The sequence below is a fragment of the Symphalangus syndactylus genome, chromosome 13, assembly GCF_028878055.3.
Source record: "Symphalangus syndactylus isolate Jambi chromosome 13, NHGRI_mSymSyn1-v2.1_pri, whole genome shotgun sequence".
Taxonomy (NCBI): domain Eukaryota; kingdom Metazoa; phylum Chordata; class Mammalia; order Primates; family Hylobatidae; genus Symphalangus; species Symphalangus syndactylus.
This window is the reverse complement of record NC_072435.2, coordinates 36,701,591-36,830,440: the sequence shown is the minus strand read 5'-3', so window position 1 is coordinate 36,830,440 and position 128,850 is coordinate 36,701,591. Positions and strand designations below refer to the sequence as shown.

Here is a 128,850-nt window from a genome sequence, read left to right as displayed (position 1 = left end):
GGCGGTATCTCGGCCGGGGACTTTCGGGCTCCAGTGGAGGTGGCTGTGCTCCTCCCATCTCCCTTGAGAGGCACAGAAGGTTAGAGATGTATACGAGGAACGGCCGGGTCCAGCGTCTCCTCCTTGCTGCCCCTTGAGCCCGGGACCGACGCCAATGAGCGCCCGGGTTCTTGTTTTCTTTCGTCCCGCAGACCTGCCTTGATTAGCCTCCGCGGGCCATAGCTTCCGAAGGCTACAGCCGACTTCGTCGGGGTCCTCTAGCCCGCTTTCCCCTTCTCCCATTGACAGATGGAGAAACTGAGGCCCAGGCCAAAAAATATCTCACTAGGGGGCTCACGGCCAGTTCCTGGAAAAGTTGGGGCTGGGACTCAACGGACGCTCGTCCAGCAACAGCGTCGAGCTCCGAAGTAAAGGCGCCCGTGACCGAGTGCCTTGTCCTTACAAGCGTGGTGTTCTTGAATGCTCCCAGGCGCCTTATGAGGCCCCTGATGTACAATCTGTGCTTAAACTAAACCCCACTCTCTGCCAGGGTCAGGTTGGTGGCAGGCGTAGTTGCTAAGAAGGTTTGACAGATGCCCACCTGTTGATTTAGACGTTCCCAGGATTTGGAGCAAGAAGAGCAAGGAAGGCCAGGCGCGGTGGCTCACACCTGTAATCCCAGCACTTTGGGAGGCCGAGGCGGGCGGATCACGAGGTCAGGAGTTCGAGACCAGCCTTGGCCAGCATGGTGAAACTCCGTCTCTACTAAAAATACAAAAGAAAATTAGCCAGGCGTGGTGGCACATGCCTGTAGTCCCAGCTACTTGGGAGGCTGAGGCAGGAGAATTGTTTGACCTGGCGGGCGGAGGTTGCAGTGAGCCGAGATTGCGCCACTGCACTCCAGCCTGGGCGACAGAGCGAGTCTCCGTCTCAAAAAAAAAAAAAAAGAGTAAGGAGGTGTTCAAAATGGTTTCATGCCTGGGCGCGGTGGCTCACGCTTGTAATCCCAGCACTTTGAGAGTGGGGATCCGAGGTGGGCGGATCACTTGAGGTCAAGTTTGAGACCAGCCTGGCCAACATGGTGAAACACCGTCTCCACTAAAAATACAAAAATTAACTGGGTGTGGTGGCGGGCGCCAGTAATCCCAGCTAATCGGGAGGCTGAGACAGGAGAATCGCTTGAACCCAGGAGGCAGAGGTTGCAGTGAGCCGAGATTGCGCCGTTGCACGCCAGCCTGGGCGATAGAGTGAGACTCAGCCTAAAAAAAAAAAAAAAAAAAAAAAAAAAATTCGCCGGGTGTGATGGTGTGCGTCTATAATCCCAGCTACTCAGGAGGCAGAGGCACAAGAATGGCTTGAATCACTTGAACCTGGGAGGCAGAGGTTACAGTGAGCCGAGATGGCACCACTGCACTCCAGCCTGGGCGATAGAGTGAGACTCCGACTCCCCGTCTCAAAAAAAAAAAAAAAAAAAAAAGTTGAAGTGTGAACATGTGATTATGTGGCAAGGTAAGGGTTAAAAAGAAAACAAGAACAAGTTGTCCTCTGCTTAGCCAGCTCACTTCAAGGACAGTTATAAGATAACACTGTCTGAAAAGTCGAGGCCAAACGAATGGGCTCCAGACACCCTCCTCCGGAGCAAAGTTGAAAAAAACAAATTCCTTTGCTGTCTCTCCTTTTCTGAACCATTAATTATGACTATGTTTGCCAGTGGTTGTATTTAGTAAGATTTGTAGACTCTGTTTTTCTTTTGATACAGCTGCAAGGCCAACAGCTGTGCAAAGCCACAAGTTATGCTGAGTCAGCAGTTATGTTATAGATTACATGACCTGTCACTGTGTCATTAACTGCTTTTGTTTTGCTTCTGTAAGTTTGCCTATAAAAACCACACTCAGTCTTTATTGAATGCTCAGCTTTTCAGATACAAATCCACTGAGCCGGTGTACATCTAAATAAATCCTCCTTTCCCGTGTCGGTCTCTCTGGTCCTCTGTTTCCTGCAACAATTAGAGAAATGAGTGCCTGATCGGGCATGGTGGCTCACGCCTGTAATCCGCACACTTTGGGAGGCTGAGGCTGGAGGATCCCTTAAGCCCAGGAGTTTGAGGCCAGCTTGAGCAACATGGCAAAACCCAGTCTCTACAAAAATTAGCTGAACGTGATGGCCTGTGTCCATAGTCCCATCTACTTGGGAGGAGTAGGTGGGAGGATCACTTGAGCTGTGGAGGTCCAGGCTGCAGTGAGCCATGATGGAGTCACTGCACTTTTCAGCCTGGGTGGCACAGCTAGACCCTGTCTCAAAAAATAAATGAGTGCATGCCGTACCCTCTGCTTTTCTATTTTATTTACATTTTACTGTGGATTTTTAATAGGTAGCATAGTCACATGGTACATCAAATATGCCAAAGACGCCGGGCGCGGTAGCTCACGCCTGTAATTCCAGCACTTTGGGAGGCTGAGGTGGGCGGATCATGAGGTCAGGAGATCAAGACCATCCTGGCTAATACAGTGAAACCCCGTCTCTACTAAAAATACAAAAAAAAAAAAAAATTAGCCGGACGTGGTGGTGGGCGCCTGTAGTCTCAGCTACTCGGGAGGCTGAGGCAGGAGAATGGCATGAACTCGGAGGTGGAGGTGGCAGTGAGCCGAGATCCTGCCATTGCACTCCAGTCTGGGTGACAGAGTGAGACTCCATCTCAAAAAGAAAAAAAAAGTGCCAAAGACATGAGAGCACAAAGTCTTCCTCAGATATCCAGTTCCCTCCCTCTTAGCAGCCATTGTACAGTTTGTTTTTTTTTTGAAACGGAGTCTTGCTCTGTCACCCAGGCTGGAGTGCAGTGGCACAATCTTGGCTCACTGCAAGCTCCGCCTGCTGGGTTCATGCCATTCTCCTGCCTCAGCCTCCCGAGTAGCTGGGACTACAGATGCCCGCCACCACGCCCGGCTAATTTTTTGTATTTTTAGTAGGGACAGGGTTTCACCGGGTTAGCCAGGATGGTCTCGATCTCCTGACCTCGTGATCCGCCCGCCTCAGCCTCCCAAAGTGCTAGGATTATAGGCGTGAGCCACCGTGTCCGGCCATTGTACAGTTTTTTGTGTAACTACAGTAGAGTTTTATTTTCAGAGATGCATAATCGTATTCTTGTTTTTCACGTAAATTGATGTTATTCTGCACCAGGCTTTTTAATTTCATTTCCTATGCCTCAGATCTGTCTCACAAATAGAGCTGGAAATTGAAGAAAGGTGTGGTAAGATGATTGGGGCATGCATTAAGATAAAATTGGTTAAAATGCCCGGGCATGGTGGTACACACCTGTAGTCCCAGCTACTCAGGAGGCTGAAGTGGGAGGATCATTTGAGCCCAGGAGGTTGAGGCTGCAGTGAACTGAGATTGGGCCACTGCTCTCTAGCCTAGGCAACAGAAGCCCTGTCTCAAAAAAAACAAAAACAAAAACAAACCAAAAAAGTGGTTAAAGCTTTAAATTGTTGAAGGTCACTGTGATAATAACAAATGTTAATAACAAAGCCTAGACTGGCTTTTTTCGGAACAGGTCAGTTGTAGTGACTTGCTTGAGCTAACAGCGCTGCCAAGTGGCAGAACGAGGATGGTTACTAGTTTTCTGACTCCCAATTCCAGAGAGCCCAAGGTTACTTAAAATGCTTTTGAAGATCTCATTCCGCTAAGGCGTTTCTTGCCCCAGGGACCCCAAACACTGTAAAGGGCGGATAGGGTCATGATGACAAGCACAGTCTTTGGATCAAACCCAAACCTCCTAGAGTTTGATTTGGAGGAGGACTGATTCGGAGTTACTTCAACATCAAGGGGTTGCTTCAGTACCTGGCATGGAGTTAAACTTCAAAAACAGTAATGGTTATGATTGTTACCTCTTGAACGGGTGCCCCATCCAACCAGAACTTCCTGAAAAGTGTTGCTTGGCCAGGCATGGTGGCTTACGCCTGTAATCCTACACTTTGGGAGGCTGAGGCAGGGGGATTGCTTGAGCCCGGGAGTTCAAGACCAGTCTGGGCAACATAGTGAGACCCCATCTCTATATTTTTTATCTATCTATTTATTTTTGAGATGGAGTCTCATTCTGTTGTCCCAGCTGGGGTGCAGTGATACGATCTCAGCTGACTGCAACCTCCACTTCCCATGTTTAAGCAATTCTGCCTCAGCCTCCCAAGTCACTGGGATTGCAGGCATACACCACCACGTTCAGCTAATTGTTGTATTTTTAGTAGAGACTGGGTTTTGCCATGTTGGCCAGGCTGGTCTCAAACTCCTGACCTCAAGTTATCCACCCGCCTCGGCCTCCCAAAGTGCTGGGATTACAGGCATGAGCTACCGAACCCAGCTCCATCTCTACATTAAAAAAAAAAAAAAAAAAAGGTTTCAAGAATAAAAACAAAGGCCGGGCGCGGTGGCTCAAGCCTGTAATCCCAGCACTTTGGGAGGCCGAGGCGGGCGGATCACGAGGTCAGGAGATCGAGACCATCCTGGCTAACACGGTGAAACCCTGTCTCTACTAAAAATACAAAAAATTAGCCGGGCGTGTTGGCGGGCGCCTGTAGTCCCAGCTCCTCGGGAGGCTGAGGCAGGAGAATGGCCTGAACCCGGGAGGCGGAGCTTGCAGTGAGCCGAGATCGCGCCACTGCACTCCAGCCTGGGTGACACAGCAAGACTCCGTCTCAAAAAAAAAAAAAAAAAAGAATAAAAACAAAAAGAAGGCCGGGGGCAGTGGCTCATACTTGTAATCCCAGCACTTTGGGAGGCCCAGATTGGTGGATCACTTGAGGTCAGGAGTTCAAGACCACCCTGGCCAACATGGTGAAACTCTGTCTCTACTTGGCCGGGCGCAGTGGCTCACGCCTGTAATCCCAGCACTATGAGAGGCCGAAGTGGGCGGATCACGAGGTCAGGAGATCGAGACCATCCTGGCTAACACGGTGAAACCCCATCGCTACCAAAAATGCAAAACAAATTAGCCGGGCGTGGTGGTGGGCGCCTGTAGTCCCAGCTACTCGGGAGGCTGAGGCAGGAGAATGGTGTGAACCTGAGAGGCGGAGCTTGCAGTGAGCTGAGATCGCGCCACTGTACTTCAGCCTGAGCGACAGAGCAAGACTCTGTCTCAAAAAAAAAAAAAAAAAGAAAAGAAACTCTGTCTCTACTAAAAGCACAAAAATTAGCTGGGCATGATGGCTGGGGTCTGTAATTCCAGCTACTTGGGAGGCTGAGGCACAAGAATCGCTTGAACCTGGGAGGTGGAGGTTGCAGTGAGCCGAGATCAAGCCACTACGCTCCAGCCTGGGTGACAGCGAGACTGTGTCTAAAAAAAAAGGGCCGGGCGCGGTGGTTCACCCCTGTAATCCCAGCACTTGGGGAGGCCGAGGCGGGCGGATCACCTGAGGTCAGGAATTCGAAACCAGCCTGGCCAACATGGTGAAACCCCATCTCTACTTAAAATACAAAAAATTAGGTGGGCGTGGTGGTACGAACCTGTAATCCCAGCTACTTGGGAGGCTGAGGCAGGAGAATTGCTTGAACCCAGGAGGCAGAGGTTGCAGTGAGTTGAGATTGCACCATTGCACTCCAGACTGGGGGACAAGAATGAGACTTCGTCTCAAAAAAAGAGAAAAAAATTTTTTAAAGTAAAAAGTTTTCAGCCCAACTTTCCAATAAATCCCATCCATCAGGCTCCTAGTCCCTGGTCACCATAAAGGATGGAAGACGCAAGATGCCGTCTGCCCTGTCTTGCAGAACTGCTACCCTGACCCAACCTCACACCTCTGCCCTTGCCCTTCCACCACTCAGTGGTCACAAACCCTGTATACAACACCATTGTCTCCTCCTTGCCTTAGTGACATCATCTGTCATCTGGCTATTCCTTCTCTCTTCCCTGCCTGGCGCTCATTGGTTGAAGATTGAGGTCATCCCCCTCTTGCAATCCCTCAGTCTAGACAGGTCCTGTCACTCTCAGTGACTCTGCTGTCCTTACAGCCTCTCTATTCATTGTCTTCCTCATCTTGAAAGATTCCACCCGCCGGGCGCGGTGGCTCACGCTTGTAATCCCAGCACTTTGGGAGGCCGAGGCGGGCGGATCACGAGGTCAGGAGATCGAGACCACGGTGAAACCCCGTCTCTACTAAAAATACAAAAAATTAGCCGGGCGTGGTGGCGGGCGCCTGTAGTCCCAGCTACTCGGAGAGGCTGAGGCAGGAGAATGGCATGAACCCGGGAGGTGGAGTTTGCAGTGAGCCGAGATTGTGCCACTGCACTCCAGCCTGGGCGACAGAGCAAGACTCCGTCTCAAAAAAAAAAAAAAAAAAAAAAAAAAAGATTCCACCCACTCTCCCAATCACACCCAGTTAACTTCCCTCTTGAAAGCTTTTTGTCCTATGCCTGTTCCCTTCTTGCCCCCCCAGGGTGGACATGGGTGACCACTCTGGGATGGACACTGTGGGATGACCACAGTCGTTGGGGAACCATTCCTCTCCCTTGATCAAACTGTAGTCTAGATGGCAGGTCCCTGCTGCCTGACTCCCAAACTAAACCGACACCTTGACCACAATGATTGACTCAGTGATTTACAATGAGTAAATGATCGTAATCAGGCTGGTCAGAGTCAGTGAGCTCCAGGCCTGAGACTTAGGCGCAAGAAAAGACTTTTCTGGCCCTCTAATCCCAGCACTTTGGGAGGCCGAGGTGGGTGGATCAAGAGTTCAAGAGTTCAAGACCAGCCTGGCCAAGATGGTGAAACTCCATCTCTACTAAAAATACAAAAATTAGCCGGGCATGGTGGCGGGCACCTATAATCCCAGCTACTCGGGAGGCTGAGGCAGAGAATTGCTTGAACCCAGGAGGCGGAGGTTGCAGTCAGCCGAGATTGTGCCATTGCACTCCAGGCTGGGCAACAGAGCGAGACTCCGTCTCAGAAAAAGAGAAGACTTCTCATCTTAAAGCCAGGAAAATGTGGCTGCGTGTGGTGGCTCACGCCTGTAATCCCAGCACTTTGGGAGGCCAAGGCAGGCCGATCACGAGGTCAGGAGATTGAGACCATCCTGGCTAACATGGTGAAACCCTGTCTCTACTAAAAATACAAAAAAAATTAGCCGGGGGTAGTGGGTAGTGGCAGGCACCTGTAGTCCCAGCTACTCAGGAGCTGAGGCAGGAGAATGGTGTGAACCTGGGAGGCTTACAGTGAGCTGAGATCGCGCCACTGCACTTCAGCCTGGGCGATAGAGCGAGACTCCATCTCAAAAAAAAAAAAAAAAAAAAAAATCCAGGAAAATATATGAGTATATGATGTGTGTATTATTAGGTTTCTCCCGAGAAAGCTAATAGGAGGTAGGTAGATGAGAGGGGATTTATCAGGCTAACTGGCTCGTGATCATGGAGGCTGAGATGTCCTACCACACACACTGACTGCAGACCCTGAAAAGCCATTAGCTCCAGTAGCTGGAGACCCTGAAAAGCCAGTAGTGAGGCTCAGTCTGAATCCTAAAGCTTCAGAGCCAGGGACACCAATGGTGTAATTCCCAGTCCAAGGCCGAAGGCCTGCGAACCAGGGATCACTGGTATAAGTCTTGGAGTGTCAACACAGGAGAGTGTCCCAGTTCTGAGGAGGAAAATCCTTTCTCTCCTTTTTCTGTTCTATGGGAGCCCCAGCAGATTGGATGGCGCTCACCCAGAAGTAATGCTTTATCAGACGTGTTGCTCTGTCGCTCAGGCTGGAGCACAGTAGTGTGATCTCAGCTCACTGCACCCGCCGCCCCCTGGGCTAAAGTGACCCTCTCACTTCATCCTCCTGAGTGGCTGGGACAACATGCGTGTGACCACCACACCCGGCTAATTTTCATATTTTTTGTTGAGACAAGCTTTCCACATGTTGCCCAGGCTGGTCTCAAATTCAAGCTCAAGCAATCTGCCCACCTCAGCCTCCCAAAGTGCTGATTGCAGGCACGAGCCATGGAGCCCAGCCACTGTTGTTTTTTGTTCTTTGTCTTATTTTTACCACATCACAGCTCACATCTGAGTATTTTCTAATCCAGCCAAGTTCACACCTAAAATTAACTATCACAGCACAGTGTGGTTGGGGGCAGGGAATATACCCAGATAAAGGAACTTGGCAGAGAGTGAAGCCAACCCAGAAGAAAGTGGAGCCAAAGAATGAAGCCAGAAAACACTATGGTGGTTCCTCAAAAAATTAAACATAAACCAGGCACAGTGGCGAGTGCCTGTCATCCCAGCTACTCGGGAGGCTGAGGCGGGATCATCCCTTCAGTCCAGGAGTTCAAGGCCAGCCTAGGTAACGTAGTGAGACCCAGTCGCTTAAGAAATAAGAAAGAGATGGAGATGGCAAATTTTATGCTGTATGTATTGTACCACAATTCTTTTTCTTTTTTTTTTTTTCTTTTTTTTTTTTTTTTTTTTTTGAGACGGAGTCTTGCTCTGTCTCCCAGGCGGGAGTGCAATGGCGCGATCTCGGCTCACTGCAAGCTCCGCCTCCCGGGTTCATGCCATTCTCCTGCCTCAGCCTCCCGAGTAGCTGGGACTACAGGCGCCTGCCAACACGTCCGGCTAATTTTTTGTATTTTTAGTAGAGATGGGGTTTCACTGTGTTAGCCAGGATGGTCTCGATCTCCTGACCTCGTGATCCGCCCACCTCGGCCTCCCAAAGTGCTGGGATTACAGGCTTGAGCCACCGCGCCCGGCCTTCTTTTTTTTTTTTTTCTGAGACAGAGTTTTGCTCTGTTGGCCAGGCTGGAGTGCAATGGTGTCATCTCGGTTCACCACAACCTCTGCCTCCTGGGTTCAAGCGATTTTCCTGCCTCAGCCTCCCAAGTAGCTGGGATTACAGGCATGTGCCACCATGCCTGGCTAATTTTTGTATTTTTAGTAGCAGCAGGTTTTCACCATGTTGGCCAGGCTGGTCTTGAACTCCTGACCTCGTGATTCACCCACCTCAGCCTCCCAAAGTGCTGGGATTACAGACGTGAGCCACTGCACCCGGCCGCCAGGAGCTATTTTTTAGGTGGGCATGGTAACAGGAGCTGGGGCTGAATAAAATGCCAGATTCAAAGGATCCAGGGGAACAAAGGCATTGAGGAAGGGGTTAGTGCCAGCATAGGGTAGAACTTGAGGGCTCTGGAGCCAAGACCTGGGTTCAAATGCCTTCTTGGAAACAAACAAACAAAAATGCTGGCCGGGCTTGGTGGCTCATGCCTGTAATCCCAGCACTTTGGGAGGCCGAGACAGGTGGATCACATGAGGTCAGGAGTTTGAGACCAGGCTAGCCAACATGGTGAAACCCCGTGTCTACTAAAACTACAAAAATTAGCTGGATGTGGTGGTGCGCGCCTGTAATCCCAGCTACTCGGGAGGCTGAGGCACGAGAATCACTTGAATCCGGGAGGTTTAGTGAGCTGAGACTGTGCCACTGCATTCCAGCCTGGGCCACAAAGGGAGACTCTGTCTCAAAAACAAACAAACAAACAAACAGGCAAACAAAAAAACCAGCATGGGCAATATGGTAAAACTCAATCTCTACAAAAAATACAAAAATTAGTCAGGTGTGGTGGTGTATACCTGTAGTCCCAGCTACTCAGGAGGCTAAGGTGGGAGGATCACCTGAGGCTGTGGTGAGCCATGATTGCACCACTGCACTTCAGCTTCGGACACAGAGTGAGACCCTGTCTCAAAAAAAAAAAAAAAAAAAGGCTGGGCGAGGTGGCTCACGCCTGTAATCCCAGCACTTTGGGAGACCGAGGCGAGTGGATCACCTGAAGCGAGGAATTCGAGACCAGCCTGCCCAACACGGCGAAACCCGGGAAGAATCGCTGGAACCCGGGAGGCGGAGGTTGCAGTGAGCCAAGATTGCACCACTGCACTCCACCCTGGGTGACAGGGCCAGACTGTCTGAAAAAAAAAAAAAAAAATAGTGGATATTGAAGAAAAATTCCCTGAGAGGGGAAGGTGGAAAGACAGTTGAAATCTTGGGGCGGATTGCCTGGAGGTGACTGACAGTGGCAGCTGGCACGAGGGGGCAGCAGTGAGCTTCCAGGCAGCAGGGCCCACCCCAAGGGCAGCCAGTCCCTTCGTAGATCCAAAGTAGCTGGGGAGCATAGTGACTGCAGGACCTCAGGTGCCTGGGCCCTGAGAGAGGGGAGGCCTGGGGGCATGTGTCCAGGATGGGTGATGGGGGCGGGTAGACAGGCTGCCTCTGCCTTCTGGAGTCCAGGGATTAGAGCCTAATCAGGGGAAATCTGAGCTGCCTGAAGGCTGGAATTCAGGCAGAGCCAGCGCCAGTGGGTTTCCTGCCCACCTCCCCTCCTTCCCTTTGAGAGAATCGCCCTAGTTCAGAGACTCCTAGGGCCTTGGAAGCTGGGGTTCCCCCTACCAGCCGCCACTGGCTCACTGCCCCCCACAAACACACCAGGCCTGGACCTGTACAATAGGCACTTTATTAGTGGTTGGAATGCAGTTACACGCAGGGGTGTGCAGACGCAATGGGGGCAGGGCTGGCGCAGGCACAGGAAATGGGAGACGCCCCCCTTTCCCCTGGGGCCGGGGGTTCTCCCTCTCCAGGATCCTGGGACAGTGCTGATGAGCAGAGACGTGAAGTCTGAGGGGGCCTTGGAATATGGCAAAGGGGCAACTGGGAAGCCAGGTCCCCTGAGTTTGACAAGTTTGGCAAAAGGATCAAGTAAGGTGTGTGGGCAGAGGGGCCCGGTTTGCCCAGGGCATCTGCCCTCCACCTCTCCCCCTGAAATCATCCCTTGGGTGGGTTTAGTCTCTTTCCTCTCTTACAAAGAGAGCTGTGTCAATAACTGGCAGAGGAAGTCGGGAAATTCAGCCTAACTCCCTCCAGCCCAGCAGGTTTCCATTAAACAGCTATTAGCGATCTCCTCTCCAGCCCGCTCTCCACTGCTAACCCCCGCAAAACTCTCCCTCCCTCTCCCTCCTTCCCAGCCAGGAGACACCCCAACCTGGGCACACACACTCCCACCCCAGTCACTCCCAGCTAGGAGGGAGCAAAAGGAAGGCACTCCTTGGCGGCCCCATCTCAGCTGTTGAGACAGATGGAAAAAAAGCTAATAGACCCTTTAATGCATGTCCAGGTTAAAAAATAATAATAATAAAGAAATGCTTCTGGTGGCCCTTGAGCCAACTGTTCAGGTGTGGAGAAGGGGTTCAGTCCTGGCCGGAGCAGGCAGGAATAAACGTGGGTGTTCACTGCGGCCAGCAGCTCCCTCAGACACAAACACCGTCTTTCCTGTGGTCTGGCCTGTTGTCGTGTAAGCAGGGGACAGGAAGCATGAGGGAGCTTGCGGAGGTCAGGCCACGTGCCATCCCAGACATCAAGAGGCCCCAATGGGTTTTTACTTGTTTTTCGCAGTCTTGAGAGGCAGCCATGAAAACTCCAAGCGCCCCTTGGCATAAGAAGGAGATGCCCCAGACTCTCCACGTCCAGAAACTGGTGGGATCTGGCTCATGGGGAGGGGCAGAGCGGCAGTGATAGGACTTCAGGTGAGCCCAAGGGGCTGGGGGTACAGACCCAGCTACTGAGCACCCTGCAGCGTGAGGCTCCTTGAGAGGTGGGGAGCGCGGGGCCTTCAGGACTCCGCTGCCTTCTTGTTGGTCTTGTTCAAGAGTTTCTTGAGGGTGGAAGACATGAAGTAAGGCCTCTCGGCCGAGCCGTCATTCCTCTCCAGGTCCTCCACTGTGGAGAGAGGTCCCAGAGCAGGAGGCATGAGGGGAGCCCACGGGCAGGGGCCTCAAGGACAGGGTGGGTGGACGAGGGTCACAGAGAAGCCTCAGAGGGTTAGAAAGCAGACACACTGGGACCAGAGAGGGGCAGACTGTAGTGGGCTCCGAGCGACACACAGGATCCCCACACTCCCAGGCCAGGAAGCCCCCCCGCTTCATGCACCCCCAATCTACATGGAGGAAACCTGGCCCCCACGCCAGCCTCCCTCACTCTCTACTCCTCGGCTTCCGCCCGCTTCCCCTCCTCCGCACTCCCCTTCAACAGGATGTCTCTCAGCTCGGGCGACATGAAGTAGGGTCGCTCCTGAGAGCCGTCATTCCTTTCCAGGTCCTCACCTGGGCTCCCCCCGGGAACCGGCAGGGGGAAATGGGGTGGTCGGGAAGGGAGGGAAAGAGGGAGGCAGGGAAGAACAGGGAAGCCAGCAGGCATGGAGGAGAGGAAGAGAGAAGAAAAAAAAACAAAAAAAAAACAGATGGAGAGACCAGAGTTAGTGGCAGCCACAGATCCCCCCCCAATCAAAGCCAGAAACTGCGAAGCGCGGGCGGGCTCCAGGGCAGCGTCCAGGCTGCAGCCTGGGCCAGTGGACAGGAGGTCGGAGCTGCTTCTAAGCGCAAAAGGAAACCAGGAAGACAGGCTGGGGACCCAGGACGAGGGACAGCCAAGCCCTGGGGAAGCTGGGGGCAGGGGAGCGTGTTGCCCCATTGGAGGGTGAGGTGATGCCCAGTGAGAAGAAGGGATTCGGGGCCCAGCAAGGTTTGGGGTGAGGGGTCACTCACAGAAGCAGAGGAACAGCGTGTCCACACACATGCCATAGACGCTGAAGAAACCATGTGCAATCAAGTAGGAGCCAACGATCACCGTCTGGGCAAGGAGGAACAAGCTGTCCCTGCTCTGCGTCCTTCCCAGAGCAGCCCCCACCCACTGAGTCCATCCTATGCTGGGACCACGTCCTTCCCCTGCTGAGAAACCCTCTTTGGATTAGTGACATCCCAACCCCTCTCCCCCGCTGGCAGGGCCCCACCATCCACACAAAGCTCTCTTTCTCTCTCCCTCATTTTTTTTTTTTTTTGAGATGGAATCTCACTGTCGCCCAGACTGGAGTGCCATGGCGCGATCTCGGCTCACTACAACCTCTGCCTCCTGGGTTCAAGAAATTCTGCCTCAGCCTCCGGAGGAGCTGGGACTACAGGCAAGCGCCACCACGCCTAGCTCATTTTTGTATTTTTAGTAGAGATGGGGTTTCACCATGTTGGCCAGGCTGGTCTTGAACTCCTGACTTCAGATGATCCACCTGCCTCGCGGCCTCCCAAAGTGCTGGGATTACAGGCGTGAGCCACTACACACCTGGCCCTTTTTTTTTTTTTTTTTTTTGAGACAGGGTCTCACGGTCTCACTCTGTAGCCCAGGCTGGATTGTAGTGGTGCAACCTCGGCTCACTGCAACCTCTGCCTCCTGGGCTCAAGTGATCCTCCTGCCTCAGCCTCCGGAGTAGCTGGGATGACAGATGTGCACCACCGTGCCTGGCTAACCGTTGTATTTTTTGTAGAGATGGGTTTTTGCCATGTTACCCATTATCCATCCTGGGCTTCAGAGATTCGCCCACCTTGGCCTCCTAAAGTGCTGGGACTACAGGTATGAGCCACTGCACCCAGCCTCACCCTTGCTTTCTTTAACCCCTGGGCCTCTGCATGTGCTATTGTCCTGATTTAAATCTAATTTATGCCCCATCAACCTTCTGCTTTTAGCTCAAAGAGCAAGTCCTCAAGTCCCACCTCCTCCAGGAAACCACCTATGAACACCCAGAGTAGGCCTTTTTTTTTTTTTTTTTTTTTTTTTTTTTGAGACAGGGTTTCACTGTGTTGCTCAGGCTGGAGTGCAGCGGCCCCATCTCAGCTCACTGCAGCCTTGACCTCCCAGGCTCAAGTGATCCTTCCACCTCAGGCTTACAAGGAGCTGGGACTACAGGCATGTGCCACCATACTCAGCTAATTTTTGTATTTTTTTGTGGAGATGGGGTTTTGCCATGTTGCCCAGGCTGGTTTCGAACTCCTGAGCTCAAGCAATCTGCCTGCCTCGCCCTCCCAAAGTGCTGGGATTATACATGTGTGCCCCTGCGTCTGGCTGAGAGCCTTTTTTTTTTTTCCCTCCTGAGATGGAATCTTGCTCTGTCACCCAGGCTGGAGTGCAGTGGTGGGGTATTGGCTCAGTGCAACCTCCACCTCCCGGGTTCAAGCGATTCTCTTGCCTCAGCCTCCTGAGTAGCTGGGACTACAGGTGCGTACCAGCACACCTGACTAATTTTTTTGTATTTTTAGTAGAGATGGGGTTTCACCATGTTAGCCAGGATGGTCTCGATCTCCTGACGTTCATGATCTGCCCGCCTTGGCTTCCCAAAGTGCTGGGATTACAGATGTGGGCCACCACGCCCGGCCTCTGGAGCCTATTTTATGTCCTCCTAGCACTGGGCACCCCTCCTGAGCTCTTGGTGCAGCTGCAATTTTATGCATGTTTAGGGCTTTCAGGTTTAATGCTCACATCCTCGCTAGACCCAGTCCCATTTACTGCTATATCCCCAGCAATCTGGAGACTCACACAGCCTTGGTAGCTGCTAGGTAAACATTTGTTGACTGAAGTCAGTGGACCTAGTGGCTCATGCCTGTAGTCCTTGCACTTTGGCAGGCTGAGGCCTGAGGATCCCTTGAGTCCAGAGTTCAAGACCAGCCTGGGCAATATAGGGAGAGACCCTGCCTCTATTATTATCGTTATTATAGTAGAGCGTGAGCCACCACACCTGGCCTATCTCTATTATATTAAATTAAAAATTTAAAACAATGAAATGGCCAGGCACAGGGGGTCATGCCTGTAATCGCAGCACTTTGGAAGGCCGAGGTGGGTGGATCACCTGAGGTCAGGAGTTCGAGAACAGCCTGACCAACAGGGTGAAACCCCATCTCTACTAAAAATACAAAAATTAGCCAGGCACAGTGGCATGTGCCTGTAATCCCAGCTACTCGGGGAGCTGAGGCAGGAGAATCGCTTGAACTCGGGAGGTGGAGGTTGTGGTGAGCAGAGATCACTCCATCACACTCCAGCGTGGGCAACAGAGCAAAGCTCCATCTCAAAAAAAAAAAAAAAAAAAGTGGACCTTAGAGGATTAAACAACTTGTCCAAGATTACTCTTACTCATCTTAGAACTACTAAATAGAGGAACTAAGATAAGAAACTAGGTCACTGGGCTTCAAGACCTACACTGAGATACAATATTGCCCTTGCAATGAAGGCTCAATCCCTCCACAGCCTTGTTACCTCCTTGGCCGTATCTCCACTTTTTTTTGACAGAGAGAGTCTCATTCTGTCACCCAGGCTGGAGTGCAGTGGCGCGATCTCGGCTCACTGCAACCTCTGCCTCCCAGATTCAAGCAGTTCTCCTGCCTCAGCCTCCCGAGTAGCTGGGATTACAGGCGCCTGCAACCATGCCCAGCTAATTTTTGTATTTTTTTGTAGAGATTGGGTTTCGCCATGCTGGCAAGGCTAGTCTCAAACTCTTGACCTCAAGTGATCCACCTGCCCCAGCCTCCCAAAGTGCTGGGATTACAGGTGTGAGCCACGGTGCCTGGCCCTTATCTACACTTCTTTACTCCTTCCATGTCAGCCCCACTGCTTCCTGGCACACTCCCACCTCAGGGCCACTGTACTTGCTGTTCCCTCTGCCTGGATATTGCCTGCAGCTTCAGATCTCAGATCCAACATCACCTGCATGGCACCACCTGGACCCCCACCACAGGTTCAAACAGTTCCCTGGGCTATACAGACATACTAGTGGCATGTCCCAGTTTGCAATCATACATTCACCAATATCATTATGAAGGAATATCTGTTTATCCCCAAACTCTAAGGCCTTTACAGGGAAGCCCTCCATCTCGATGCCTGATACACAGTAGGTGCTCGATAATGTTTGTGGTCTGAGGTCGGGCGTGGTCGGTCACATCTGCAATCCCAGTACTCTGCGAGCCCGAGGCAGGCAGATCACTTGAGGTCAGGAGTTTGAGACCAGCCCAGCCAACACGGTGAAACACCGTCTCTATTAAATATACAAAAATTAGCCGGGTGTGGTGGTTCACGCCTGTAATCCCAGCACTGTGGGAAGCTGAGGCGGGTGGATTACCTGAGGTCGGGAGTTCGAGACCAGCCTGACCAACATGGAGAAACTCCGTCTCTACTAAAAAATATAAAATTAGCCACACGTGGTGGCGCATGCCTGTAATCTCAGCTACTCGGGAGGCTGAGGCAGGAGAATTGCTTGAACCTGGGAGGCGGAGGTTGCAGTGAGCTGAGATCACCCTATTGCACTTCAGCCTGGGCAACAAGAGTGAAACTCCATCTCAAAAAAAAAAAAAAAAAAAAGTTAGCCAGGTGTGGTGGCAGGTGCCTGTAATCCCAGCTACTCAGGAGGCTGAGGCATGAGAATCGCTTGAACTAGGGAGGTGAAGGTTTCAGTGAGCCAAGATCGTTTCACTGCACTCCAACCTGGGTAACAGAGTGAGTCTGTCTCAAAAAAAAAAAAAATTTAAATTTAAATTTAAAAATATACAAAAATTAGCCAGGTGTGGGGGCAGGCGCCTGTAATCCCAACTACTCGGGAGGCAAAAGCTCGACGATTCGCTTGAACCCGGAAGGCAGAGGTTGCAGTGAGCCAAGATTGCACCACTGCACTCCAGTCAGGGCGACAGGGCAAGACTCTGATTCAAAAACAAACAAAAAGTTTGTGGTCTGAATAAATAATCAATTCCCTGCCTCTGACCTCTATCCACATTTATCTAGTCAAAGAAGACCAAGCAAATCCTAGGGCCGGGCGCGGTGGCTCACGCCTGTAATCCCAGCACTTTGGGAGGCCGAGGCGGGCGGATCACGAGGTCAGGAGATCGAGACCATCCTGGCTAACACGGTGAAACCCCGTCTCTACTAAAAATACAAAAAATTGGCCGGGTGAGGTGGCAGGCGCCTGTAGTCCCAGCTACAAGGGAGGCTGAGGCAGGAGAATGGCATGAACCCCGGGGGGCGGAGCCTGCAGTGAGCCGAGATCGCGCCACTGCACTCCAGCCTGGGTGAAAGAGCGAGACTCCGTCTCAAAAAAAAAAAAAAAAAAAAAAAAAGAAGACCAAGCAAATCCCAACACCTCTTTCTTCCGAAACCCCCATCTCTCCCCAGAGGTCCATACCAGTATAGGAACCCAGTAATAATTGAGGGGTGGTGCTGTATCCTGCACGATCCTGATACGGTGGGTGAAGAAGAAGAAAGCCAGGATCCCTGGAGAAGGAGAAGAAAGCAAGATGGTGAAGGGTTCTGGATATAGGAAACAGACTCCTAAGAAGATGACACCCATCACAAAAGTCAGAAATCAGGCTCCCACACCCTGAGAGGCGAGGTGGGCGGCACTCACCCACACTACCAACGATCAGAAGTTTGCCCAACAGGAAGAGGAAGTCAGTAACTTTATCCAGGACAGCCACTCTGCAGGGGACAGTGAGGGGCAGGTGTGAATGCTGGCTTCAGGAACCAGAGGAAGAGGGGGGTGGCAGGAGGAAGATGATAATGATTCCTGACCTGATGATGTTTCTCATGAGCAGGAAGAAGGCATTCCTGGCCGAGGTGCAGAAATTGGTGCCGTAGATGGCAATCTGGAGGAGAGTGGGAGGGAGAGATCAGACCCACTAGGTGGGCATGGGAGGTGGTCCTCTCACCCAGCAGGAGCTGGCGGGTTGGTTGGGGGTCCCAGGCCCACTCACCATGATGTAGGCATTCCTATTGAGGAATTTGATGAACTTCTCCAGGCACCAGAAGCAGCATTTGAGACAGGTCATGAGGCACTTGGCAAACTTGTTCTCTGCAGCTGGGAAGAGAAGGGAAGGGATGTGGAAGTGAGGGGACACCAGCCTGACTTGGAAGGGATCCCATCTTCCCTATCATACACACTTGCCAATGTCCAGGTCTCCTGAGTCCATGCTGTCAAAGAGACAGGGACTTAAGCCCAGGAGTTTGAGGCCGCAGTGAGCTATGATGGTGCCACTGCACTCCAGCCTGGGTGACAGAGTGAGAGATCCTGTCTCTAAAACAAAGTACCATCAATCCCAGCCCCACAGCCCTTCCTCTAAGAAAAATAAACAAGTTTTTTTTTCTTTTTCTTTTTTTTTTTTTTTGAGACGGAGTCTTTCTCTGTCCCCCAGGCTGGAGTGCGGGCGCGATCTCGGCTCACCGCAACCTCCACCTCCTGGATTCACGCCATTCTCCTGCCTCAGCCTCCCGAGTAGCTGGGACCACAGGCGCCCACCAACACGCCCGGCTAATTTTTTTGTATTTTTTAGTACAGACGGGGTTTCACCGTGTTAGCCAGGATGGTCTCGATCTCCTGACCTCGTGATCCACCAGCCTCGGCCTCCCAAAGTGCTGGGATTACAGGCTTGAGCCACCGCGCCCGGCCTTTTTTTCTTTTTTTTGTTTTTGTTTTTTTTTTTTTTTTTGGGACGGAGTCTCGCTGTCGCCCAGGCTGGAGTGCAGTGGCGCGATCTCGGCTCACTGCAGGCTCCGCCCCCTGGGGTTCACGCCATTCTCCTGCCTCAGCCTCCCGAGTAGCTGGAACTACAGGCGCCCGCCACCTCGCCCGGCTAATTTTTTGTATTTTTAGTAGAGATGGGGTTTCACCGGGTTAGCCAAGATGGTCTCGATCTCCTGACCTCGTGATCCGCCCGCCTCGGCCTCCCAAAGTGCTGGGATTACAGGCCTGAGCCACCGCGCCCGGCCTTTTCTTTTTTTTTTTTTTTGAAATGGAGTCTCGTTCTGTTGCCCAGGCTGGAGTGCAGTCGCTCGATCTCGGCCCACTGAAACCTCCACCTCTGGAGTTCAAGTGATTCTCCTGTCTCAGCCTCCCGAGTAGCTGGGACTGCAGATGCACACACCACCATGCCTGGCTAATTTTTGTATTTGTAGTAGAGACGGGGTTTCACCATGTTGGCCAGGCTGGTCTCCTGACCTCAGGTGATCCGCTCGCCTCAGCCTCCCAAAGTGCTGGGATTACGGGCGTGAGTCACGGCGCCCGGCTAATAAACCAGTTTTATTCCTGCTCTCTTCAGCGCAAATATATCCCACTCCAATTCGCTCTGGTAATAACCAATGGTGGGCCAGGCCTCTTGGGCCTGTCCCCTCAACAGCAAGAATTCCACTCAGTAGGTTCTCTGGTTTGCTCCTCCATCGCAGGACTCAATCACGCAACTCCTGAACTCTACCCCGTCATAGACAGAAACCCATCACTGCTCTATTATCTTGGCCCCGCCCACCTCCAAGCAAGAACCAATCCTGGTTTGCTATTCAGCCTCGCCCCCCAACAGGAGCTAATGTGAACCGTGGGTGGGCTGTACCTTTCAGCCGCTGATCCAGATACTCCAGTATCACACGGATGATCTGCACAATGGCCAGGATGAGCGCGCCAAAGGCCAGGGAGCCTGTGTGGTACCTGCGGGCCAAGGGGGTGGTCGGTGGCTGGGCCAGGCCTCGTCCTCCACCCCATCCTGCCCGCAACGCCAGCCCACCTGAGCGCCCGGCCAAAGGCAGAGAAGAGCGGGAAGGCCGGCAGGTCGTCCGGCTTGCGCAGGGCCCAGTAGTAGGAGGCAAAGGCCCCGGCCAGCGTGACCTGGCCCAGCGCCAGCACGAAGTTGGCCAACCAGAAGAACATGAAGGCATTGAAGATCTGCAGGCCCAGCAGGGCCCGGTGGTAGCCCGACTCACCACCGTAGAAGGCGAACTGGCAACGGGCATTGGGGCATTGGCGGGACTCATTGGAGGAGGGGAAGGTCTGTGGGAGAGAAGGGAGAACCGAGTCCAAAAAGAGGCACCAGGGGTTCACAGTGGGCTCTGAGCATCAGGTGTGGGGCCAGGAAAACCATGAGGTAGGACAGGAGACATAGGGATTGGAGTTAAGGGAAGGAATTAAGGGTTCAGAATATGGCTTGTGCAAAGGAAGGGATTCTAGAAACAAGACGTGGCCATCACTGGGGTCAAGAAGAGGGCATGGTGACAGGAAATGAAATGGGGGAAAAACGGGCCGGGTGAGGTGGCTCACGCCTGTAATCCCAGCACTTTGGGAGGCAGAGGCAGGTGGATCATGAGGTCAGGAGATCGAGACCATCCTGGCCAACATGGTGAAACCCTGTCTTTACTAAAAATACAAAAATTAGCCTGGTGTGCTGGTGTGTGCCTGTAATCCCAGCTACTCGGGAGGCTGAGGCAGGAGAATCGCTTGAACCAGGGAGTTGGAAGTTGCAGTGGGCTGAGATCATGCCACGGCACTCCAGCCTGGCGGCAGAGCGAGACTCTGTCCCATTTAAAAAAAAAAGGAAGTAGGGAAAAATGGGTGATTTAGCACCCAGGGTGAAGGCCAGGTCAAGTTGAAGAGAGGAAGCCAGCTTGCCCTGGGAAGTTGTTTGATCCAGTTAGAGAGTCTCTTCCCCACCGTGCGTCCTCCCCCACACCCAGCACAGGACATGCAACAGGGGCCAATTGTTTGCTGAACCTCCAAGTGGACATGAGAGGTTTCAAGTCGTCTGGGGCCTGCTGGGGCAATATCTGCCCTCCCCACCCCGGGGACGCCCACCTCTGGGTTGCAGGTTTTCGCAGTAAATAGGCAGGGGCCGTCATCAAAGATCTTATAGACCGCTTCGTTGGAAGTGGACAGGAAGCTGGAGGTTCGTTAAGGAAGCAGAGGTCTAGGACTGAGGACCCCAGGGACTTTTGTGGGAAAGAATCCATTCTCCCACCAGTTTCCAGCCCTGTCCCTAAGCTGCAGGTCACTTGTAGGCAAAGTTGGTCTTTAGCCATCCCTGGGGTCAGAGATCAGTGCCTGGGGGCAGATACACAGCAGTGCTGGCCCAGTAGGCGATGCAGAGGCACAGCAAGAAGAAGGTGACCAGTGGGTAGAGCATGGAGCACATGACGTATCCCACAGCCCTAGGGAGGAGCAGAGACACAGGCATCAGGGCAAAAGACACAACTCTAGGGACAGCTCCACCCTGGCCCCTGGCGCCCTGGCCCCCACCTGCTGGCTTCTTTGATGAGTGCAATCGCGATGAGAATTCTCTTCCGGAGAAAGATGAGCAGCAAGATGATTATGACTTCAAGGATACTCAGAATGATCACTGCAAAGGGCAAAGGCTGAGCCGCCTGGGCTCCCCACTCCCTCCAAGGCCTCATGTGGGGGCAGGATTGGGAGACTGTGACTCACTAAAGGCCAACCAGGTCTGCCGTAAGTGCAGGTACACCCGGAAATCCGTCTGAAAGCCGAGGTCCACCAAAGAGACATCAGAGCCGGCCTCACCACGCAGTCGGGAGTACTCCATGTAGCAGTGAAATATTCCTGCATGGGGGAACCACAAGCTCAGTCCAGCAGTGCCTCCTGCAACTTTGCAAAGCAGCTACAACTGCCCCCATTTAACAGAAGCAAACGTTGAGGCTTCTGCCTCAGGGACTTTACACTTCCAGTTCCCACCGCCTGGTGCATTCTCTTCCCATGGCTGGATCCCACACATCCTTAAGTCTCTGCCCACCTTCAGAGGAGACCTTCACCTTCTGAAGTGTCACCTTCAGAGGAGACCTTCCAGAACCCTTTTCCCCTACTTGGAATCATAGTCATATGCTGCCATGGTCTAAGTTCTCTCTCTCTCTCTTTTTTTTTGAGACGGAGTTTCACTCTTGTTGCCCAGGCTGGGGTTCAATGGCACAATCTCGGCTCACCGCAACCTCCACCTCACCGGTTCAAGCGATTCTCCTGCCTCAGCTTCCCGAGTAGCTGGGATTACAGGCATGCGCCACCATGCCCGGCTAATTTTGTATTTTTAATAGAGATGGGGTTGGCCAGGCGCAGTGGCTCACGCCCGTAATCCCAGCACTTTGGGAGGCCAAGACAGGTGGATCACGAGGTCAGGAGTTCGAGACCAGCCTGACCAACATGGTGAAACCCCATCTCTACTAAAAATACAAAAAAAAAAAAAAATTAGCAGGGCGTGGTGGTGGGCACCAGTAATCTCAGCTACTCAGGAGACTGAGGCAGGAGAATTGCTTGAATCCAGGAGGCGGAGGCGGAGGTTGCAGTGAGCTGAGATCGCGCCACTGCACTCCAGCATGGGTGACAGTGCGAGACTCTGTCTCAAAAAAAAAAAAAAAAAAAAAAGATGGGGTTTCTACATGTTGGTTAGGCTGGTCTCAAACTCCCGACCTCAGGTGATCCACCCGCCTCGGCCTCCCAAATTGCTGGGATTACAGGCGTGCACCACTGCACCCAGCTAGAAACCACTATTAATATGAATATTTTACTATGAGTGTCCCCAAATTGGATTGCCAAGCATTTTTCTTCCAGGAAAGTTCAAGGAATAATCAAAATATGGGCTGGGCACAGTAGCTCGCGCCTGTAATCCCAACACTTAGGGAGGCCAAGGCAGGAGGACTGCTCAAGCTCAGGAGTTCAAGACTAGCCTGGGCCACATAGGGAGAGCCTGTCTCTACAAAAATATTTAAAATTTAGCCAAGCATGATGGTGCATGCCTGTGGTTTCAGCTACTTGGGAGGCCAAGATGGAAGGATCACTTAAGCCCAGGAGTTCAAGGCTGCAGTGAGCTGTGATTGTACCACTGAGCTCCAGCCTGGGTGACAGAGTGAGACTCTGTCTCAAAAAACAAATCAAGGCTGGGCGCGGTGGCTCACGTCTGTAATCCCAGCACTTTGGGAGGTCGAGGCAGGCAGATCACGAGGAGGTCGAGACCAGCATGGCCAACATGGTAAAACCCCGTCTCTACTAAAAATACAAAAAAAATTAGCCAGGCATGGTGGTGGGTGCCTGTAATCCCAGATACTCGGGAGGCTGAGGCAGGAAAATTGCTTGAACCCGGGAGGCAGAGGTTGCAGTGAGCCGAGACTGCACCACTGCACTCCAGCCTGGGCAACAAAGCAAGACTCCATCTCAACAACAACAATAACAACAACAAAAAAACAACAACTCAAAAACAACAAAAATCCAAAGTATGAAGCATTGTTTTCTTGAGTACAATATTGTGTCTCTGGATTCCATAGGCCTGAACTAAACAGGCCCCTACCCATATTTTATCTGCACATTGCCTCTTTGTCATTTAGTTTGCCAAATAGAAATATGAATTACCCTCATTTTACAGAGAAATAAATTGAAGCAGTCCGGGCGCAGTGGCTCATGCCTGTAATCCTAGCACTTTGGGAAGCTGAAGTGGGCAGATCTCATGAGGTCAGGAGGTCGAGACCAGCCTGACCAACATGGAGAAACCCTGCCTCTAATGAAAATACAAAATTAGCCGGGCGTAGAGGTGCATGCCTATAATCCCAGCTACTTGGGAGGCTGAGGCAGGAGAATAACTTGGACCCAGGAGGCGAAGGTTGCAGTGAGCCAAGATCGCGCCATTGCACTCCAGCCTGGGCGACAAGAACAAAACTCCACCTCAAAAAAAAAAGAGAGAAATTGAAGCACAGTTAGGTTGAGGCACTTGCCCAAAGAATTGGCAAAGGCTATTCTAGTACCAGAGTATGCATCCTTAACTACTGTGCTGAGACATTTTTTCTTTTTTTTTTTTTGAGATGGAGTTTTGCTCTTGTTGCCCAGGCTGGAGTGCAATGGCGTGATCTCGGCTCACCACAACCTCCGCCTCCCAGGTTCAAGCGATTCTCCTGCCTCAGCCTCTCTAGTAGCTGGGATTACAGGCATATGCCACCACCCCTGGCAATTTTGTATTTTTAGTAGAGACGGGGTTTCTCCATGTTGGTCAGGCTGGTCTGGAACTCCTGACCTCAGGTGATCTGCCTGCCTCGGCCTCCCAAAGTGCTGGGATTATAGGCATGAGCCACTGCACCCGGCCTGACATTTTTTTCTCCTAATGGGCCATTTCCACGGGAAAGGGCAGGGTGGTGTGCAGATTCAGGAAAGAGGAGTCACAGGGAGGGGGTAACGCACCGTAGCCCAGCACCAGAATCACCATGATGATCATCACCCAGACCATAATACCAGCCAGGAAGCGGAGCAGGATGATGAAGAGGAGGCTCATCGCCATGGCAATGACCAGGCCTCTGGGGAAAAGAAAACGATCATGAACAGACTCCACCCTCGGCCACGCTTAGAGGGGGCAGCCAGGGGAGAGGACCCTTCCCTCCTGACTTACATGATAATCCAGTACCAAGAGACGGTATAATCTTCAAATATGCGCATGGCGAGTTGCCGCGCCTCTAGGACTCCATTGGCTTTCCTGGGGGAAGGAGAACAAGGCTCGGGTCAGACCCTCTTCCGTGATCAGGCCAACCCCAGGGGATGCCTGTCCCACCCAGAAAAGTGCGACCCTGGCATGGTGTGCCAATATCCTCACTTAGCGCCCTCCACCAGGTCTGTGATGTTTTTCCGGGAGCCATGCCCATCCTCATAGGTCGTCTCATTGCCCACCATCAGGACACCCTTGTAGGCGTGGATGGCGGGGAAGCATCTCCGGGCCACTGCATGGAGCAGAGGACGGGACCAGTCAGGCTGAGCCTCTGCACAGCCTCCCCATCCCCACCTGAGCCTCCTGGGGTCCCCTGACTCACAGGGTTTGCTGGGGATGAGGACAGCAGGGCAGTCACCATCTCGAAGCACCTCAGCCACTCCCTGCCAAGAGAGATGGAGGGAGGTGAGTCCCCCAGGCTAGTACACTGCCACTGCCCCTATCTGGGCTCTCAGGACAGTCTACAACTCACTTTATTGTTCTTGAAGCCAGGAACACAGAACTGCTTATAGTACTCAAAGTCCCGGGAGCTGCGAGCATTCAGGTACGTGAGGTAGCGGTCGGGGCATTTTTCCACGCAGATCTGGGAGGGGAGAAGGAAGGGATTGGGTGGAGTTGGGACAGACCGCTCAGGACAGAGGTCCCAGCCCACATTCACAGGGGGAAAAGGATGGGAAGTGGGGAGAGGAAAAAGGGAACGGTGGGGACAGGTTACCTGGGGAGTGGGACATTGGAATTCCAGCAGAACCAGGGGGCTGGCACATTTCACAATGTTGAAATAAAACAGATAGGGTTTGTTCCTGGAGTTAGAGAAGGGAGAATGGAAACTGTTAAGATTTCTTTCTTTTTTTTTTTTTTTTTTTTTTGAGACAGAGTCTCTTGCTCTTGTTGTCCAGGCTGGAGTGCAATGGTGCGATCTCGGCTCATCGCAACCTCCGCCTCCCAGGTTCAAGCAATTCTCCTGCCTCAGCCTCCCGAGTAGCTGGGATTACAGGTGCCTGCCACCAAGCCCGGATAATTTTTGTATTTTTAGTAAAGATGGGGTTTCAACCATGTTGGCCAGGCTGGTCTCAAACTCCTGACCTCAGGTGATCCGCCTGCCTTGGCCTCCCAAAGTGTTGGTATTACAGGTGTAAGCCACCACACCCGACCTGTTAAGACTTCCTAACCACCCTATAGAAAACTTTTTATTTTTCTCTCTCTTTTTTTTTTTTTTTTTAGATGGAGTCTTGCTCTGTTGCCCGGGCTGGAGTGCAATGGTGTGATGTGGGCTCACTACAACCTCCACCTCCTGGGTTCAAGCAATTCTCCTGCCTCAGCCTCCTGAGTAGCTGGGACTACAGGTGCCTGCCATGATGCCAGGCTAATTTTTGTATTTTTAGTAGAGACGGGGTTTTGCCATGTTGGCCACACTGGTCTCGAACTCCTGACCTCAGGTGACCCACCCGCCTCGGCCTCCCAAAGTGTTGGGATTATATGTGTGAGCCACTGTGCCCGGCCTCTTGTTTTTTTTTTTTGAGACAAGAGTCTTTCTCTGTTGCCCAGACAGAGTGAGCAGTGGTGCAATCTTGGCTCACTGTAGCCTCTACCTCCTGGGCTCAAGTGAACCTCCACCTCATCCTCCCGAGTAGCTGGGACTACAGGCGCACACAACCACACTTGGCTAATTTTTTGTATTACTGGTAGCGACAGAATTTCACCATGTTGCCCAGGCTGGCGTCAAGCGATCCTCCAGTCTGGGCCTCCCTAAGTACTGGGATTACGGGTGTGAGCCACCGTGCCCAGCCTATTGTTTCCTTTAAGATATTTTACATGGCCGGGTGCGGTAGCTCACACCTGTAATCCCAGCACTTTGGGAGGCCAAGGCAGGCGGATCACCTGAGGTCAGGAGTTTGAGACCAGCCTGGCCAACATGGAGAAACCCTGTCTCTACTAAAAATACAAAAAATTAGCCGGGTGTGGTGGCGGGTACCTGTAATCCCAGCTACTTAGGAGGCTGAGGCAGGAGAGTTGCTTGAACCTGGGTGGCGGGGGTTGCAGTGAGCCAAGATCGCACCATTGCACTCCAGCCTGAGCAACAGAGCGAGACTCTATCTCAAAAAAAAAAAAAAAAAAAAAGATATTTTATATAGGGCCAGGCGGGGTGGCTCAGGCCTGTCTTGTGCCAGTATTTTGGAAGGCCCAGGTGGGAAGATCGCTTGAGCCCAGGAGTTCCAGGCCGTAGCAAGCTATGATCCTGCCACTGGCTGACAGAGTGAGACACTGTGTCAAAATAATAATAATAGTAATAATAATAATAGGCTGGGTGTGGTGGCTGACACCTGTAATACCAGTAGTTTGGGAAGCCAAGACAGGCAGATAACCTGAGGTCAGGAGTTCGAGACCAGCCTGACCAATATGATGAAACCCTGTCTCTACTAAAAATACAAAAATTAGCCAGGCATGGTGGCATGTGCCTATAATCCCAGCAACTCGGGGAGGCTGAGGCAGGAGAACCACTTCAACCTGGGAGATGGAGGTTGCAATTAGCCGAGATTGTGCCATTGCACTCCAGCCTGGGTAACAAGAGCGAAGTTCCGTTTCAAAATATTAATAGTAAGAATAATAATTTAAAAACTGCAGCATCAGCAACTCTATGCCAGGTGCCATTGTTTTTTTGTTGTTTTTGTTTTTGTTTTTTTGAGATGGAGTCTTGCTCTGTTGCCCAGGCTGGAGTGCAGTGGCACGATCTCGGCTCATTGCAACCTCTGCCTCCTAGGTTCAAGCAATTCTCCTGCCTCAGCCTCCCGAGTAACCGGGATTACAGGCACATGCCACAATGCCCGGCTAATTTTTTTGTATTTTTAGTAGAGACAGGGTTTCACCATGTTGGCCAGGCTGTTCTTGATCCTCCCACCTCAGCCTCCCAAAGTGTTGGGATTACAGGTGTGAGCCACCACGCCCAGTGATGCCAGGTGGCATTCGAAGCTCTGTACATGTATTGGCACATCTAACCATCAAAATAGCCCCATGAGGGTGGGACTGTTATGATCCTCATTTTAGAGATGAGGAAAATGAAGTTCAGAGAGATTGAGACACCTGCCCTAGGTCACAGAGCCAGGAAGTGACACCACTCAGGCTGTGCTTGCTCTGTTGTCTCACCTGTTCATCACCACCTGACACGTGATCCAGGACTGTCCCCTCTCAGTCTCTCCCGCCCTTAAAATGTGCGCTGCCAGAGAACAGGAGGCTTACTCTCTCATTTAGAGCTGTGTGTCCCCAAGGACTAGAGTGGCTGAGGGTAGTGGGACTTTTATCAGTACTTGTTTTCTTTTCTTGTTGTTTTGTTGAGACCAGGTCTCGCTCTGTCGTCCAGGCTGGAGTGCAATGGTACAATCATATCTTACTGCAGCCTTGGCCTCCCAGCTCAAGCGATCTTCCCACCTCAGTCTGCTGGGTAGCTGGGACTAGAGGTGTGCCCCACCACGTCCACCTAATTTTTGTTTGTTTGTTTGTTTTGAGACAGAGTTTCACTCTGTCCCTCAGGCTAAAGTGCTGTGGCATGATCTCGGCTCATTGCAACTTCTGCCTCCCGTGTTCAAGTGATTCTCCTGCCTCAGCCTCCTGAGTAGCATGTGCCACCATGCCTGGCTAATTTTTGTATTTTTAGTGGAGACAGGGTTTCGCCATGTTGGCCAGGCTGGTCTCGAACTCCTGGCCTAAAGCGATACTCCTGCCTCGGCCTCCCAAAGTGTCGGAATTTCGGGCGTGAGTCACCATGCCCAGCCTATAAGCACTTGTTAACTGGACTTAGAGAGATGGGGAACGCCTAGAATCTTCTGCCCCCTCTTCCCCAGCCCCACCAGGCCCCAAGGAGTCAACTCACTCATTTTTTGTGCCCTTCTGCCCGCAGAACTCGCCCCGGCTATCAGTGGGGTAGATCACCTTTCGAGGGTCTCCATGAGTCCAGGCTGTGGAAAGATCCAGGGATACTGAGACACTGCCACTCCTCAGATCCAGCCCTGTTCCCACTCCAGAGGCTATGGCTGCCTCCGCCTACCCTGCAACTCCAAGTCCTGCCCTGTTCTCTACTCACCTATGATGCCCACAACCACATAGCCCACAATGGCCAGGAGCAGGAACACACAGCATATGACATCCGTGCAGCCCCTGGGGAGCAGAGGGGCAGCATTTAGAGGAGGCTTGGTGTTGTGTGCACCATGGGCCCATCTGCCCTCTGCAAACACCCTCATCCACGTGTTATTTGGACAAATTTTCCTGAGTCGTTTGAATGCCGTACCAAAGGGCACATGCATTTTAATTTTTATTTCATTTTATTTTTTATTTTATTTTATTTATTTTTTTTGAGACGGAGTCTCGCTTTGTCGCCCAGGCTGGAGTGCAGTGGCGCAATCTCGGCTCACTGCAAGCTCCGCCTCCCGGGTTCACGCCATTCTCCTGCCTCAGCCTCTCTGAGTAGCTGGGACTACAGGCGCCCGCCACCACACCTGGCTCATTTTTTGTATTTTTAGTAGAGACGGGGTTTCACCGTGGTCTCGATCTCCTGACCTCGTGATCCGCCCGCCTCGGCCTCCCAAAGTGCTGGGATTACAAGCGTGAGCCATCGCGCCCGGCCTCATTTCATTTTTTAATTTTGTGCAACAGAGTCTCACTCTGTCATCCAGGCTGGAATACAGTGGCATGATCATAGCTCACTACAACCTCGAACTCCTGGGCTCAAGCGATCCTCCTGCCTCAGCTTCCCAAGTAGTTGAGACTACAGGTGCACACCACCACACATTTTTTTAAAAATTTATATATATTCTGTAGAGACAAGGTCTTGCTATGTTGCCCAAGCTAGAATTTTTTTTTTTTTGAGAGGGAGTCTCACTCTGTCACTCAGGCTGGAGTGCAGTGGCACGATCTCAGCCTACTGCAACCACTACCTCCCAGGTTCAAGCGATTCTCCTGCCTCAGTCTCCCAAGTAGCTGGGATTATAGGTGCCCGCCACCATGCCCGGCTAATTCTTGTATTTTCAGTAGAGACAGGGTTTCACCATGTTGGCCAGGCTGGTCTCAAACTCCTGACCTCAAGTGATCCACCTGCCTTGGCCTCCCAAAGTGCTGGGATTATAGGTGTGAGCCACCGTGCCTGGCTGCATTTTATTTTTTTGTTATTATTTTTTTGAGACAGAGTCTCGCTGTTGTCCTCCAGGCTGGAGTGCAGTGGCGCAATCTCAGCTTACTGCAACCTCCACCTCCCAGGTTCAAGCAATTCTCCTGCCTCAGCCTCCTGAGTAGCCTCTGAGTAGTCACAGCTACTGGGGAGGCTGAGACAGAAGAAGTGCTTGAACCAGGAGGGGAAGGTTGCAGTGAGCTGAGATTGCACCACTCCAGCCTGGGTGACAGAGCTAGACTCCATCTCAAAAATAAATAAATAAATATAAACATGGTAAAAATTAAGTCCAGGCCAGGTGTGGTGACTCACACCTGTAATCCCAGCACTTTGGGAGGCCAAGGCAGGTGGATCACTTTGAGCTCACGAGGTCGAGACCAGCATGGGCAACACAGCGAAACATCTCTGCTAAAAGTACCAAAAAAAAAAAAAAAATTAGCCAGGTGTGGTGGTGCACGCCTGTAATCCCAGCTACTCGGGAGACTGAGGTGGGAGAATTGCTTGAACCCGGGAGGCGAAGGTTGCAGTGAGCCGAGATTGGGATTGCGCCACTGCACTCCAGCCTGGTGACAGAGCAAGACTCCATCTCAAAAAAAAAAACGTTTCAAATATTTGTCACCAGTCTGTTGGAGAACAGATGGGAGGGGGTGTGAAGAGACAGGGATTGGGGTAGTATTAGCGGGGAGAACCCCCCAAAACCCAGAGCCCTTACCTGTTGTAAATGGGTCCCTTGAAAGTGGGATCATACTTCTGTGGCGTTCCTGAAAGTTAAGAAGATTAAGATGGATGGGATTGGAGACCTGAACCAAGACAGGGCTGGGAGAGCCCCCCTCCCAAAAGCCCCTAGGGGTGTCTTTGCCTTGGCAAGAATAAAATTCAGAGACCTGTGGAATTTTCTGCCTCATCCACCTCCAGGTGACCCACCCAAGCCCCCAGTTCTGACAGGCCAGGACAGAAGAGGAAGGAGGGATCACCAATTGTGAAAAATTTATTAATTGGCGGCCACCCACTGGGAAGAGGGCTGAAATGGTGGCCACAAGGGAACCAGGTGGAGATGGGGAAGGTCTGAGGTGGGATAGGGGGAAGGGGGCGCCGGCAGCAGTGCCAAGCAGAGGGGTACAGGGGCAGGTCCTTCGGGTGGGGGAGAGTAAGGAGGGTCGTCTGCGAGGCTCCAGGGGATAAGTGGGGTGAGGGGGCCTGGCTGATGGTGGGGAAGCTCCAGGCGCAGATTTGCAATTGCGCTCCCCCTCCAGCCCCCTTCCCTGCGCCCCATGTCCTCTCAAGGCCCCCTCCGAGGGACCGAGGGGTCGGCCCGGGGCTGCGGGCCGGGGTCGCTGCCTACCATGTTTCCCGTAGTAGTGGGGCCGCTCGTCCCCCATCCCTGCAGGCGACCAGCCCCGGCGGCCGCCCGCGCTCTCTCCCGCGCCCCCTCGGCCCTCCCGAGTCTGGAGGGAGGCACTGACCGCGCGACTGGCGGCGGCTCCTCCCAGCACAGCGCCAGGCGGGGCGGCCCAAACCGGTCAGACCGGCCCGAGCTGGGCAGCTGCCCAGACTGAAGAACCCGGGAGGGCGCGGGCGGGGCGGCAGCTGCTCCCGCCACTCAGCGGCCGGCCGGATTTAGCCCTCCCCGCCCCCACCCGGGAACCCTGCGTCTTCACCCTGGGAACACTCCGCCACCGGGCGATGCCGCCTAGAACCCCTGGCCACCCTGAAAGGGCGTTTCTGTGGCTTCGTTTTGCAGGTGTGGAAACTGAGGCATTAGGAGGGAAAACGGGCCACGGCCCAAACCCAGACAACCAACTGTGGAGTGTTGGTGCTGAAAACTTCTCCAGCCTGTGCAGGAAATTAGTTTTCTTTTTGTCTGCTGCTTTTTTTTTTTTTTGAGACAGGATCTCCCTCTGTTGCCCAGGCTGGAGTGCAGTGGTGCAATCACAGCTCATCGCAGTCTCGACCTCCCTGCCTCAAGCCATCCTCTTGACTAAGCCTCCCGAGTAGCTGGGACTACAGGTGCTCTACTGCACTCGGCTAATTTTTAATTTTTTTTTTTTTTTTTTTTTTTTTTTGAGACGGAGTCTCCCTCTGTCGCCCAGGCTGGATGGAGTGCAGTGGCGCGATCTCGGCTCACTGCAAGCTCCGCCTCCCGGGTTCACGCCATTCTCCCGCCTCAGCCTCTCCGAGTAGCTGGGACTACAGGCGCCAGCCACCACGCCCGGCTAATTTTTTTGTATTTTTAGTAGAGACGGGGTTTCACCGTGGTCTCGATCCCCTGACCTCGTGATCCGCCCGCCTCGGCCTCCCAAAGTGCTGGGATTACAAGCGTGAGCCACCGCGCCCAGCCAATTTTTAATTTTTTTTGTAGAGATGGGATCTTGCTATGTTGCCCAGGCTCATCTTTAACTCCTGGACTCGTGGGCTCCTCCCACCGTGGCCCCCCAAAGTGCTGGGATTACCAGCGTGCACTACTGGGCCTGGCCTTAGAACAAGTATTTACTCAGCCCTTAGTGGGTGCAGGCCTTGGGCGGGGCACCGCATACAGTGAGGAAGGAGAGAGACCCAATCTCCACCCTTGTGGAGCCCACATCCTCCTGGGTCGCCCTGAATTCAAATGCTCCTTCTGCACCCTCTGAACTAGAGGATACTTACAAAGGCCTTATCTTCCTTAAGCCTCAATTTCCTCAACTGCAAAATGAGGCTAAAGTATGAAACCAAAACAGACCTCAAAGAGCAGGCATAGGCCAGGCGCAGTGGCTCACGCCTGTAATCCCAACACTCTGGGAGGCTGAGGCAGGTGGATCACTGGCGATCAGGAGTTCTAAGCCAGCCTGGCCAACATGGTGAAACCCCTTCTCTACTAAAAATACAAACATTAGCCAGTGTGGTGGCACATGCCTGTAATCCCAGCTACTTGGGAAGCTGAGGCAGGAGAATCGCTTAAACCCAGGAGGTGGAGGTTGCAGTGAGCCAAGATCACCTCACTGCACTCCAACCTGGGGGTACAGAGTGAGATTCTGTCTCAAAAAAAAAAAGAAAAGAAAAACAAAAAGAAAAAAGAAAATAGGCTGGGTGTGGTGGCTAACGCCTATAATCCCAGCAGTTTGGGAGGCAGAGGTGGGCGGATCATGAGGTCAAGAGATCGAGACCATCCTGGCCAACTTGGTGAAACCCCGTCTCTACTAAAAATACAAAAATTAGCTGGATGTTGTGGTGTGCACCTGTAGTCCCAGCTACTTGGGAGGCTGAGGCAGGAGAATCGCTTGAACCCGGGAGGCGGAGGTTGCAATGAGCCGAGATCGCGCCACTGCACTCCAGCCTGGGTGACAGAGCAAGACTCTGTCTCAAAAGATCAATCAATCAATCAATAAATCAAAAATTAGCCAGGTGTGGTGGTTCACTCCTGTAATCCCAGCACTGTGGGAGGCAGAGGCGGGCAGATCACCTGAGGTCAGGAGTTCGAGACCAGCCTGGCCAACAAGGCAAAACCCTATCTATACTAAAAATATAAAAATTAGCCAGGTGTCGTGGTGGGCACCTGTAATCCCAGCTACTGGGGAGGCTGAAGTAGGAGAATCGTTTGAACCTGGGAGGTGGAGGTTGCAGTGAGCTGAGATTATGCCACTGTACTCCAGCCTGGGCGACAGAGTGAGGCTCCGCCTCAAAAAAAATAAAATACAAAACAATAAAAATAGAGACAGGATCTCACTGTGTTACCCAGGCTGGTCTCAAACTCCTGGCCTTAAGCAATCCTCCCACCTCAGCCTCCCAAAGTGCTGGGATTGCAGGCACGAGTCACCACGCCGCAACCTGCCTCTACTTGAATATTTATATTTATAGTGCAGCCGGTTATTTGGTTAACATGGCATTATACTGGTGGCGTGCAGGTATCCTCAGCAGGAATATACATTTAGTGTTGGGGGCACACAGACAGCATGAGGTTATACAGTCAGCATGATCATATACAGTTGGTGTCCAATAATTGTAGCTGCTGCCTTAGACTCTAGGACTCGCAGGCAGGGCTCTGGTCACTAACTCAACTTATCCTTAAAAAGGCGTCCTCTCCTCCTAGTAGCCTCCAGCAGAGGGGCCCTGTCTAAACACCTGGACCACAGGCAAGGCCCGAGGCGCCAAGTCACGCCCTGGGGTGACCCAGACTCCTAAAGAAGCCCTGTGGTTCTCGAAGTCTCTGCCAGCCCAAAGGCTGGCTGGTCCCACCCTACCCATTCCAAGCAGTGGACAAACAGAGTGAGCCACAGGCCTCTTCTCTTCCCAACTACACGGGGTACCCTGGGGACAATTTATTCAGGCCCCACCCACCAGCTCCACACTGAGGAATCCCAAAAGTTAAGCCCTCTGGAAACTCTTGTCTCTGAGCTGCACACCCATGTGACATCCATCTCCCCCCAACACATGTGAGCATCTCATACTCAGTGCGGTGGCATCTAAGCTTTTTTGTTTTTGAGACAGGGTCTCACTTTGTTGCCCATGCTGGAGTGCAGTGGCACAATCACAGCTCACTGTAGCTTTGACCTCCTGGGCTCAAGCGATCCTCCCACCTCAGCCTCCTGAGTAGCTAGGACCACAGGCATGCATCACCACACTCAGGTAATTTTTTGTATTTTTAGTAGAGACAGGGTCTCGCAATGTTGCCCAGGCTGGTCTGGAACTCCTGGCCTCAGGGATCCTCCCACCTCAGCCTCCCAAAGTGCTGTAATTATAGGTGTGAGCCACCGCGCCTGGCCTGTCCAAGCTTCTGATTATCCCATGACTCAGCTCCATCCTCCCACGTGCTCTGGCCAGGAACCTGGGCTGCCTCTCTGCTTGAGGTCAGTTTTGCCTTCAGAGCTATCCAGAATCCAACCTCTTCTCACCTGCTCCTCAAGCATCCACCCTTTCACACAGCCCTGTCATCTCCTGCCTGGACCAACACAGACACTTTCTATCCTCGCTATAGCGGCCAGAGACATCTGTGCACACCTAAGTCAGGAAACATCCCTGCTCTGCTCAGAAACCTCCATGGTTCCCACCTCATTCCAAGGAAAAAGCCCAGCTCTTCACCAGGGCCCACAAGGCCTTGCATGATCTGCCCTGTCACCTCCCTGCCCTCACCTCCTCCCTCTCTCTCTCCATGGCTTACTCTGTTCCAGCCTCACTGGCCTCCTGGGTATGTCCCACGCTCAGCAGGCATGGTCTGACCTCAGGGCCTTTGCGCTAGCTGCTCGGTCCCTCTGCTTAGAATGCTCTTCTCCCAGATGTCCATACAGCTCCACTGCCTTCAGGCCTTGCCTGAAATATCACCTTGGCAAGGCATGGTGGCTCACACCTGTCATCCTAGCACTTTGGGAGGCTGAGACAGGCAGATCACTGGAGACCAGTAGTTTGAGACCAGCCTGGGCAACACTGTGAAACCTCATCTCTACTAAAATTACAAAAATTAGCCAGGTAAGGCCAGGCGCAGTGGCTCACGCCTATAATCCCAGCACTTTGGGAGGCCGAGGCAGGCAGATTACCTGAGGTTGGGAGTTCGAGACCAGCCCGACCAACACAGAGAAACCCCGTTTCTATTAATACAAAAATTAGCCGGGGCGAGGTGGCGCATGCCTGTAATTCCAGCTACTTGGGAGGCTGAGGCACGAGAATCGCTTGAACCTGGGAAGCGGAGGTTGCAGTGAGCCGAGATCATGCCATTGCACTCCAGCCTGGGCAACAAGAGCAAAACTCCGTCTCAAAAATAAATAAATTAAATTAACAATTACCCAGGCGTGGTGACACATACCTGTAGTCCCAGCAACTTGGGAGGTGGAGGTGGGAGGATCACCTGAGACCAAGAGGTCGAGGCTGCAATGAGCCAAGATCCTGGCACTGCACTCCAGGCTGGGTGACAGAGCAAGATTCCATCTCAAAAAAAACCCACAAAAAAACAAAAAAAAAATCCCAACCATCCCTTTCCTCTCTGTCCTATGACCTTTTCTTTTCTTTCTTTTTTTTTTTTCTTTTTTGAGACAGAGTCTCGCTCTGTCACCCAGGCTGGAGTGCAGTGGTGTCACCTAGGCTCACTGCAACCTCCACCTCCCAGGTTCAAGTGGTTCTCCTGCCTCAGGCTCCCGAGTAGCTGGGACTACAGGCACACACCACCGCGCCTGGCTGATTTTTGTATTTTTAGTAGTAGAGACGGGCTTTTACCATGTCTCTACTACTGGCCTCGAACTCCTGACCTCAAGTGATCTGCCCACCTTCGCCTCCCAAAGTGCTGGGATTACAGGCATGAGCCACTATACCTGGCCCCTATGACTTTCTCTTTGTTGTTATTATCAAATAGAGTCTTGCTTTGTCACTCAGGCTGGAATGCAGTGGAGCAATCATAGCTCACTGCAGCCTAAACCTCCTAGGCTCAAATGATCTTCTCGCCCCAGCCTCCCAAGTAGCTGTGACTATAGGCACACACCACCATGCCTGCCTAATTTTAAAACTTTTTGTAGACCAGTGTCTCGCTATGTTGCCCAAGGCTGGTCTCAAACTCCTGAGCTCAAGCCTTCCTCCCACCTCGGCCTTCCAAAGCCCTGGGGTTACAGATGTGATAAATTTTGCTTCTTATCGGCCGGGCGCGGTGGCTCACGCCTGTAATCCCAGCACTTTGGGAGGCCGAGGCGGGCGGATCACGAGGTCAGGAGATCGAGACCATCCTGGCTAACACGGTGAAACCCCGTCTCTACTAAAAATACAAAAAATTAGCTGGGCGTGGTGGCGGGCGCCTGTAGTCCCAGCTACTAAGGAGGCTGAGGCAGGAGAATGGCGTGAACCCGGGAGGCGGAGCTTGCAGTGAGCCGAGATCGCGCCACTGCACTCCAGCCTGGGCGACAGAGCCAGACTCCATCTCAAAAAAAAAAAAAAAAAAAATTTTGCTTCTTATCACCATCTGACATGTTAGACATTTGCTTATTGGTTGTTAATTATCTGCCCTCTTGCCTACTGCCTGCATAAGGACATGGATTTGTGTGTCTTTCATTCAGGCTGCGTCCCCAGTATACAGCATAGCACCTGGCATAAAACAAACATTTCATAAGTATTTGTTGAATGAATAGCCACAATATATAATACATGTATGTAGAGTGAACACTGAAAATAAAAACGCAGCTTAGAATTTTCCAAGGGTACGTATTTTAAAAATCAATTTGCGTTTTTTGCTTGTTTTTTTTTGGAGATGGAGTCTTGCCCTGCTGCCCCATCTTGGCTCACCGCAACCTCCAGGTTCAAGTGATTCTTCTGCCTCAGCACCCCCGAGTAACTGGAATTACAGGCGCACACCACTATGCCAGGCTAATTTTTGTATTTTTAGTAGAGACGGGGTTTCACTATGTTTGCTAGGCTGGTCTCGAACTCTTGACGTCAGGTGATCCGCCCACCTCAGCCTTCCAAGGTGCTGGGATTATAGGCATGAGTCACAGCGCCCGGTAATTTTGTTTTAGTTTTTGAGACAAAGCCTCACTCTGTTGCCCAGGCTGGAGTGTGGTGGCACAATCTTGGCTCACTGCAACCTCCACCTCCTGGGCTCGAGTGATCCTCCCACCTCAGCCTTTCGAGTAGCTGGGACTACCCACACACCATTGCACCCAGCTAATTTTTTTTGGATTTTTTTTGTGGAGACAGGATTTCACCATGTTGCCCAGGTTGGAGATTTGCAATTTTTTTTTGAGATGGAGTCTCACTCTGTCACCCAGGCTGGAGTGCAGTGGCATGATCTCGGCTCACTGCAACCTCCGCCTCCCAGGTTCAAGCGATTCTCCTGCCTCAGCCTCCCAAGTAGCTGGGACTACAGGCGCACGCCACCACACCCGGCTAATTTTTTGTATTCTAGTAGAGCTGGGGTTTCACTGTGTTGCCCAGGCTAGTCGCGAACTCCTGAGCTCAGGCAATCCGCCTGCCTCAGCCTCCAGAAGTGCTGGGATTACAGGTGTGAGCCACTGCGTCCCGGCGGAGATTTGCTAATTTTACACTTAAATGAATCTCAGGCCAGGCATAGTGGCTGACGCCTGTAATCCCAACATTTGGCAAGAGAATTGCTTGAGTCCAGGAGTTCGACACTAGCCTAGGCAATATATTGAGACCTCGTCTCTACAAAAATATTTTTTCTTTTTTGTATTGCAAATCGAGCAGCCTCCCAAGCCAAAGTAGGCTCTGAGTCTAAAAAAAAAACAAACTTTTTTTTTCCTGAAACATGGTCTGGCTCTATTGCCCAGGCTGGAGTACAGTGTCACGATCTTAGCTCACTGCAACCTCTATCCACTAGGCTCAAGCAAGTCTCCCTGAGCCTCCCGAGTTGCTGAGACCACGGACACACAACATCATACCCAGCTAATTTTTTATAGTTTTTGTAGGGACTGGGCTTTGCCATGTTGCCCAGGCTGGTCTCGAACTCTTGAGTTCCAGCGACCCACCCGCCTCGGCTTCTCAAAGTGCTGGGATTACAGGTGTGAGCCACTGTGCCCAGCCAAAATTTTTTAAAATTAGCTGGGTATGATGTGCCTGTAGTCCCAGCTACTGGGGAAGCCTAGGGTGGGAGGATCACATCAGCCCGGGAGGTTCAGGTTCAGTTTTCAGGGAGCTGTGACTGCGCCACTGCCCTACAGCCTGGGTGACAGACTGTGACCCTGTCTCAAAAAAAAAAAAAAAAAAATTGTATACATGATATATGTAGAATTTGCAGGGAAAGGATAAATTCTTTATTCAGTAGCCCTGAATGTATATTAGGAAGAAAAGACCAGGCACGGTGGCTCATGCCTGTAATCCTAGCACTTTGGGAGGCCGAAGCAGGCGGATTGCCTGGGCTCAGGAGTTCGAGACCAGCCTGGGCAAAACGGTGAAACCCTGCCTCTACTAAAATACACAAAAAAATTAGTCAAGTGCGGCTGGGCGTGGTAGCTCAGGCCTGTAATCCCAGCACTTTGGGAGGCCGAGGCGGGCGGATCATGAGGTCAGGAGATTGAGACCATCCTGGCTAACACGGTGAAACGCCGTCTCTACTAAAAATACAAAAAATTAGCAGGGCGTGGTGGCGGGCACCTGTAGTCCCAGCTACTCGGGAGGCTGAGGCAGGAGAATCGCTTGAACCCAGGAGGCAGAAGTTGCAGTGAGCTGAGATTTCGCCACTGCACTCCAGCCTGGATGAGAAGAGCGAAACTCTGTCCAAAAAAAAAAAGGCTGGACGCGGTGGCTCACGCCTGTAATCCCAGCACTTTGGGAGGCCGAGGCCGGTGGATCACGAGGTCAGGAGATCGAGACCATCTTGGCTAACATGGTGAAACCCTGTCTGTACTAAAAATACAAAAAATTAGCTGGGCGTGGTGGTGGGCGCCTGTAGTCCCAGCTACTCCGGAGGCTGAGGCAGGAGAATGGCATGAACCCAGGAGGCGGAGCTTGAAGTGAGCCGAGACTAGGCCACTGCACTCCAGCCTGAGCAAGGGAGCCAGACTCCGTCACAAAAAAAAAAAAAAAAAAAAGAGGCCAGGCACGGTGTCTCATGCTTGTAATCCCAGCACTTTGGGAGGCTGAGGCGGGCGGATCACGAGGTCAGGAGATCGAGACCACGGTGAAACCCCGTCTCTACTAAAAATACAAAAAAACTAGCCGGGCGTGGTGGGGGGCGCCTGTAGTCCCAGCTACTCGGAGAGGCTGAGGCAGGAGAATGGCGTGAACCCGGGAGGCAGAGCTTGCAGTGAGCCGAGATTGCACCACTGCACTCCAGCCTGGGCGACAGAGCGAGACTCTGTCTCAAAAAAAAAAAAAAAAAAAAAAATGGCTGGGCCCGGTGGCTCACACCTGTAATCCCAGCACTTGGGGAGGCCAAGGCGGGCAGATCACAAGGTCAGGAGATCGAGACCATCCTGGCTAACATGGTGAAACCCCATCTCTACTAAAAATACAGAAAATTAGCCGGGTGTGGCAGCGTGTGTCTGCAGTCTCAGCTACTCGGAGAGGCTGAGGCAGGAGAATGGCGTGAACCCGGGAGGCGGAGCTTGCAGTGAGCCGAGACTACGCCACTGCACTCCAGCCTGGGCGACAGAGTGAGACTCCGTCTCAAAAAAAAAAAAAAAAAAGATAAAATAAAAATAAAAATAAATAAAAATACAGAAATTAGCTGGGCATGGTGGCAAGAGCCTGTAGAGCCAGCTACTCAGGAGGCTGAGCCAGGAGAATGGCGTGAACCCGGGAGGCGGAGCTGGCAGTGAGCTGAGATTGCGCCACTGCACTCCAGCCTGGGCGACAGAGCAAGACTCTGTCTCAAAAAAATAAAAAATAAAAGATAAGAAGAATAAGCTGGGCTTGGTGGTCCATGCCTGTAGTCCCAGCTACCAGGGAGACTGAGGTGGGAGGATGAGTGGAGCCCAGGAGTTACAGGCTGCAGTGAGCTGTGATGGCACCACTGCACTACAGCCTTGGCAAAAGAGCAAGACCTGGTCTCTATTTTTTTTTTTTTTTTTTTTTTGAGACAGAGTCTCACTCTGTCTCCCAGGCTGGAGTGCAGTGGCACGATCTCGGCTCACTGCAACCTCCACCTCCCAGGTTCAAGTGATTCTCCTGCCTCAGCCTCCTGAGTAGCTGGGACTACAGGCACCCAACCACCATGCCCGGCTAGTTTTTGTATTTTTAGTAGAGACAGGGTTTCACCATATTGGCCAGGCTGGTCTTGAACTCCTGACCTCAGGTGATCTGCCCATCTCAGCCTCCTAAAGTGCTGGGATTACAGGAGTGAGCCACTGTGCCCGGCCTCCATCTCTAAAAATAAAAGTAAAAGGCCGGGCGCGGTGGCTCACGCCTGTAATCCCAGCACTTTGGGAGGCCGAGGCGGGCGGATCACGAGGTCAGGAGATCGAGACCATCCTGGCTAACACGGTGAAACCCCGTCTCTACTAAAAATACAAAAAAAAATTAGCCGGGCGAGGTGGCGGGCGCCTGTAGTCCCAGCTACGCGGGAGGCTGAGGCAGGAGAATGGCGTGAACCCCGGGGGGCGGAGCCTGCAGTGAGCTGAGATCGTGCCACTGCATTCCAGCCTGGGTGAAAGAGCGAGACTCCTTAGCCGGGCGCGGTGGCTCAAGCCTGTAATCCCAGCACTTTGGGAGGCCGAGGCGGGCGGATCACGAGGTCAGGAGATCGAGACCATCCTGGCTAACACAGTGAAACCCCGTCTCTACTAAAAATACAAAAAATTAGCCGGGCGAGGTGGCAGGCGCCTGTAGTCCCAGCTACGCGGGAGGCTGAGGCAGGAGAATGGCGTGAACCCCGGGGGGCGGAGCCTGCAGTGAGCCGAGATCGCGCCACTGCACTCCAGCCTGGGTGAAAGAGCGAGACTCCGTCTCAAAAAAAAAAAAAAAAAAAAAAAAAAAAAAAAATAGAAAGAGCGAGACTCCGTCTCAAAAAAAAAAAAAAAAAAAAAAAAAATAATAAAAGTAAAAATAGAGTCAGGGCACGGTGGCTCAATTCTGTAATCCTAGCACTTTGGGAGGCCAAGGTGGGTGGATCACTTGAGTCCAGGAGATCAAGACCGGACTAAGCAACAGGCAAAACCTCGTCTCTACAAAAACAACAAAACAAAACAAAACAAAAAAAAATTAACTGGGTGTGGTGGCATGTCTGTAGTCCCAGCTACTTGCCAGGCTGAGGTGAGAGAATCTTTGAGGCCGGGGAGACAGAGGTTGCAGAGGGCTCAGATTGCACCATTGCACTCCAGCCTGGGAAACAGAATGAGACCCTGTCTTTTTCACTGCGTACATTGAACACAGTTTCACTCTGTTTCAATAAATAAATAAATAAATAAACATAATAAAAAATGTTACATGGTTCACCTCATTTCATCCTTTTTTTTTTTTCTTTGGAGACAGGGTCTCACTGTCACCCAGGCTGGAAAGCAGTGGCACCATCTTGGCTCACTGCAGCCACGACCTCCCGGGCTCAAGTGATCCTCCACCTCAGCTGGCACATGCCACCAGGCCCGGCTAATTTTTGTATTTTTGGTAGAGACAGGGTTTCGTTATGTTGCCCAGACTGGTCTCTAAATCCTGGGCTCAGGCAATCCCGCTTTGGCCACCCAAAGTGCTGGGATCACAGGTGTGAGCCACCATGTCCAGCCCGCCTCATTTCATCTTTACAGCAACTCCTATCATTATCCCCATTTGACAGACAGATCAACTGAGGCCTGGGGAGAAAGAAGGTGCCCATGGTGTGAAAGATTTCAATCAGCAGACCCAAGCTTTCCAGCTCCCAAGTCAATGTTTGGACAGTTGACCTTCGAACAACACAGGTTTGAGCTTCATGGGTCCCCTTAAACACAATTTTCTTCTGCCTCTGTTACCCCTGAGACAGCAAGACCAACCTCTCCCCTTCCTCTTCCTCCTCAGCTCACTCAATGTGAAGACCATTTTTTTTTTTTTCGAGACGCAGTCTCCCTCTGTCGCCCAGGCTGGAGTGCACTGGTGTGATTTCGTTTTTTTTTTTTTTTTTTTTTTTGAGACAGAGTCTCGCTCTGTCGCCCGGGCTGGAGTGCAGTGGCGCAATCTCGGCTCACTGCAAGCTCCGCCTCCCGGGTTCACGCCATTCTCCTGCCTCAGCCTCCGAGTAGCTGGGACTACAGGCGCCCGCCACCGCGCCCGGCTAATTTTTTTTTTTTGTATTTTTTAGTAGAGACGGGGTTTCACCGTGGTCTCGATCTCCTGACCTCGTGATCCGCCCGCCTCGGCCTCCCAAAGTGCTGGGATTACAAGCGTGAGCCACCGCGCCCGGCGCACTGGTGTGATTTCGGCTTACTGCAACTTCTGCCTCCCAGGTTTAAGCGATTATTGTGCCTCAGTCTCCCGAGTAGCGGGGACTACAGGTGTGAGCCACGATGCCCAGCTAATTTTTTTATTTTTAGTAGAAATGGGGTTTCACCATGTTGGCCAGGCTGGTCTCAAACTCCTGACCTCAAGTGATCCTCCCACCTTGGCCTCCCAAAGTTCTGGGATTACAGGCATGAGCCACTGCACCTGGCCCCTATTTTTTTTTTATTATTTTTAGTAGAGACAGGATTTTCACCATGTTGGCTAGGCTGGTCTTGAAGTCCTGACCTCAAATGATCCACCTGCCTTGGCCTCTCAAAGTGCTGTGATTACAGGTGTGAGCCACCATGCCCAGCCTCTGAAAATCTTTTTGAGGATCCACTCCCACTTAATGGATAATAAATGTATTTTCTTTTCCTTACAATTTAATATTTTTTCCATTAAAAGGAATGGCAAAAAAATGCAATTACTTTTGCACCAACTTAATAACATTTTCTTTTCTTTTCTTCTTTTTTTTTTTTTTTTTTGAGACGGAGTCTCATTCTGTCGCCCAGGCTGGAGTGCAGTGGCGCAATCTGGGCTCACCGCAACCTCTACCTCCCGGGTTCAAGCGATTCTCCTGCCTCAGCCTCCCAAGTAGCTGGGATTACAGGCACGCACCACCATGCCCGGCTAATTTTTGTATTTTTAATAGAGACGTGGTTTCACCATGTTGGCCAGTTTGATCTCAAACTCCTGACCTCAGGTGATCTGCCCGCCTCAGCCTCCCAAAGTGCTGGGATTACCGGCGTGAGCCACTGCGCCCAGCCACATTTTCTTTTCTTTTCTTTTCTTTTCTTCAGCTTCAACAACGTTGACATGTTGTCCGTAAGGCTAAGAGTCAAGAGTAGGCTATCACTAAGTTTTTGCGGAGTTATATGCAGTTATATGTAGGCCGGGCATGGTGGCTCATGCCTGCAATCCCAGCATTTTGGGAGGCTGAGGTGGGAGGATCTCCTGAGGCCAGGAGTTCAAAACCAGCCTGATCAACAGATCACAACCCTGTCTCTACAAAAACTTAAGGCATACACAGATTTCTAATTTCACAGGGGGTTGGTGCCCCTCACACCCATGTGGTTTGAGGGTGAAATGCATTATTTCCCTTCGTTGCTGTAGCAAGACACCAGTGCCTTGGTGGCTTAAAAAAACACAAATTTATGGATGGGTGCGGTGGCTCATGCCTGTAATCCCTGCACTTTGGGAGGCCGAGGCAGGTGGATCACCTGAGGTCAGGAGCTTGAGACGAGCCTGGCCAATGTGGTGAAACCCCATCTCTACTAAAAATACAAAAAATTAGCTGGGCGTGGTGGTGTGCACCTGTAATCCCAGCTACTCAGGAGGCTGAGGCAGGAGAATCTCTTGAAACCAGGAGGCAGAGGTTGCAGTGAGCCGAGATCGCACCACTGCACTCCAGCCTGGGCAACAAGAGAAAAACTCATCTCAAAAATAATAATAATAATAATAAATAAAAAACACAAATTTATTATCTCACAGCTCAGGAGGGCAGAAGTACAAAATGCATCTCACTGGGCTACAATCGAGGTGTAGGCAGGGCTGTGTTTCTTTCGGAGATTTTAGGGGAAAATCTGTTTCCTTGCCTGTCACCTTCTAGAGGCTGCCCACATTCCTTGGCTCCTGGCCGCTTCTTCCATTTTTAAAGCCAGCAATCACATCAAACCCACCTCGCTTCCGTTGTTCCATGTCCTCCTCTGACTCTGCTACCACCCTCTTCCATTTTTCTTAAAGAGACAGGGTCTCACTGTGTTGCCCAGGCTGGTCTCAAAGTCCTGGGTTCAAGCAATCCTCCCGCCTTAGCCTCCCAAAGTGCTTGAACTACAGGCATGAGCCACTACACCCAGCCAAAGTCTTCAACTTGGCCAGGCGCAGTGGCTTACGCCTGTAATCCCAGCACTTTGGGAAGCCAAGGCAGGCAGATTACTTGAGGTCAGGAGTTCAAGACCAGCCTGTCCAATGTGGTGAAATCCCATGTCTACTAAAAATACAAAAAATTAGCCGGGCATAGTGGCGAGCGCCTGTAGTCCCAGCTACTCGGGAGGCTGAGGCAGGAGAATCACTTGAACCCAGGAGGCAGAGGTTGTAGCAAGCCAAGATTGCACCACTGCCCTCTAGCCTGGGTGACAGAGCAAGACTCCATCTCAAAAGAAAAAAAAAAAAAAAAGGAAAGAAAGAAAAGAAAAAAGAAAAAATAACTATATTATCTGGGTGTCGTGGTGCATGCCTGTGGTCCCAGCTACTCAGGAGGCTGAGGTGGGAGAATCGCTTGAGCCCGGGAGGCAGAGACTGCAGTGAGCTGTGATCACGCCACTGCACTCCAGCCTGGATGACAGAAAACCCTGTCTCTAAAAAAACCAAAACCAAGCAAATAAAAATAACAAAACAAAAACAACTCCTCCCATCCCCACTAACCATTAGTGTGATCCCATTTCATGACGGGCACACTGAGGCTGCTTGCTCGGACCACACAGCTGGTGAGGAGCACAGCCAGGAGTCAAACCAACGCCCTGCTGGAGCTAACCCAGGCCTTTTCCTCGGCAGGTACTGGGAGAAGCAGAGATAACGCTGCGGCAATGGTGTGGAAGAAAAATTGGGAAAATTGAGCTGTTGGACAAGGCCAGGACTGGGGGAGGCAGCCTTCGGGTGCCAGCCTTGCTGGCCGTGACGCTGACCCACCCAGTGCAGTGGGCGTGGGCGATAAGAGAACTGCCACAGCCTGCCCAGTCACAGTGCTGGTGCCAGGACATCAAATGCCACCCAGCCCCCACAGCTTCCGGACACTGGCCAAGTCCCCAAGGGCTGCAGCGGCCCAAGGCCTCACCCGCACAGCCAGCCGCTGGCCTCTGCCTTCCCAGAAGTCTGTGCCTGGGGAATGAGCATCACCAGCTGCCCAGACACCTCCTTTTGACAAAAGGTTTGAGGAAATCATCTGGGTGGGGAGGCTCAGAAGGGTTAAGGGCAAAAGATAGAGCGCCTACTGTATGCTGGACTATGCTAGGCACCAAACCAGAGATTTGCTTCTAGAAACATGAAATCTTTTTTATTTTTTTTGAGACAGGGTCTCCTTTGTTGCCCAGGCTGAAGTGCACGGGCGCAATCATAGCTCACTGCAGCCTTGACCTCCTGGGCTCAAGTGATCCTCCCGCCTCAGACTCCCTAGTGGATGGGACCACAGGCATGCACCACCACGCCCTGCTAATTTTTAATTTTTTTTTGCAGAGACAGGGTCTCACTATGTTGCCCAGGCTGGTATAAAATTCCTGGGCTCAAGTGATCCTTCCGCCCTGGCATCCCAAAGTGCTGGGATTATACGAGTGAGCCACCACACCCGGCTCAGCCTAAGAAGCTTTAAAAAGATCCAGATGCCACACACACACAGAAATTAATAGGTCACAATCTGGAAGGAGACTTCTTGGCTGAGCTACCTCTGAGGTGAAAACAGCTAGCCAAAGATTTGTAGAAGATTCTTTCACATGGAAAGCTAAAATCTTCCATGGACTTGAGGACTTACTTATAATTAGTTTTTAGTCCCCCTGCCAGAACAGAGGGAATTTATTAATTTTATTATGTAAGAGTTTATTTGTTTACTTGTATATTTGAGGCGGGGTCTCATTCTCTTACCTAGGTTGGAGTGCAGTGGCACAATGTCGGCTCACTGCAACCTCTGACTCCCAGACTCAAGCAATCCTCCCACCTCACCCTCCAGAGTGGCTCGGACCACAGGCATGAGCCACCATGCCCAGCTAATTTTTTTGTATATTTTTCAGAAGAAGGGGTTTTGCAATGTTGCCCAGGTTAGTCTCAAACTCCTGGACTCAAGCAATCCACCCACCTCGGCCTCACAAACAGCTGGGATTACAGGAATGAACCACGATCCACCCACCTTGGCCTCACAAACAGCTGGGATTACAGGAGTGAACCACTGCACCAGGTCTCTTGTTTGTTTGTTTATTTATTTATTTATTATTTTTTGAGATAGAGTCTCACTCTCCTGCCCAGGCTGGAGTGCAGTGGCACAGTCTTGGCTAACTGCAACCTCTGCTGCCCAAGTTCAAGCAATTCTCCTGCCTCAGCCCCCCGAGGAGCTGAGATTACAGGTACCTGCCACCATGCCTGGCTAAATTTTGTAGTGTTAGCAGAGTTGGGGCTTCACCATCTTGGTCAGGCTGGTTTTGAACTCCTGACCTCGTGATCCACCCATCTTGGCCTCCCAAAGTGCTGGGATTACAGGCATGAACCACCGCGCCCGGCCTTGTTTATTGTTATAGTAGAAATGAGGGTTTTGCTATGTTGCCCAGGCTGGTCTCCAGCTCCTGGGCCTGACCAAGAGTTTAAAAATCATATTTTATTTCATTTTTATAAAATCATATTTATTTGTTTATTTGAAATGGAGTCTCACTCTATCCCCCAGGCTGGAGAGCAGTGGCGCCATCTCAGCTCACTGCAACCTCTGCCTCCCAGGTTCAAGTGATTCTCCTGCCTCAGTCTCCCAAGTAGCTGGGATTACAGGCATGCGCCACAACGCCTAGCTAATTTTTGTATTTTTAGTAGAGACGGGATTTCTCCCAGTTGGCCAGGCTGGTCTCGAACTCCTGACCTCAAGTGATCTACCCGCCTGGGCCTCACAAAGTGCTGGGATTACAGGCGTGAGGCACTGCGCCCAGCCTAAAATCATATTTTGAAATAATGCTCTCTAGCCTGGCATAGAGACACATGCCTATAGTCCCCTACTCAGGAGGTTGAAGGGGAAGGATCGCTTGAGCCCAGGAATTCAACCAGCCTGGGGAACATCATAAGACTCTCTCTAAAAAAAAAAATTTTTTTAAATTAAAAATAAATAAATATCATGTTCACTTTGGGGATAGATTGGGAAATGGCAAAAGAAAAGTCTTGGTGGGGCGCGGTAGCTCACAACTGTAATCCCAGCACTTTGGGAGGCCGAGGCGAGCGGATCACTTGAGGTCAGGAGTTCCAGACCAGCCTGGCCAACATGGTGAAACCCTGTCTCTACTAAAAATACAAAAGTGAGCCAGGCATGGTGGCACATGCCTGTAATCCCAGCTACTCGGGAGGCTGAGGCCAGAGAATCACTTGAACCCGGGAGGCAAAGGTTGCAGTGAGCCAAGATCACGCCATTGCACTCCAGCCTGGGCAACAAGAGCGAAACTCCATCTCAAAAAAAAAAAAAAAAAAAAAAAAAAAAGGCCAGGCGCGGTGGCTCACGCCTGTAATCCCAGCACTTTGGGAGGCCGAGGCGGGCAGATCACAAGGTCAGGAGATCAAGACCATCCTGGCTAACACAGTGAAACCCCGTTTCTACTAAACAAATACAAAAAATCAGCCAGGTGTGGTGGTGGCGGGCGCCTGTAGTCCCAGCTACTAGGGAGGCTGAGGCAGGAGAATGGCGTGAACCCAGGAGGCAGAGCTTGCAGTGAGCCGAGATCGCGTCACTGCACTCCAGCCTGGGCGACTGAGTGAGACTCAGTCAAGAAAAAAGTCAACAAAAAAAAAAAAGGAAAAGAAAAGTCTCTAGGGAGAATTCTCTACCAGGGCTCTGCAAATGTTTTCCGTTAAGGACAAGATATTAAAGATTTTAAGCTTTGTGGTTCACATATCATCTCTGTCATATATATATATATATATATATATTTTTTTTTTTTTTTCTTTTTTCACAACCATTTAAAAATATAAGAGCCATTCTTAGCCCACTAGCCTTACAAAAACAGGCCACCACCCAACAATCTAAATATAAGTAACATTAGCCAGGCTTGGTGGCTCACGCCTGTAATCCCAGCACTTTGGGAAGCCAAAGTGGGAGAATCATTTGAGGTCACAAGTTTGAGACCAGCCTGGTCAACATAGTGAAACCCTGTCTCTACTAAAAATACAAAAATTAGCCAGGCATAGTTGTGCATTTCTATAATCCCAGCTATTCGGGAGGCTGAGGCAGGAGAATAACTTGAACCCAAGAGGCAGAGGCTGCTGTCAGCTGAGATTGTGCCCTGTCCTTCAGCCTGGGCAACAGAGAGAGACTCTGTGCCAAAAAGTAAATAAATAAATAAATAAGAGTAACATCATAGATCTGTACATTTAAAAAGAGTTATGGGCTGGGCATGGTGGCTTACACCTGTAATCTCAGTACCTTGAGAGGCTGAGGTGGGAGAATCACTTGAGCCCAGGATTTCAAGACCAGCCTGGACAACACAGCAAGACTCCATCTCTACAAAAAGACTAATAACGTGTGGTTTTTTTAGTATGTAAATTATACTTCGCCAGGCACAGTGGCTTTTGCCTGTAATCCCAGTATTTTGGGAGGCTGAGGCAGGTGGATCACTTGAGGTCAGGAGTTTGAGACCAGCCTGACCAACATGGCGAAACCCAGTCTCTACTAAAAATACAAAAAGTAGCTGGACGTAGTGAGGTGCACCTGTAATCCTAGCTACTCAGGAGCTTGAGGCAGAAGAATCGCTTGAACCCAGGAGGCGAAGGTTGCAGTGAGCTGAGATCATGCCACTACACTCCAGCCTGGGTGACAGAGCAAGACTCTGTCTTGAAAAAAAATTAAAAAGCAACAAAAACAAACCAAATTATACTTCAATTTAAAATGTAGGCTGGGCCGGGTGTGGTTGCTCACGCCTGTAATCTCAGCACTTTGGGAGGCCAAAGTGGGCAGATCAGAAGGTCAGGAGTTCAAGACCAGCCTGGCCAATATGGTGAAACCCCATCTCTACCAAAAATACAAAAATTAGCCGGGCGTGGTGGCACGTGCCTGTAATCCCAGCTACTGGGGAGGCTGAGGCAGAAGAATCGCTTGAACCCAGGAGGCAGAGTTTGCAGTGAGCTGAGATGGCACCACTGCTCTCCAGCCTAGGTGACAGAGCAAGACTCCATCTCAAAAAAAAAAAAAAAAAAAAAAAAGGTAGGCTGGGTGCAGTGGCTCACGCCTCTAGCCCCAGCACTCTGGCAGGCTGAAGCACGTGGATAGCTTGAGCCCAGGAGTTCCAGACCGGCCTGGGCAACATGACAAAACCCAATCCCTACAAAAAATACAAAAATTAATCGGACATGGTAACTCGAACCTTGTAGTCCCAGGTCCTTGGGAGGCTGAGGCAGGAGAATTGCTTAAACCCAGGAGGCACAGGTTGCAGTGAGCCGAGATTGTATCACTGCACTTCACCCTGGGTGACAGAGTGAGACCCCGTCTCAAATTAAAAAAAAAAAAAATAGGCCGGGCGCGGTGGCTCACGCTTGTAATCCCAGCACTTTGGGAGGCCGAGGCGGGCGGATCACGAGGTCAGGAGATCGAGACCACGGTGAAACCCCGTCTCTACTAAAAATACAAAAAAATTAGCCGGGCGTGGTGGCGGGCGCCTGTAGTCCCAGCTACTCGGAGAGGCTGAGGCAGGAGAATGGCGTGAACCCGGGAAGCGGAGCTTGCAGTGAGCCGAGACTGCGCCACTGCACTCCAGCCTGGGTGACAGAGCGAGACTCCGTCTCGAAAGAAAAAAAAAAAAAAAAAAATATATATATATATATAAATAAAATAATAATAATACAAATAGGCCCTCCTTGCACATAACAGGGCCCTGGAAATGTTCTTTTTTCCTCATCTGGTTGCTGGCCAGATGAGGTGTTCACCTTGTGAAAGCTCCTGCAGCCTCATATATTTAGAATCTATGCCCTTTTATGTATGTATTTCCTACTTCAAAAAAAAGTTTAAAATAAATATTCCCTTTGATTGGCTAAATAAAAGACAGTCCATCCACAAATGTACCATTCTATGCTACCGTGAAAAAAGATTGTGCTGGGCGCCATGGCACACACCTGTAATCAGTCCCAGCTACTAGGGAGGCTGAGGCGGGAGGATCCCTTCAACTCAGGAGTGCCAGGCTAGGCAAGGCAACATAGCAAGACCCTGTTCCTTTTTTTTTTTTTTTTTTTTGAGACAGAGTATCGCTCTGTCGCCCAGGCTGGAGTGCAGTGGCGCAATCTCGGCTCACTCCTGGGTTCAAGCGATTCTCCTGCCTCAGCCTCCCAAGTAGCTGGGACTAGAGGTGCACGCCACCATGCCCAGCTAATTTTTTTATTTTTAGCAGAAATGGGGTGGCCGGGCGCAGTGGCTCACGCCTGTAATCCCAGCACTTTGGGAGGCCGAGGCGGGCAGATCACGAGGTCAGGAGATCGAGACCACGGTGAAACCCCGTCTCTACTAAAAATACAAAAAATTAGCCGGGCGCAGTGGCAGGCACAGTGGCAGGTGCCTGTAGTCCCAGCTACTCGGGAGGCTGAGGCAGGAGAATGGCGTGAACTTGGGAGGCGGAGCTTGCAGTGAGCCGAGATCACGCCACTGCACTCCAGCCTGAGCAACAGAGTGAGACTCCATCTCAAAAAAAAAAACACAATAATAATAATAAATGATTGAGGAAGCTTTGGAGGTGCTGACATGAGATCATCTCCAATATATATTAGGCAAAACAAATAAACAAAAAAACGCTGGGTGTGGTGGCCCACACCTATAATCCTAGCACTTTGGGAGGCCAGTACAGGAGGATTGCTTTAGCCAGGAGTTCACGACCAGCCTGGGCAACATGGTGAGACCCTACCCCTAAAAAAAAAAAAAAAAATGAGTATCACTGCACGCACCTGTAGTCTCAACTACACAGGAGGCAGAAGCAGGAGGATCACTTGAGCCCAGGAATTTGAGGCTGCAGTGAGCTATGATTGTACCACTGCACTCTAGCCCAGCCTGGGTGACAGAGTGAGACCCTGTGTATAAATAACAACAACAAAGAATAAAGTATGGTCTGGGATGAGAGAGCAAGAGGGAAACTTGCATCAAAAAGCCATAACATCTTTTGTATCTTTTGTATTTAAAGCATGTGAACGTATTATCCCTTTCAAAGAAAATAGCCACAAGAGGCCGGGCGCGGTGGCTCACGCCTGTAATCCCAGCACTTTGGGAGGCCGAGGCGGGCGGATCACAAGGTCAGGAGTTCGAGACCATCCTGGCTAACATGGTGAAACCCCGTCTCTACTAAAAATACAAAAAAATTAACCGGGCGTGGTGGTGGGCTCCTGTAGTCCCAGCTACTCGGGAGGCTGTGGCAGGAGAATGGTGTGAACCCAGAAGGCGGAGCTTGCAGTGAGCAGAGATCGCGCCACTGACTGTACTCCAGTCTGGGCGACAGAGCGAGACTCTGTCTAAAAAAAAAAAAAAAAAAAAAAATTAGCTGGGCGTGGTGGCGGACGCCTGTAGTCCCAGCTACTCGGGAGGCTGAGGCAGGAGAAGGGCATGAACCCGGAAGGCGGAGCTTGCAGTTAGCCAAGATTGCACCACTGCACTCCAGCCTGGGCGACAGAGCGAGACTCTGTCTCAAAAAAAAAAAATAGCCGCAAGTAACTACCTTTTCATACATACATACTTACATACATACATATGTATATGTGTATATATATATTTTTAATATATATATAATTATTTTTTGAGATGGAGTTTCACCCTTGTTATCCAGGCTGGAGTGAAATGGCATGATCTCAGCTCACTGCAACCTCTGCCTCCTGGGTTCAAGCAATTCTCCTGTCTCAGCCTCCCACATAGCTGGGACTACAGGTGCACGTCACCATTCCAAGAAAATTTTTGTATTTTTAGTAGAGACAGGGTTTCACGATATTGGTAAGGCTGGTCTCAAACTCCAGACCTCAGGTGATCCACTCACCTCAGCCTCCCAAAGTGCTGATATTAGAGGCATGAGCCACTGTGCCCAACCAATTTTTGTATTTTTAGTAGAGACAGGGTTTCGCCATGTTGGTCAGGCTGGTCTTGAACTCCTGACTTCAGGTGATCCACCTGCCTCAGCCTCCCAAAGTGCTGGGATTACAGGCGTGAGCCACCACACCCGGCCATGTGTATATATCTATATATATTTAAATCAGGTGCCAGGGCCTCACTGCAGGCAGAATTGTATTCTAGCAAATGGGACCAGGGAATCTGCTTTTTATTTTGAGATAGGGCCTTCCTCTGTCATCCAGGCCGGAGTGCAGTGGCACTATCTTTGCTCACTGTAACCTCTGCCCCCTGGGCTCAAGCAATCCTCCCACCTCAGCCTCCCAAATAGCTGGAATACAGTTGAGCACCACCACACTCAGTTAATTTTTAAATCTTTTTGTAGAGACAGAGTCTCACTATATTGCTCAGGCTGGTCTCAAACTCATGGGCTCAAGTGATCCTCCCACCTGGGATTCCCAAAGTGCTGGTATTATAGGCATCAGTGACTGCCCAGCCAGAGTCTGGTTTTTGTTGTTTTTTGAGATGGAGTCTCACTCCATAGCCCAGGCTGGAGTGCAGTGGCACCATCTCAGCTCACTGCAACCTCTGCCTCCCAGGTTCAATCAGTTCTCCTGTCTTAGCCTCCCAAGTAGCTGGGATTACAGATGTGCACCACCACGCTTGGCTAATTTATATATATATATATATATATATATATATATATATATATATATATTTTGTTTTTTTGTTTTTTTTTTTTTTTTTTTGAGACGGAGTCTTGCTCTGTCCCCCAGGCTGGAGTGCAGTGGCGTGATCTCGGCTCACTGCAAGCTCCGCCTCCCGGGTTCACGCCATTCTCTTGCCTCAGCCTCCCGAGTAGCTGGGACTACAGGCACCCGCCAACACGCCGGGCTAATTTTTTGTATTTTTAGTAGAGACGGGGTTTCACCGTGTTAGCCAGGATGGTCTCGATCTCCTGACCTCGTGATCCGCCCACCTCGGCCTCCCAAAGTGCTGGGATTACAGGCTTGAGCCACCGCGCCCGGCCCTATATATATATATATATATTTTTTTTTTTTTTTTTTTTTTTTTTTTGAGATGGAGTCTTGCTCTGTTGCCCAAGCTGGAGTGCAGTGGCACAATCTCGGCTCACCGCAACCTCTGCCTCCCGGGTTCACGCCATTCTCCTGCCTCAGCCTCCCGAGTAGCTGGGACTACAGGCGCCCGCCTCCGCGCCCGGCTAATTTTTTGTATTTTTAATAGAAACGGGGTTTCACCATGTTAGCCAAGATGGTCTCGATCTCCTGACCTCGTGATCTGCCCCCCTCAGCTTCCCAAAGTGCTGGGATTACAGGCGTGAGCCACCGCGCCCGGCCTAATTTTTATATTTTTAATAGAGACGGTGTTTCATCATGTTGGCCAGGCTGGCCTTGATCTCCTGACCTCAAGTGACCCACCCACCTCAGCCTCTCAAAGTGCTAGGATTACAGGCGTGAGTCTGTAATCCTTGCTGGGCCAAGAGTCCTTTTTTTTTTTTTGAGACGGAGTCTCACTCTGTCACCTAGGCTGGAGTGCAGTGGTACCATCTTGGCTCACTGAAACCTCTGCCTCTCAAAGTGCTGGGATTACAGGCGTGAGTCTATAATCCTTGCTGGGCCAAGAGTCCTTTTTTTTTTTCTGAGATGGAGTCTCACTCTGTCACCTAGGCTGGAGTGCAGTGGTACCATCTTGGCTCACTGTAACCTCTGCCTCCCAGGTTGAAGCAATTCTCTGCCTCAGCCTCCCGAGTAGCTGGGAATATAGGCACACTAACTTTTTGTATTTTTATTATTTATTTACTTGTTAATTAATTAATTTATATATTTTGAGACTGAATTTCACTCTTTTTGCCCAGGCGGGAGTGCAATGGCACAATCTCAGCTCACCGCAACCTCTGCCTCCCAAGTTGAAGCGATTCTCCTGCCTCAGCCTCTGGAGTAGCTGGGATTACAGGCATGCACCACCACACCTGGCTAATTTTGTATTTTTAGTAGAGATGGGGTTTCACCATGTTGGTCAGGCTGGTCTTGAACTCCCGACCTCAGGTGATCCACCCGCCTTGGCCTTCCAAAGTGCTGGGATTACAGGCATGAACCACTGTGCCTGGCATTTTTTCTATTTTTTGTAGAGACAGGGTTTCACTGTGGTAGCCAGGATTGTCTTGATCTCGTGACCTCGTGATTCCCCAGCCTCGGCCTCCTAAAGTGCTGGGATTACAGGTGTGAGCCATCGTACCTGGCAAGAGTCTGTTTTTTAAATAGCATCACTACTGTCCCCCCGACCCCAGTTTTATTTCTCCGTGGTCAGAATTTATTGTTTTGGATTGCAGAATCTTTTTCTGCACTGCTCTTACCAAGGGTGGGCTGGCTGGGAAGGATGGCAGTGCCCATTGCTGACATCCGCCGGGGCCCAGAGCCATTTCCCCATTTCCCTTGGAACTGCTGCCTTCCTCTAGATATGATCTCTGCTGAGGAATGCGCTTCCTGCCCAACCTGGTCTCACCCAAGTCAATGCCTTGGGTTACTTCTCCATCAGCTCACAGGAAAGCCATGTCCCCAGCAATACCAGCCCCAGAGGCCTCCTGAGCACATCAAGCTTGCCAGCCTATGCAAAATGCTTCCCCTACCAGTAGAGTGTGGTCCTCTGAGTCCTATAGACGAAGACACAGAGCTTCAGAGAGGTCACGGACTCAGCCAGGGTCACATGGCTCCTAAGTGTCGAGCCAGGATTTGAGCCTGGGTTTGTCTGATGTCAGCCCCTAAACTCATGACCGATGGGAAGCCACTGGGGCAGGAGCGTAGGATGAGTGAGCCACTCTTCCACACCATCCCCAGGGGAAAGCTCCCTTCATCTATCAGGGACTTCATGGGCCAGTCCAAGACCCCCAGGTTTTTGGTTCTGATGTGAAGAAACTACTTCCAAGCTAAGCAAAACCCCTACTTCAAGCAATCAAACCAGATGCCCCCTCTGGCCCCAAGGCAAAATATAATTAAGTAACTATATGGTTTGTTTGCTGTTCTTTCTGTGTGAAACACACTTCCCCTAAATCTTCCCACGGCTGGCTCAACCTCCAGCCCTTAGTAACCTAAAATAATCGCTGCTGTTTTTGCCACACAAGATCACACGATGTCTCGTTCTTTGCTTCACAACTTACAACAACCTAAAATTACACATTCCTTCCCTTGACTACTCCCTGCGGTCAAGGATTTCACCAGTCTATTCACTGCTGGGTTTCCAGTGTCTAGACCCCTGCCTAAATCTTGCTTAATAAATATTTGTTGATTGAAGGTACTCCCTTAAGCCCAGCACAGGCCCTGTCTAGCAGGGTCCCCTGTCTCATGTGTGGGCCTGGGAGGTCTGCCTAGCTCCGACCACAGCTCAATTCCATCCTTTGGCCAAATTCAAGGCTGGATGAATCATATCATTATCCATTCTGCCCCTCGTCCCTGTCCCAGCCAAACTTCATAGAGACCCAAGACCCCCTCAGATGCTGCCCACAAGCAGGCAAGACCTGGCTGGAACCTCAGGCTGAGACTCTCAGGTCAGAGACAGCCTGCCACACCCAAGGGACACACAGCACCCGAAGCCGCTGGGGCTGGGGTTTGAGCCCAAATCAAGACCAAGGGGGTCCCTCCAGGGGACTGGGCTGGCAGCTTCAATCGGGGAGAGGGTGCTGGGAGGTGGCCAGGTCCTGCTGCCTCCCCTTGGCTGGGCTCTGCAGGGAAAGTCCCAGCCTCCCTGATCTGTCTCTCCCGGCAGCCTCCTGAGGCCATACAGTCCCTGGGGGCAGGGAGGCACAGCTCTACCCAACTCGTTTTTCTTGAATATTTCGAGCAGTTTCCGGCCCCCTCCCCAGGGCCCTTCAGTGTCACAGTTTCCAGGAAGTTCTTGTCACACAAAGAGGGGCGTGACAGTGCTTCTTTGCCCCCAGGGTAGTATCACGTGGGGCTGGGGCTGAGTTGGGTCTTAGGGACCCAAAATGGAGAAGAGAAAGGAGAAACTGAGGATGGCAACTCCCCCCACCGCGGGAATCCAGGGGAGGGCGGCACCACAGGGCGCTGGTGATAGAGAAGCCCACATCCTGGGCCCATCCCCGGGGCCAAATGCCTGAGGTCGCCCCAAGAGGCTGGCCGGAGGAAGTTCCAGTCGCCAGCACCTCTCGAAATGGGAGGTGGGAGCCCCCCAGCCCCTTGCACAGGGAGGGGAAAGTTTCTCAATTGTTTCCTGCTTCCTTCCTGCCCCCTCACCAAAGGCGCCCTTCTTTCCGCCGTTTCCAGGCGGCTGGCCAGACCCGGTGGGCTCTCAGCTGGGTATTCGGTCTGCCCAGTCTTGCCTCAGTTTCCCCATCTGGCCAAAAGCCCCGGACGGCTACTTCTGGCGGAAAAGGGCAGGAGGAAGAAGTGGACAAAAGGGTTTGGAAGAGGAGGGGGATTTGAGGAGGTCAGGGCCCTGTCTCTTTTCCGAGCCCGGATCGCCGCGCCTCCCCTCCCCCGCCCGCCATCTGAGCCGCCCAGATAACGGGACCTCCCCGGGCAGAGCATGCGCCGTGAGCCCCGGCCCATCAGCCAGAGGGGGAGCTGGGGCTCCCGGGGAGGGGACGCGGGGCGACCCGGTTAGAGCAGGGGCGTGGGATCCGCGCAGTGTCGGATGCGGGGGCCCGAGCGCGGAGGGCCCTCCAGCGGCAGCGCAGGTGCCTAGGGTCTCAGATGTCCCCCTGGCTCAAGGTCCTCCCACCCCCAAGTCAGCAGAGGCGGCCCCTGACCGGAGGCGGCTCCTACCGTAGGCTCCGTTTTTCCGCTCGTCCTCCATGGCCGCGGCGGGGCGGGGAGCGGAGTCCGAGCCAGCGCGACCCCAGCCCGGGCGGGCGGGAGGCTCCGCGGGCTGCAGCGCCCCGCCCCGGGCCCCGGCCCCGCCCCGCCCGCCGGGCCAGCCCCCGCGCGCCTCCTCCAATGGGACCCTCGAGCGGGAGAGGGCGGTGGACCGGGGGCGGGGCCTGGCCCGGGAGGGGTGGGGCCCCAACCTTTGTTTCCAGTCTTGGCTCTCAAGTAACCCTCTTGAGGGTGTGCACGGTGAGCAAACAGAGGTCTGTCATTCATTCATTAATCTATGCATTTCATCGTCAAGGAGATATTGAGGCTGGGGGTGGTGGCGCGGGCCTGTAATTCCAGACACTCCGGAGGCTGAGGCGGGAGGATAGCTTGGGCCAAAGAGTTCCAGACCAGCCTGGGCAACATAGGAAGACCCTCGTCTGTACAAAAAATTTAAAAAATTAGCTGGGCTTGGTGATGCACACTTGTAATTCAGCTATTCGGGAGGCTGAGGTAGGAGGATCACTTGAGTCCAGGAGTTTGAGGCTGCAGTGAGCTATGATTGTGCCACTGCCTGGGCAACCCTGTCTCAAAATAATAAGAATTAATAATAATAATAGGCCGGGCGCGGTGGCTCACGCTTGTAATCCCAGCACTTTGGGAGGCCGAGGCAGGCGGATCACGAGGTCAGGAGATCGAGACCATCCTGGCTAACACGTTGAAACCCCGTCTCTACTAAAAATACAAAACATAGGCCGGGCGCGGTGGCTCACGCTTGTAATCCCAGCACTTTGGGAGGCCGAGGCGGGCGGATCACGAGGTCAGGAGATCGAGACCATGGTGAAACCCCGTCTCTACTAAAAATACAAAAAATTAGCCGGGCGTGGTGGCAGGCGCCTGTAGTCCCAGCTACTCGGAGAGGCTGAGGCAGGAGAATGGCGTGAACCCGGGAGGCAGAGGTTGCAGTGAGCCGAGATCGTGCCACTGCACTCCAGCCTAGGGGACAGAGCGAGACTCCGTCTCAAAAAAAAAAAAAAAAAAAAATACAAAACATTAGCCGGGCGTGGTGGCGGGCACCTGTAATCCCAGCTACTCGGGAGGCTGAGGCAGGAGAATGGCGTGAACCCGGGAGGCGGAGCGTGCAGTGAGCCGAGATCGTGCCACTGCACTCCAGCCTGGGCGACAGAGCAAGACTCCGTCTCAAAAAATAAAATAAGATAAAATAATAATAATAATAATAAAAGATGGATAGATAAATAATTGTTAGGTAAATATTGATCACCGTGTACCACTGAACATACCAAAAGATGCCATTTTCATTTATCAGATTGGTAAGAATTTTAGAGTTTGATAACATAAAATCAGGTGAGTGAATGCTTTGAAGCAGAATGTTTCCTGGCAGAAAGAGTAAATCCAAGTCATGTTCACCTGGTGCGATTCCTGTCTGGCACTGCCCCTGGACAAACTACTGCAGATGTGTGTGCATGGGATGTAGTAACCAAGGGGTGTTCCCTGCAGCCTTGACAGTTACTGTGGAAAAAATGGGTGAAAACAGGCCGGGTGCGGAGGCTCACGCCTGTAATCCCAGCACTTTGGGAGGCCGAGGCGGGCGGATCACTTGAAGTTGGGAGTTCGAGACCAGCCTGACCAACGTGGAGAATCCCCGTCTCTACTAAAAATACAAAAAATTAGCCTGGCATGGTGGCACATGCCTGTAATCCCAGCTACTCGGGAGGCTGAGGAGGAGAATCGCTTGAACCCAGGAGGTGGAGGTTGCGGTGAGCTGAGATGACGCTATTGCACTCCAGCCTGGGCAACAGAACTGGGCAAAAAGCGAAACTCTGTCTCAAAAAGAAAAAAAAAAAGAAAGAAAGAAAAATGGGTGAAAACATCACTGCACTCCAGCCTGGGTGACAGAGTGAGACCCTGTCCCCCCCCCCAAAAAAAAAGAAAGAAAAAAGAATAAAGCACGAAGTCATCAGGGAAATGTAAATCAAAACCTCGATGAGATACCATTGCACACCCACCTGAATAGCTAAAATTAAAAAGACTGGTCGAACCAAGTGTTGAGGAAGATGGGAAGCATATGGGGGCTCTCCTACACTGTTGGTGAGAATGTAAAATGCCACAACCAGTTGGAAAACGATCTGGCAGTTTCTTGCAAAGTTAATACCCTAGAAATTGCACTCCTAGGTATATACCCAAGAAAAAGTATAAGTGAAGAAAAGAAAAAACCCACATTCATATAAATGTTCATGGCAGCTTTATAGTATCCTTATTCGTAATGGGCAAAAAAACTAGGAGCAGCCCAAATGCCCATTAACAGATCAATGGTGAAGCAAACCATGGTGGGTTTCACCCATACCATGGGATTCTCCTTAGTGATAAGGAATGAACGTTTTCTTCTTTTTTTTTTAGGGACAGGATCTTTCTCTGTTGCCCAGGCTGGAGTGCGATGATGCAGTCATAGCTGACTGAAGCCCTGACCTCCTTAGCTCAAGTGATCCTCCTGCCTCAGCCTCCTGTTGCTGGGACTACAGGCACACACTATCATGACTGGCTAATTTTTTTTCTTTTTTTTTTGATAGAGTTTCACTCTTGTTGCTCAGGCTGGAGTGCAATGGTGCAATGGCATGATCCCAGCTCACTGCAACCTCCATCTCCCAAGTTCAAGTGATTTTCCTGCCTTAGCCTCTGAGTAGCTGGGATTACAGGCATGCATCACCACGCCCAGCTAATTTTGTATTTTTAGTAGAGACGGAGTTTCTCTATGTTGGTCAGGCTGGTCTGGAACTCCTGACATCAGGTGATCTGCCCCCCTCAGCCTCCAAAAGTGCTGGGATTATAGGCGTGAGCCACCGCATCTGGCCATACCTGGCTAATTTTTTAAATTTTTATAGAGATGAGGGTCTCCCTATGGGTGCCCAGACTGGTCTCAAGTGATCCTCCTGCCTCAGCCTCCTAAAGTGCTGAGATTACAGGTGTGAGCCACGGTGCCTGGTCCAGGAATAAATTATTGATGCAGGCAAAAATATGGATGAATCTCTCCCCAAAAAGCATAATGTTGTGTGAAAAAAGCCACACACTTTTTTCCGAAGTTCTAGAACAGGCATAGCTAATCAACCTATAGTAACAGAACATATATCAGTGGTTGACTTTTGGGGTAGTAATAACTACTGGGACGACAGGAGCAGCTTCTGGGCACTGGAAACAGAATTGTAGTTATTTAGTTTAGTTTGTGAATACTTGACCTTCTCCCCTGTACTCCCCCTGGCTTTTTTTTTCTAAGACAGAATCTTGCTCTGTTGCCCAAGCTGGAGTGCAGTGGCAATTTTTGTATTTTAGTAGAGACGGGGTTTCGCCATGTTGCCCAGGCTGGTCTCGAACTCCTGACCTCAGGTGATCTACCAACCTCAGCCTCCCAAAGTGCTGGGATTACAGGCGCAAACCACTGCGCCCAACCGACTTCTGCCCTTTTAAAATATGTGTTGCTGGCCCGGAGCGGTGGCTCACGCCTGTAATCCCAGCACTTTGGGAGGCCGAGGTGGGTGGATCACAAGGTCAGGAGTTCAAGACCAGCCTGACTAACTTGGTGAAACCTGGTCCCTACTAAAAATACCCGAAAAAAAAAAAATTAGACGGGCATGGCAGCGGGCGCCTGTAATCCCAGCTCCTCGGGAGACTGAGGCAGAGAATTGCTTGACCCCGGGAGGCGGAGGTTGCAGTGAGCCAAGATTGCGCCACTGCACTCTGGCCTGGGTGAAAGAGTGAGACAGTGTCTCAAATAAATAAATAAATAAAATATGTGTTGCTCTTCCCGGTCAGGTCGCCAGCATCATGTTCTTCTATTCCTTTTTCAAGTCCCTTGTGGGCAAGAATGTGGTCGTGGAACTCAAGAATGACTGGAACATCTGTGGCACCCTCCATTCAGTGGATCAGTATCTCAACATCGAACGAGCTGACATCAGTATCACACACCTTGAGAAATATCCTCACATTTTATCAGTGAAGAACTTCTAGGCTGGGTGCAGTGGCTCACGCCTGTAATCCCAGCACTTTGGGAGGCCAAGGCAGGTGGATCACCTGAGGTCAGGAGTTTGAGACCAGCCTGGCCAACATGGCAAAACCCCATCTCTACTAAAATACAAAACTTAGCCAGATGTGGTGGCAGGCACATGTAATCCCAGCTACTTGGGAAGCTGAGGCAGGAGGGTTGCTGGAATCTGGGAGGCGGAGGCTGCAGTGAGTTGAAATAATGCCACTGCACTCCAGTTTGGGTGACAGAGCGAGACTCCGTCTCAAAAAAAAAAAATTTTTTTTTTTTTTTTTTTTGAGACGGAGTCTCGCTCTGTCACCCAGGCTGGAGTGCAGTGGCGCGATCTCGGCTCACTGCAAGCTCCGCCTCCCGGGTTCACGCCATTCTCCTGCCTCAGCCTCTCCGAGTAGCTGGGACTACAGGCGCCCGCCACCACGCCCGGCTAATTTTTTTGTATTTTTAGTAGAGACGGGGTTTCACCGTGGTCTTGATCTCCTGACCTCGTGATCCGCCCGCCTCGGCCTCCCAAAGTGCTGGGATTACAAGCGTGAGCCACCGCGCCCGGCCTAAAAAAAAAAAAATTTTAAAAGGACTGTTTCGGCCGGGCACGGTGGCTCAAGCCTGTAATTCTAGCACTTTGGGAGGCTGAGGTGGGCGGATCTCGAGGTCAGGAGTTCGAGACCATCCTGGCTAACATAGTGAAACCCTGTCTCTACTAAAAATACAAAAAAATTAGCAGGGCGTGGTGGTGGGCGCCTGTAGTCCCAGCTACTCGGGAGGCTGAGGCAGGAGAATGGCGTGAACCCGGGAGGCGGAGCTTGCAGTGAGCCGAGATGGTGCCACTGCACTCCAGCCTGGGGGACAGAGCCAGACTCTGTCTCAAAAAAAAAAAAAAAAAAGGACTGTTTCATTCCGGGCTCAGTGTTCCCATACGTGCAGTTACCAGCAGAGGAGGTCGACACACAGTTGCCATAGCATGCAGCAAGGAAGAAAGCCAGCAGTAGTGACAGCCCCTCCTTCTCTTCCCTTCCCTCTTCCTTGGTGACCTGTAACCCCGAGTCCCAGCCCAGGACCCCTAACTCCCACTATTTGGAGGGGTTTTGTTTGTTTTTTTACTAATGATGGTTTTGTGGGGTTTTTTAAAAAGGGAAGAGTGGATAAGAGGAATAATAGGGAACAGGTATCCTTTGTTGAGAAAGGGAGAAGAGGTAGGCTGGGAAACTCCAAAGCCTTCCCAGTCCCAAGCACCTGCCATTCTCACTACCTCCCTGGAGATGGTGGGAGGGAGGGCTTCCTAGATCTTTCCAGGGTACCATGTGATTCACCTGGGGGATGAAAGGAATCTGTCCCATGTCGGGAATAACATTTATGATGCAAATATATATGTATGTGTGTGTGTGTATACATAATAATAAACAAAAATATGTTACATTTCAAAATGAGAATTTTTAAAATAGTTTAAGAAAAAAGGAGGTGGTCCTGCAGATTATAATAAGAGTAAATGTTTACAGCCAGGAGGGGTGGCTTACATCTGTGATCCCAGCACTTTGGGAGGCAGGAGGGTCACTTGAGGTTAGGAGTTCAAGATTAGCCTGGACAACATGATGAAAACCTGTCTCTAAGGCCAGGCACAGTGGCTCACACCTGTAATTCCAGCACTTTGGGAGGCCAAGGCAGGCGGGTCACCTGAAGTCAGGTGTTCGAGACCAGCCCGACCAACATGGAGAAATCCCATCTTTACTAAAAATACAAAATTAGCCTAGTGTGGTGGCGCATGCATGCAATCCCAGCTACTTGGGAGGCTGAAGCAGGAGAATCACTTGAACCTGGGAGTCGGAGGTTGCAGTGATCCAAGATTGCAGCATTGCACACCAGCCTGGGTGACAGAATGAGACTCGGTCTCAAAAAAAAAAACAAAAAAAGGAAAGAAAGAGTGAATGTTTATAGAAAGCTTAGCCAGTGTCAGACAAGGTATTAAATGCTTTATATTATTTTTTTAACTCTTTTTCTTTTTTTTGAAATAGAGACCAGGTCTCATTAGCCTCAATCGATCTGCCCATCTTGGCCTCTTGAAGTGCTGGGATTACAAGCATGAGCCACCATGATGGCCAAGCACCTTTTTTTTTTTTTGAGCCAAGGTCTCACTCTATCACCCAGGCTGCTGGAGGGCAGTGGCGCGATCTTGGCTCACCCAGTAAAGCGCTCTCTCTCTCTCTCTCTCTCTCTGTGTATTTGTATATATATATAGTTGTTGTTGTTGATTGTTTATTTGTTTTTGTTTTTGAGATGGAGTCTCACTCTGTCGCCAGGTTGGAGTGCAGTGGTGTGATCTCAGCTCACTGCAACCTCTGCCTCCTGGGTTCAAGCAATTCTTCTGCCTCAGCCTTCTGAGTAGCTGGGACTACAGGCACCCGCCACCATGCTCAGCTAATTTTTTGTATATTTAGTGCAGAAGGGGTTTCACCGTGTTAGCCATGACGGTCTCAATCTCCTGACCTCATGATCCACCGCCATGGCCTCCCAAAGTGCGGGGATTACAGGCGTGAGACACCACGTCTGGCCCAAGCACTCTATATTAAATCATTATAATCATTTCCAATTGGGGAAAGTGACCCAGAGAGGTGAAGTAATTTACCCACAGTAACATAATGAGCCTGTGACTCTGCAAGGATCTGAACCCAGGGAGTCCGACTTTACACCCAAGACACACTTCCTTCCCCTTCAACCACATGCCTTCCGGAGTAGGGTCCAGGTCATCTTGTTGAGTGATAATAGCAAGTTGTATTTATTTTTTCATTTAAGACAGAGTCTCTCTCTGTTGCCCAGGCTGGAGTGCAGTGGTGCGAACTCAGCTCACTGCAACCTCCTTCTCTTGGATTCAAGCGATTTGTGTGCCTCAGCCTCTGGAGTAGCTGGGATTTCAAGTGCGCACCACCATGCTCAGCTCACTGCAACCTCTGTCTCCTGGGTTCAAGCAATTCTCCTGCCTCAGACTCCCGAGTAGCTGGGATTACAGGCATCCGCCAGCATACCTGGCTAATTTTTTGTATTTTTAGTAGAGAAGGATTTCATCATGTTGGCCAGGCTGGTCTCAAAGTCCTGACCTCAGGTGATCCACCGGCCTTAGCCTCCCAAAGTGCAGGGATTACAGGTGCGAGCCACCATGCCTGGCCAGTTTTTTTTATTTTTAGTAGAGACAGACTTTTTGCCATGTTGCCCAGGCTGGTCTCGAACTCTTGGCCTCAAGTGCCCCACCCGCCTCTGCCTCCTGAAGTTCTGGGATTACAGGCGAGAGCCACTGTGCCCGTCCACAAGTTGTATAGTCTTATAGGGTATGGGAGAAAGAGAGAGAAAGAGGGTACAACACACATACACACACACACACACACACACACACACACACACACACACCCCTGCATGTAACCCAACTGAAAAAGATCTGAATCAGCCAGTGGTTATGAGAGGGATGAAGATTGGGGAAGGGGGTGTCACGGGGGACTTTTTATTTCTTTTTCTCTCACACCTCTGCTGGAAGGAACTTTTGCTTTTTCTTTAGTTTTGCTTTCTATTTTGTTGTTTTCTCAGGAACTGGCTCAGCACAATCTTTTCTTAAGATAGGATCTTGCTTTGTCACCGAGGCTGGAGTGCAGCGGTGCAACCATAGCTCACTGCAGCCTCAATCTTCTGGGCTCCAGTGGTCCTCCCACCTCAGACTCCTGAGCAGCTGGGCGCGTGGCTTACACCTGTAATCCCAGCACTTTGGGAGGCCGAGGTGGGTGGATTACTTGAGGTCAGGAGTTTGAGGCCAGCCTAGCCAACATGGCAAAACCCAGTCTCTACCAAAAATACAAAAATTAGCCCAGCGTGGTGGCAGACGCCTGTAATCCCAGCTTCTTGGGAGGCTGAGGCAGGAGAATCGCTTGAACTAGGAGAAGGAGGTTGCAATTAGCTGAGATTGCGCCACTGCACTCCAGCCTGGGCGACAAAGTGAGAATCTGTCTCAAAAAAAAAAAAAAAAAAAAAGAAAAAAAAAAAGCTGGGTATAGTGGTTCACGCCTATAATCCCAGCACTTTGGGAGGCCAAGGCAGGCAGATCTCGAGGTCAGGAGTTCGAGACCAGCCTGGCCGATGTGGCGAAACCCTGCCTCTACTAAAAATGCAAAAATTAGCCGGGTGTGATGGCAGGCACCTGTAGTCCCAGCTACTTGGGAGGCTGAGGCAGAAGAATGGCGTGAACCTGGGAGACAGAGCTTGCAGTAAGCCAAGATCGCGTCACTGCACTCCAGCCTGGGCAACAGAGCGAGACTCCGTCTCAAAAAAAAATAAAATAATAAAATAATAAAAATAAATAAATAAATAAAATATAAAAAAATAAAATAAAATTAGCTGGGCATGGTGGTGTGTGCCTGTAATCCCAGCTACTCAGGAGGCTGAGGCAGGAGAATTGCTTGAACCCAGGAGACAGAGGCTGCAGTGAGCCAAGATTGTGCCACTGCACTCCAGCCTCTGTGACAGGGTGAGACTCCATCTCAAAATTATTATTATTTTTTTTAATTAATTTATTTTTTTATTATACTTTAGGGTTTTAGGGTACATGTGCACAATGTGCAGGTTTGTTACATATGTATCCATGTGCCATGTTGATTTCCTGCACCCATTAACTCGTCATTTAGCATTAGGTGTATCTCCTAATGCTGTCCCTCCCCCCTCCCCCCACCCCACAATCAAAATTATTAAAAAAAAAAAAAAAAGAAGAAGAATGGTGGGTACCAGGGGTTGGGAGGGGGAGGAGGAGTGTTTCATAGGGACAAGTTTTCCTTTGGGAAGATGAGAAAGTTCTGGAGATGGATGGTGGTGACAGTTGCATGACCATTAATGTGCTTAATGCCACCGAACTGTGCACTTCAAAATGGCTAAGGTGGCCAGCTGTGGTGGCACGTGTCTGTAGGCTCAGCTACTTGGGAGGCTGAGGTGGGAGGATGGCTTGAGACAGCAGGAGAGGAACTGAAATTCGGGAAGTTAGGGTATCTGGGACAGCAGGTTCAGGTGGTGTCCTGTGGCAGAGGTCAGCAGTTGTCTGTGCCAGGTGGGGGTGGTTGGAGGGCAATGGGGGGCCATAGAGGATGTGAGAGTGAGTGAGAGTCAAAAAATAATTGTGAGTTTCAGAGAGATCTCTTTAGTGGTGTGGAGAAGGGATTGTGGACAGGGCCTAGAGGCATGGTCCCTGGGAGAGGCTGGAGGAGGCTCCAGGCATCCAGAAGGAGCAAGGCCACGGCCTCAGGGGGATGGGGGAGGTCACCACTGAGGTGGGGCAGGCGGGGCAGGCAGAGCCAGCACACAGAGCTGCTCTGTTCTCTGACCCCAAGGAAGCTTTTGGGCTCATGAATTTTTCATGCCAAACAGGCCTGGAGTTTCAGATTCCAGGGCACTGGGCCCAGGCTTTCGGGTTCTGTTTACTGCCTGACAACATCTCAGGGCCCCAGGAGGTGAGTCCTTTATTTTGTTGTTGTTGTTGTTGTTTTTGAGACAGACTCTCACTCTATTGCCCCAGACTGGAGTGCAATGGCGCAATCTTGGCTCACTGCAACCTCTGCCTCCTGGTTTCAAGTGATTCTCCTGCCTCAGTCTCCTGAGTAGGTGGGATTACAGGCACGCGTCACCACACCCGGCTAATTCTGTATTTTTAGTGCAGACAGGGTTTCACCATTTTGGCCAGGCTGGTCTCAAACTCCTGACCTTAGGTGATCCACCCGCCTCAGCCTCCTGAATTGCTAGGGTTACAGGCGTGAGCCACCATGCCCGGCTGCCAGGAGACTAGTTATTTTGAGGTTTCAGCAACGTCTAGGCTGGGGTGAGGGCCTAGCAGTGACTGCATCCCCCTAGGTGAACTTCTCAGCAGGCAGCTGCTGGGAGCATGAAGGACCGCTCCCCTCCTTTGGGCAGAAGCAACCTAAAGTCTTGGGCTTTAGGCTTGGCGAGATGGCTCACGCCTATAATCCCAGCACTTTGGGAGGCCGAGGTGGGTGGACCACTTAAGTCCACGAGTTGGAGACCAGCCTGGGCGACATTGTAAAACCTGTCTGTACCAAAAAGTATAAAAATTAGCTGAGTGTGGTGGTCACACACCTGTGGTCCCAGCTGTGCAGGAGGCTGGGGTGGGAGAATTGCTTGATTGCTTGAACCCAGGGAGGGGGAGGTTGCAGTGAGCTGAGATCACACCACTGCACTCCAGCCTGGGTGACAGAGACCCTGCCTCAAAAAAAAAAAAAAAAAAAAAAAAATCAGGGCCAGGTGCGGTGGCTCACCCCTGCAATCCCAGCACTTTGGGAGGCTGAGGTGGGTGGATCACCTGAGGTCGGGAGTTTGAGACCAGCCTGACCAACATGGAGAAACCTTGTCTCTACTAAAAATACAAAATTAGCCAGGTATGGTGGTGCGTGCCTGTAATCCCAGCTACTTGGGAGGCTGAGGCAGGAGAATCACTTGAACCTGGGAGGCGGAGGTTATGGTGAGCCAAGGTTGCACCATTGCCCTCCAGCATGGGCAACAAGAGTGAAATTCCGTCTCAAAAAAAAAAAAAAAAAAAAGGCCGGGCACAGTGGCTCAAGCCTGTAATCCCAGCACTTTGGGAGGCCAACGTGCAATGCGGGCGGATCACAAGGTCAGGAGTTTGAGACCAGCCTGGCCAATATGGCGAAACCCTATCTCTACTAAAAGTACAAAAATTAGCCAGGCATGGTGGCACAAACCTGTGGTCCCAGCTACTCGGGAAGCTGAGACAGAAGAATCACTTGAACCCGTGAGGCGGAGGTTGCAGTGAGTCGAGATCACACCACTCCACTCCAGCCTGGGCAACAGAGCAAGACTCCGTCTCAAAAAAAAAAACAAAAAACTGTGCTTTCCAGGGCTCAAATCCCAGCTCTGATTCTTCTGACTGGATGACATTGTACAAATCACTTACCCTTTCAGGGCCTCAGTTTCCCTATCTGTCAAATGAAGATAATAGAGCTGGGGGAGGTGACTCATGCCTGTAATCCCAGGGTTTTGGAAGTCTGAGGTGGCAGGACGGCTTGAGGCCAGGAGCTCAAGACCAGCTTGAGCAATGTAGCGAGACCCATCTCTACAAAAAATTTAAAAATTGACCAGGCACGGTGGCTCATGCCTGTAATCCCAGCACTTTGAGAGGCCGAGGTGTGCAGATCATGGGGTCAGGAGATCGAGACCATCTTGGCTAACATGGTGAAACCCTGTCTCTACTAAAAATACAAAAAATTAGCCGGGCTTGATGGCGGGCACCTGTAGTCCCAGCTACTCGGGAGGCTGAGGCAGGAGAAGGGCGTGAACCCGTGAGGCGGAGCCTGCAGTGAGCCGAAATTGTGCCACTGCACTCCAGCCTGGGCAACAGGACAAGACTCTGTTTCAAAAAAAAAAAAATTTTTAAAAATTAGCCGGGAGGGCCGGGCGCGGTGGCTCACGCTTGTAATCCCAGCACTTTGGGAGGCCGAGGCGGGCGGATCACGAGGTCAGGAGATCAAGACCACGGTGAAACCCCCTCTCTACTAAAAACACAAAAACATTAGCCGGGCGTGGTGGCGGGCGCCTGTAGTCCCAGCTACTCGGAGAGGCTGAGGCAGGAGAATGGCGTGAACCCGGGAGGCGGAGCTTGCAGTGAGCCGAGATTGCGCCACTGCACTCCAGCCTGGGCGACAGAGCGAGACTCCGTCTCAAAAAAAAAAAAAAAAAATTAGCCGGGAGTAGTGGTGCTCACCTGTAGTCCCAGCTACTGGAGAGGCCTAGGTGAGAGGATCTCTTGAGTTCAGAAGGTTGAGGCTGCAGTGAGCCGTGATTGCACCACTGCACTGCAGCCTGGGTGACAAAGCAAGTCCTTGTCTCAAATAAATAAATAAATAAATAAAAGATAATAGGCTTCCCTAATTCAAGGAGCTGTCTTGAGGATTCCTGCATGGGCGACATTTAGGGCCACCCTCACTTACAGTGAGCACCATTTAAGCCAGAGTTAGTGTTACTAATAGTAATATTCGCATCCAGCAATATAGCAAAGCAGGTGGAAGCAGACTGGGACCAGATTCTTAAATCCCGGGACTCAGATTTGAATTCTGGGTCAACTGCCTCCTGGCTCTGTGGCCGTGGGCTTGGGCAGGTGCCTTCGCCTCTCTGTGTCCCTGCTTCTGTCTTTATAAGATGGCACGAAGGAGACCTGTGCCAGATGATAACTTTTTATTTTTCATTCTATTTATTTATTTTTTTGAGACAGAGTCTCACTGGCACCCAGGCTGGAGTGCAGTGGTGCAATCTCGGCTCACTATAACCTCTGCCTCCCCAGTTCAAGTGATTCTGCTGCCTCAGCCTCCCAAGTAGCTGGGATTACAGGCGCGCATCACCACGCCCGGCTATTTTTTGTATTTTTAGTGGAGACGGGGTTTGGCCATGTTGGCCAGGCTGGTCTCAAACTCCTGGCCTCAGGTGATCTGTCCACCTTGGCTTCCCAAAGTGCTGGGATACAGGCATGAAACACTGCTCCTGGCCCAGATGATAATGTTTTCATTAAAGTGCAGTGCTGCTGTCAATGTTGATGTTAATTTCAGATGGAGAGGCAAGTGGATGATCCCCATAGCTGCTGTTCTCTAAGTCCCCACCTACAGGGGCTGATAAAGGGGCTGGGGTAGTGTTTGGGGAAAGGACAGGTGAAGTCTGGGTAGGCTGTCTTGCTCCCTGGAGGCCCTGCAGGACATCTCCCTCCCTCAGCCAAGCAACGTGGTTCTGAGCAAGGCTGAGGTTTACTTTCCCTTTCCTTCTGCCCTGTCCTCAAAACTACCGCACTTTGGGAGGCCGAGGCGGGTGGATCACGAGGTCAAGAGTTCGACAACATCCTGGTCAACATGGTGAAACCCTGTCTCTAATAAAAATACAAAAATTAGCTGGGCATGGTGGTGCGCACCTGTAGTCCCACCTACTCAGGAGTCTGAGGCAGGAGAATCGCTTGAACCTGGGAGGCAGAGGTTGCAGTGAGTTGAGATCGCACCACTGCACTCCAGCCTGGTGACAGACTGAGACTCCGTTTCGAAAAAAAAAAGGAAAGTCAAGGGGTGGAATCTGGGTCTGCAGTAGCTGGTGTGCACGAAACATGCATGGAGCTAGGGGCCATGCCAGGTATTTGGCTATGCAACTGCAGGAGAGGGCACCATGGCTGTTATACCCATTTAACATAAGGGGAGACTGAGGCACAGCAGGTGCATTCACCAGCCCATGCCTTGTAGCCAGTGTGTGGTGGTGTCAAAAATCAAACCCAGCATCTGTGCTCTCAACTGCCACATCATCATCCAGATCATCATCTTCATCCTCCTCCTCAGCGACATGGTTGACAGTCAGCTACATCCAAGTTCCCTTCCAACACCACGTTGCACAGAATAACTCATTTAATCTGCACAAACCAGGCACAGTGGCTCAGACTACGCCTGTAATCCCAGTACTTTGGAGGGCCGAGGGGGGAGGATCGCTTGAGCCCCGGAGTTCGAGAACAGCCTGGGCAACATACTGAGACTCCATCTCTACAAAAAATGTAAAAATTAGCTAGGTGGGTCCGGGTGCAGTGGCTCACGCCTGTAATCCCAGCACTTTGGGAGGCCAAGGCGGGCGGATCACGAGGTCAGGAGATCAAGACCATCCTGGCTAACATGGTGAAACCCTGTCTTTACTAAAAGTACAAAAAGTTAGCCAGGCGTAGGCCGGGCACGGTGGCTCACGCCTGTAATCCCAGCACTTTGGGAGGCCAAGGTGGGTGGATCACGAGGTCAGGAGTTTGAGACCATCCTGGCTAACATGGTGAAACCCCGCCTCTACTAAAAAATACAAAAAATTAGCCGGGCGAGGTGGCAGGCGCCTATAGTCCCAGCTGCTCGGGAGTCTGAGGCAGGAGAATGGCGTGAACCCAGGAGGCGGAGCTTGCAGTGAGCCGAGATCCCGCCACTGCTCTCCAGCCTGGGCGACAGAGCGAGATGCTGTCTCAAAAAAAAAAAAAAAAAAAAAAATGAGCTAGGTGGGGCCGGGCGCGGTGGCTCTCACCTGTAATCCCAGCACTTTGGGAGGCCAAGGTGGGTGGATCACGAGGTCAGGAGATCGAGACCATCCTGGCTAACATGGTGAAACCCTGTCTCTACTAAAAGAACAAAAAGTTAGCCAGGCGTGGTGGCAGGTGCCTCTAGTCCCAGCCACTTGGGAGGTTGAGGCAGGAGAATGGTGTGAACTCGGGAGGCGGAGCTTGCAGTGAGTCCAGATCGCACCATTGCACTTCAGCCTGGGCGACAGAGCGAGACTCCATCCCAAAAAAAAAAAAAAAGGCCAGGCGCGGTGGCTCATGCCTGCAATCCCAGCACTTTGGGAGGCTGAAGCAAGCGGATCACGAGGTCAGGAGATCAAGACCATCCTGGCTAACACAGTGAGTCCAGATCGCACCATTGCACTTCAGCCCGGGCGACAGAGCGAGACTCCATCTCAAAAAAAAAAAAAAGGCCAGGCACGGTGGCTCATGCCTGTAATCCCAGCACTTTGGGAGGCCGAAGCAGGCGGATCACGAGGTCAGGAGATCAAGACCATCCTGGCTAACACAGTGAAACCCCGTTTCTACTAAAAATGCAAAAAAAATTAGCAGGGCATGGTGTCGTGTGCCTGTAGTCCCAGCTACTCGGGAGGCTGAGGCGGGAGAATGGCGTGAACCCGGGAGGTGGAGCTTGCAGTGAGCCGAGATCGCGCCACTGCACTCCAGCCTGGGCGACAGAGCGAGACTCCGTCTCAAAAAAAAAAAAAAATTAGCTAGGTGGGCCTGGTGCAGTGGCTCACGCCTGTCATCCCAACACTTTGGGAGGCCGAGGCGGGTGGATCACGAGGTCAGGAGTTCACGACCAGCCTGGCCAAGATGGTGAAACCCCATCTCTACTAAAAATACAAAAAAAAAAATTAGCTGGGCGTGGTGGCAGGCGCCTGTAATCCCAGCTACTCTGTGAGTCTGAGGCAGAGAATTGCTTGAAGCCGGGAGGCAGAGGTTGCAGTGAGCAGAGATTGCGCCACTGCACTCCAGCCTGGGCGACAAAGCCACACTCCGTCTCAAAAAAAAAAAAAAAAAATTAGCTAGGTGTGGGCCAGGCGCTGTGGCTCATGCCTGTAATCCCAGCACTTTGGGAGGCCAAGGCAGGCGGATCATGAGGTCAAGAGTTTGAGACCAGCCTGGCCAACATGGTGAAACCCCATCTCTACTAAAGATACAAAAAATTAGCTGGGCATGGTGGTGCATGCCTGTAATCCCAGTTGCTTGGGAGGCTGAGACAGCAGGATTGCTTGAACCTGGGAGGCAGAGGTTGCAGTGAGCCGAGATTGTGCCATTGCACTCCAGCCTGGGCAACAGGACGAGACTCCATCTCAAAAAAAAAAAAAAATTAGCTAGGTGTGGCCGGGCGCAGTGGCTCACACCTGTCATCCTAGCACTTTGGGAGGCCAAGGCGAGTGGATCACCTGAGGTCGTGAGTTCGAGACCAGCCTGACCAACATGGAGAAACCCTGTCTCTACTAAAAATACAAAAAAAGTAGCCGGGCGTGGTGGCGCGTGCCTGTAATCTCAGCTACTTGGGAGGCTGAGGCAGGAGAATTGCTTGAACCCGAGAGGCAGAGGTTTCAGCTAGCCGAGATCACATCATTGCACTCTAGCCTGGTCAACAAGAGCAAAACTCTGTCTCAAAAAAAAAAATTAGCTAGGTGTGGCGGTTTGTGCCTGTAGTTCCAGTTACTAGGAAGGCTGAAGCAGGAGGATGGCTTGAGCCCAGGAAGTCGAGGCTGCAGTGAGCCATGATTGCATCACTGCACTCCAGTCTAGGGTACAGATTGAGACCCTGTCTCTACAAAAAAAGTTTTTTGGCTAGGTGCAGTGGCTCATGCCTGTAATCCCAGCCCTTTGGGAGGCTGAGGCGGGTGGATCATCTGAGGTCGGGAGCTTGAGACCAGCCTGGCCAACATGGTGAAACCCCATCTCTATTAAAAATACAAAATTTGCCAGGCATGATGGCGCATACCTGTAATCCCAGCTACTTGGGAGGCTGAGGCAGAAGAATCCCTTGAATCTGGGAAGCGGAGGTTGTGGTGAGTCGAGATCATGCCACTGCACTCCAGCCTGGAGTCTAAAAAAAAAAAAAAATTAGCTGGGCATGGTGGTGCTTGCCTGTAATCCCAGCTACTAGGGGTGCTGAGGCAGGAGGATTGCTTGAACCTGGGAGGTGGAGGTTGCAGGGAGCCAAAATCATGCCACTGCACTCCAGCATGGGCAACAGAGCGAGACTCCATTTCAAAAAACAAAAAAATAAATTTTTTATTTGAAATGAATAAGAATAAATTTGTAAGAATAATAAAAGCAAGTACATTTGTCCTGCTCGGAATTATATCCACAGTTCCTATTACTGAGTGAATGAATATTTCAAATTCACTCAGTAAAATTCACCCGTAAAATTTATTATATGAACGAGTGAATGAATGAATTGGGCAAATTTGGAGCACCCAGTGCTGAGCACTAGGGACATAAACACGAACAAGACAAAGTCCCTGCTGTATTGGGGCTGACGTGTGTGGGTGAGACAGAGGAGAAAGAAGGTGAGTGGATGGATGAATTAATGAGAGGATGAATGAATGGATAGATGAGTGGATGAATGGATAGATGAATAAATTAATGAATGCAAGAATGGATGAATGGATGGATGGATGGATTGATGAATGGATAGATGAATAAATTAATGATGCAAGAATGGATGAACGGATGGATGGATGGATGAATAAATTGATGAATGTTAGAATGGATGAATGGAAAGATGAATAAATGAATGAATGCAAGAATGGATGAATGAATGGATGAATAAATGGATGGATGAATGGATAATGGATAGATGAATAAATGAATGCAAAAATGGATGAAGAAATGGATGACGAACGGACAGATGGATCAATGAATCGATGGAAGATGGATTAATGAATGGCTAAATGAGTGGATGCATGGATGGATTAATGAATGGATGGATTAATGAATGTAAGAATGAATGGATGGATGAATGGATGGATAGATAGATGAATGAAAGGAAGGATGAATGAATGGATGGAAGGATGGATGATTGGTTTGGGGTCTCCACCCGTCATTACTCCTGGGTGTCTAGGGAAAGTAAAAGGGGGCAGCAGACCCATCTGAAGTCGCATTACCTCTCCGGGCCCCGCAGCCATCTTCACGTTGGCCGACAGCGCTGCTCACCTGGCCGCCTCCCCTTTAAGACGCACACACCTGGGCTCTCACCTGGGCGCAGGCGCTTCCGCAGGAAGAAGGAAGCGGCGCAGCCATCGCCTCCCAGCGCTCCCTCCCCGACTCCTAGGTCCTTCGGCCGCCACCATGTCCGCCTCAGCTGTCTTCATTCTCGACGTTAAGGGCAAGGTGAGGCTGGGCATGAGGAGTTGGGAGACGGACAGGTGAGGTCTCGCTCCCGGGGATTCAGGGGCGACCCCTCCGCGTGGGCCAGGAAGGGGTCTGGGAACACCCCCTCCCCCTGCAATCCCTGGGAATCCCACCTCCAGCATTCACTCGCCTTGTGCCTGAGGCCAAGGGGTTCGCCTCCCAGGGCCTCAGTTTCTCTGTATGTAAAAATGGGAGCAACAGAGGTCCCCACCCAATGAGAATTAATACAACTCGTTGCGTGTAAACTACTTAGCACAGTGTCCTTCCTGGAAATATTAGGGACTCAGCAAATTGAAATTATCTCCATCACTGTCGGCATCCACAGTGTTAATACTTGGGGAAGGCAACTGGAACAGGGGCCTCTAACTCCCCCCATCTGTGGCTGCCTTGCCTCTTCCTGAAGTCCTTTTATTCCTCTTGTCTTTTTAATTTTGGAGACAGGGTCTCTTGCTGTCTCCCAGGCTTGAGTGCAGTGGTGTGATCATAGCTCACTGCAGCCCGGAATTCCTGGGCTCAAGCGATCCTCCTGCCTCAGTCTCCGGAGTAGCTGTGACTACACAGCTGCAGGCCACCATGCCTGGCTAATTCTTGACATTTTTTTGTAGAGGGATCCCGCTATGTTGCCAAAGCTGCTCTCAAACTCCCGAATAGCTGGGGCTGCGGGCTGACCCCTCCATGCCCAGCTATTTTAAATTTTTTTTTTTTTTTTTTTTTTGAAATAGAGTCTCTCTCTGTCACCCAGGCTGGAGTGCAGTGGCTCCATCTCGGCTCACTGCAACCTCCACCTCCTGGGTTGAAGCAATTCTCCTGCCTCAGCCTCCCGAGTAGCTGGGACTACAGGTGTGTGCCACCATGCCTGGCTAATTTTTGTATTTTTATTCTTTTTTCAAGACAAAGTCTCGCCTTGTCGCCCAGGCTGGAGTTCAATGGCGTGATCTTGGCTCGCTGCAACCTCCACCTCCCGGGTCCAAGTGATTCTCCTGCCTCAGCCTCCTGAGTAGCTGGGATTACAGGTGTGCACAATCACGCCTGGCTAATTTTTTGTATCTTTAGTAGAGATGGGATTTCACCATGTTGGCCAGGATGGTCTCAATCTCTTGACCTAGTGACCCACCCACATCGGCCTCCCAAAGTGCTGGGATTACAGACGTGAGCCACTGCGCCCGGCCGCACCCGGCCTATTTTTATTTTTTATTTTTTGTACAGATGGGGTCTCACTATGTTGCCCAGCGTGGTCTTGAACTCCTAGTCCCCAGCTATCCCCCTGCTTCAGCCTCCCAAAGTGTTGGGATGACAGGTGTGAGCCACTGCAGCCAGCCTGTCTTTTTTTTTTTTTTTTTTTGAGACAGAGTCTCGCTCTGTCACCCAGGCTGGAGTGCAGTGGCACGATCTCGACTCACTGCAAGCTCTGCCTCCCGGAGGCTGTTCTCCTGCCTCAGCCTCTCTGAGTAGCTGGGACTACAGGCGCCCGCCACCACGCCTGGCTAATTTTTTGTATTTTTAGTAGAGACGGGGTTTCACCGTGGTCTCGATCTCCTGACCTCGTGATCCACCCGCCTTGGCCTCCCAAAGTGCTGGGATTACAAGCGTGAGCCACCATGCCCGGCCGAGCCAGCCTGTCTTGTTATTTAATAGCCAAAATAAGAGTGGTGGTGAAAATAATATTCCCGTTAATATTAATAGTGAGAGCTAAGATGTTTGAGAACCTGCCATGGGTCCTTCCTGTTCAGACGCTGGATGAAACAACCTTAGGAAGTGGTAACTAATTATTATTATTATTTTTTTTTTTTTTTTTTGAGACGGAGTCTCGCTCTGTCTGTCTCAGTTCACTGCAACCTTCACCTCCTGGGTTCAAGTGATTCTCGTGCCTCAGCCTCCAGAGTAGCTGGGATTACAGGCACACGCCACCACACCCAGCTAATTTTTGTATTTTTAGTAGAGACGGGGTTTCACCATCTTGGCCTGGATGGTCTCGATCTCTTGACCTCATGATCTACCTGCCTTAGCCTCCCAAAGTGCTGGGATTACAGGCGTGAGCCACCGCACCCAGCCAGAAGTGTTTACTATTATGGGTGACTTCCTGACTACCAGACACAATCATGTGAACTATCATTTTTCTTCTTTCTTTCTTTCTTCCTTTCTTCCTTTCTTTTTTTTTGACAGGGTCTCCCTCTGTTGCCTGGGCCGGAGTGCAGTAGTGTGATCACAGCTCACTGTAGTCTTGACCTCCTAGGCTCAATTGATTCTTCTGCCTTAGCCTCCAGAGTGGCTGTGACTTCAGAGGTGTAGGCCACCATGCTCAGCTAATTCTTGAAATTTTTTGTAGAGGGATCCTGCTATGTTGCCAAAGCTGGTCTCAAACTCCTGGCCTCAAGCGATGCTCCTGCCTTGGTCTTCCGAAGCAGTGGGATTACATGAGTGAGTCATTGCACCTGGCCTCTTCTTTTTTTTTTTTTTTTTTTAAATAATCTCACTTTGGTACAAATGAAGTCTGGGGCAACAGCAGGGATTCTGGACCCAGGATGCCTTAGATCAATCCTCAGTTTCCATATGCTTCCAATGGACATGGTTTCTTTTTTTTTTTTTTTTTTTTTTTTTTTTGAGACGGAGTCTCGCTCTGTCGCCCAGGCTGGAGTGCAGTGGCGCAATCTCGGCTCACTGCAAGCTCCGCTTCCCGGATTCACGCCATTCTCCTGTCTCAGCCTCTCCGAGTAGCTGGGACTACAGGCGCCCGCCACCACGCCCGGCTAATTTTTTTGTATTTTCAGTAGAGACGGGGTTTCACCGTGGTCTCGATCTCCTGACCTCGTGATCCGCCCGCCTCGGCCTCCCAAAGTGCTGGGATTACAAGCGTGAGCCACCGCGCCTGGCCCCAATGGACATGGTTTCTAACCTCACTTCTCCTGTGTAAAATGGAGATGATGATAACATCTACCCCACAGGGTTGTGGCAAGAACTAATAAGTTAGCAAACATCTACTCTTTTTTTTTAGTAGCCAGCCTGCCTGCCTTCCTTCCTTCCCTCCTTCCTACCCTCCTACCCTCCCTCCTTTCCCTACTCCCTTCATTCTTTACTTTCTCTCTTTCTTCTTTTGAGATGGAGTCTCGCTCTGTCTCTAGGCTGGAGTGCAGTGGCGCGATCTCGGCTCACTGCAACCTCCGCCTCTCAGGTTCAAGTGATCCTCCTGCCTCAGCCTCCCGAGTAGCTGGGACTATAGATGCGCGCCACCACGCCCGGCTAATTTTTTGTATTTTTAGTAAAGACGGGGTTTCACCATGTTGGCCAGGATGGTCTCGATCTCTTGACCTCATGATCCACCCGCCTCGGCCTCCCAAAATGCTGGGATCACAGTCGTGAGCCACTGCGTCCAGCCATCGCCTACCCTTTACTAAAACACAGCCTGGCGCTTAGTAAGGGCCCTAGACCCATTAGCTGTTGTCATCACACTCCCATTTTACAGAGCAGGAAACAGGCACAAGGAGGCAGAGCCTTGCCCGAGCCCCTCAGCTAGGAATTAGGGTCAGAACCGGGCACTGTGCCTACTCAGCGTGGTAGGTTCCTGGATGCTGGTGGTGACCAGGTCCTTTCCTTCCACCCTCAGCCATTGATCAGCCGCAACTACAAGGGTGATGTGGCCATGAGCAAGATTGAGCACTTCATGCCTCTGCTGGTACAGCGGGAGGAGGAAGGCGCCCTGACCCCGCTGCTGAGCCACGGCCAAGTCCACTTCCTATGGATCAAACACAGCAACCTCTACTGTATCCACCCCATGTGGTGTCCCTGGAGGTGGGTGTGGGGGCTGTCGGCAATGGTGGCAGCTCAGGCTAAGAGAGGGTGGGCTGAAGACAGGAATTGCACAGCACATCTCTATGGCTCAGGCTGGGGGACAGGGGCAGGTAGAGAAGAGGGTGGTGGCAAGGGACAGGGTGGAGGTTCAGGGTCTGTATTCCACTTACTTCTCCATAAATGGCACCTTTTCCTTAACCTTGCTGCCCCCAGTGGTGGCCACCACATCGAAGAATGCCAATGCCTCCCTGGTGTACTCCTTCCTGTATAAGACAATAGAGGTAGGTACTAGCCTCCCATTGGCTGACTGGTCTATCCGTCTACTCCTCTTGCCCGCCTCTTTCAAGATTCAAGATCCTTTTCTAATAGGAAGCCTTCCCAGATCTCCCTGGGTCATCTTTTTTTTCTTTTTCTAGTAGAGACAGGGTCTTGCTATATTGCCCAGGCTGATCTAGAACTTCTGGATTGAAGCAACCCTCCTGCCTCGGCCTCCCAAAGCGTGGGAGCCACCACACTCAGCCCTTCCCTGGGGCGTTGTTTGAGTCTCTGTGCATCCGCCATCAAAGCCCCATCACTCTGCATCTCATCAGCTGCTTATGAGGTCATCTCTCCCTAAAGGGCAGAGACCAAGAATGTCTCAGAGAGCGTATCGCTCAGCTAAGCCCAAGGACTTGGCATCCAATCCCAGCTTCCCTGCTTCCTCACTGTGTGACCTTGAGCAAGTGACTTCTCATCTCTGTGCTTAAAAAAAAAAAAGGCCAGGCACAGTGGCTCACGCCTGTAATCCCAGCATTTTGGGAGGCTGAGGTGGATGGATTGCTTGAGGCCAGGAGTTCGAGTCCAGCCTGGCCAACATGGCGAAACCCCTTCTCTACTAAAAATATAAAAATTAGCCGGGTGTGGTGGCACCTGCCTGTAATCCCAGCTACTCAGGAGGCTGAGGCAGGAGAATCGCTTGAACTTGGAGGGTGGAGGTTACAGTGAGTCGAGATCACACCACTTCACTCCAGCCTGGGTGGCAGAGTGAGACTCCGTCTCAAAAAAAAAAAAAAAAAAAAGCCTGGAAGCCCTTCCCCTCCCTTCCCTTCTTCTTTTTTTTTTTTTTTTTTTTGAGACAGAGTCTCGCTGTCGCCCAGGCTGGAGTGCAGTGGTGCAATCTTGGCTTACTGCAAGCTCCGCCTCCCAGGTTCACGCCATTCTCCTGCCTTAGCCTCCCAAGTAGCTGGGACTACAGGTGCCTGCCACCTCGCCCGGCTAATTTTTTGTATTTTTAGTAGAGATGGGGTTTCACTGTGTTAGCCAGGATGGTCTCGATCTCCTGACCTCCTGATCCGCCTGCCTCGGCCTCCCAAAGTGCTGGGGTTACAGGTGTAAGCCACCGCACCCAGCCTCTTCTTTTTTTTTGAGACAGAGTTTTTTTTTTTTTTTTTTTTTTTTTTTTTTTTTTTTTTTTTTGAGACGGAGTCTCGCTCTTTCACCCAGGCTGGAATGCAGTGGCGCGATCTCAGCTCACTGCAGGCTCCGCCCCCCGGGGTTCACGCCATTCTCCTGCCTCAGCCTCCCGCGTAGCTGGGACTACAGGCGCCCGCCACCTCGCCCGGCTAATTTTTTTTTGTATTTTTAGTAGAGACGGGGTTTCACCGTGTTAGCCAGGATGGTCTCGATCTCCTGACCTCGTGATCCGCCCGCCTCGGCCTCCCAAAGTGCTGGGATTACAGGCGTGAGCCACCGCGCCCGGCCTTGAGACAGAGTTTTGCTCTTGTTGCCCAGGGTGAAGTACAATGGCATGATCTCGGCTCACTGCAACCTCTGCCTCCCAGGTTCAAGTGATTCTCCTGCCTCAGCCTTCCTGAGTAGCTGGGATTACAGGCATGCGCCACTGTGCCCGGCTAATTTTTTGTATTTTTAGTAGAGACAGGGTTTCTCCATGTTGGTGATCCACCTGCCTCGGCCTCCCCAAGTGCTGGGATTGCAGGCGTGAGCCACTGTGCCCGGCCCCTTCCCTTCTTTTGAGACAGAGTTTCACTCTTGTTGCCCGGGCTGCAATGGCACAATCTTGGCTCACCTCAACCTCCGCCTCCTGGGTTCAAGTGATTCTCCTGAGTACCTGGGATTACAGGCATGTGCCACCACGCCCGGCTAATTTTTTGTATTTGGCCAGGCTGGTCTCAAACTCCTGACTTCAGGTGATCCACCCACCTCAGCCTCCGAAAGTGCTGTGATTACAGGTGTGAGCCACCATGCCCGGCTCGTTTCTTTCTTTTCTTTTTTTTTGAAACATCGTGCCCCACTAATTGAAAAAATTTTTTAAGTAGAGGCCGGGCGCGGTGGCTCACACCTGTAAACAAAGCACTTTTGGAGGCCGAGGCGGGTGGATCACTTGAGGTCAGGAGTTTGAGACCAGCCTGGCCAACATGGAGAAACCCCGTCTTTACTAAAAATACAAAAATTGGCCGGGCGCGGTGGCTCAAGCCTGTAATCCCAGCACTTTGGGAGGCCGAGGCGGGCGGGTCACGAGGTCAGGAGATCGAGACCATCCTGGCTAACACGGTGAAACCCCGTCTCTACTAAAAATACAAAAACTTAGCCGGGCATGTTGGCGGGCGCCTGTAGTCCCAGCTACTGGGGAGGCTGAGGCAGGAGAATGGCATGAACCTGGTAGGCGGAGCTTGCAGTGAGCCGAGATCGCGCCACTGCACTCCAGCCTGGGGGACAGAGCGAGACTCCGTCTCAAAAAAAAAAAAAAAAAAAAAAAAACAACAAAATAAAAATACAAAAATTAGCCGGGCATGGTGGTGTGCGCCTGTAATCCCAGCTACTGGGGAGGCTGAGGCAGGAGAATCACCTGATCCTGGAAGGCAGAGGTTGTGGTGAGCCGAGATTGCGCCACTGCACTCCAGCCTGGGCAACACTGTGAGACTTAGTCTCAAAAAAAAAAAAGCCACCGTACCTGCCCTTTTTTGCCTACTTTTTCAAGCATTCAGTACACTTTTTCTTTTTTTCTTTTGAGACAGGGTCTCACTTTGTTGCCCAGCCTGGAGTGCAGTGGCACAATCTCAGCTCACTGCAACCTCTACCTCCTGGGTTCAAGTCATTCTCCTGCTTCAGCCTCCCTAGTAGCTGCAATTACAGGCAGGTGCCACCATGCCTGGCTAATTTTTGTATTTTTAGTATAGACGGGGTTTTGCCATGTTGGCCAGGCTGGTCTCAAACTCCTGACCTCAAGTGATCTGCCTGCCTCGGCCTCCCATTGTTGGGATTACAGGCATGAGCCACCATGCCTGGCCTTTTTTCTTTTTGAGACAGGGGCTTATTCTGTTGCCCAGGCTGGAGTGCAGTGGCATCCTCATGGCTCACTGTAGCCTCGAACTCCTAATAAAATTTTTTTTGTTGTTGTTAGAGATAGGGGCTCATGGCCGGGCGCCGGTGGCTCACGCCTGTAATCCCAGCACTTTGGGAAGCCAAAGCGGCTGGATGACGAGGTCAAGAGTTCGAGACCATCCTGGCCAACATTGTGAAACCCCGTATCTACTAAAAATACAAATATTAGCTGGCCCTGGTGGTGCATGCCTGTAGTCCCAGCTACTTGGGAGGCTAAGGCAGGAGAATTGCTTGAACCCGGGAGGCGGGGGTTGCAGTGAGCAGAGATAGTGCCACTGCACCCCATCCTGGGCGAAAGTGCTAGACTCTGTCTCGAAAAAAAAAAAGAAAAAAAGAGATAGGGGCTCACTATGTTGCCCAGGCTGGTCTTGAACTCATGACCTTAAGTGATCCTCGTGCCTTGGCCTCCCAAGGTGCTGGGGTTACAGGCATGAGCTACTATGCCCAGCCCATAGCCACACTTTTGTGGGTCTCTCTCTCCTCCGACCCCCAGGTGTTCTGCGAATACTTCAAGGAGCTGGAGGAGGAGAGCATCCGAGACAACTTTGTCATTGTCTACGAGTTGCTGGATGAGCTCATGGACTTTGGCTTCCCGCAGACCACGGACAGCAAGATCCTGCAGGAGTGAGTGGACCCCTGGGGGCAGCCATGGGCTGGACTGTGGGTGTAAGGAACTGGAGGAGGTCCACGGAGGTGTCCCTGGGTCCAGCTGCTTGTCCCTGCCGCCCTCCCTCCAGGTACATCACTCAGCAGAGCAACAAGCTGGAGACGGGCAAGTCACGGGTGCCACCCACTGTCACCAACGCTGTGTCCTGGCGCTCCGAGGGTATCAAGTATAAGAAGAACGAGGTCTTCATTGATGTCATAGAGTCTGTCAACCTGCTGGTGAGCCCGCACACCTCCCGGCACCCCTTCCAGGGTCTGGCTGCGGGAGACGGAGTTGGATGCCTGCTGACTGTCCCCCACGTCCTCCCTCAGGTCAATGCCAATGGCAGCGTCCTTCTGAGCGAAATCGTCGGTACCATCAAGCTCAAGGTGTTTCTGTCGGGAATGCCAGAGCTGCGGCTGGGCCTCAATGACCGCGTGCTCTTCGAGCTCACTGGCCGTAAGCATTTAGGGGACCTTTCTTCTGAGAAGTGCACAGGGGAGTCGCAAACCCGGCCCACGTGGGGACTTAGCGAATATCAGCCCGTTTTGAAATATGCGCTCGCTCACCATCTGCTGGTCACGGCCAGTATTGCAGCCATTGGTTGACTTTGCAAAGGCTGTTTCATGATTGAGTGACTGACTATTGGGTGCCAGGTGCAGTTTTAGGCTCTGAGGACACAGCAGTGAAGAAAAAGACAAACTCGCGTTCTTACAGAGATGACATCCTACTGGGAGGAGGAGACAGAATAGCATCTTATTTATTCATTTATTTATTTATTTTGGGATGGGGTCTTGCTCTGTCACCCAGGCTGGAGTGCAGTGGTGATCATAGCTCATTGCAGCCTTGACCTCGGAGGCTCAACTGATTCTCCCACCTCAGCCTCTCGAGTGGCTGGGACCACAGGCATGGACCATCTACTTTTTAAATTTTTTATGAGATGGGGGTCTCGCTATGTTGCCCAGGTTGGTCTAAACTCCTGGCCTCAAGCGATCCTCTGGAAGTGCCAGGATTACAGGTGTGAACCACTGTGCCTGGCTCAGCATCTTATTTATTTATTTATTTATTTATTTATTTATTTATTTATTTGAGATGGAGTTTCCCTCTGTCACCAGGCTGGAGTGCTGTGGCATGATATCGGCTCACTGCAACCTCCGCCTTCTGGGTTCAAGCGATTCTCCTGCCTCAGCCTCCTGAGTAGCTGGGACTACAGGCACCAGCCACCATGCCCAGCTAATTTTTTTTTGTATTTTTAGTAGAGACGGGGTTTCACCATGTTGGCCAGGATGGTCTCGATCTCTTTACTGTGTGATCCACCCGTCTCGGCCTCCCAAAGTGCGGGGATTACAGGCGTGAGCCACCACGCCTGGCCTCAGCATCATATTTAAAAGCCAGACACTGCCAGGTACAGTGGCTCATGCCTGTAATCCCAGCACTTTGGGAGGCTGAGGGGGCAGGATCACCTGAGGTCGGGAATTTGAGACTAGCCTGACCAACATGGAGAAACCCTGTCTCTACTAAAAATACAAAATTAGTCGGGCGTGGTGGCGCATTCCTGTAATCCTATCTACTCAAGAGGCTGAGGCAGGAGAATCGCTTGAAATCGGGAGGTGGAGGTTGCGGTGAGCCAAGATCATGCCATCACACTCCAGTCTGGGCAACAAGAGTGAAACTCTGTCTCAAAAAAAAAAGAAAAAAAAAAAACCAAGCCAGATCCTGTACAGATACTAGGTTCAGATTCCAGCTCTACTCTGCCAGTTTTTGTTCATCCTCTCTGGGCCCCAGTTTCCCCATATGTGAAATAGGTGATAGTGGTCGGCAGGGAAGGTGGGGATAGGGATCGTTTCCTGGTTCCCAGGGTCACTCTGCACTCTCCACTCTGAGTTTCAGGCAGCAAGAACAAATCGGTAGAGCTGGAGGATGTAAAATTCCACCAGTGCGTGCGGCTTTCTCGCTTTGACAACGACCGCACCATCTCCTTCATCCCGCCTGATGGTGACTTTGAGCTCATGTCCTACCGCCTCAGCACCCAGGTGAGGCAGGGTCCAGCCCCATGTGGGTGGGGTAGGATGGGGTAGGCTGAAGAGTGACCCTGGGCCCAGCGCAGTGGCTCACGCCTGTAATCCCAACAATTTTGGAGGCCGAGTCGGGTGGATCACTTGAGGGCAAGAGTTCGAGACCAGCCTGGCCAACAGGGTGAAGCCCTGTCTCTACTAAAAATACAAAAATTAGCCAGGCATGGTGGCACATGCTGTAATCCCAGCTACTGGGGAGGCTGAGGCAGGAGAATTGCTTGAATCTGGGAGGTGCAGGTTGCAGTGAGCTGAGATCACGCCATGGCACTCTAGCCTGGGTGAAGAAGCGAGACTCTGTCTCAAAAAAAAAAAGAAGACAGTGACCCTGGAGTTTCCAAGAACTCCCCCTTTCTTCTTCTCACAGGTCAAGCCACTGATCTGGATTGAGTCTGTCATTGAGAAGTTCTCCCACAGCCGCGTGGAGATCATGGTCAAGGTGGGCCTTGGGGGAACGCTTATTAACAATGCATGATCTCGGGTGGGTGTGGTGGCTCACACCTGTAATCCCAGCACTTTGGGAGGCCGGGGTGGTTACATCACTTAAGCCCAGGACTTTGAGACCAGCCTGGGCAACATGGCGAAACCCTGTTTCTACAAAAAATACAAAAATTAGCCTGGCAAAGTGGTGAGTGCCTGTAGTTCCAGCTAGTTGGGAGGCTGAGGTGGGAGGATTGCTTGAGTCCAGGAGGAAGAGGCTGCAGTGAGACAGGGACTCTAGCTTGGATGACAGAGCTAGACCCCGTCTCCAAAAAAAGAAAAAAAGAAAGAAAAAAAAAAAGTCTGTTATCAAATAATAACTCTCCTGTGATGGACTGAAGGGTTTTTGTTTGTTTGTTTTTGTTTTTTGAGACAGAGTCTCCCTCTATCGCTCAGGTTGGAGTGCAGTGGCGCGATCTCAGCTCACTGCAACCTCTGCCTCCTGGGTTCACGCCATTCTCCTACCTCAGCCTCCCGAGCAGCTGAGATTACAGGCTCCTGCCACCATGCCTGCCTCCATCTCCCCAAGTGCTGGGATTACAGGTGTGGCCCACCACCCCTGGCTTTTTTCAACAAGCCCTTTCATATGCCCTCTAAGCCCAGGCCTCCATAATCCTAAGGTGGGGACCCTTATCCTGTCCATTTTGCAAATGAGGAAACTGAGGCACACAGAAGTTAAGGCATTTGCCTGCAGATACACAGCCAACAAATGTTAGAGCTCAGGCCCACACCCATGAGTCTCGAGAAGCCTTGTTCTTGGTGCCTTCCATCTGGACAGCACCATACACCTTTGCCTGATTCAAAATGACCCCTTCAGGCTGGGTGCAGTGGTTCATACCTGTAATCCCAGCATGTTGGGAGGCGGAGGCAGGAGGATCAACTGAGGTCAGGAGTTTGAGACCAGCCTGACCAACATGGAGAAATGCTGTCTCTACTAAAAATACAAAATTAGCAGGGTGTGGTGGCGCATGCCTGTAATCCCAGCTACTTGGGAGGCTGAGGCAGGAGAATTGCTTGAACCCGGGAGGCGGAGGTTGCCGTGAGTGGAGATTGTGCCACTGCACTCCAGGCTGTGTGACAGAGCGAGACTCCGTCTCAAAAAAAAAAAAAAAAAAAAAAATAGAGGGCCAAGCACGGTAGATCACGCCTGTAATCCCAGCACTTTGGGAAGCCGGGGTGGGTGGATCAGGAGGTCAGGAGATCAAGAACATCCTGGCTCACACGGTGAAACCCTGTCTCTACTGAAAATACAAAAAAATTAGCTGGACGTGGTGGCGGGCGCCTGTAGTCCCAGCTGCTCAGGAGGCTGAGGTAGGAGAATGGCGTGAACCCAGGAGGCAGAGCTTGCAGTCAGCCGAGATCGCGCCACTGTACTCCAGCCTGGGTGACAGAGCGAGACTCCGTCTCAAAAAAAAAAAAGGGCTTGGTAAATATTTGAAGGATGACCAAGCGAATTCTTCATGCCCCATGCTCACTCTCCTGACAGGCCAAGGGGCAGTTTAAGAAACAGTCAGTGGCCAACGGTGTGGAGATATCTGTGCCTGTACCCAGCGATGCCGACTCCCCCAGATTCAAGACCAGTGTGGGCAGTGCCAAGTATGTGCCGGAGAGAAACGTCGTGATTTGGAGTATTAAGTCTTTCCCGGTAAGCACCAGGGACCGGCCGGGGATCTAGGGGTGGAGGGGACTGGAGTAGTGTGGGGGCTGCCCAGGAGGCATGAGAACAAGGCAGAGAACAAATCAGAGACCCAGTCAGGTGTGGTGGCTCATGACTGGAATGCCAGCACTTTGAGAGGCTGACACGGGCAGATGCTTGAACCTAGGAGCTGGAGACCAGCCTGGGGAACACAGTGAGACCGTGTCTCTATGAAAATATTAAGAGGAGCTGGGCGCAGTGGCTCATGCCTGAAATCCCAGCACTTTGGGAGGTTGAAGTGGGCGGATCACAAGGTCAGGAGTTCGAGACCAGCCTGGCTAACATGGTGAAACCCCGTCTCTACTAAAAATATAAAAATTAGCTGGGTGTGGTAACGCAAGCCTGTAATCCCAGCACTTTGGGAGACCGAGGCGGGCAGATCACGAGGTCAGGAGATCGAGACCATCCTGGCTAACACCGTGAAACCCCGCCTCTACTAAAAATACAAAAAAAAAAAAAAAAAAAAATTAGCCGGATGTGGTGGCAGGCGCCTGTAGTCCCAGCTACCGGGAGGCTGAGGCAGGAGAATGGCGTGAACCTGGGAGGCAGAGCTTGCAGTGAGCCAAGACCGCACCACTGCACTCCAGCCTGGGCGACAAAGCAAGACTCCATCTCAAAAAAAAGAGAAAAGAGGCCGGGCGCGGTGGCTCACGCTTGTAATCCCAGCACTTTGGGAGGCCGAGGAGGGCAGATCACGAGGTCAGGAGATCGAGACCACGGTGAAACCCCGTCTCTACTAAAAATACAAAAAATTAGCCGGGCGTGGTGGCGGGCGCCTGTAGTAAAAATTAGCTGGGCGTGGTGGCGGGCGCCTGTAGTCCCAGCTACTCGGAGAGGCTGAGGCAGGAGAATGGCGTGAACCCGGGAGGCAGAGCTAGCAGTGAGCCGAGATCGCGCCACTGCACTCCAGCCTGGGTGACAGAGCAAGACTCCGTCTCAAAAAAAAAAAAAAAAAAAAAAGAAATACAAATCAGAGAGAGGTCTGTATATATGCAAGTGATGCAAGCTTGAAACCAGGCCAGTGTATTTCACAGATGGGTAAACTTCCATGACGGGAAGTGAGTGGATTTAAATATCCCCCACCAATGTCTCCAGGAAACCAGCCCTGGGTTCACCTTCCTCACTATTGCTTTGCTGAGCTGGGTGGGTTTGGGAAACCAATTTCCACTTAAGGAGGCTCAGTTTGCCCGTCTGTGAAACGGGCAGGATGAGGTGACCCACATCCCTTGGCTGCTAGAGGTTTTGGCTTGTCCCGGTGATCTTGGGAGAGGTGGATCATCAGTGCCTGTAAAATAGGACATGGTAGTTAAAAAAAGAAAAAAAACCCTGATTGGGTTTTGCAGCTAGAATCTTCCCTGGTGAGTCTCTGTCACCCAGGTTGGAGTGCAGTGGTGAGGTCATGGCTCACTGCAGCCTCAAACTCCCAGACTCAAGGGATCTTCCTGCCTCAGCCTCCTGAGTGGCTGAAACTACAGGCATGTTCCACTGCACCCAGCTAATTTTTAAACTTTTTGTAGAGATGGGATCTCAATATGTTGCCCAGGCTAAGGAGCCTTTATTTTCCTGTCTGTGAAATGGGCTGTGAGCAGATCTGGCTCTGGGGGTTGCTGTAAGGAAGGTCTCGGGAGGGTAGGGGGACCCTGGTGTATCTGATGCCCCCATGTTCCCTCAGGGGGGCAAGGAGTACTTGATGCGAGCCCACTTTGGCCTCCCCAGCGTGGAAAAGGAAGAGGTGGAGGGCCGGCCCCCCATCGGGGTCAAGTTTGAGATCCCCTACTTCACCGTCTCTGGGATCCAGGTGAGAGAAGCAGGCAGGGAGGCTCCTCCCCTTGACTTCGGTGGGTTCGCCTCTCTCCTGTCCCTTGGCTCGAGTCACCTCAGTCCCCTGGCCTGTGTCAACACTCCTCTGAAGGCTGCCCGGTCTTTCCCTAGAGCAATGTTACCTTTATCTGCCCACAGCCTGTGCTCCCTCTCCCCCGGCCTATGCCACCTCGTTCCCCACCGGCTTGTTCACTTCTGTCCCTTCTCCACCTCCAAAACCATTCATCATTCCCTTGCCTGTGCCACCTCATCCCCCCAAGACCATGTGATGTCCCCTCATCGATCCCAGCCTGTGCCACATAACCACTTGGCCTAAGCCATCATTTTCTCCCTGGCCCTGGCCTCCTCCCTCCTGCAATCCTGGACCACCTCTTTTCATTCCCTTCCAGGTCCGATACATGAAGATCATTGAGAAAAGTGGTTACCAGGCCCTGCCCTGGGTTCGCTACATCACCCAGAGTGGCGGTAAGGCAGCCCAGCTCCTGGGGACAATGGGGTGAGGGAAAGGCAGTGGGTAGGTACTCGAGGCTTTCACCACATTCTGGCTCAGAAGACCAACAAGGGTCAGGTGTGATGGTTCACGCGTGTAATCCCAGCACTTTGGGAGGCCAAGGCGAGTGGATCTCTTGAGGCCGGGAGTTCGAGACCAACCTGGCCAACATGGTGAAACCCTGTTTCTACTAAAAATACAAAAATTAGCCGGGTGTGGTGGTGCGTGCCTATAATCCAAGCTACTCAGGAGGCTGAGGCAGAATTGCTTGAACCCGGGAGATGGAGGTTGCAGTGAGCTCAGATTGCGCCACTGCACTCCTGCCTGGTCGACAGAGACCCTGTCCCAAAAAAAAAAAAAAAAAGAAAGAAAGAAAGCAAACTGCTCCTTCTTGTCATGGCTCCCTGGGCCTTGCTTTGCACGTCTTTAAAATGGGGGCAGTTGGCTGGGTGTGGTGGCTCACATCCACTTTGCACTCACATCCACTCAGCACTTTGGGAGGCTGAGGTGGAAGGACTGCTTGAGCTCAGGAGTTCCAGACCAGCCTTGGCAACACAGTAAAACCCCTTCACTCCAAAAGTATAAAAATTAGCCCGGTGTGATGTGCACACCTGTAGTCCCAGCAACTCAGGAGGCTGAGGTGGGAGGATCGCCTGAGCCCAGGAGGTTGAGGCTGCAGTGAGCTGTGATCGTGCCACTGCATTCCATCCTGGGCAAGAGTGAGACCCTGGCTCAAAAAAAAGCAGGGGCAGTTGTCAGCGTCACTTCTAGGGTGGTCGTGAGTTTGGAGAAGGGGCTGAACATATAGCACCTCCATCTGCTGCCTGGAAACCGCCTTGTTGCTATGGTTACAGTACATGTGTTTAGCCCCATTCTTAGCCTTGTTGATCATGAGTGCTGGGATAGGGGATGAATTGAGGGGGTGTGGGAGGCTGTCCCTCTTCCTTCCCCCCTCCCTATTTCTTTTCTTTTTTGAAATGGAGTCTCACTCTGTCGCCCAGGCTGGAGTGCAGTGGCGCGATCTCAGCTCACTGCAACCTCCACCTCCTGGGTTCAAGCGATTCTTCTGCCTCAGCCTCCCTAGTAGCTGGGATTACAGGTGTGCACCATCATGCCCAGCTAATTTTTGTATTTTTAATAGAGATGGGGGTTCACCATGTTGGCCAGGCTGGTCTCGAACCCCTGACCTTAAGTGATCCACCCGCCTCGATCTCCCAAAGTGCTGGGATTAGAAGCGTGAGTCACTGTGCCCGGCCCCCCTCTCCCCATTTCTGAGATGGCCCCTCCTCATTCTTTCTCTGCAGATTACCAACTTCGTACCAGCTAGAAGGGAGAAGAGATGTGGGCTTGAACATGGGGCTTCCTTACAGCCCCGGGTGCAGATTTTAGAGGGAGGGAAGGTGCGGGCTGTGTGTGTCTGTGTGAGGGCAGGTCCTGGACTTGGCAGTTTCTTGCTCCCAGCACCCGCCTCTTCCTCACCTCTTCCTTATTCCATAGGCTGGGAGAGAAACTCTCTCTGCTTCCCTCGCCCTTGGAACTTTCCCCATCCCCCTGATTTTATATGAAGAAATAGAAGAGGGGCTTGAAGTCCCCCTCGCGAGTGCCTTCTTGCAATTACCTGCCTTAGCGGGTGCTGCGGGTCCCTCCTTCACAGCCGCTGAGCCCAGAGGTCCCGCTGGCCCCTCCTCTGAATTTTAGGATGTCATTAAAAAGATGAATCTAGCCGCTGTCTACGTGTTTGTTTGGGGACATTACTAAAGTGCAACACGTATCCGCCCACTCCTCAGTCCCGGCTCATCGCCCTGGTGCTCTGCTCTTGCCTTTGCTTCCCACCTCCACAGTCTGTTCCCCCAGTAGCCGCTAGAGGGCGCGTGTTAGCATCGCCTCTTTTTTTCTTTTTTCTTTTCTTTTTTTTTTTTTTTTTTTTTTTTTGAGACAGTCTCACCGTATCCCAGGCTGGAGTGCAATGTCGCGATCTCGGCTCACTGCAACCTCCGCGTCCTAGGTTCAGGCAATTCTGCCTCAGCCTCCCGAGTAGCTGGGATTATAGTCCTAGTCGCCCACCATCACGTCTGGCTTTTTTTTTTTTTTAGTATATGTGCTGCCGAAGCGAGCACTTTTTTTTTTTTTTGAGACGGAGTCTCGGTCTGTCGCCCAGGCTGGAGTAGTGCAGTGGTGCGATCTCGGCTCACTGCAGCCTCCGCCTCCCGGGTTCAAGCGATTCTCCTGCCTCAGCCTCCCGAGTAGCTGGGATTACAGGCATCCATCACCACGCCCAGATAATTTTTGTGTTTTTAGTAGAGACGGGTTTCACCATGTTGGCCAGGCTGGTCTCGAACTCCTGACCTCGTGATCTGCCCGCCTCAGCTTCCCAAAGTGCTGGGATTACAGGCATGAGCCACTGCGCCTGGCTTAATTTTTTTTTTTTTTTTGAGACGGAGTCTCGCTCTGTCGCCCAGGCTGGAGTGCAGTGGCGCGATTTCGGCTCACTGCAACCTCCACCTCCCACATTCAAGCGATTCTCCTGCCTCAGCCTGCTGAGTAGCTGGGATTACAGGCGTGCGCCACCATGCCCCGCTAATTTTTTTTTTTTTTTTTTTTGGAGACGGAGTCTCGCTCTGTCACCCAGGCTGGAGTGCAGTGGCGCAGTCTCGGCTCACTGCAAGCTCCGCCTCCCGGGTTCACGCCATTCTCCTGTCTCAGCCTCTCCGAGTAGCTGGGACTACAGGCGCCCGCCACCACGCCCGGCTAATTTTTTTGTATTTTTAGTAGAGACGGGGTTTCACCGTGGTCTCGATCTCCTGACCTTGTGATCCGCCCGCCTCGGCCTCCCAAAGTGCTGGGATTACAAGCGTGAGCCACCGCGCCCGGCCTAATTTTTATTATTTTTAGTAGAGACGGGGTTTCACCACATTGGTCAGGCTGGTCTCAAACTCCTGACCTCATGATCCGCCCGCCTTGGCCTCCCAAAGTGCTAGGATTACAGGCGTGAGCCACTGCGCCTGGCTTAATTTTTTTTTTTTTTTTGAGACAGAGTCTTGCTCTGTCGCCCAGGCTGGAGTGCAGTGGCATGATCTCGGCTCACTGCAAGCTCCGCCTCCTGGGTTCACACCATTCTCCTGCCTGCCTCAGCCTCCCGAGTAGCTGAGAATACAGGCGCCCGCCACCACACCCGGCTAATTTTTTGTATTTTTAGTAGAGATGGGGTTTCACCGTATTAGCCAGGATGGTCTCCATCTCCTGACCTCGTGATCCACCCGCCTCGGCCTCCCAAAGTGCTGGGATTACAGGCGTGAGCCACCACGCCCAGCCTGTATTTTTTCATAGAGACGGGATTTCACCATGTTCTAGGCTGGTCTCGAACTCCTGACCTCAGGTGATCCACCTGCCTCAGCTTCCCAAAATGTTGGAATTACAGGTGTGAGCCACTTTGCTCGGCATTCCTATCTTATTAAAGCCATGGCCTGGTCGGGCGTGGGCGATAGAGCGAGACTGTCTCAAAAAAAAAAAAAAAAAAAAAATGGGCGGGCGCGGTGGCTCACGCCTGTAATCCCAGCACTTTGGGAGGCCGAGGCGGGTGGATCACGAGGTCAGGAGATCGAGACCATCCTGGCTAACGCGGTGAAACTCCGTCTCTACTAAAAATACAAAAAAATTAGCCGGCGCGGTGGCGGGCGCCTGTAGTCCCAGCTACTCAGGAGGCTGAGGCAGGAGAATGGCGTGAACCCGGGAGGCGGAGCTTGCAGTGAGCCGTGATAGTGCCACTGAACTCTGGCCTGGGCGAAAGAGCGAGACTCCGTCTCAAAAAAAAAAAAATAATAATAAATAAATAAATAAATAAATAAAAAGCCATGGCTTGATCTGCACAATTGCCATCCTGATGCCCCACCTACCTGCTCTCCCCTGCTCTGTACCACACCAGGCACGCTCTCACCTCTGGGCCTTAGCATCTGCTGTGCCTCCCAGCTGGTGTGCTTTTCCCCATATAACCACAAGTCTCCCTCCCTCACCTTTAGGTCTCAAATCAAATGTCACCTCTTCAGGGAGGCCCTCTCTGCCTTTCCATTTCTTTTTCTTTTTCTTTTTTTTCTCTGTTGCCCAGGCTGGAGTACAATGGCGTGATCTCGGCTCCTGCGACCTCCGCCTCCTGTGTTCAAGCGATTCTCCTGTCTCAGCCTCCTGAGTAGCTGGGATTACAGGTGCGCGCCACTAGGCGCAGCTAATTTTTTTATTTTTAGTAGAGACGGGGTTTCACCATGTTGGTCCGGCTGGTCTCGAACTCCTGACCTCGTGATCTGCTCACCTCAGCCTCCTAGAGTGCTGGGATTACAGGCGTGAGCCACCGCGCCCGGCTTTTTGCCTTTCCATTTCAATGGCTCATCTGGTCAGTTCTCTACCACTCTAAAAATATTTAACTATTGGCGGGGAGCAGGAGCTCATGCCTGTAATCCCAGCACTTTTGGAGGCCAAGGCAGAAGGATCTGTTGAGCCCAGGAATTCGGAAACAACCTGGGCAACAAAGCAAGAACCCCAACGTAAAAAAAAAAAATCTGAATTTAAAAGCAAAACACAAATAACAAACAAAAAACACCAGCCTGGGTAACATTGTGAAACCCCATCTCTACTAAAAATACAAATTAGCCGGGCGTGGTGATGCGCCCTGTAGTCCGAGCTACTCGGGAGGCTGAGGCGGGAGGATCACTTGAGCCCGGGAAGTCGAGGCTGCAGTGAGCTGTGATCGCGCCACTGCACGCCGGCCCGGGTGACAGGAGTGAGACCCTGACTCAAAAATAAATACATATATAAATAAATAAAAATTAACTATTGTCTCTGGCCCCAGACCATAGGTGTCCCTGCAGCAGGGGCCGACTGGCGTGCTCTCCACTTGGGCACCTCTAGGAGGTGCTAAGTAAATATTTGAACGAAGACCTCTGAGTCCCTGTCTGGCTGCGACTATGTCCTCCCAGGCCTTCCCACGTGGCAGCTGCAGGCTCCTTTCCTCCTGGCTCAGTCTGAGCCAGGCAGGGTGATCCCTTCCTCATCCACTCCATCTCTCCGTTTCCCTTTCTTCACGGTGCTTGACACTATCTAATATTATTTAGTTGTTTGAATGTGCGTGTCCAGCTCCCAGGACGCTCCCTGCACACCGTGAATGAATGAATGAATGAACGAAATAAAGCGCCCAGCTCGTAGTAAGGGCCAATGAATGTCTATTAGCAGTGGAACCTCGGATTGGGTGGCTCCAGCCCTGCCTCCCTTCCCCCAGGAGGCGCCGAGGTCCCAGAGCAGCCCGCGCTACCCTGCCCCTGACCTTTCTCCCTGGGTCAGTTAAACCAGCCTTCTTTCCCGCCTGCCGGGTTCATTTGAAAACCGAAAACCCCGCCATTGCTGGCGGTCCACCGCTTGCCACACTCTGACCAATCAGGAGGGACGCGTTTCACGCCGAGCCCGAAGTTTCCCCGGCGACGCGCAGCCACTGGTTATGCAGGCCCTGTGGGCGGAACGCCGTAAGGTCGCGCGCCGGGCAACGCGGATCCGCTACAGAGTAGCGAGTTTGTAAGAAAACAAATCCACGGCGTTCGGGGCGTGGCCGGGAGCACTTTGGCTCCGCCCCCTGGCGGCTGCCTCAGCGGCGGCGGCGGCGCAGGCTCAGAGCAGACCCCGCCCGGCGAGGAGGAGGGAGGGTGAGTTAGGGGGAGACCCGGCCCCCAAGGGGCGGGCGCCGGGCAGGGCCCCGCGGGCGGCCGAGTGTTGGGCCCGGCTTCCAGCCCCTCGCCGCCCTCCGGCTGACAGGGGGAGGAGCCCTCTGGGAGGGCCGGGGTCTCGGGCTGGGGAGCCGGGCCGGGAGCGCAGCGCAGCCGGGTGCACCGCGGCCGCGCCCCAGGAGGGCTGCTCGGGCCAGCGCCCGCCGGCTGCTCGGTGCTGACAGCGCCGGGCTGGGGCGGGGCGGGGGGCTTTGCAGGCCGCCAGTGTCGACATGCTGCTGGAGGAGGTTCGCGCCGGCGACCGGCTGAGTGGGGCGGCGGCCCGGGGCGACCTGCAGGAGGTGCGCCGCCTTCTGCACCGCGAGCTGGTGCATCCCGACGCCCTCAACCGCTTCGGCAAGACGGCGCTGCAGGTGAGGCCGGGCCGGTCCAGGTCGGGACGGGGCGGCTAAGCGGGATGAGGATCCGAACCCCAGAGCTCCTCTCTGGTCTCCTGGCCCTGGTGGTGACCCACTGGGAACCGGTCCTTCTTCTCTAGGCTTTCATTGTTCCCCCACGGTCCCCTTTCGAAGGTGGGTGGTGGGTGAGACTAGGTTGTGGGGGGAGGGGAGAGCTTTTTAGCATCTTCTCTGGGAGGATTCCTGCTTCTCTGAGTGCCGGGGATTCACTTTCCCTGGAGAGGTTCTTATTCCGTGGGTGCGGGTTCAGCTCGTTTGGATGCCGTTTCCATGGGGAGGGCTCACGTTTCTTGGGGCTTTTATGGGGAGATCCGATCTCTGGAAGGAGAGGTCCTGTCTCTAGGGGTTCCTCATTTTGTAGGGGGCTCTGAGACATATCTGGTTACTTGGGGGTGGGGTCTTCATTCCTAAAGGTTACGCGGATCCTTGGTATAGTGTGGGGGCCCCAATGGAGGAACAATGTCAGATTGCAAGACATCCCTATATTCTCTGGGAGACATTTTACAGGGGAGTCTCTTTTCTCTTCTCTTATTACTTTTGGAATCCCGCTTCTTGAAAGGAGCTCTCAGGTACTCTGAGGTGACATCACCATTATATAGGAGGAGGCTATTTCCTGGAGAAGGGGGTGGGGTTCGCTTTCCTTTGACATCTCTTTTCCTTATGAGGACTATCAATTCTTTGGGGGTAGTTCTCCATCTCTGGGGGCCCACTTCCTGGAGGGGATTTTCTATTTCCTGGTGATTGCCCATATCTGGGGGCGTCTTTGGTCCCTTGGGGGAGAGTCTTAGGTTCCTTGAAAGTTTCCATGGGGGCTGTTCTCTGGGTTGGGGGGGTCTCATTCTTAAGGGAGCGACCAGCTTTTGGGGGTGGGGTCCCCATTCCCAGAAGAACTTTTTATCTGCATCTCAAACAGTTTCCTGGGGGCTTATGCAGCTTCTCCGTTCACTAGAGGACCCCTCCTCTAGCATTTCCTGTTTCTGGGAGATGCCTCTTTCTGGATGACCCTTCTCTTTCCAGTGACCCCTTTTTTGGAACCTCTTCCCTTGAGGACCTCCTGATCCTCTGTCCCTCACACAGGTCATGATGTTTGGCAGCACCGCCATCGCCCTGGAGCTGCTGAAGCAAGGTGCCAGCCCCAATGTCCAGGACACCTCTGGTACCAGTCCAGTCCATGACGCAGCCCGCACTGGATTCCTGGACACCCTGAAGGTCCTAGTGGAGCACGGGGCTGATGTCAACGCGCCTGATGGCACCGGGGCACTTCCAATCCATCTGGCAGTTCAAGAGGGTCACACTGCTGTGGTCAGCTTTCTGGCAGCTGAATCTGATCTCCATCGCAGGGATGCCAGGGGTCTCACACCCTTGGAGCTGGCACTGCAGAGAGGGGCTCAGGACCTCGTGGACATCCTGCAGAGGCACATGGTGGCTCTGCTGTGATCTGGGGTCACCCTCTTCAGCAAGAGAACCCCATGGGGTTATGTATCAGAAGAGAGGGGAAGAAACACTTTCTCTTCTTGTTTCTCCTGCCCACTGCCGCAGTAGGGGAGGAGCACAGTTTGTGGCTAATAGGTGTTGGTTTTGGGGTGTGTGTTTGGGGGACGTTTCTCATTTGTTTTTCTCACTCCTTTTGGTGTGTTGGACAGAGAAGGACTCCTGGAGGCCACAGCCACCTAAACGGTTCGGTTTCTTCTGTGCCCCAGCCTGCTGGGGCCTCAGACAAGACCCAAGGGCAGAGCATTTAAGAGTGAAGTCATCACCTCCAGTGAGCCTAGAACCTGGTGACCTTGGCCGGCTGTGCTCAGAGACCTGAAGTGTGCACGTTGCTTCAGGCGTGGGGGATGGGGGGAGCGTCCCAAATCAATAAGAAGGTAGAATGAGTTATGAGTTATTCCTATTCTGTTGGAAGCTTGTTTTCCAGTCTCTTGTACAGCGTTTTAAAAGAAATGGATTCTATTTATTATGCTTTATTGGAAAAAATGTTGTAATAATTTAATGTTTTTACCCATTAAATTAAGACTTGTGCATGATCACAGCACGGGTGGCTTCTGATTTTTGAGTCTGGGATGGAGAGTTACACATCCCGGATGTTGATGGGGATGAGGACGGGGGTCGCGGATCATGGATGTGGTGGGTGAGGGTAGAGAACAGTAATTCCCAGGGCGCCAGGGTGAGTGAGCTGGGTGGGGCAGCGGTTTTCGCTGTCGGAACGGAAGGGAAGCAGGAAACCGCGAGTGGAGAAAGGGCCCCCAGATGTCAGCTGGGTGCCCGGAGCACAGGGGGTGGGGCGGGTGGGCGGTGGCCGCGGCCTTCCCCGCAGGGGCGTAGCCGTGGGCGGTGACTGCCGTGATGAAGCGTAAGGGATCCCGGAAAAGCCAGGGGCGGGGTTAGGAGCGGTCCGCCTCGTTTACAAGTGGATGTGGGCGGGACCGAGGGCGGCCCCGCTCCGTCCTGGACTTCCTCAATGCGCGTGCGCAATGAGCCACGGAGCCGCCATGCCGGAACCGCGCGGGTCGTTGCAGCTGCGGGTGAACGCGGCGTTTGCCGCGCGGTACAACCGCTACCGGGAGCGCGAGGAACTGCAGCGGCGTGAGTGCGGGGCGCATGCGCGCGGGAGCCTGCGCGCGCCGACCGGTAGGGAAGTGGGGAGGCGAGTGGCCCCGCCAGCTGACCTGGGGGGCATCCCATCTGTGTCCCGCAGTGAAGGATCGCTACGGGGACCGGGACAGCGGCAGCGACTCCAGCTCCGAGTCGGACTCCAGCGACGAGCGCGTGGTGCGCGTCCCCGCCCCGTCCTGGACGTGCGGAGGCGTCCAAGCCCCCCCCCCCTCCACCCGACCCCGATGTAGACGGGGGGGGAAACCCCCAACCCCAGAGCGCCCTGCGGGAGCGTCCCATCTCCCGCTCCCCATCCCATGAAGGACAGACAGCGCCCCTCTCTCCCCAGGGGAGGCAAATCCCCGTTATTTTCCCTCCCCTGCCACGATCCACCTGCCCACTCTGATGTGTGGGGCGACTCTGTCCCCCAAGAACCCCCCCTTTCCTCTTTCATCCTCAAGAGTCTAGCCATTTTTTAGTGTACTCCTTGCGCCACGTGGGGCGCCCAACTTCTACTCACATCAGCCGTGATCCTGGCCCCACTGTGCGGCCTGGCCCAGCCCCTCCCCGCTGTCTCTCGTGCCCTCAGCCCACCTGCCCCTTGTCAAGTCTTTGTCTTCCCCAGGAATTACCTTCTCCTTGCCCCTCACCTTCCTCTACCCATATCCTGTACCTACCTGTGGCCTGCCCCTGCCCACCCCAAGAGGGCCCCTCTCCCTCCTGCTGTTTGACCACCTGCCTCTCTCCCCAGCCAGATCCACCCCCTCCATCCTAATCCCTACGCTGAACTCACCTGCTGGCGCCAGGGCTCTTGTTACCTCCCTTCTGAAATCTACCCCCAACCCTTTTCCTGCCCTAGGAATTTGACCCCCAGCAGGAGCGGGACTTTTACAAAACGCTCTCCTTGTTGAAGAAGAAGGACCCCCGCATTTATCAGAAAGATGCCACCTTCTATAACAGAACAGGTCCGGGACCACTCCTGTCTAAGCCTCTCCTTCCTCCGGGGTCCTTTCCTGACTGTGGATTCAGAGAAGTGACTTCACTTCTCTGAGCCTCTTTTCCTGTCTGTAAAGTATATCTAATGGTAGCATCTCCCCTCAGGGCTGTTTTAAGGATAGATTGGGATTTACCCAATTTACACAATTCATCTGTTTTGACTGTTGAATGAATTGCTTCACAAGTCACAAGTCATTAGCAGAACCTAGGTTATTACCTGGTGGTGGGTTAATGAATGTGTCCTTTGCACTGTTCAAGGTGGGAATTGCTGACTGAATGATTCCAACTCCACCAGGCTGGGTAGGTGGTTCAGGCATCTAATCCCAGCACTTTGGGAGGCTGAGGTGGGAGGGTCAGTTGAGGCCAGGAGTTTAAGACCAGTTTGGGCGACATAGCAAGACCCCATTTCTCTCTTTTTTTTTTTTTTTTTTGAGATGTTGTTTCACTCTTGTTGCCCAGGCTGGGTTGCGATGGCACCATCTCGGCTCACTGCAACCTCTGCCTCCCAGGTTCAAGCGATTCTCCCGCCTCAGCCTCCTGAGTAGCTGGAATTACAGGCACACACCACCACGCCCAGCTAATTTTGGATTTTTAGTAGAGACGGGGTTTCTCCATGTTGGCCAGGCTGGTCTCCAACTCCCAACCTCCGGTGATCCACCCGCCCTGGCCTCCTGAAATGCTGGGATTACAGGCGTGAGCCACTGTGCCCAGCCAGCCTTTCTTTCTTTCTTTTCTTTTTTTTGAGACAGAGTTTTGGTCTTGTTGCCCAAGCTGGAGTGCAATGGCATGATCTGGGCTCACTGCAACCTCCGTCTCCCGGGTTCAAGCGATTCTCCTGCCTCAGCCTCCTGAGTAGCTGGGATTACAGGTGCATGCCACCACGCCTAGCTATTTTTTTGTATTTTTAGTAGAAACGGTGTTTCACCATGTTAGCCAGGCTGGTCTTGAACTCCTGACCTCAGGTAATCCATCCGCCTTGGCCTCCCAAAGTGCTGGGATTACAGGCGTGAGCCACTGTACCCGGCAGCAAGACCCTATCTCTACAAAAGATTCAGAACTCAGCTGAGCATGCTGGTGTGCGCCTATACTCCCAGGTATTTGGGAGGCTGAGGTGGGAGGATTGCTTAAGCCCATGAGTTCGAGGCTGCAGTGAGCTGTGGGCTAGGATCTTGACACTGCACTCCAGCCTGAGCAAGAGTAAGACTCCAACTCTCAAAAAAATTAATTATAATAATTAATCAGGCTGGGCGTGGTGGCTCATGCCTGTAATCCTAGCACTTTGGGAGGTTGAGGCGGGAGGATCACTTGAGGTCAGGAGTTCGAGACCAGCCTGGCCAACATGGTGAAACCCCAGCTCTACTAAAAATACAAAAATTAGCTGGGCATGGTGGTGCACACCCATAATCCCAGCTACTCAGGAGGCTGAGGCAGGGGAATCGCTTGAACCTGGGAGGCGGAGGTTGCAGTAAGCCGAGATCACGCCATGCACTGGGCAACGGAGTGAGACTCTGTCTCAAAAAATAATAATAATGGCCAGGTGCGGTGTCTCACGCCTGTAATCTCAGCCCTTGGGAGGCTGATGCAGGTGGATCACCTGAGGTCAGGAGTTCGAGACCAACCTCACCAACATGGAGAAACCCCATCTCTACTAAAAATATAAAAATTAGCCAGGCGCGGTGGTAGGCACCTGTAATCCCAGCTTCTCGGGAGGCTGAGACATGAGAACAGCTTGAACCCGGGAGGCAGAGGTTGCAGTGAGCCAAGATCATGCCATTGCACTCCAGCCTGGGCAACAGAATGAGACTCCACCTCAAAAAAAAAAAAAATAAATAATAACAATAATAATAATAATAAAAACAGGAATTACGACCGAATGACCCCAACCCCACCAGATGGTGACAAGCACAATACTCTTGGACAGCTGGGAATTGGTGGATTTGGGATTTGAATCCTCTGTCTAACCCTGGCCCTGCCCTGTGGGATTCTCTGCCAGGGCAAAGAAGGGGGTTGTGGGTGATGGCAGGTGTCTTTTGGTGGTTTAACAGCATCGTCATCAGAGAGTGAGGAGGAGCCAGCAGCCTTGGAGAAGCAGAAGAAAGTGCGGCCCATGTACCTGAAGGACTATGAGAGGAAGGTTATCTTGGAGAAGGCAGGGTATGGAGAAGGCCTACATCCCCACCCCCTGGTTCCCAGCCCTGTCAGGTCTATGGGGGTCTTAGGGGCAGGAGAGGGAAAAAAGCTGGCAACCTGGGCCGGGCATGGTGGCTCATGCCCGTAATCCCAGCACTTTGGTAGGCTGAGGCAATAGGATCGCTTGAGGACAGAAGTTTGAGACCAGCCTGGGCAACATACCCCGCCTCTACAAAAGAATTAAAAATTAGCTGGGCATGATGATGTGTACCTGTAGTCCCAGCTACTCAGGAGGCTGAGGCAGGAGGATTGAGCCCAGGAGATGGAGGCTGCAGTGAGCTATGATCAGGCCACTGCACTCCAGCCTGGGCAACAGAATAAGACCCTGTCTCAAAAAGAAAAAAGGCCGGGCATGGTGGCTCATGCCTGTAATACCAGGACCTTGGGAGGCTGAGGCGGGCAGATCACCTGAAGTCAGGAGTTTGAGACCACCCTGGCTAACATGGTGAAAACCCGTCTCTACTAAAAATACAAAAATTAGCCAGATGTGGTGGTGGGCGCCTGTAGTCCCAGCTACCTGGGGAGGCTGAGGCAGGAGAATCGCTTGAATCTGGGAGGTGGAGGTTGCAGTGAGCCAAGATCATGCCACTGCCCTCCAGCCTGAGGGATAGAGCGAGACCCTGGCTCCAAAAAAGAAATGCTATCACCCATGATTGGAAAAGAAAAAATAAAAAAATGCTGGAAACTCACCAGAATCGCAGATACCCGAGAGCAGGAGCCTCAGTGATACCATAGCCCTCCGATGGCCCCCGCCAGCTGTTGCTTGGAATAGCTGCTCCGCATGGGCATGGGGACAGGTGGGCCCTGGAAGATACATACCGAAGACCCCACTTTTCCTTTACAGCAAATATGTCGACGAGGAGAACTCAGACGGGGAGACTTCTAATCACAGACTCCAGGTGGGTGGGGTGAAGGCTGGGTCAGGGGGCTGAGGGGCCTGGGGCTGGCCTGAGACCTACGGCCCTCTCTGCAGGAGACATCATCGCAAAGTTATGTGGAGGAACAGAAACAGCTCAAGGAAAGGTGAGGCTGGGTGGGCGGGAATGGCCCAATGGAGGAAAGTTGAGGCTCAGGGGTTGGATAGGCACGGGTTCACATTGAGCTCTGTCACTTTCTATGTGCCTCAGTTTCCTCATCAGTTAAACGGGGTTAATAACATCACAGCACTGCTCTGAGCTTGCTGAGAGGAGAGCTCAGGGCTTCTTAGTACATGGAGTTAATCTTGGGGCAGCCGGCTGGGTGAGGTGGCTCACGCCTGTCATCTCAGGGCTTTGGGAGGCAGAGGAGGGAGGATCACTTGAGCCCAGGAGTTCAAGATCAGCCTGGGCAACATAGACCCCAGCTCTACAAAATAAAATAAATGTTGGGGCAGCAGACGGGGCCAGCCTGCCTGTCCTGAGGCTTGTTTTCTCTCATGGGCAGCTTCCGGGCATTTGTGGAGGACAGTGAGGACGAGGACAGCGCTGGGGAGGGTGGCTCCAGTTTGCTGCAGAAACGTGCCAAAACCAGGCAGGAGAAGGTGGGCACTGGGGACTGACTGGACTGCTGGGGGACAGGGTGGCGGGTGGCTGGGCATCTGTGGATGCTCAGTGCTAACTTTCCCCAGGCCCAGGAGGAGGCCGACTACATCGAGTGGCTGAAGGGACAGAAAGAGATTCGGAACCCAGAGTCCCTGAAGGAACTGGTGAGTTCTCACGCATGGTCGCTGATGGAGTAGACCGTGTGTTCCTCGTCCATCCAACCTATTTACAGAAAGTAACCCTCTGAAGATGGGATATGTACATCTCTGGGCCTCAGCTCCTACATCTCTTTAAATGGGGATAGGCTGGGCGCCGTGGTTCACACCTGTAATCCCAGTTAAAGGCAGGAGGATTGCTTGAGGCCAGGAGTTTGAGACCAGCCTGGGCAACATAGCAAAACCGCTCTACAAAAAAATGAAAAAATTAGCCAGGCATGGTGGCATGCGCCTGTAGTCTCAGATACTTGGGAGGCTAAGGTGGGAGGATCTTGTGAGCCCGGGAGGTTGAGTCTGCAGTGAGCTATGATCACACCGCTGTACTCTCACCTGGATGGCAGAGTAAGACCCTGTCTCGAAATAAAAAAAATAAAAAAACAAAATGAGGCTAATGTCACCTACTCCAGAGGCTGGCTGTGAGGTCCATGTGGTGAGCATGCCTGCCCTCCTTCCCTGTCCTCCATTGACCAGAGTCTTGTCTCCTGTCACCCCCAGACCCATCTCAAGGAATACTGGAACGACCCTGAGTTGGATGAAGGGGAGCGGTTCCTGCGGGATTACATCCTCAACAAACGCTACGAGGAGGAGGAAGAGGAGGAGGAAAAGGAGGAGGAAGAGGAGGGGTGAGCCACTGCGTCTCCCCAGGGCCTAGATTTTGGGTGCGCTTCCTGAAGTATTCCCAGGCAGCACTGGCCAGGAGGCAGAGGGCACCATGTGTGTCTTTTTTTCACAGATGGTGGCACAGTTAGTCTGCTGCAAGGCACAGCCACAGAGGGTAGGCTCTGGAGCCAGGTGGCAGGCACTGCCTCAAATCCTGGTTCTGCTTTGAGACTTTCATGCCTCAGTTTCCCCATCTGTAAAATGAGGACAATAGCAGCGTGCACCTTGTAGGGTTCTTGTGAGGATTAAATGAGTTTGTACACTTCGTACCCAGGCGTGCAGGAAAGGGGGGTCAACCTTGCTTGGCTGGCCCCCTGTTGTCACCACATCTTGCCCTTCAGGGTCCCCGGCCCCCCAGTCCAGCTGGCTGTGGACGACTCCTCAGATGAGGGGGAGCTGTTTCTGAAGAAACAGGAGGACTTCGAACAGAAGTACAATTTCCGTTTCGAGGAGCCAGACTCAGCATCGGTGGGTGGCTGGGGCTGGTGAGGACTCGGCCCCCGGGGTCCAGGCCCAGGGAACCCCACATCATCTCTGGGCCCTTCTGGGCTTTTCTGCTTGTGCCTAGGTCAAGACCTACCCACGCAGCATCGCGTCCTCCGTGCGCCGTAAGGATGAGCGCAGGAAGGAGAAGAGGGAAGAGACTCGGGAGCGAAAGAAGAGGGTGAGTGTGCACGCGGCCAGCTGGGGAGGACCCCCTAGCCATGCAGGAAAGCCCATGCGCTCCCTCCCTCTGCCTGGGCCTGCAGGAGAAAGCAAAGAAACAGGAAGAGCTCAAGCAGCTGAAGAACCTGAAGAGGAAGGAGATTCTGGCCAAGCTGGAGAAGCTGCGGAAAGTAACGGGCAACGAGACACTGGGCCTCGAGGAGGGGGACCTTGAAGACGACTTCGACCCTGCCCAGCACGACCAGCTCATGCAGGTGCGGCCCTCATCCCGGCCCACCATGACACTGAGCTCACACAAACATGGCTCTCACTGGGCACTGTGGCTCACGCCTGTAATCCCAGCACTTTGGGAGGCTAAGGCAGGCAGATCACCTGAGGTCGGGAGTTCGAGATCAGCCTGGCCAACGTGGTGAAACCTCATCTCTACTAAAAATACAAAAGTTAGCCAGGTGTGGTGGTGCATGGCTGTAATCTCAGCTACTTGGGAGGCTGAGGCAGGAGAATCACTTGAACCCAGGAGGCAGAGGTTGCAGTAAGCTGAGATCATGCCACTGCATTCCAGTCTAGGCGACAGAGGGAGACTCTGTTTAAAAAACAAAAGACCTGGCCGGGTGTGGTGGCTCACGCCTGTAATTCCAGCACTTTGGGAGGCCGAGGCAGGCGGATCATGAGGTCAGGAGATCGAGACCATCCTGGCCAACATGGAGAATCCCCATCTCTACTAAAGATACAAAAAATTAGCCGGGGTGTGGTGGCGTGCACCTCTAATCCTAGCTACTCGGGAGGCTGAGGCAGGGAATCACTTGAACCCGGGAGGCGGAGGTTGTAGTGAGCCAAGATCGTGCCATTGTACTCCAGCCTGGGCTACTGGGTGAGACGCTGTCTCAAAAAAAAAAAAAAAAAAAAAAAGGGCTGGGCGCGTTGGCTCACGCTTGTAATCCCAGCACTTTGGGAGGCCGAGGCGGGTGGATCACGAGGTCAGGAGATCGAGACCACGGTGAAACCCCGTCTCTACTAAAAATACAAAAAATTAGCCGGGCGTGGTGGCGGGCGCCTGTAGTCCCAGCTACTCGGAGGCTGAGGCAGGAGAATGGTGTGAACCCGGGAGGTGGAGCTTGCAGTGAGCCGAGATCGCGCCACTGCACTCCAGCCTGGGTGACAGAGCGAGACTCCGTCTCAAAAAAAAAAAAAAAAAAGGATCTTAGCCGGGTGTGGTGGCGCATGCCTGTAATCCCAGCTATTCCGGAGGCTGAGGCAGGAGAATCTCTTGAAACCGGGAGGCAAGGGTTGCAGTGAGCTGAGGTAGTGCCATTGCACTCCAGCCTGGGCAACACGAGTGAAATTCTGTCTCAAAAAAAAAAACCGCAGGGGCGAAGGCCTGTAGGAGGGCGAAGAACTGTGGATGTGTGGAACTGAATGGCGGCCAGTACATCACAGGGTAGAGAGCAGGGGAGTTGGTGGAGGATCCTGGACATGCAGGTCCTCCCACCTCAGGAGTTAGGTCCTGGGAGGGCTCTAGGGAGCCCCACGAGCTGCAGGAGTAAAGCTGCCAAGGAGGGGGTCATTGGCGGCATTGTGGGGGGCTCAGCTCCTCTGTCTCGAGTGGGCCCTGGTAACCCCCAGCCCTGACCCTGCAGAAGTGCTTTGGGGATGAGTACTACGGGGCCGTGGAGGAGGAGAAGCCGCAATTTGAGGAAGAGGAAGGGCTTGAAGGTGAGATCAGCTGGGGCACCGGGCTGGGGATTGGGGACTGGGGACTGGGCCTGAAGCCCAAGGTCCCACCCTGGCCCCACCTGTCTGTTCTCTCTGCATCCAGACGACTGGAACTGGGACATGTGGGACGGGCCTGAGCAGGAGGGAGACTGGAACCAGCAGGAGCTGCACTGTGAGGACCCCAACTTCAACGTAGGTGTAACGGGTTGAGGGAGTCCCAGGGGCCCTGATAGAGGGCTGGTGGTACCTGACCTGTGCGTCCTGGCAGATGGATGCTGACTATGACCCCAGCCAGCCGAGGAAGAAAAAGCACGAGGCCCCCTCAATGGGCAAGAAGAAGCGCAAGTCACCCTTCGCCGCGGCCGTGGGGCAGGAGAAGCCCGTGTTTGAACCTGGTGAGGCCCAGGTGGGCAGGCCATGGGTGGGCAGGGGGCTCCACGGGCCTGGCATAGCCCGGCAGCCTGGCTTTGTTTCGAGCAGGGGACAAGACATTCGAGGAGTACCTGGATGAGTATTACCGGCTGGACTACGAGGACATCATCGACGACCTGCCCTGTCGCTTCAAGTACCGCACCGTGGTGCCCTGCGACTTTGGCCTCAGCACTGAGGAGGTAGGGGCCCCGGGCGGGCAGGGACACTGCAGAGGGCACCAGGTATGCCAGAGGGGTAGAAAGCTGGCCCTGAGTCCCGATCTCTGTTGCTCAGAAATGCCACAACATGGCAGCCTGTTTCTTCATCTTGAAAATGATAATATTCGGCTGGGTGCGGTGGCTCACACCTGTAATCGCAGCACTTTGGGAGGCCGAGGCGGGTGGATCACCTGAGGTCAGGAGTTCGAGACCAGCCTGGCCTACATGGTGAAACTCCGTCTCTACTAAAAATACAAAATTAGCCAGGCGTGGTGGCAGGCGCCTGTAGTCCCAGCTACTTGGGAGGCTGAGGCAGGAGAATTGCTTGAACCCAAGAGGCAGAGGTTGCAATGAGCCAAGATTGCACCACTGCACTCCAGCCTGGGTGACAGAGTGCAAAAAAAAAAAAAAAAAAAAAAAAAAAAGGAAAAATGCTAATAGTCCTAATGACAGTACTAATAACATTACCTTGCCTCAAGGGTAATATTACTACCTTCTACAAGGTGGGGGCTTAAAACAGTGCCTCGCCCATGGCATGCCCCGTAAATATTACTTCTTTTTTTTGAGACATGGTCTCGCTCTGTCACCCAGGCTGGAGTGCAGTGGTGCCAACCTCCTGGGCTCAAGTGATCCTCCTACCTCAGCCTCCCAAGTAGCTGGGACTACAGGCATGTGCCACCATGCCCAATTAATTTTTTTAATTTTTTTATTTTATTATTATTTATTTACTTATTTATTTATTTTGAGATGGAGTCTCGCTCTGTCGCCCAGGCTGGAGTACAGTGGCGCGATCTCGGCTCATTGCAAGCTCCGCCTCCTGGGTTCACGCCATTCTCCTGCCTCAGCCTCTCCGAGTAGCTGGGACTACAGGCGCCCGCCACCACGCCCGGCTGATTTTTTTTTTTTTTTTTTGTATTTTTAGTAGAGACGGGGTTTCACTGTGGTCTCGATATCCTGACCTCGTGATCCGCCCGCCTTGGCCTCCCAAAGTGCTGGGATTACAAGCATGAGCCACCGCGCCCGGCCAATTTATTTTTAATTAAAAATATTTTTTGCACAGATGTTGTTTTACCATGTTGTGCAGGCTGGTTTCGAACTCCCTAGGCTTAAACAAGCTTCCTGCTTTGGCCTTCCAAAGTGCCGGGATTCTGTGTGTGAGCCACCACACCGAGCCAATATTACTTTTTATTTTTGTTTATTTTTTGATTGATTGGTTGATTGAGATGGTGTCTTGCTCTGTCGCCCAGGCTGGCATGCAGTGGTGCAAACTCAGCTCACTGCAAACTCCGCCTCCCAGGTTCAAATGATTCTCCTGTCTTAGCCTCCTGAGTAGCTAGAACTAGAGGCATGTACCATCATGCCCAATTAATTTTTGTATTTTTAATAGAGACGAGTTTTAACATATTGGCCAGGCTGATCCCAAATTCCTGGCCTCATGTGATCTGCCTGCCTCAACCTCCCAAAGTGCTGGGATTACAGGTGTGAGCCACCAGGCCCAGCCAATATTACTTTTATTCCTGTCAGTATGTATCAGCAGCAGTCTGGCTGGTAAGACTTGGTAGCAGGGCTGGGCACACTGGCTCACACCTGTAATCCCAGTACTCTGGGAGGCTGAGGCGGGAGGATCACTTGAGCCCAGTAGTTCTGAGACTAACCTGGGCAACATAAGGAGATCTAGTTCTAGCTACTTGGGAGGCTGAGGCAGGAAGGTTGCTTGAGTCCGGGAGGTTGAGGCTGCTGTGAGCTGTGAGTCTGCCACTGCACTCCAGCCTGGGCAACATAGTGAGACCCTGTCTCAACAAAAGACTAGGTGTCCTCTGGAACCAGAGGGCCCAGGTGGGTTCAAGCCCTGGCTTGGCTGCTCACCAGCTGTTTCTTTGGACAAATTATTCCCCCATCTGTGCCTCAACTCCCCATCTGTAAAATGAGACAATAATTGGTAACACCCCAACTTTGGTGACTATGGAAGGAACAGAAATGAGACCAAAGTGTGTGGCACCTGGCAGGCTGTGGGCACCTACTATGCCTGACTGATGACGGCTGAAGGTATGCGACCGTTTGCATGGTCAGTAAAAATAGCCGATGTGTACTGAGCTTATACCATCGGCATTCCCTCACTTCCTCTGATGGCCTTCCAGTAGGTTTGGAAACAGGTCTGGAGGCTGGGAATGACAGCCTCATATGTAATTAGGAAGCCTGGGCCGGGCGCGGTGGCTCACGCCTGTAATCCCAGCACTTTGGGAGGCCGAGGCGGGCGGATCACGAGGTCAGGAGATCGAGACCACGGTGAAACCCCGTCTCTACTAAAAATACAAAAAATTAGCCGGGCATGGTGGCGGGCGCCTGTAGTCCCAGCTACCCGGAGAGGCTGAGGCAGGAGAACGGCGTGAACCCGGGAGGCGGAGCTTGCAGTGAGCCGAGATTGCGCCACTGCACTGCAGCCTGGGCGACAGAGCGAGACTCCGTCTCAAAAAAAAAAAAAAAAAAGGAAGCCTGGTGGTTGGCAGCGACCCCTGCCCGTTCTGAGGCTTTGGGGATGGCCGGGTATGGGTGACAGCTCAAGGGCCCTGGGGCTCAAACTGGAATCAATTCAGCCAACTTCCCAGCCATGTGGCCTAGGGCAAGGATCCGTTCTCTGAGCCTCAGTTACCCCATCTGCTGACCTCTACAAAAAACACTGGCCTCTGTAGAGATCAGCTGTCTCTGGCCATCATGGCAACCCTGCTGGGTGGTAGCAGCATTACCGTTTTGACTAATGATGTGACTTAGGCTCAGGGAAGGCCCTGCCTGGAGAATATCACAGCAGGTCCCCACTCTCCCTTCCCACGCAGATCCTTGCTGCTGACGATAAGGAGCTGAACCAGTGGTGCTCCCTGAAGAAGACCTGCATGTACAGGTGATGGGGCGGCGCAGGGCCACGTGCACAGGGGGGCAGGGTGGAGCCAGGTGTGCTGCGGGCAGGGCAGGCAGCCCCGGGCACTTCCCAGAGCACCCAACACAGGGGCATCTGATTGCAGGTCAGAGCAGGAGGAGCTGCGGGACAAGCGGGCATACAGCCAGAAGGCCCAGAACTCATGGAAAAAGCGGCAGGTCTTCAAGTCACTCTGCCGAGAAGAGTAAGCAGTGCTGGCTGGGGAAGCATGGGTGGGGAGCCTGCCAGGCCCAGGCTTGAGTCTTGGCTCTGTCAGCCTCTTGCTGCATGACTTTGGGAATGCAGTGCCCCCCGCTGTGAGACCTGGGTTCGAATCCTACATGGGCACCATCGTTGTGTGACGTTGGGCAAGTTGCTACCCCTCCTGGGCCTCTTTCTCATTAAGATGGAGATAGAGACGGTTCTGCCTTATCAGGTTGCCGAGGATGAAATGAGTTAACTCTCGTAAAGTTATTAAGATATGGTAAATGCCCCATAGGTCTTAGCTGTTACTAGGATTGCTTTCGCCCAGTCTAGAAGGCAGGGGTGATAGAAGCACACAGTTTATTTAAAGCTAAAATGAGGCCAGGTGTGTGCTCCAACCTGTAATCCCAGCACTTTGGGAGACTCAAGCGAGAAGATCGCATGAGCCCAGGAGTTGGAGGCTGCAGTGAGCTGTGGTAACGCCACTGCATTCCAGTCTGGGTGACAGAGCAAGACCCTGTCTCTAAGGAAACAAAAGCTAAAATGAGTTAATTGATGTGACTAGCTTAGGGCAGGCCCAGGCACAAGTACCAGAATCCTCAGCCTCACAATCTAGCCTTTGGGATCCGTAGAAAAGCCCTGGCTTTGGCCTGAGACCCAGGTCTGAATCCCAGGCAGGCCCTTGGTCGCTTCACTATGCCCCTCCTTTCCCCGCCTGTAAAATTGGGCATGCGTGCTCAGGAATGGGCCTGATCTTGACAGGCCTGGGCTGAGCCCTGACTTTTCTCCCTCAGGGCAGAGACACCCGCGGAAGCCACAGGGAAGCCACAGAGAGACGAAGCCGGCCCACAGAGGCAGCTGCCAGCCCTTGATGGGGCTGGCGGGAAGCGGCCCCGGCCGGAGAGTCCCCCAGCACAGGAAGAGGAGGCCCCTGTATCACCCCACAAGAAGCCAGCCCCCCAGAGGCGGAGGAGGGCCAAGAAGGCACGGCTGCTGGGCCCCACTGTGATGCTTGGTGGACGTGAGTTCAGCCGCCAGAGACTGCAGGCCTTTGGCCTCAACCCCAAACGGCTGCACTTCCGCCAGCTGGGCCGGCAGCCGAGGAAACAACAGGGGCCCAAGAACAGCTCCTGAGCACCAGGGAACAGGCAGGGGCCTCAGGCTCCTTCCCTCAAATCAAGCCCTGGACAGGTCTCGCACCCACAAGTACTATCTGCTGCAGAGAACCTCTCATCTTTGGCCAGGCACGCCTGTAATCCCAGCACTTTGGGAGGCTGAGGTGAGAGGATCACTTGAGCCCAGGAACTGGAGACTAGCATGGGCAACATAGTGAGACTCCATCTCTACAAAATGTGGTGACACATGCCTATAGTCTCAGCTACTCAGGAGGCTGGGGAAGGAAGATCACTTAAGGCCAGGAGTTTGAGGCTACAGTGAGCTATGATTGCACCACTGCACTCCAGCCTGGGCGACAAAGCAAGACCGTCTCTTGAAAAAAATAAAGTTAAAAAAACGTGTAGCTATGGGTAAGGAAGTCGTCCCATTTTATGGATGTGGAAACTGAGGCTGACTTAAACTTCCCATGACTTGGAACTCTCACCTCAACACACCTCCCAGTCCCCACAGCCCCTCAGAACGCTGCACCCAGTCACAGCCACGATCAAGTCACACAGCTTTATTGGCCCCCAGCAGCCACAGTTCCCCCAAGGGGGCTTTGGGACAGGGAGGGCCCGGGCGTCCAGTGCAAACTACAGTACGTGAGTCAGGCCCTGAGGGGGGTGCCCGGGGTCCTCCCTCCCTCCCCTGCCAGGAGGGCCCCACTGGTGGGAGACAGGTGCATGGGCTCTGTCCCTGGCTCAATGGCCCCAGACTGGTTGCAGCTGGGCTTGAGGGACTGAGAACAGGAAGTGCCATCATCACTGCCAGAGCTCAAGATCCCACACCCGACATGACATAAATAAAAAAATAAATAGTGTTGCATCTTTCCCCTCATCCCCTCCCTTTATAAAAACACAAAGTCCTCAGAGCTGGGGCGTTTGGCCCTGAGGAGCCGCCCTGTGCGAGGGAGCCGGAGTGTGGGCTGGGAGAGCTGGGAGCAGAGGTCGTCCAGGCTGTGGTCCTGAGCATGGCCCTCGGCCAGGGTGAACATGGGGTACCGCTCCATGGCTGAGGAGGAGCTGAGGACCTGGCGGGAGGAGGGAGACAGGCTCAGCCACAAACAGTGCCAAGCCATACTCCTTAGCCCAGGTTTATTTAGCAGGTGCTTCTCAGGACCACCTCTCCAGGACAGAGTGGCCAATCAGCACCTTCCATCCCCTGGCCACAGTGATTGGCTCAGCCATGAGCATGTGACCCAGCTCAGCCAAAGACTGACAGTCCTGGGATTTTTGCTGCAAAACCCGCGTTCCCTTTCCAGTGACCAGAAGGTGGGTGCCCAGAAGGGCTGGTGGCCATCTCTTGCCCCCATAAGGGTAGAGCCCTGGTCGGACAGCAGGGCCAAGAGACAGGGAGGGTTCCCACCACTTGAGCCCCTGGATACAGCTGCCTCCAAGGGATGATGCCCTCAACTCGCAGGACGGCCTTGACCTAACAGTTGGCTTTGGTGTTCCCACCTTTTCAGAGGTGGACGTTTTTCACATTTCCCAGGTTAGGACCCCTAGCCTGGAAGCAGCACCCCAGGTCTGCTGGACTCGAGGCCTCTGTTCCTCTTTCACCCCCAGCCCTGCCCAACCGCCCCCCTCACCCCATCCAGCTTTCCTCTTGCTCACCCTGGTCAGCTCTGAGCAGAGTGTCTCAAACTCCTTCCTGTCTCCAGCATAGAAGCCCACAGTACAGCTTGGGTCCATCTTGGCGAAAGCCATCTTGCGGGGCGAGGTGCAGTGGAAGGACTGGGGCAGACAGATGAGGGAGGCTCAGAGGCCCCAGCTGCCCACTTGCCACAGCCCCAAGCACACACTGGGGTTCCCACTCACCTCCAGGGGGAAGTCGGCCTGGCTGACATCCACAGTGGGCTGGCAGTAGTGAGGGTCCAGGTACAGCAGGAAGTCATCTGCAGGGGGTGCAGGTGTGAGTGGGGGTGTGGTGGGGGTTGGGGGGAGTGAGAGGGGGTTGGGCTTACCTTGGTAGCCAATGAAGTACAGTGAGTGTCGCGGTTTCCCACCCATGATGCCCAGGCACAGCTGGCAGCGCAGGAGCTCCTGCAGGGAAGAGGGTAGGCAGGTGTTGTCAGGCAGCCACTCAACAAACGCTTAGCAAACGCCTCCTCTGTGAGAACCCAGCCTCTGGAGGGCAGCAGTGATCAAGACCACAAAACCCTTGCCCTCAGGAGCTGACATCCTAGTGTGAGAGACTAACAAGGAAGATATGATTACGTTTTTTTTTTTTTTTTTTTTTTTTTTTGAGACAGAGTCTCACTCTGTCACCCAGCCTCGAGTGCAGTAGCACGATCTTGGCTCGCCGCAACCTCCGCCTCCTAAGTTCAAGCAGTTCTCCTGCCTCAGCCTCCTGAGTAGCTGGGATTACAGGCACCCGCCACCACACCCAGCTAATTTTTGTATTTTTAGTAAAAACAGGGTTTCACCATATTAGCCAGGATGGTCTGGAACTCCTCCTAACCTCAGGTGATCCGCCCGCCTCGGCCTCCCAAAGTACTGGGATTACAGGCTTGGGCCATTTATACCGTGCCCAGCCAATTACATGATTTATCTCATGTGTTAGAGGTGATAACTATATGGAAAAGAATAAAAGAGGGAAGGCAGCCTTGTGATTTTAAGTAAGGAGGTCAAACATTACAGTTCTTTTAGAATTTGTCTCATAGGTTTTCTGGTTCTCACTGGAAAACCACCCCCATGCAAAAAAATATTTTAAAACAGGAGCCAAGCAGTGGCTCATGTCTGTAATCTCAGTACTTTGAGAGGCTGAAGTAGGAGGATCACTTGAGCCCAGGAGTTCAAGACCAGCCTGGGCAACATGGTGTGACCCTGTCTCTACAAAAAAAAAAAAAAAAAAAAAAAAAAAGAGCTGAGTGTGGTGGTACGTGCACCTGTAGTCCCAGCTACTCAGGAGCTGAGGTGAGAGGATCACTTGAGCCCCGGAGGTCAAGGCTGCAGTGAGGTGAGACCACACCACTGCACTCCAGCCTGGGTAACAGAGACTCTGAGTCAATCAATCAATCAATCATAAATAAATAAATAAGAGAGTCAGGATAGGCCCTATTGAGAGATGATGGAAAGAGCTGAAGGATTTCTTTTGATGGTGAGTATTAGTAAAATAAACGAACAAATATTTAAATAACTAATAAGAAATACAAAAGGAGCCAGGCGCGGTGGCTCACACCTGTAATCCCAGCACTTTGGGAGGCCAAGGCGGGAGGATCACGAGGTCAGGAGATCGAGACCATCCTGGTTAACACAGTGAAACCCTATCTCTACTAAAAATACAAAAAGTAGCCAGGAGTGGTGGCGGGCGCCTGTAGTCCCAGCTACTCAGGAAGCTGAGGCAGGAGAATGGTGTGAACCCGGGAGGTGGAGCCTGCAGTGAGCCGAGATCACGCCACTGCACTCCAGCCTGAGTGACAGAGCAAGACTCCGTCTCAAAAAAAATAAATAAGTAAAATACAAAAGGAGCCACATGCATTACGGCTGAAAGAGTGCTCCAAGCAGCAGGGGCAGCAAGTGCAAAGGCCCTGAGGCACGAGTGTCTGAAATAGGTGGGGAGGCCCCTGTGGCTGGAGCAGAGTGTGGGAGGAGGATATGAGGTCAAGGCGGGGGATGACCTCAAGAAGGTGGGGACAAATAGTGCCAGGCTCTGTGGGCCACTGGGAAAACTGGCTTTTATTCGGATGCAAATACGTAGGGGACTTTCCAGCCTCAGGGTCTCTTTGCCTGGAGCACTTCCCCTCTGGCTCCTCATTTGCCTGGTGGCTGCAGAGGGGCTTTTCTAGGCTCTGCTCCTACCCTCATCTGCCCTTCATTGGGTTACTGTTTTTTTAAATTTGTGTAGAGTCTGGGTGCAGTGGCTTATGCCTGTAATCCCAGTGCTTTGGGAGACCCAGGTGGGTGGATCACCTGAGGTCGGGAGTTCGAGACCAGCCTGGCCAACATGGGGAAACCCCATCTCTGCTAAAAATAGAAAAATTAGCCAGGCGTGGTGGCACGCACCTGTAATCCCAGCTACTTGGGAGGCTGAGGCAGGAGATTTGCTTGAACCTGGGAAGTGGAGGTTGCAGTGAGCCAAGATGGTGCCACTGCACTCCAGCATGGGCAAGAGAGCGAGACTCTATTTTCAAAAAAAAATTGTGGGGTTGGGGGTCTCACTATGTTGCCCAGACTGGTCTCAAACGATCCTCCTGCCTCGGCCTCCCAAAGTGCTGGGATTACAAGCATGAGCCACTGTGCCTGGCTTCATTCCAAGCAGTGATGCCACTGTGGTTACAGAGCCACTGCTGAGCATCCTCCCATCAGAACGTCTGCTCCCAGCGGGCACACTCAGAATTCCTGCCTGTTCTGTTCCCCTCTGAATCCCCAGCAGTCGGGACAGTGGGGAGCACACATAGCAGGTGCTCCACAGTATAAAAAAAGAAGGGATGGGCCGGGCGCAGTGGCTCACGCCTCTAATCCCAGCACTTTGGGAGGCTAAGGCGGGTGGATCACCCGAGGTCAGGAGTTCGAGACCAGCGTGGCAAAACCCCGTCTCTACTAAAAATGCAAAAGTTAGCTGGGCGTGGTGGCACATGCCTGTAGTCCCAGCTACCTGGGAGACTGAGACAGGAGAATTGCTTAAACTCGGGAGGCAGAGGTTGCAATGAGCCAAGATTGTGCCACTGCACTCCAGCCTGGGCGAAAGAGCAAGACTCTGTCTCAAAAAAAAAAAAAAAAAAAGGGATGGCCGGTGCAGTGGCTCACATCTGTAATCCCAGCACTTTGGAAGGCCAAGGAGGGCAGATGACCTGAGGTCAGGAGTTCAAGATCAGCCTGACCAAAATGGTGAAACCCTGTCTCTACTAAAAGTACAAAATTAGGTGGGCGTGGTGGCGCATGTCTGTAATCCTAACTACTTGGGAGGCTGAGGCAAGAGAATCGCCTGAACCCAGGAGGTGGAGGTTGCAGTGAGCTGAGATCACGTTATTGCATTCCAGCCTGGGCAACAAGAGCGAAACTCTGTCTCAAAAAAAAAAAAAAAAAAAAGAAAAGAAGGGATGAGGGTTGCATAAACAGCAGCCCTAACCCAAACTAAACAAGTCTGGAGGGCTCCCAGGTGGAAGCGTCCTAGAATTCGGCTGAACCTACCTTCACGCAGGGCACATACACGGGGTTGAGAGTCTCGCCACCCAGTCGCACAGGCACCAGGATGACCACAGACTTCCACTCGGCTGTGGGGTCTGGCCTGGCCACCAGGCGTGCCACATCCGCCTTGTACACTGGAGGGACGGGACGGCAGCAGGTCACCTTCTTGCCACCCTTCAAGCCCCAGCGTGGCCCTCTAACCCCAGGGGCTCAACCTCAACCCTGCAATTTCTCAGTGGGCAACACTGTCATCACTAACCAAAATCATTGTTGTAGTGCCCCCCAAACACCCTCTGAAAATCCCAGGACCTCCAGGCAGATGTGGACATCCCCATTTTACAGAGTGGGCAACTGAGGCCCTGGGATGTAGACCAAAAGTATATACAGCAGGGAGAGGTAGACACTGTTCTCTCAAGCTCCTCCCCAGCCCCATGCCTGACAGGTCCTCAGTGACTCCATGCCTCGGTTTGCCAATACAGAAACTGGAGCACTGGGCACTTGGCCCCTAAACCAAACATCCTGGTGTGTCCCTCCTCCTCCAGTCCCGTTTACTTGGGCCCATTCTCCTGCCCCCTGCCTTGCAGCTACGTAAGCCCATTTCGTGCCCCTAGAGAAGTAGATTAGACCCATTTTGGAGATACGGTTCTCTGAAAATCGAATCTTGTCCCAAACACCTACAATTTTGCATAAAAAATTTACAGAGGTATGGTGGCTCACGCTTGTAATCCCAGAGCTTTGGGAGGCCGAGGGAGGCGGATCACGGGGTCAGGAGATCAAGACCATCTTGGCTAACACAGTGAAACCCCGTCTCTACTAAAAATACAAAAAAAATTAGCTGGGCATGGTGGCATGCGCCTGTAGTCCCAGCTACTTGGGAGGCTGAGGCAGGAGAATCACTTGAACCCAGGAGGCGGAGGTTGCAGTGAGCCAATATTGTGCCACTGCACTCCAGCCTGGGTGATAGAGTGAGACTCTGTCTCAAAAAAAAAAAAAAAAAAAAATTTACAGGGGCTGGGCACAGTGGCTCAAGCTTGTAATTCCAGCACTTTGGGAGGCCGAGGTGGGCGGATCACCTGAGGTCAGGAGTTCAAGACTGGCCTTGTCAACATGGTGAAACGTCATCTCTACTAAAAACAGAAAAATTACCCTGGTATGGTGGGTGTGTGCCTGTAATCCCAGCTACTCGGGAGGCTGAGGCAGGAGAATCGCTTGAACCCGGGAGGCGGAGGTTGCAGTGAGCCGAGATCATGTCACTGCACTCAAGCCTGGGTGACGGAGTGACCTGACCTCAGGTGATCCACCCGCCTTGGCCTCCCAAAGTGCTGCGATTACAGGCGTGAGCCACTGCGCCTGGCCTCTTTCTTTTTTTTAAATTTTACAACAGGATCCTACTCTGTCGCCCAGGCTGGAGTGCAATGGTATAATCACAGCTCATTGTAACCTCAAACTCCCGGGCTCAAGCATCCTCCCACCTCAGCCTCCTGAGTAGCTGGGACTACAGTATGTGCCACCACACCTGGCCTTATGTCTCTATTCTATCACTGAAGGAGAAGCCCGTGAAGCTTCTTGTTCCAGAGGGAGAGACGGAGAAGAGGGACTATCTCCCACTGCACGGGCCTTGCATCCTTCCCCAGTGTCCCTCTGCCCCAGAACTTATTCCAGTCTCTGAGGAAGATGCACTCTAAGAATCAAGTGAGGCAGAGTCTGGCTTAGGGTGGGACCCCCATGATCTTGGCTCCCAGTCCCTTACCTGTGCAGTCCTGAGAAACGTACACCACCAGGCGGGTGACCTCGGAGCAGCTTTCCACGGCTTTCCTGGGGGCAGGAGGGAAGGCCTGAGTGCCTGCAGGTACCCAGCAACTCCCGTGATCCCTGCAGCGGCCCTCACCTGAGGATGTGTGCCACCAGCGATGGCCCATACCAGTCACCTGCCTTCTTGCCTGAGCTCTGCCCAAGCTCCACCAGCCGGTGTAGGCCAAAGGGGGCCCGGGGGTGGTCGGCGAACCAGGACACAATCTGCCGGTGCCGGCGTTCCTGCTCCAGCTCAGGGGCACCCTGGGCCCAGCGTGGGGGCATCCAGCGGGCAGGCCCATGGTACCGGCTGGGAGAGGCTGACCCTGACAGCTCAGGGGGGCCCAGGCCCGTGCCCTCGGCCCATGTCCAGTCTGGTGGAATGGAGCACATAGTCAAACAGTGCTAGTGTGTGGGGGGGCAGAGGTCCCATCTACACATGCACCGCACACAATGCGAATGCTCCTGAACCCCGTAATTCAACAGAATTTACATATTCCTGAAACTTATCCTTATTATTTACTTTTTGTTACTTAAAGACAGGATCTCAGACAGACGCGGGGGCTCACGCCTGTAATCCCAGCACTTTGGGAGGCCAAGGCAGGCGGATCACTTGAGGCCAGGAGTTTGAGACCAGCCTGGCCAACATGGTGAAACCCCCTCTCTAATTAAAAAAATATACAAGAAGTAGCCAAGCATGGTGGCGAGCACCTGTAATCCCAGCTACTCAGGAGGCTGAGGCAGGAGAATCGCTTGAACCTGGGAGGCAGAGGTTGCAGTGAGCCAAGATCTCTCCACTGCACTTCAGCCAGGATGATGGAGGAAGATTCAGTCTCAAAAAAAAAAAAAATAACAAATAAAATGAATAAATAAAGACAGGATCTCACTGTCATCGAGACTGGAGTGCAGTGGCACAATCACGGCTCACTACAGCCTCTAAATCCTGAGCTCAACAGATTCTCCTGCCTCAGCCTCCTGAGTAGTTGGGATCACAGGCACATGCCACCACACAGCTAATTTTTAAAATTTTTTTGTAGAGACAGGAGCCTTGTCATGTGGCCTAGGCTGGTGTCGAACGCCTGTGCTCAAGGGATCCTACTGCCTCAGCCTCTTAATGTGCTGGGATTACAGGCATGAGCCACCACACTTGACCTGTTATTGTTGGAGTCTCATTCTGTCACTCAGGTTGGAGTGCAGTGGCAGGATCATAGTTCACTGCAGCCTTGAACACCTGGGCACAAGCAATCCTCCCACTTCAGCCTCCCAGGTAGCTGGGATTACAAGCATGCACCACAGTGCCCGGCCAAAACTCTTTTTTGTTTGAGACTGAGTCTCGCTCTGCTGCCCAGGCTGGAGTGCAGTGGCATGGATCTCGGCTCACTGCAACCTCCGCCTCCCTGGTTCAAGCAATTCTCTGCTTTAGCTTCCCAAATTACAGGTGCCCGACACCACACCCGGCTAATTTTTGTATTTTTAGTAGAAATGGGGTTTTACCATCTTGGCCAGGCTGATCTTGAACTCCTGACCTCATGATCCACCAGCCTCAGCCTCCCAAAGTGCTGGGATTACAGGCATGAGCCACCGTGCCCGGTGAAACTTTTTTTGTTTTGTTTTGACACACAGTCTCCCTCTGTTGCCCAGGCTGGAGTGCAGTGGCGCGATCTTGGCTCGCTGCAACCTCTGCCTTCTGGGTTCAAGCGATTCTCCCACCTCAGCCTCTGGAGTAGCTGGGATTACAGGCGTGTGCCACCACAACCGGCTAATTTTTGTATTTTTAGTAGAGATGGGGTTTCATCATATTGGCCAGGCTGGTCTTGAACTCCTGACCTCAAGGGATCCATCCGCCTCAGCCTCCCAAAGTGCTAGGATTACAGGCATGAGCCACCGTTTCCAACCCCGGCTGAAACTCTTACAAACAACTCTCATCTCTCCAAAATTTACTTGACACACAATTCTAACGTGACTTTGAACTCTTAGTTTGCAAGTAATTCTAATACTGCTGATATGGCGGTTGACCCTGTACTCCTAGTGCACCCCTTCCCCCCCATGGCTCACCTCTGGGCAGGAAATGCAGCAGCAGGCCCTGTGCCAGCATCATCTGGCCACTGCGTAACATGCACCCCCAGCCACAGTCCGAGGTCAGGCAGCTGCCAGGAAGGGGCGGGAAGTCCCGGCGGTATGTGAGCCACAGGCGGGACACAAAGTCCCGCTGGAAACGCTGTATGTCACCTACAAGAGCGGGTCTGTCAGCTGCCACCAGGGACACTCGGGCGGGCGTGGAGAGGCCTCCCCCAACCCTGGTCCCAACCACCAGCTCACCCTCGCCCTCGAAACGGTAGCGGCGGCCACAGAGGTGGATGCTGGAGATCTTGCTAAAGCTGGTCCGGCTTTTAACCACCCAACCTGGGGAGACGTAGGGGCAGCGCCCAGCGAGATGAAGCACTTGCATGACAGCAACAGCGCTTCCATTCCCCCATCTGTGAAATGGGCACGATCCTAGTTCCTATCTCCGGGATGGCTCTGGGGATTCCGTGCAATAGCCCTCTAAGTCGGAGGTGGGGCCCCCAGTGACAGCCACAGGAGTGTCCACCATCAATTCAGGATGAAGGAAGGCAGTTCTGATTATTGTACCCATTTTACAGAGAGGGACAAAAATGGAGGAGCCAGGAAGCAAAGGATCTTGCCCAAGGTCACACAGGGGAATGGGCGGAGCTTGAAAACACTGTCTATTGGACCTGCCACAGGTCCACCCTGGGCCGGGCAGGGAGGGGGCCCACAGGTGACTCAGGACGGGAACAAGGGTGGGATAACTGGCAGGACCGGGGTCTGGTTTTCCTCAACGGCCCCTGACACCCCCACGATCTCGGGGCCCCCTCCTCACCGTACTTGACGTTGTTCCAGGCTGTCAGGAACTTGGCCTTGAACTTGTCCACTTCGTCCGGCTCACTCCGGCCAGCCCCGGGAGAGCCAAGAGCGGGGCCGCTGGCTCCGGAGGGCCCCAGGCCGTTGGGGTCTGGGCCTCGGGGACCCCGCGGCCTGCGGGCCTCGGGCCGGCGGCGCGCGTCCTCCGGGCTGCTGCTCCGGTACTGCGCGGCGGCCGGCGACACTGAGTTCATGGACGCGCCGGGAGGGCAGACCGAGGGCCCGGGTGGGGGGCTGCGGCCGCTGCCCCCCAAGAGCGACCCGTAGCCGGTTCACGGGGCCCGGGGAAGGCGCTACTCGGCCCCCGTCCCCAGGGTCCCGGGCCCGGCAATAGCCGCCGCCGCTGCTGCCGTAGCCATCGCCATCTTAGCGGGCCAGGACCCCGGATGACGGTGGGCGTGACCAAGCCAGACGCCCCGCCCCTCCCCGCCCTCTCCCGGCCCCGCCCCGCCCTCTCCCCGCCCCTCCCCGCCCTCTCCCCGCCCCAGCCGCCTTTCCTGCCCCGATCCGGGTCGCCAGGCGGGGACCTCAAACCCCGACGCCTCCTCGCGGCCTCCCCACGCCCTCCTTATCACACCGCCAGGAGCGCGACAGCCCCTTCAGGCCCTTATCGGAGGCAGCAGAGCTGGGGAACCCCCGCCCCTCGCCCCGCCGGTAGTCCTGCCCCCCTGGGCCCAGGACTGACCTCCTGGCAGGCGCCCAGGTGAGACTGACTGTGCACCTGCCGCGCCCGCCCCGCCACCCGAGCGCACCTGCGCGGGCTGCCGACCCAGAACACGCCCTGGCCTGGGACCAAATCGACTAGTGTGACCTCCGGGGCAAGCCACGCCTCTCTGTGCCTCAGTTTCCTCATGTGCAAAATAGGGCTGGAATACACGCAACAACATAGACGAATCTTCATGAGAATTATGCTCAGGGAAAAAAATCCAGGGGTAGGCAGGCGCGGGAGGGAGGGATGAATAAAGTGCTCCAGGAAAGTTTTTTTCAGTGTTCGTTTTGTCGAGACAGGATCTGGCTCTGTTGTCCAGACTGGAATGCAGTGGTGCTTTCATAGCTCACTGCAGCCTCCAACTCTGATCCTCCAACCTCAGCCTCCAGAGTAGCTGGGACCGCAGACAGGAGCCACCATGCCTGGTTAATTTTTTAAATTTTATTTGTAGATACGGGGTCTTGCTATGTTGTCTAGGCTGGTCTCAAACTCCTGGCTTCATGAGATCCTCCCGCCTCAGCCTCCCAAATGCTGGGATTACAGGCGTGAGCCACCACCTCAGGCAGGAAGAAATTTTTTGGAGCTGTGGATAAATTCAGTATCTTGACTGTAATAGTGGCTTCACAGGTGTGAAAACTCATCAGATTGTACGCCTAAAATTTGCATGGTTTTGTATATGTCTATTATACTTCAATAAGGCTGAAAAAAAATCCTTTGTTTTAAAAAGTAATCAATTAACTTTTTATAGAAACAAGTTCTCTCTATGTTGCCCAGGCTGGCCTGAAACTCCTTAGCTCAAGTGATCCTCCTGCCTCAGCCTCCTAAGTAGCTGAGACTACAGGAAAATATTTTATTTTATTTTAATTTTTAATTTTTTTTTCTCTAACCTTGCAAGGCCCAAACAGATTTTGGTTGTTGCTGTTGAGACAGGGTCTTGCTCTGTCATCCAGACTACAGTGCAGTGGCCTGATCATGGCTCACTGCAGTCTCAACTGCCCAGGCTTAAGCAGGTCTCCTGCCTCAGCCACCTGAGTAGCCAGGACTACAGGCGTGTGCCACCACCCCTGGCTAATTTTTTTTTTTTTTGAGACAGAGTCTCGTTCTGTCGCGCAGGCTGGAGTGCAGTGGCGCAATCTCGGCTCACTGCAAGCTCCATCTCCTGGGTTCACATCATTCTCCTGCCTCAGCCTCCCGAGTAGCTGGGACTACAGGCGCCCGCCACCACACCCGGCTAATTTTTTGTATTTTTAGTAGAGACGGGGTTTCATCGTGTTAGCCAGGATGGTCTCGATCTCCTGACCTCGTGATCCGCCCACCTTGACCTCCCAAAGTGCTAGGATTACAGGCGTGGGCCACCGCACCTGGCCACCCCCGGCTAATTTTTACAAATTTTCTGTAGAGATACAGTCTCCCTGTGCTGCTCAGGCTAGTCTTGAACTCCTGGGCTGAAATGATTAGCCTCAGCCTCCCAAAGTTCTAGGATGACAGACATGAGCCACCGCACCTGGCCAGGGACAATTTTTATTTTTTATTTTATTTTTATTTATTTATGTATTTATTTTGAGATGGAGTTTCGCTCTTGTTGCCCAGGCTGGAGTGCAGTAATGCGATCTCGGCTCACTGCAACCACCACCTCTCAGGTTCAAGCAATTCTCCTGCCTCAGCCTCCTGAATAGCTGGGATTATGGGTGCACACCACCATGCCCAGCTAATTTTTGTATTTTTAGTAGAGACAGGGTTCCACCACGTTGGCCAGGCTGGTCTCGAACTCCTGACTCAGGTGATCCGCCAGCCTCGGCCTCCCAAAGTGCTGGGATTACAGGCATAAGCGATTGCACCCAGCCAGGAAAAAATTTTAAATGCGTCTGACTCATAAAGATGTATGGGAATGAGCTGAACTTATCCATGTAAAGTGCTTAGAGTGGTATTTGAGGAACAGTTGGGGCTCAGTGAGAGCCAACTGCATGATGACAATGCAGTGACCCTGTGAGCCATGGAGAGGGTGGCCTCTAGTGGCCAGCCCCGGGGCTCTGTCCTCGACTCTCTGAAGGAAGTAAGAAAGATTTGAATGAGGGTGTTATCCAAGAAGGAGAAGGCACAAAAGGGGCAGTCACCTCCCTGACTTTCCTTTTTTCCCCTCTCCTCCCAGTCGCCTTCAATCACAATTGACCCCTTTCTCTTTCATTAATTTATTAATTTATTGATTTATTGTATTTTATTTTTTTGAGACAGAGTCTTGCTCTGTAGCCCCGGCTGGAGTGCAATGGCACAATCTCAGCTCACTGCAACCTCCGCCTCCCAGGTTCAAGCAATTCTGCCTCAGCCTCTGGAGTAGCTGGGATTACAGGTGTGAGCCACCACACCTGGCTAATTTTGTATTTTTAGTGGAGACGGAGTTTCACCATGTTGACCAGGCTGGTCTTGAATTCCTGACCTCAGGTGATCTGCCCGCCTGGGCCTCCCAAAGTGCTGGGATTACAGGCGTGAGCCACTGCAACCAGCCAAGTGCGCCCTTTCTCAAACTCAACAGATCCAATGCCACCTCAGAGTCTTTGCACTTGCTGTTCCCTCTGCCCAGACCGCATTTCTTACCATGGCTCTCCCTCACCTCCTTCAGGTCTTTTTTTTTTTTTTTTTTTTTTTTGGCAGGGTTTCACTTTGTTGCCCAGGCTAGAGTGCAGTGGCACGATCATAACTCACTGCAACCATGACCTCCTGGGCACCAGTGATCCTCCTGCCTCCTGAGTAGCTGGGATTAGAGGCATGTGCCAACACACGCAGCTAATTTTTGTAATTTTAGTAGAGATGGGGTTTCACCATGGTCTCGAACTCCTGACCTCAAGTGATCCACCCACCTCCGCTTCCCAAAGTACTGGGATTACAGACGTGAGACACTGTGCCCGGCCACAAGTCTTTATTCAGATATCACCCTTGCACGATGATTACCACTCTCAAAATTCTCCCCCGTCTCCATCCTTGGCCTCCTTCTCTTCCCTGCCTTTTATCCCCCCCACAACATGGGAGTAGTTATCATAACCTTACTGTCTTTGTCCCCTTGGGCTGCTGTGACAAATACCATAGCCTTGGGGGCTGAAACAACACACCTTTGCTTCTCACAGTTCTAGAGGCTAGAAAGTCCCAGATCAGGCTGCCAGCATGGTTCTTGGTGGGATTCTCTTCTATTTTTTGTTTGTTTGTTTGTTTGTTTGTTTCTTTGTTTTTTTTTTTCGCTCTGTCGCCCAAGCTGGAGTGCAGTGGCGCGATCTCAGCTCACTGCAAGCTCCGACTCCTGGGTTCACGCCATTCTCCTGCCTCAGCCTCTCCGAGTAGCTGGGACTACAGACACCCGCCACCACGCCCGGCTAATTTTTTGTATTTTTTAGTAGAGACGGGGTTTCACTGTGGTCTTGATCTCCTGATCTCGTGATCCGCCCGCCTCGGCCTCCCAAAGTGCTGGGATTACAAGCATGAGCCACCGCGCCCGGCCATTGTTTGTTTGTTTGTTTGGTTTTTTTTTAGATGGAGTTTCGCTCTTTTTGCCCAGGCTGGAGTGCAATGGCAATCTCGGCTCACCACAACCTCCACCTCCCAGGTTCACGCGATTCTCCTGCCTCAGCCTCCCGAGTAACTGGGATTACAGGCACCCACCACCACGCCTGGCTAATTTTTTGTATTTTTGGTAGAGATGGGGTTTCTCCATGTTGCTCAGGCTGGTCTCGAACTCCCGACCTCAGGTGATCTGCCTGCCTTGGCCTCCCAAAGTGCTGGGATTACAGGCGTGAGTCACCACGCCCAGCTGAGATTCTCTTCTTATCTTATATCCTCTCACATACCTTCCTTTCTTTTTTTTTTTTTCTCACAGTCTCACTCTGTTGCCAGTACTGGAGTGCAGTGGCATGATCTCGGCTCACTGCAGCATTGACATCCTGGTCTCGGCCGGGCTCAGTTGCTCACACCTGTAATCCCAGCACTTTGGGAGGCCAAGGCAGGCAGATCATGAGGTCAGGAGATGGAGACCATCCTGGCTAACACGGTGAAACTCCGTTTCTACTAAAAATACAAAAAATTAGCCGGGTGTGGTGGCGGGCGCCTATAGTCCCAGCTACTCAGGAGGCTGAGGCAGGAGAATGGCGTGAACCCGGGAGGCGGAGCTTGCAGTGAGTGGAGATCACCCTACTGCACTCCAGCCTGGGCAACAGAGTGAGACTCTGTCTCAAAAAAAAAAAAAAGTTTTTAAAAAAAAGACATCCTGGTCTCAAGCAGATCCTCCACCTCAGCCTCTCGAGTAGCTGGGACTACAGCCACATGCCACCATGCCTGACTCATTTTTGTATCTTTTTGCCATGTTGGCCAGGCTGGTCTCAAACTCCTGAGCACAAGCGATCCTCCCACTTGGCCTCCCAAAGTGCTTGTATTACAGGCATGAGCCACTGTGCCCAGCCCTCACATGCCATTTTTTTTGGTGCAGGCACATGGAGAGACAGAAAACCTCATGTATCTTCTTCTTTTTGTAAGGGCACTAATTCCATCATGAGGGCCCCACCCTCAAGATCACATCCAACCCCAATTCCTTTTTTTTGTTTTGTTTTTTGTTTTTTTTTGAGACAGAGTCTCACTCTGTTGCCCCGGCTGGCGTACAATGTCGCGATCTCGGCCCACTGCAACCTCGACCTCATGGATTCAAGTGATTCTCCTGCCTCAGCCTCCCGAGTAGTTGGGATTACAGGTGCCCGCCACCACACCCAGCTAATTTTTTGTATTTTTAGTAGAGACAGGTTTTGCCATGTTGGCCAGGCTAGTCTTGAACTCCTGACCTCAGGGTATCTGCCCTCCTCAGCCTCTCAAAGTGCTGGGATTACAGGCATGAACCACTGTGCCCAGGTGTATTACTTTCGAGACAGAGTCTCACTCTGTCACCCAGGCTAGAATTCAGTGGTACAATCAGGACTCACAGCAGCCTTGACCTCCTGGGCTCATGTGATCCTGCCTGGGCCTCCTAAGTAGCTGGGACCATGGGCACACACAACCGCATTCCACTCGAATTGACCACTTTGAGCCCAGTGTAGGGCCAGGGGTCTTTGGATTCTGCACTCAGTACAGACTCTGCAGCCAGATGGCTCAGATAAGTGACCTCGCCACTCTCTGCCTCAGTTCCTTTTTCTTTGAGAGATGGGGTCTCACTCTGTTGCCCAGGCTGAAGTGTGATGGTGCAATCATTGCTCCCTGCAGCCTCGAATCCCTGGGCACAAGTGATCCTCCTGCCTCAGCCTCTCAAAGTGTTAGGATTACAGGGGTGGGTCACGGTGCCCGTCCACTGCCTTAGTTTCTTTATCTGCCAAATGGGGTAGCGATACTGCCTCCCTTCTAGTGTTTGGGAGAAGGATGAAGTGAATATGCAAAATGCTTAGAACAGTGCCAGGCACGTGGTCTCCACAATGTCAGTGTGAATTATGACTGTTCTTATTATTATTATTCCCACCACTGCCCTCCTCGGTCCAGCATCCATCATCCCAGTCCCTGGTCTCTTAGCTGCTACGTCTGACTCCTCAAATCCACAAACAGCTAGAAGGACCTAGTTGGTTTTTATTTTTATTTTTTTTGAGACAGGGTATTGCTGTGTTGCCCTAGCTGGTCTCTAACTCCTGAGCTCAAAGAATCCTCTGACTTCAGCTTCCCAAGTAGCTGGGATTATAGGTACATACCACCGCACTCAGTTTAGAAAGGTATTTTTATAAACAAATTCCATCATACCAAAAAAATCTGGAGAAGAGTCCGGGGGCTGTGGCTCACACCTGTAATCCTAGCACTTTGGGAGGCCGAGGCGGGCAGATCACTTGAGGTCAGGAATTCGAGACCAGCCTAGACAACGTGATGAAACCCTGTCTCTGTTAAAAATACATAAATTAGCTGGGTGTAGTGGCAGGCACCTGTAGTCCCAGCTATTTGGGGGGCTAAGGCAGTAGAATTGCTTGAGCCTGGGAGGTGGAGGTTGCAATGAGCTGAGATTGCTCCACTGCAGTCTAGCCTGGGCGACGGGATTGAGACTCTGTTTTAAAAAAAAAAATACAAAAAAAAACAAAAACAGGCCGGGCGCGGTGGCTCACGCTTGTAATCCTAGCACTTTGGGAGGCCGAGGTGGGCGGATCACGAGGTCAGGAGATCGAGACCACAGTGAAACCCCGTCTCTACTAAAAATGCAAAAAAAAAAAAAAAATTAGCTGGGCGTGGTGGTGGGCGCCTGTAGTCCCAGCTACTCGGAGAGGCTGAGGCAGGAGAATGGCGTGAACCCGGGAGGCAGAGCCTGCAGTGAGCCTCTCAAGTAGCTGGAACTACAGGCGTACACCACCACGTCCTGCTTTTTTTGTATTTTTAGTAGAGACAGAGTTTCTCCATGTTGCCTAGGCTGGTCTCAAATGCCTGGGCTCAAATGATCCGCTTGCCTTAGCCTCCCAAAGTGCTGGGATTACAGGCGTGAGCCACTGCACCCAGTCATATTATTATTTTTGAGACAGAGTCTCTGTCACCCAGGCTGGAGTGCAGTAGTGCGATCAGTAGTCACTGCAGCCTTGACCTCCTGGGCTCAAACGATCCTGCCTCAACCTCCCGAGTAGCGGAGACCACGGGCACACACCACCATGTTCTGTTGGAGTTGACCACTTTTTTTTTTTTGAGTTGGAGTTTTGGTCTTGTTGCCCAGGCTGGATTGCAGTGGCATAATCTCGGCTCATTGCAACCTCTGCCTCCTGGGTTCAAACGATTCTCCTGCCTCAGCCTCTCTAGTAGCTGGGATTACAGGCGTGTGCCACCATGCCCGGCTAATTTTTACATTTTTAGTAGAGACTGTTTCACCACGCTGGCCAGGCTGGTCTCAAACTCCTAACCTCATGTGATCCACCTGCCTCAGCCTCCCAAAGTGCTAGGATTACAGGTGTGAGCTATCGCCCCTGGCCATGGAGTTGACCACTTTGAGCCCAGTGTAGGGGCCAGGGGTCTTTGGCTTCTGCACTCAGTCTGGTGAGACTGACCCAGGTCTCTCAACAATTTCTTCTCTTCCTCCTGTCTTCCTCCTTCTGCTCCCGCAAGATTCGTGCCCTTAAACAAGCCAGTCACCACGCACCTGCACCTCAGGAACCCCCTGGCTGGGCTGTCCTAGGCTTTCCAAGATTGAACTCGTAGCCACACTTTGGATACCAAATAACTGTCACTGCCACAGGTCAGCCTGGATTATGGGTTGAATTCTCTGTCCTCGAAATATTCATGTGGAAGTCTTAACCCCAGGTATCTGTGGATGTGCCCTTATTTGGAAATAGGGCCTTTGCAGATTGATTGACTAATTTTTAGAGACTCGATCTCGCTCTGTGGCCCAGGAGTGCAGTGGTGTAATCATAGCTCTCTGCAGCCTCCAACTACAAGAATCAAGCTATCCTCCTGCCTCAGCCTCCAGAGTAGCTGGGACTACAGGAGCACACCACCATGCCTGGCTAATTTTAAAAAATTTTTGTCAAATCGGTGGGGCACGGTGGCTCACGCCTGTAATCCCAGTACTTTGGCAGGCTGAGGTGGGCGGATCACTTGAGGACAGGAGTTCGAGACCAGCCTGGCCAATATAGCAAAACCCTATGTCCACTAAAACTACAAAAATTAGCTGAGCGTGGTGGCAGGCACCTGCACTAAGGAGGCTGAGGCAGGAGAATCGCTTGAACCCAGGAGGTGGAGGTTGCAGTGAGACAAAATTCTGCCATTGCACTCCAGCCTGGGCAACAAGAGCGAAACTCCATCTCAAAAACAAACAAACAAACAAAAAGAACATGGGAAGCTAGGAAGGACCCAACTATGAATTCCCCTCTAGAGCCTTCAGACAGGGCATAGCTCTACCACCAACCTTGACTTTGGACTTCTAGCTTCCAGAGCTGTGAGAGAATACATGTCTGTTTTTTTTTTTTTTTTTTTTGAGACGGAGTCTCGCTCTGTCACCCAGGCTGGAGTGCAGTGGCACAATCTCAGTTCACTGCAAGCTCCGCCTCCCGGGTTCACGCCATTCTCCTGCCTCAGCCTCTCCAAGTAGCTGGGACTACAGGCGCCTGCCACCACGC

At 52.3% G+C, this 128,850-nt stretch overlaps 5 protein-coding genes, 1 non-coding gene and 1 pseudogene across 13 annotated transcripts; 5 read left to right on the top strand and 2 right to left on the bottom strand.

The window, feature by feature from the left end:
* Nucleotides 1-10,419: 10,419 nt before the first annotated feature.
* Nucleotides 10,420-56,794, bottom strand: SLC44A2 (solute carrier family 44 member 2 (CTL2 blood group)). Of its 4 annotated transcripts, XM_055238525.2 has the most exons (23): nt 30,558-30,697; nt 29,928-29,976; nt 28,136-28,209; nt 27,926-28,010; nt 24,776-24,860; nt 24,533-24,643; nt 24,383-24,443; nt 24,169-24,292; nt 23,968-24,051; nt 23,763-23,875; nt 21,018-21,149; nt 20,832-20,931; nt 20,651-20,743; nt 20,391-20,475; nt 19,330-19,592; nt 19,159-19,253; nt 17,533-17,636; nt 17,351-17,424; nt 17,187-17,257; nt 16,965-17,053; nt 12,523-12,607; nt 11,957-12,081; nt 11,599-11,698 (listed from the first exon to the last, which is right to left on the bottom strand). In XM_055238525.2, the coding sequence occupies exons 1-22, from the start codon at nt 30,592-30,594 to the stop codon at nt 11,960-11,962; spliced, it is 2,136 nt and encodes a 711-aa protein (XP_055094500.1). In that variant the 5' UTR covers nt 30,595-30,697; the 3' UTR covers nt 11,599-11,698; nt 11,957-11,959. The 4 variants fall into 4 exon arrangements, with proteins under 4 accessions (XP_055094502.1, XP_055094504.1, XP_055094503.1 ...); XM_055238527.2 differs by lacking the exon at nt 30,558-30,697 and adding an exon at nt 56,657-56,794 and having other exon boundaries at nt 10,420-12,081; XM_055238529.2 differs by lacking the exons at nt 11,957-12,081; nt 30,558-30,697 and adding an exon at nt 56,657-56,794 and having other exon boundaries at nt 10,420-11,698.
* Nucleotides 56,795-57,110: 316 nt separating this feature from the next.
* LOC129460187 (U6 snRNA-associated Sm-like protein LSm2) lies at nt 57,111-61,929 on the top strand (annotated as a pseudogene).
* A 12,144-nt stretch (nt 61,930-74,073) lies between these two features.
* On the top strand, nt 74,074-90,311 carry AP1M2 (adaptor related protein complex 1 subunit mu 2). 3 transcript variants are annotated; one of them, XM_055238541.1, is made up of 12 exons: nt 74,074-74,196; nt 77,819-77,975; nt 78,217-78,284; nt 81,878-82,008; nt 82,122-82,269; nt 82,363-82,489; nt 83,921-84,063; nt 84,470-84,541; nt 86,069-86,227; nt 87,951-88,076; nt 88,489-88,564; nt 89,894-90,311. In XM_055238541.1, exons 1-12 carry the CDS (start codon nt 74,155-74,157, stop codon nt 89,914-89,916), a joined length of 1,272 nt encoding a protein of 423 aa, XP_055094516.1. In that variant the 5' UTR covers nt 74,074-74,154; the 3' UTR covers nt 89,917-90,311. The 3 variants fall into 3 exon arrangements, with proteins under 3 accessions (XP_055094516.1, XP_055094515.1, XP_055094517.1); XM_055238540.1 differs by having other exon boundaries at nt 83,915-84,063; XM_055238542.2 differs by having other exon boundaries at nt 74,134-74,196; nt 82,122-82,489; nt 89,894-90,258.
* Nucleotides 90,312-94,090: 3,779 nt separating this feature from the next.
* CDKN2D (cyclin dependent kinase inhibitor 2D) lies at nt 94,091-96,784 on the top strand. Of its 2 annotated transcripts, XM_055238566.2 has the most exons (3): nt 94,091-94,273; nt 94,552-94,707; nt 95,830-96,784. In XM_055238566.2, the coding sequence occupies exons 2-3, from the start codon at nt 94,567-94,569 to the stop codon at nt 96,187-96,189; spliced, it is 501 nt and encodes a 166-aa protein (XP_055094541.1). In that variant the 5' UTR covers nt 94,091-94,273; nt 94,552-94,566; the 3' UTR covers nt 96,190-96,784. The 2 variants fall into 2 exon arrangements, with proteins under 2 accessions (XP_055094541.1, XP_055094540.1); XM_055238565.2 differs by having other exon boundaries at nt 94,240-94,707.
* Nucleotides 96,785-97,098: 314 nt separating this feature from the next.
* Nucleotides 97,099-110,581, top strand: KRI1 (KRI1 homolog). Its single transcript, XM_055238523.2, has 19 exons — nt 97,099-97,338; nt 97,451-97,524; nt 98,207-98,312; nt 100,389-100,497; nt 101,378-101,432; nt 101,507-101,556; nt 101,956-102,052; nt 102,140-102,217; nt 102,764-102,891; nt 103,270-103,396; nt 103,497-103,592; nt 103,678-103,848; nt 105,232-105,307; nt 105,411-105,499; nt 105,576-105,702; nt 105,788-105,918; nt 108,768-108,832; nt 108,954-109,052; nt 109,846-110,581. The coding sequence occupies exons 1-19, from the start codon at nt 97,167-97,169 to the stop codon at nt 110,183-110,185; spliced, it is 2,190 nt and encodes a 729-aa protein (XP_055094498.1). The 5' UTR covers nt 97,099-97,166; the 3' UTR covers nt 110,186-110,581.
* Nucleotides 110,582-110,706: 125 nt separating this feature from the next.
* Nucleotides 110,707-120,440, bottom strand: ATG4D (autophagy related 4D cysteine peptidase). Of its 2 annotated transcripts, none has more exons than XM_055238538.2 (10): nt 120,008-120,440; nt 119,446-119,529; nt 119,182-119,355; nt 117,224-117,500; nt 117,086-117,150; nt 115,339-115,469; nt 112,170-112,248; nt 112,024-112,100; nt 111,820-111,939; nt 110,707-111,236 (listed from the first exon to the last, which is right to left on the bottom strand). In XM_055238538.2, exons 1-10 carry the CDS (start codon nt 120,240-120,242, stop codon nt 111,054-111,056), a joined length of 1,425 nt encoding a protein of 474 aa, XP_055094513.1. In that variant the 5' UTR covers nt 120,243-120,440; the 3' UTR covers nt 110,707-111,053. The 2 variants fall into 2 exon arrangements, with proteins under 2 accessions (XP_055094513.1, XP_055094514.1); XM_055238539.1 differs by having other exon boundaries at nt 119,446-119,603; nt 120,008-120,156.
* Nucleotides 112,835-112,896, top strand: LOC129461317 (U7 small nuclear RNA). The gene has a single exon (XR_008650470.1). It is a non-coding gene; the product is annotated as a U7 small nuclear RNA (small nuclear RNA).
* Nucleotides 120,441-128,850: the final 8,410 nt, after the last annotated feature.

Bases quoted from the DNA above. Each gene is read 5' to 3' on its own strand.
- SLC44A2 (XM_055238525.2), bottom strand. From the start codon at position 30,594: ATGGGGGACGAGCGGCCCCACTACTACGGGAAACATG. The intron at 24,052-24,168 runs GTGAGGATATTG...TCCTTCCCCCAG, and splicing joins GACCTGGTGGAGGGCGCTAA to GAAAGCCAATGGAGTCCTAG. The intron at 19,593-20,390 runs GTGGGCGTCCCC...TCTCTCCCACAG, and splicing joins CGAAAACCTGCAACCCAGAG to ACCTTCCCCTCCTCCAATGA.
- AP1M2 (XM_055238542.2), top strand. From the start codon at position 74,155: ATGTCCGCCTCAGCTGTCTTCATTCTCGACGTTAAGGGCAAG. The intron at 84,542-86,068 runs GTGGGCCTTGGG...CTCTCCTGACAG, and splicing joins GCGTGGAGATCATGGTCAAG to GCCAAGGGGCAGTTTAAGAA. The intron at 88,077-88,488 runs GTGAGAGAAGCA...ATTCCCTTCCAG, and splicing joins TCACCGTCTCTGGGATCCAG to GTCCGATACATGAAGATCAT.
- CDKN2D (XM_055238566.2), top strand. From the start codon at position 94,567: ATGCTGCTGGAGGAGGTTCGCGCCGGCGACCGGCTGAGTGGGGCGGCG. The intron at 94,708-95,829 runs GTGAGGCCGGGC...TCCCTCACACAG, and splicing joins TCGGCAAGACGGCGCTGCAG to GTCATGATGTTTGGCAGCAC.
- KRI1 (XM_055238523.2), top strand. From the start codon at position 97,167: ATGTGGGCGGGACCGAGGGCGGCCCCGCTCCGTCCTGGACTTCCTCAA. The intron at 103,397-103,496 runs GTGGGTGGCTGG...GCTTGTGCCTAG, and splicing joins AGGAGCCAGACTCAGCATCG to GTCAAGACCTACCCACGCAG. The intron at 109,053-109,845 runs GTAAGCAGTGCT...TTTCTCCCTCAG, and splicing joins AAGTCACTCTGCCGAGAAGA to GGCAGAGACACCCGCGGAAG.
- ATG4D (XM_055238538.2), bottom strand. From the start codon at position 120,242: ATGAACTCAGTGTCGCCGGCCGCCGCGCAGTACCGGAGCAGCAGCCCG. The intron at 119,530-120,007 runs GTGAGGAGGGGG...ACGTCTCCCCAG, and splicing joins CTGGAACAACGTCAAGTACG to GTTGGGTGGTTAAAAGCCGG. The intron at 112,249-115,338 runs GTAGGTTCAGCC...TCTTCCCTGCAG, and splicing joins TGTATGTGCCCTGCGTGAAG to GAGCTCCTGCGCTGCCAGCT.